Below are 135,787 nucleotides of genomic sequence, written 5' to 3' on the forward strand. Positions count from 1 at the left end.
ATGCAAGCCCCTTTAAAAACCCATTTTTTTTGTTTTTGCACTATTCTAGCGTACCTAATATTTATATCTATATAAAAAAATTTAATGAAAGAGGTACAATGTAGCCCATGTTTACGAAAGGTGAATTTACAGTTGTTAGACGCAGAAGTGGAAGCGGGAAGAATGGTACTTTCACAGATGAGTGGTGAGCCATGGTGAATGGGTGGTGTGCCACGGTGAAAGAGTGGTGAACCAAGTACCACGATGAAAGAGTAGTCAGATCACTCGCCGCCAGTCAAGGCGATGACCTGGCTTCGATCCCCAGCGGAGTCACACGTGGATATCACACAAGCGGGGAAACGCGGTGGACGTTGCCATCAAAAAGTGGGTTTTCTCGGGGCGCTCCCGTAACCCTTCTCACAAAATCATATCCATTCAACTACTGTTTCCTTCGTAATGTGATTGTAACACTTCACTGGTTCTTTTTAATTAGTTACACAAAAAAAATTCTGTACTTTTATAAAAATTCCTTTGGAAATCAGTTGCCAAGAAATAGTTTGTAAAACTACAAAACGATATTGTTACTTTGTACAACACGTTGTTACAGCTAGTTTTGCACATATGAAATACCTTTTATCGAGATGATAACTGAGTAATTGGACTTTATTTTTTATAATGCTTATTAATGTGCCAGGTTAATCCAGGAAAGCTATTAAGGGAAAGGTTTACTAATAACTTTAACTATTGGAGCTACTGGGACAACACAAAGCATAAATGGCCATGAAAGAATCTAAACTCAGTACTAATGCGATCACTATTTTCTAGTGATGCAGTTGTTTTCATGTAAATGTACAAATTTACAATTATGAGTAATATTACATGAATATAATATATCTGTTCCATTTCCAAAAAAAAAAAAAAATTGCAGTGTAATTCTCAATGGCGTAGTTAGGGAGCGGGGTATGTCCTCCCCCAACCCCCCCAAACTAAAAGATATACTTTTCAAGTGTGACTCAATTTTTGACCTATGAATACGCACAATGAGGCAGAAGCCATGTCACTAAACACGTATTAGGACATTAGATCATAATCAATGGTTAGGGACCGGAAAAATTCGCGGGTTCAATGACCTCCAGGATGAACTCCATAGTTCTGCGTACACTCGGTAAAATGCCACCCACTCATTGGCTGCTGTCTTGTGAGACGTCCCAACGTAGCAGCCTGTGATTCAATAAAGCTTCGGTTGGGTGTTTCTCATTGGCCCAGTTTCATCCAGGTGAGTTGTGAGCCAATAGCAGAGGCAGCACTGAGGTACAACTATTTGTATTTTAGCCTATCGCGAAATGAATTCGCGAATTATTCCGGTCTCTATCAATGGTAGGCCTACATAGTGCAAGGTAAGTACCTTTCATGAGTGTATCTAGGTTATTTCATGTTACGAAGAAGCGCTGAAGGATTATGAGACAGTTTGCAAATGAGTTCTGAAGCACCGTAACCCCTAAAAACAACCAGGAAAAGAAGGTCCGTCCCCGGCTAAACCAATGCGCGGACTATGTATACGGCTGTGCTTGCCTCGACCGTATCGCGAGCGCCGCGCGTGAATGCTTCGTGATTCGCGGGGGCATTTCCAAAACAACCCCCGCAGCCCCAGCAGGCGACAATCAGCCTTCATTGACCGGGGAGCGCGTGGGATGGGGGGGGGGGGGGGGGAGATTATGTAGCCGCGAATGGCGAGGACGTTTTGCGCAGTTTTCCGAGATGTCAAGGGCGGATAAAAGTTTCCGGGACGGGAAAGAACAATGCTCGTCGGAGTTTTGTGTGTGTGCGGGTGGGGGGGGATGGGAAAGAGGGAAGGGGGGGTAGGTCTTGCAGAGCGCAGTCGATTTACCTGCAGGCAGGCCGCATCGCGATCGTATCGCCAGCGATTGTGAGTCATGCCAGATGCAGCTTTACGCACGGAGATTTCCCACCCGGCGTGTTTACACGGTCCGTGGTCCGACTGGTGCACTTTCTTTTTGACGTGACAACGTCTAATAAATCGATGAACGCACGAAAAAGGATGACTCATTGTCCCTTTACGCACATTGTCCCGTTACGCTTTGTCCCTTTACGATTTGTCCCGTTACGCTCTTTGTACGCTTGCGCCGTATCTATCTCTCTTCCACTCGATTGGAACAACCATCGATTTGACTTTTTCGAGGCTTATTAAACTTGAAACACTCCCATTCGTTTCCTACTTTTCCTATCATCGTCCTATCCTTAACAGAATAACACAGATTGTAAGAAGTTAAATAGCAAACATGTATAAAAGTTATAGTTAAAATAATCTCTTCGTTAAAATAATAAACATATTTGAATTAATGAGTGCAAATAAAAGTAAATTTATCAATTAAATTGTAGATTTCATTTCACTCCTTCTTTGTTTCCATACAAAATAGTGATATTTCAGTAAATAATGATTCAATTTTATTCATAAAAGTATGCAATCATTTCATAAATGTTTTGTTATGACGTTTTCACGTTAAACTATCGTCCGTAAACCGACTTTACAGACAACCAATCCCCCCCCCCCCCCCCATAAAGCTGTGGTAAAGTATGTGACGTCATCAAACCGTAACGAAAATTGCAAAGACAGACAGAGGGGATGGGACATTGGAAAACTTGCATCCTTGCACTGACCTACACGTCTTCCCGTGGAGTTTCACTCCTAACGCGCACGGCGACCTCTTGACCAGATAGGGATAGCTGGATGACTCGTGAAGCGAAGGGGATCGAGCGGGGGCGGAATGCATCGTTGGCGGAGCGGCAGTAACCCTGAGAACAGTCTCCTCACGGGAACGTCCGCCACGTTTTGTCAAATGGAGAACCAAAGTGGCGGTTGCGTGTCCGCCAAGCGCGTTTTAAGTGTAGCTTCACTGAAATAATCTACTTTAACAATGAAAAAAAATATTCAATAACTATATCATGCCCGGCATGCGTCTATATGACTCTCTCAATATTTCAGTATTTTGTAATTGGTTGAAGTAGGTACACTTATACAAAGCATCTCTCTCTCTCCCTATAAATCTCACTATAGTTAGCTATATATTTAAAACCTCTACATCTTTATCTCTATATATATCATTATCTCTTTATGTATCTATGTTTCTATATTTACCTATATATATCCCTACATCTATATATCATTCACTATATCCCTACATATATTCCGCTCCCTATCTCTCTATACCTCTCTTTATATCTCTATCTCTCTATGTCTATACCTTATTATTTATATATTTACCTTTACAAAACAGAAGACGATCACACAAACATTCCTTTTATATTTACCTTTCTATATATTTATCTTTCTATTTACCAGTCACAGGTGTGACGTGTGTATATAAACGCTCACGTATTCGAATGCAACGTTGTTTCAAAATTTCAAAGCAATCGGTGAAGAACTTACGTAGATTTAAGATTTTGAACGAAATAACGAACATTTACAATTTTATTTATATAGAGTCACTTGAGCGATAGGCGTATCACGGCATGGAGGCAGAAAAACCTACAAGGAGACCAAAGTTATCTGGCTCTATAATTTATTTTCTCTGACCATTAACCTATTCTTGTTTTCGTTCCGCTTTTTCGTTTGCGCTCTGAAGACAAGAGTTCACTCGGATTCCCCCCATCGCATCGGCTGTAAAGACTTTTCATTTCAAAATTACGAGAATTTTCCTGGAATCGTGGGTTAACAGGAAGCGCAGCTATGTCTAGGACCGTGTGAACGCTCCTTTCTGAACTCACTGTTTGAGCCGCTTAGTCTGTTGGCATGTGAATGGGGCATTATCACCGAACATAAATAGTTCCGCATTTATATCATTTTCAACTAGCTGAAGTAGCCGGCTTTGCTCCTGGCTTTACATTGAGTAAAAAGGCTTTATTAAGGGGGATTCGGATAGTTATACTTGAATCAGATGCAGGCAGAAATTTTCCTCTTATTTTGAAAATAAAGTGTATTTTTAATTTCACCGGTAAGTACCAAAATTTTGTGTGAAGGGAAGAAAAAGGGTAAAAGGGTGTATTTCATCGAAATCTTATTCAAATAGGAAGATAGGGGTAATTTTTTCTAACTCATATGTAGACATTTTATTTTCTTCGAGAAGCAATTCTCTTGAATGGTAGTAATTTATGGACTTAAAATAAAGTAGAAAGGAATATTCCCTTCAAACAACATTTCCCATCGCGAACGCGAAAAACCTGCCCATTAGAAAGATTTTAAACTTCCAATTCCAACTTCAATTTTTAGGGTTTGTGCCGTTACCGTAATCAGCGTCATAATTATCGTTTTCAAAACTAGTCATACTGGTGCATTTTTTATGTGTAGACGTTTAAATGTGTTCACGTATAGTGACTTTATTATTGGATGTTCAATTTAATTGAAAGTTATCTATCCCTATAACATGTGGATTAAAAAAGAAATTGGTGGGGTGCTACACTCGTGTTGGAATATTAAAACTCACAAATGAAAATTCAAAGGAATGTTTGCTGGTATCCGAATGAACTGGTATGCGAGAACATTAAGTATCCAAGTGTTCAAGGACGCACACTCACTTATTCGCTTACTCGCACACCTACACTTGCGTGCTTTCATAATAATTACTGCGCTTGCATACTTGCGCACTTGTGTACTGGCGGACTAGTATACTTTGTCACTCGCCTACTTGCTCACTCATATACTTGCTCGCTGGCATGCTTGCACACATTATTATAAATTCTGATACGTCTATCTGCGATGTTTCACTTCCAACACGCATAGTGGACAAACACTTTTTGACGTGACAACGTCTAATAAATCGATGAACGCCGGCTGCACGCACGAAAAAGTGTCCCGTTACGCACATTGTCCCGTTTCGCTGTGTCCCGTTACGCTAATTTTATATTGCTCTTTGCTAACTTGAACCTCCTAGTATTGCGACCGAGTCCGTGGCGTAAATCTGTTTTCATGCATTTCAATGTAACATTTTCATTGCTCTTTGCTAACCCGTTCCTCCTAGCATTGCTGCAGAGTCCGTAGCGCAGATATATTATTTTTGACTGCATCTTGGTGTTGGGTAAGCCATTTTCCTTCACATCATCCTTGAAACACTCCCATTCGTTTCCTACTTTTCCTATCATCGTCCTATCCTTATAAGAATAACACAGATTGTAAGAAGTTAAATAGCAAACATGTATAAAAGTTATAGTTAAAATAATCTCTTCGTTAAAGTAATAAACATATTTAAATTAATGAGTGCAAATAAAAGTAAATTTATCAATTAAATTGTAGATTTCATTTCACTCCTTCTTTGTATCCATACAAAATAGTGATAATTCAATAAAAATTATTCAATTGTATTCATAAAAGTATGCAATCATTTCATAAATGTTTTGTTATGACGTCACGTTAAACTATCGTCCGTAAACCAACTTTACAGACAACCAATTTTTTTTTGTTGAAATAATGGCATTCTGTCTTCAATTTACTAAAAGCATTATTTCAATAAATACACAATTAATTGTAAACACCAGTTCTACTAGTACTTAATAGTTGGGAGTTTTTTGCGCAACATAGTAAGAATGTAAACGAACCACCTGAATAATCACCAAAACTGTCAGGTATAGAATGATTTATTTTGTTTTCCTTAGATCTACTCTTACAAATTTCTAGGAATATCTCTTTATTTTGGTGGATTCATGTAACAAATTGCATTTCCACACGAGTCATTAAGAAAAAGTAATTGAAAGCTAATCGATTCTTTTATTTCAGTCAATTAATTTATGCTTAAAAATCAACATGAGCCAGTGATTAATTTGTTTTAATATTAAGCTACGGTGGATTAGTTAACGTGAGGGTATATTTTCCATCTTATAACGTCTTTGATACATGAAATGAGAACATTTAAAATTAATTTTAGTACATACATGTTATATTTATTAACTTATTAAAATTTCAGATGATTGCTAAACAATTTGAGTTTTTAACCTTGGAATGGTGTGTAAATAGCTAACAAAATAATCACTCACAATTTTAAAATATAAAAAATCATTTTATTAAGCAATGAACAATAAAATATATAAAACATGTTTTTCACAATCATTAATTTAAAGAAAATATTTTGCACACACTATATTCATGCACATTTTAAACAACCACTTGCATTTCATTTCAATTAACATTCTTACGTTTTTTATTAATATCTCACACACAAGTCTACACAAGAAAGCAATAAAAAAAACCGCGCCTGACAGATATTTCACGTGAGTAAACACTGAATATACTCCACTCTTTAAAGCTAAAATATTGAAAATAGCTTTATTACAGTAATATTTTAAACTTCACACACGATAGGGCTTTTAAACCATTGAAAAATTAATTTTTTCTCCGAATATGAAGTTGTCAAATGCATCTATCAAATAACTGAAAAGAAAAATAAATAAGATAATCGTGTACGTTGTTCAAACTTTTTCTCAAGAAAAATATTATTATTTAAATTTTGACTTCATACCTTTATAGCCTACAGATCACAAAGGCGTTAGTCGGTTCCACTTGTCCCATCGGAACATATTTATCAGGACACATCCTACGATATTATTAGCCACTGGTAAGTATTTAAGCTCACTTTTCATTCGGGTTCACTGGGATAAGTCGAACAGAAGACTAGGTGTATTTACACGAAAAGTAAATGTTTTTGAGTTATAGTGCAAAATCACAAGGGCCACACTCATTGAAATTCCAATCTCTGCTGCAATTAGTCACATGAATACGACAGACGCGACACGAACGATGTGATACGACAGCAAAATATCGCATTATTGTGAACGTGCGGTTTGTTAACCGCGCAACAAATAGAAACGCACAGCTAGTTATTAAATCGCACCCGCGATACCATGGAAACTGAAAGAAAATTAATATTTGGAAAGTTTGTAGCGGCTGCGAATTTAGTCTCTTTTTTTTTTCGTAACATGGTTACTATCGTCAAAAGAACCCGGTCACACAAAAGCGTAATGACTTTGGCACGAGTTTCTTCGTTAAACACTGCAGGGTCGACGTATTTTGGACTGGTATAGCTATCGGAGGTGAATTGCCGCTTCCGAGAAGATCCCTTCGCGGATAGAACGCAAGACGTTCGACCCGCACTATACATAGGTCATATAGAAGCCTTGTCTGACCTATGCTGCTACCGAAAACTAGCCCTGATGGATCACCCTAGCCAAGCACTCGCGTCCACTGTTGTGTCCACACGTCCATTATCTCCGGAATAGTGTTGTATGCTGTTTGTTCATAATATTGCGTTATATTTATGCCGTGAGATAAGTTGAAACCATAAACAGTTTAATTTATAACTTAAATACGGACAAATAAAAACATTAAGTAAAGAATGGCCAATCGGTGAACTTAAAACTTATAGGGATATGTATTGCTAATTAAATTTATTTTTAATAGTTCGGTGTTAATTAGAATAAATTTACCGTTCATAAAATCCACGCTACATTAAAATTATGTAACTTTTTGCTGAATCTCCGTAGATATCACGACTCAAAATGGCTGCGTGCACATTAGTACGACCAACTGTCAACAGGTGGTGCAAACAGTAAAAAAAAAAAACATTCGGATATCATCCATCCCTCACAAATACGTCCTTCACACTGAGGCATCATTTGCCAAGGGGTGTAGGGACGTGTGTGCTACGGAAGCATCCCTGGAAGAAATAAAGTGTGGGGCGGGGAGGCGGCCCGACGACGGCGCCGCCCCCCGCTCACAGCCGTTACGCCGCCTCCTCCGGGCCGCCGCCTCGCTTCAGCAGCGGCAGAGCGAGTTCTCCGCGATGGGCGCCTCCTCCCAGAAGCGCATGCGCTCCTGCTCCAAGTCGCGCTTCATCTGGAGCCGCAGCGCGCGCGAGTCGTCGCCGTCGCCGGCCGCGTCGATGGCGAGGTAGCGCACGTGGCGCGGCTCTGCGGCGGAGGCTGGAACCTCCACCGGCTTCCAGCGCGCCTCGGTGACTCCCTCCAGCCCGGGGCTGCCCTCGCTCGGGTTCCTGCCGACCGTCACAGGGAAGCCATCTTGGTTTCAGTATGGTTTTAGACCAGAAAAAGGAAAACATATTCCTGTAGGCCTACTTTCATAAAAGATCTCTTTGCATATAGTTTGTGACGGCTATGGCTATATTTATTTGTGCATATATAATATTTAATATTTCTAAAATTTTAAATGATGATTTATTCAACAATAATTATTTAAATCATGGAAAATATAATCGAATATTAAATAATTGAAATTTATTTTGTTGTATTTACTTATTAATGCACACAATTAATACGAAAAGGGCAATTCAGGCAACAGTTTACAAATAACTTTAGGAAAAGATTGAGTTAAAAAAATTTTATATGCACCATTGCTGATTACACTGTATGTAATAGGGATGCCTCTATAATTGACCATAACGACAAATTACACAAACATTTTTGAGGTTTCTCTATTACATCCAGCAATGACAAATGTCCAAAAAAAATTTAAACAAAATATTTAGTGATGTCTGTAATAAGTTCTTTAATTATTAATTTTAGTGTGGCCCTTGCTACGACACTGTAGTAGCTCTCTAAGTGTTGTACCAGACTGTTGGATGACGATGGACTTGTGGTGGAAATAGTTGATAACTATGGATGAGTATTAAGACTAATAAAGAACCATTTCAGCAGCATATTAATGATAGTGAACCTAATCACTACAATAAATGGACCTCAGTAATGTCACAAACTAGTGACTGATTAGAGCCTTTGAAGTGGTATTTTTATTGTTATTATAAGTCAGACAGGTCAGAGACAAAACAGGTTACCGTAGGATTTTATAGAGAATAATCTAACAGATTTCATAATTTTTTTAAATTCTGTGTAACATCTTGGAAATACGAACATAATGGGGTCCCAGCACATGTTCGCACTCGGTGAACAGTGTTTCATCTTTCGGGTTCGCCCTCATGCAATCATCACCAATATTATCAAAAACTTAATCCATCCACCTTAAAGATTCATGCCTGCGTGTGGCTAACTTACCCGTACTTGGCGAAATTGGTCCACATCGTGACCAAAGTATCCATGACGCGGTAGTCGGGCTCGTCAGGAGTGTAGCTTCCTAATATGTTGAACAGGTACAGTAGGTCGTCGCAGTGATAAGGCCCTGTGTGCAAAAAGAGATTGAGTTACATTACTTCGTTATTTAAAAAAAAAATGAAACTGATATTTGGCAGGTGTCACGTTAAAATTCACAATTCTGTGTGAACTCTGGTGGCGTTTTTTTTTTTTTTTTTTCCATGGAGAAGATATTTTACAGTCGGTACCCATCCTTATAACCCCAGAAAGTGAGCAGATTCATTCCTTGCTAAGCTACGATTCAGTACTATTTTTAAGAACTGGATAAACTCACGGGTTCACTTCATTTTCAAGATGGCGTCCGTAACGATAGATGATAACAGTGGTGACAATTCAAAATGTCGGGTGTGACGTAAAACATTTTTATTACTTTTTATTAAGAATTTTTTAAATACATTAATAAATTACTGGTTTACTCTCGCCGGAAATCGAACTGAGGACCGAAATCGTTTAAATAAATCAATATTTGAAGTAGGCAATTTTTTTAAAATTTTTTGGAATTTTTTCAGGAATTTCTAGCATTGAAATTACGGATTTTCAAGAGGGCAGCCGCAAAGAAACATGCAACTGTATTTTTATAAATATTTTTAACCAAATTTTGATTATTTTTTTATAAAATTTAAAACCTTTTTCATTAAAATCGGATAATAAATATAGATTTACAAGATGGTGGTCGTAATGTCATACTAGTTGACGATATATATATACCTTGACATAAGTGGTGGGAGGTCAGTCTGCCAGCGGTTTCCGTGAAGGAAGGATCGGTCGTCATTTTTATTTTTTTGCCCTCACCAGGTTCGAACCGAGGACACCAAGCTCCATGATGTAGTGTACATTTTTTTAAATATTTTTTTTATGAAATTTTTATTTTTCAATACGATTATTTAATTTTTTTTATAAATTTTAAATTTTTTCCCGTTTTTCTAACATAAAAATTACGGATTTTCAAGATGGCGGCCGTAACGGAAATTGCAACGGTCACGTCATAATCCAAAATGGCGGTCATAATCCTAGATTATGTCAGAGGCTTATCAGCGGCTTTAGGCATGGATGCTTAAGCCTCTTTTAGGACATTGTGTTCTTTCTAAGGGCAAAATGAGTTTAGAGGTTTTTCGAAATCCTAATTTTTGAATTGTACAATTTTTTGGGATTTTTTGACGGACAATTTTTCCAAAAAAATTTTGAAATTTCGTGAATATTGAGGGAGTTTTGGACAAATTTTGGACAATTTTGAAGGTCAAAGATCAAGGTCAAGGTCATCCAATATGGCCGCCGTGACTCCAGAAATCCAAGATGGCGGACTAGCTCGGTCAGCTCCTCGCTCCTCACTCCTCACCCTGAACCCTGTCCCCGGAACCCCATTATATACTACTCTGCCCCCCTTTTTCTTAAATGTAAATGTGTATATTATTATTTAAATGTAAATATGCATAGAATAATGTAGAGTGTAGGTGTGGTTCACTGACCGTAGTCGACCGCGAGTCCGGGGGCGAACACCGCTCCGAAGGTCCTGTTCCCCCGGTAGCTGAAGTGGTAGCTGAAGACGCTGTCGTGGCCGGCGGCGGCGTGGAGCAGGCTGGCCTGGCGCGAGGCGTACTTGAACGAGCGGTCCGTGAACGCCTGCAACGAGGACAAAAAGGAAACCAGTCGCGATTACGTGTCCGTGAAGGTTCCGTCGCCGGGTGTGGCGAGTACAGGCGAAGCCACGTACTGTATAGAGAGGCAGGATGGTTCCAGCGGTGGTGGTCTGCCGTTCTTTTTTTTTATGCCTTACGCGGGATGGAGGTGAAATGGACACCAACTAGGGACATGCATTTTTCGCGAGAGAGAGAGAAAAAAAAATTCGTCGCTCTTTAGACCGCAATTGTCTTATGCCCGAGCTAGCGAGTGTTCCCTTTTAATTGGCGACCGTCCGTCCGCAAGAGAAGCAGGGGCCATTCATTCAGGACGCTTATGCTTCCGGCAGTGGATGGCTGTGAACGGCGCGCTGACAGTTAGTTAGTCATCCACCTGAAGTAAACCCGGCCAAAGAAAGACTAACTACCCTTTGGATACCGTTACCATGGAGTGAGTGAGTGACCTACGGAAAAATGGAAAATGTTTTCATGGATTTTTCGTTTCATGCCCCCATACACACCAAAACCATCGTCAACTCAACTGTTTGTGTATGTGTATTATACACCAGCAATGCCCGTCATGCGTTGCTATGCCTCTTTCAATTTGTTGATAATTTTTTGCAGTAGGTACCTACATATTTGCAAACCATATCTATCTCTCTCTATATATATATACCTCTCTATAAATCTCCACTATATTTCTCTCTTTATATAAATCTCTCTATACATCTCTAAAACGCTATAACTATAAAATATATATCTCTAGTCATATCTCTCCGTATCACTTTATCTCTACATGTCTCTCTACGTATCTATGTTTCTATATATATCAGTCTATCTCCCTATTCATATCTCTCGACATTTCTATATCTATATCGTTCACAGACAAACGCTATACTAAGTTTTTTAACGCACAGCTGGTCTGTAAATCTGTTCGCGAAATATGCATGGCGCTAGATAAACATCACAAACAACACACAGTCCTGTACCCAGGGAGAAAGAAGGTTTGTTAAATCCCTTCCCCGGTCGGGAATCGAACGGGTCACATGACCCACCAGCCAGACACGCTTGCCGCGTAAAGGTTTGGAGACTATCTCTGTGTTTAAAAAAAAATCTGTAGTGTCTTAATGTGGGTATATTATTCATAGGTCTGTAAATTTAAGACTGAAATAAAATAAATCTCTGCGTAACCTCCGGGACTCTATCAATTAGGTGATTTTGGACGTGACAACGTCTAATAAAACGATGAACGCCGGCTGCACGCCCGAAAAAGGATGACTCATTGTCCCGTTACGCTCATAATACGCTTGCGCCGCATCTATCTCTCTTCCACTCGATTGGAACAACCATCGATTTGACTTTTTCGAGGCACATTAAACTTGAAGCACTCTCATTCGTTTCCTACTTTTCCTATCATCGTCCTATCCTTAACAGAATAACACAGATTGGAAGAAGTTAAATAGCAAACATGTACAAAAGTTATAATTAAAATAATCTCTTCGTTAAAGTAATAAACTTATTTGAATTAATGAGTGCAAATAAAAGTAAATGTATCAATTAAATTGTAGATTTCATTTCACTCCTTCTTTGTATCCATACAAAATAGTGAAAATTCATTAAAAATTATTCATTTTTATTCATAAAAGTATGCAATCATTAAATCAATGTTTTTGTTATGACGTTGTCACGTTAAACTATCGTCCGTAAACCTACTTTACAGACGACCAATTTTTTCTTTATTGGAAATGTTGTTATAACTGATGGACCGTTGTAACTCACGTTGACGAAGCCCTGCGCGTTGTCCGGCGCGAGGGGGAGGCCGCCGTCCAGGTAGAAGGCGCTAACGTTCCTCCACAGCTGCGCGGCGACCTCGTGGCTCGAGCAGCTCTGCCGCAGCTGCAGCAGCTCCGGCGCCAGCGAATCCCAGCGCGCGTTCAGGTCCGCCAGGAGGGTGGCGTTGGCCAGCACCTCTGAGGATCACGCGCGGTCTTTCTGTCAGCGCGGTCTCTCCCCCTCTTTTACACTCGTCCGACTCGCGGTCTCTCAGGACTCAGCCGGAGATGGAACATCGAACCTCTCCGACGAGCAAATTCTTGTACTTACACTTGTGATACGAAACTCGGACACGAAATTTGACGCATATTTAAGATGTACGCACGCAAGTTGCCGTTTCAACTGCATTTCTCGACGCGAGCAGCCACGTCGACTGTTCGATCATTAGAGACCGGAAAAAATTCGCGAATTCATTTCGCGATAGGCTAAAATACAAACAGTTATACCTCTGTGCTGCCTCGGCCATTGGCTCACAACTCACCTGGATGAATCTGGGCCAATGAGAAACACCCAACCAAAGCTTTATCGAATCACAGGCTGCTACGTTGGGACGTCTCACAAGACAGCAGCCAATGAGTGGGTGGCATTTGACCGAGTGTACGTAGAACTATGGAGTTCATCCTGGAGATCATTGAACCCGCGAATTTTTCCGGTCCCTATCAATCATTCGATTTTGCAGAGAGAAATTTCAAACAATATATAATAATAAAACGGCTCCGACAAAAGTGGAAAAGACTTAAATCAAAATACAGAACTCCCGGGTTTTGGCCCGGTTTTTACACAATGAATTTTATTAAAATACTTGGCCATCTTATTAAGATTCGTTAAACGATGAATACTATACAGTTTCCCTTTGGCTTTGTTAACTTTGGTCCGCGCCATCCGACACATGTGGCAGCACACGTGGTTACACATTTCCGTTCGATGCGACTTCCGTTCCATTTCAACGAAATTACTCCTACCAAATACCGTATACCGAGAGCTAAGATTTTACACATCATAAAAAAGGGCAGATAACAATATTTTATCTATTCCAGTCCGCTCCTATTGCTCCTCTAAAGCAAGGTTAAGTTTTTTAAATCTCATTATAGCTTATTTTTAAAGCCACTGTACTGTGTGCCTATTGTTACGAGGCGACTAGCGACAATGCCGGCCAGCCAGATGAAGCGCCCTCCACGGTAATCCGACTAGCGGTCTGGAAGATTAAGCGTGCCTCCAGAGCCCGTTACCGTAAGTGGCGTAAGGACGGCGTGTTGTCGTAGCTTCGAGTGTTAAGGCCCTCGCCTACCCTAGGCACACACACGGTACTTTTGATTTCGGATTAAGTTTTTAAACTGTGTTTTTGGGAGAGTGGAAATGGCTAAAAGGCGTGTTTTCGGAGTAATTTTTTTAAGCGTAAAACAACCAGGACAGATTCTTGAAAGCACTTAAGGGGCTTGCATAACACCTTTATCTTCATTTCTCCGCCATATAATGTTACGGTCACCGCTCAAATTTCACAGTTATCCTGTGACGACGAGACGAATGCGCGCCAGTTCAGAGCCTTGCGCTTAGAGGCTATACCGCGCTGGAAGCACCAGCGAGCGTCGCGCTTATCACCCCGCCTCACTAACACACATACACCCCTGACGAGGCGGGCCCCTTAAGTCGGGGATTTTGATGGCGCGAGCCTTCGGAGGGCTACGAGACCTTTCCAGGACGGGGCAAGGCCGGTATGTAAGAGACGTACACCGAACTGTAGCTGGTGCGAGAGTGACACAGGCTGGTGGCGACACAGGCCAATCCTCGGGCAGCGGAGTGACCCCTGCTGTTGTGTGCGCGGCGGACGAGCGAGTGGTTGGGACCGAGGTGAGTGGTGAGAGACGAACAATAGAGAGAACCACTGTCGAGCCGAGCTCCTGTGGGGAGAGTGAGTAGTGGACTTACTACAAATGTGCTCACTTAGTGAACAGACGTGTCAATTGTCGTAATTTAACTGATTGTGCGAATCTTTGTTAAATAGTTTAGAGCCACATTTATTTCGCTAGTCCATTTCGCTCCAGGATAGACTCAGTTCGCTTATACGTGACATAAAATATAAATCAAACATACTAAATAATATATTAACAAAAATAAGTCAAAATACTTGTAAAACAATACATTCCAATCTCAACAAGGTAATCAAAAATGATTATAACTAAAAGAAAATACTAACAATCCACAAAAAACATAAATAAAGGAATAATAAAATATATTAACGCTATTTTTTATAATTTATAAAAAAATTATTGGTCTTATATATCAAAAAAGAATTAAATGTTCTTAAAACTTCAAATGAAGAATATAACCTATAAATAATTTACAATACTATTATTTTTAATAAACTACCTTAATAAATAAAACATTATTGGTCGATAACAAGGTCACATCGATTATTGGTGGGTCACACGTAATTGGGTGACCACACTTTCTCCTTGTTTACAACCGGCTCTGGGTCATCATTGACGTGTCAAGGCCACTGCAGGGCAATCATCAACGAGAAGCAAATGTGTTCTCGAATTTACTTTGCTACCAAATGAATCCGCGAAAATACCGTGTCTCTAAACATGTTTTTTTATAGTGACGTTTTCCTAATATATCAGAATTGCATTTAAACGGCGTTCTAAGGGGTTCGGACCCCCCCCCCCTTCTCATTTTACTTAGTGGCATCCCTAATGAGCTGCGGGCTGATTACGGACATACATTTTGCGGTATGTGATCACATATTAATTAAACTCGCGGAGATTACCGCGAAAAAAAAATCTGTGTGATTACGAACACAACATTTTTCGTTGAAACCCAACAGTTAATTGAAAACGTGACGATACTTACCGTAAATATGACCACGAGCACACATTTCAGATGGTATTTATCGCACCGGTGCTGCGTTATCAGTTGGCAGTTTGAAGCGAGTCAAGTTTTAAGGACGTTATTTATCTCTAACTGGTTTGAAACAGTGTAATAATGTAGTGGCGCTATTTTCTTTTAACATTTTTGAGTATGTTAGGGAGCCGAATCTATTAAAACTGGGTTTAAATTAATCAATAATTTTTGAGGTTAGAAAATGTTACTGTAGATGTTTTATTTTAATAATCTAAGGTTTCATGCTTGACGACTCAAAACCTTGACTGATTAAAATTTTATTTTAAATAATTGTGAAACTAATCCGTAGGATATTTAAATTTCTTAAAAAGAAAATAAGGGACTAAGAATTAATATATAAATTATCGGTGAAACAAAATAAGTCATGTTTTACTGACGAAATAGTTTATGGAACGCACACATTAACTATTCAGTGGTTGCTGGCCGTTTTACTTCATTGATACACATAATTTGGCTCACAAGTCTCGCGGATTATAAGGAAACACGCACCTCATGTTGGTGCGTGCCTGGGGAAGAAACTCTAATTGCCGAGTCTGGGACATAGTTTTCTAAGTAGCTTTGGCCACGCCTGCTAGATAGTAGCTTTCGTGATATATATATTACTAACACAGATACATCGATTGTGAGAAGTAATGCATCAAATATTATCAGGCAAACAAACCAGCGAAAAATTAATTCACTTAAATTTGGTAGCCATATATTTTGTGGTGTGGCATACAAGAAATACTAAGTAATTAGACGTCAAATATTCATATTATCATTATAAAGCTAACACTTTGTAATTTAACCTCACGCCCGAGGTTTTTTTTTTTTTTTTTGCTAGTAGCACCTGCCGCTACGTTGGATATTGAATCTTCTGATTGGCAGACCAAAATTTTAAACTATATAATGAAACGGCTCCGAAGAAAGTGGAAAATATTTGGGAAAAAAAATACTAAACCCCGGCTTTTGACCTGATTTTTGACAAGGAACTTTATTGAACTTTATACTGGCCATCTATCACTGAACACTATAATAATTGCTGCCCGGGACGTGAGAAGAGCAAGATGGCGCGCACTCACGGCCAGCGAGGATGAGTCCTTCGCCCAGCACGGTGCCCTGAAGCCAGGGCACGTAGCTGAAGGCCCGCCGCTGGATGGCGCAGTAGGGGGACTCTGGCAGGAACCGCTCCTCGCCCGGCGAGACGTCTGCCTCGACGACCGGGCCGAACACGTTCAGCGGGTGCACGGACCACGTCTGCGGCATCAGTCACAACTTAGACACGCCCCACTTAGAACTGTCATATCTAGAGACCGGAAAAATTCGCGATTTCAGTGACCTATAGGAAGGACTCCATGATCCTCTATGCACTCGGGCGAATCGCATCTGCTCATTGGTTACTGACTCCTAGCACCTGTTAACTGGGATGCTAGTGATTCGCTACTGCTTTTGTTTAAATTTTTTTTTTCATTGGCCCAAAGTCCTTCAGATATACTGTGGCCCAATCACTGAAGCAGCGAAATTTCAAACTGTTTGGATTCTAGCCTATCGTGAAATAAATGCGCGAATTTTTCAGGTGTCTAGTCATATCTTAGAAACACGCGACTTAGAACTGTCATATATTAGACACACACCACTTATAACTGGCATATATTAGAAACGTACAGCTTAGAACTGTCATATCTTAGACATACACGACTTAGAACTGTCATATCTTAGACATACACGACTTAGAACTGTCATCACTTAGAAACACACAATTTAGAACTGTCATATCTTAGACACACATATCTAAGAACTTTCATATCTTAGATACATACAACTTAAAACTGTCATATCTTAGACACACGCAACTTAGAACTGTCATCACTTAGAAAAATGCAATGCTAAACCACGTAACTTACAAACATTAGAACTTAGAAACACGTAAATTAGAACAAGCATAGCTTAGATATTTCTACACTGTGTGGTTCTAAGTAATGAGTTACTAAATTGTTTGTTTCTATATTATGACAGCACCCGTTTGAGGAAAAAACAAATGATGTACACAGAATAAAAAAAAAACATTTCAAAGCAGTCATGAGGACTGCCTACAGAAGTGAATACTTAAAACTATAAACAACCAGTTTTAATTTTTGGATATCCCAATTAATTGTTTGATCTTAAATAAAAAATTGTAAATCATTATACTTAAAAATATTATCACACAACAAATTTGTTTTTTCACGTTAGTAAAATAACTCCTGAACTACTATAAAATACGCATTGCATAGTAATTGTCGGTATTAAAAAAATAAATAATTTTGTTCTTAATTTTTAGTTTATATTGCTACAAAGAACACTGTATACACACATTTGATTCACATATGCACAGCACTGATGTACAGGGACTGAAGACGAGTACTGGCTGCGCGCGCACCACTGAGTATATATATACATATACATTCACGTCACGTGACCATGTCGATGACGACTTACATGAATTTACTCCCTATCCAAACCTTCCTATAGAAGGTGTCACTTCAAAAAAGTAAAGTACTCGCCATATGTAAATTCTAACCTATCGTAGCACAAACTATGTATTAACTAAACATGTTTTTTTTTTAATACAATGCTTATTTAATTATTGAATTTATATTTTACGCTATGCATTATTATTTCACAGCGTTTTGATAACGTATTATAAAAACCACATGGTAATGCGAGGTGCTGTTCAAGACTACTGTCAACGGAACGAACGGTAAACAGCTGTGTATTCTTTCTTGTTCTCTCTCTCTCTCTCTCTCTCTTTCTCTTCAAACGCCAAGGAAATGTTCGCGCTCGCTGACACGGTGCAGCACGACCGAAAAATTTAATGGCACGCGATTCTCCCTGCTTCGTGTTACACATTTCCGTCTCATTCACGAAGTACCTCCCACCGCCGCGCCGTTTACCGAGAGTTAAGATGTTACACATTAAAACATTTTTTTTTTTTTAATTTTACGAATGATTCCTTTGGAAACTAGTCGCCAATAAAAGGCTGGTAGTTAGGGCAATGTGTTCCTCGCGAAACGACGAGCTGTGCTGTAAAAACTTTCTTAGTACTGTCTTGATTTCGTAAATACCTTATTTTTTTCTAAACAATCTCTACAAATTTTATAAAAAATAAAGTGTGTTTTTTTTTTATCTGTTTGTCCTTCTTACCTGCCACAGACGTGACATAGGTGTATAAAAACACGCTCGTGTTCGAATGCAAACGTTTTGTCGAAATTCCAAAGCAATCGCGGTGAAGAACTCTCGGAGGTTCAAGATTTCGAACGTACGAACATTTACAATTTAATTTTAATTATGTACACGGGCCAACTAGGGGAACCCCTCGATGTGTGTGCGTGCGCTAGGGTGAGGTGGGGGAAGTAGGGGAAGGAGGGGAAGGAGTGGAAGGAGGTGAGGGAGGGGAAGAAGGGGAAGTAGGGAAATTCGGAAGAGGGGAAAGAAGGGCGGAGGGGAAGGAGGGGAAGGAGGGTAAGAAGGGAAAGTAGGGGAATGCGGAAGAGGGGAAAGAAGGGCGGAGGGGAAGGAGGGGAAGGAGGGTAAGAAGGGAAAGTAGGGGAATGCGGAAGAGGGGAAAGAAGGGCGGAGGGGAAGGAGGGGAAGGAGGGGAAGGAGGGGAGGGAGGGGAAGAAGGGGAAGTAGGGAAATTCGGAAGAGGGGAAAGAAGGGCGGAGGGGAAGGAGGGGAAGGAGGGGAAGTAGGGGAAGGAGGGGAAGTAGGGGAAGTAGGGGGAGGAGGGAAAGGAGGGGAAGGAGGGGGAGGAGGGGGAGGAGGGGGAGGAGGGGTAGACTCACGTGGAAGGCGTCGCCCGACTCGACGATGCGCGAGGCGTCGACGCGCCGGAGGCAGGCCACCAAGGCCCTGGCGTCGCGGTGCGGGCAGCCCAGTAGCAGCGCCTGCCTCTCGGCCAGCGGCCTGCCGTCTGCGGGCAGCGCGAACTTGCACAGCGCCGTGCCGCTCTGCGAGATGGCGCGGTGGAACAGGCCTGCCAACCGAACAGCACCTCCAGTCGGCGAGCTTACAGCTACATTACATTTTAAACAAAAACGGTGCGTGAACTTTGGGTACGCGCGTTTAAATGTTATACTTACTTGGCGTGATAAAATTAACTTACTTTTATTTTCCATGCAAATAATTAATATAAATAAAATAATAAAAGTATGTTTTGAAGTGATATTATAATTACGGTTGGTGAAGTATAAATTAAATCAATTTAATACTAAGATTTCAATATTAAAGACGCTTGTATAAAATTAATTATTTAGTTTATTCAAATAATATATTTAAATTTGAATACATAATGAAAATCAATTAAAATAATTTATAATGAAAATAAATTATACAAAGGGAAAACATCAGTTACATAAATACACTTTTAAAAAGTTTATAAACACAATTTATATCACTAAAATTAACAGTAAATAATTTTTTAATGATATAAACCAGTACTTATTACCTAAGACTATATTTTAATATTTTAAAGCACATATATAATATTTTATTTGTATGTAGCCTTTTGTTTTGTCCTGTGAAGATTTCGTTGCATGGTGCGCGTTGGCGCATGGTAGCACATTGTTTCTTTTTTCATAACGCGCTCAATGTAGTATAACTTTAAATAAATTTGCGTGTACGTGTGTATAGAGACCGGAAAAAAATTCGCGGGTTGTTTTCGTGATGTCATAAAAATCAAATACCTACGCATTCCTCTGTGCTGCTTCCACTAACTGCACAAATTGTTTAATGCAAAAACTTTTGGCCGATGAAGAACCCTTAATCAAGTAAGTATCCGAATCTCAGGCTATCAAGATGTGACATATCACCAGTCGACAGCTAATAAACAGATTACATTTTCCCGAGTATACATAGGATTGTGCTGGAGGTCACTGAAAACGAGAATTTTTCCAGTCCCTAATTATTTACACGCGTTAGAAGTATCTATTGGACTGCAACTTTAAGTTTGGAAAAAAAAAAAGATAGCGCCAAGTTCGTATTATCATAGAGAACTAATAAAAGGTTAGCTATATTGGACGCCATGTTTTTTCGAACACAATATTCTTGGCTAGTAAATTATAGGTATAACTAAAGTTGATATTTTGTCTTGTCGCGACTATTCAAGTTTACAAAGTGTATTACAATATAGTTTATCTGTCGTAACGTTTCAAATTCGCTAAGTATTCACGAAAGTGAATATATACGTGTGCATGTTGCCACAAGTGGGGCCACCATCTTGGCGAATTTGGCTCGTGGCTTTTAGGAGAAACGCGCACGCGCATTTTAATTTCAACCTGTTAAATTTATCGTTCTGAGAAGCCCATAAATTTCATTGCAACAAGTTGAAAAAAAAATTTTAATTCAGTTATAATTTAAACTTTGCATTTCAATAATTCACATAAATATAGGTACGGAAATTTTGCGAAATCATTAGTTCGCAAGGTGGAATGCAAACCTTGACACTCTCGCACTGTGTTCATGATTGGACGGCAGTTGTTGTTGTTTTTACACGCCCCTCTATGACCGTGAACCAACGTTGCCCAGCTGGGAGAGAAGTGAGCGAATCAGGTAGTTAGTGCCTGTTAATGAGAACAAAAAAGTTCTCGCTACGAAATCAGCTGATGTAAAAGAAAACATTGGCAGAGTAAACGTAAGGCTTTGAATTTTAACCGGATGCCAAACGAATTCTAGAAATTTCTGGGTCTTTACATATAAACGATAAAATACAAGACCTTCACACTGGACTTTTTTCTTTATTCTACCTCTCCCTCTCACCTCTCCTTCAATTGAGTGCCCCACTCCTCAGCGTTGCACTTTTCTTTACGATCTGATGAGTCATCATTTTGACTTACCCTACCTGCTGTAAGGAAAGTTACACTTTAAAAAATGTGTGCGTGGAGTCCACACGCGAATGAAATTAAACTTCTTGCTTAATATATTATTATGTGTAAGAAACATAATTCTCTTCGGCTGAGGTCGCAGATAAAAAAAATGTATGCAAGTATGCGAGCGCTAAATTATGCTATTGCGCAAGTATGCGGGTGTAAAAGTATGTAAGTTTGTAATTATGTAAGTGCAAATGATGTAAATATACAAGTATGCTGTTGTTCAATAAAGCAAGAGGGCAAGTATTCAAATGTGCAAGTATGCTGGTATTCAAGTATACAAGTGTGTACGTATGTATGTGTGCAAGTATACAAGTATACTAGTATGTAATTGTTTGAGTAGGCATGTGTGCAAGTATGCGAGTAAGCAAGTATGCAAGGGTGCAAGAGCGCTCTTGTGCAAGGGTGCAAGAGCACTCTTGTGCAAGTGTGCATTTATGTAAGTGTTCAAGCATGCAAGTGTGCAAGCACGCAAGTATGCAAGCATGCAAGTGTGCAAGTATGCTGTGTCATTCACCTACCGTCTCCTATTCTACCGGTTCCCCCACCACGTACCTAACTGTTCCCCTCATGCGATCGGAATTTTCGTAACGCTCTAAAATTTTAGACCCCTCAGCAAAGAAGTACCAATTCAAAAATACAAAGTCGGTGTTTATCACATTATAGACTTAGTGTGTAGGTTACTAAGTGTGCACGTTTTTCTGCGCGCAGCTCATCTGCGCAGTATAAAGTGTTTGGACCAATGGATGTAAGACTAATAACTCCGTGCACTGAACGACCAATAGAACGCCCAAAAAAATCATGTCGTGGCGGACGTAAATGACGAGATGCTGAGGTTATAAAGTCCTGTAGCATTTTATATCCTGAACTTTTAATGATGCAATAAAGTGCACGATAATCTATTACTATTGAATTTAATTATGTTGTTTGTAAACATGTTGCATTTTACAGTTTTAACAATAACGTGTTCCTGTTGTACCATTTGTTAACAAACGTACGCACTGTAGTTTACATCAGCTGAATTTTAATTTTATGTTGGCAAATGGTTAGCCGGCGTTGGCCTCGTACGCATAAAGCAAGAATTATATCCTTACATCCATCATGAAAATCGAAAGGACCCAATTTGTATTCAATAAATGTATAAGTCATCACGATGTTTATGGTTGGTTGTGTAATATTAAAAGTTTTTCTTCCTTGTGGCAAAGATCATTTATTTATAGAGTTCCCAAGACTATAAAAGAGCGGGCATAGATAATACGGGAAGCCTACTTTCATTGACCCCCGTAGTCCCGAACACATCCGAAGATCACAGCTCGTTCTTGCAACTTCGCGGTCGGAATTTAAAAAATAAAAATAAAAACACACACAAACAAACAATTTATTTTGAGTTAATTTTTCACGATTTAAAATTATTTTGAAATGTCGCTTACTTAACGCAACCAACATTTAATTTTATTTGCGGTCACCTTGACTTTCCCAAGAGAAAAAAAATGAATGATAGTTTGCGAGATTTTTTAAGTGTAACACCTTACCTCTTATTATCACTGCCGCAAAAGAAAGGTCACACTGACGTGGATTATTCGGTCGTCTGACTCAGGATAAATGAGTTGTACAAGTTTCTTTTGGAATCATTTATGACTATCTAAAATTAAAAGTTATTCAAAGCAGAACCGTGATGATTTCACTTGGTTAAATATTTGTCGACCCAATCATTAACAACTCGTTTGACTATCTGGTATGTATAGTTTAAAAAAAGTCAATTTTAATTATGCGCTATAAAAATTGAGATTATCTGCACTTTTGTCCTGATCCGAGATAATTCATCATGTTTACGTCCCTCCCCCCTCAAGGTGACGAGCCCACCAAAATTGGCTCACGCTTAGATACCCGGAATTTTTTCGAATTCGCTTGGCGTCCAGTTGAAATTCAAAGTCTTATATCTTCTCTAAAAATATTTTTCTTTTATTTTAGCCGATTTCAGCGAGAACCGTTTTGGTCCCGCTAATAGGCACTACCTAATTAGCTTACTTCTCTGCTAGCTGGGCATCGTTGGCTCACGGTCGTAGAGGGGCGTGTCCAAATAACTGCCGTCCAATCATGAGCACTATCAAGAGTATGAAGGTTTGCATTCTAGCTTGCGACCTAATGAGTCCGCAGAATCAGTAGGCTCCGAACCACACATGGATGAAACATTTGCAATATGTATGTAGTGTTGATGCTTCACGTTAATACATTTATAAGAGAACATTACATTTTACTTCAATTTGCACACTGAATTGATACTAAATATAAGTTAATTTTTGTTATAACCTTTTACATAACGACACAGACAAACATTTTTGAACGAGATCTAACATATTAGCCATAACTAGAAACCTGAAGAAAAAAAAACGAATTACTTTCTGGTGACGTAACAAAATAAACAAAACCTCGCCCCTTTTAGGCATACGCCTTCCCGTGGTTATAATATATTATAAATGTTCCACTTATATATAATTAAATTGTAAAATTGTTATATGTTTTTTAAGTTTAAACTTATCAATGGAACTTTTTTTAATTACCTTCAACTAAAACCAAGATAAATGATCAGTTAATAAGATAATACATAACATACATATACAATAAAAATATTACTGTATATATACAACTATAATGATACAACAAAAATAAACTATGTATACAAACAATTCAAAAATTTCCCACGCATATACGTTTCACATAATTTTGATAGATCATTAATATTCACATTGTAGTAATTAACTGTTAAAGAATAATTAAAATAACAAATTAAACCAACAAAATAACTTCACTCGATTGTATAAAAATAAGTCAGTTTTTTTATCCATTTGACTCATTTTATTTTCCAGCCGGATTGAATTTTGTAACTTTGTAATGGATATATGTTTTTTAAGATGTGACATAACTACTAATAGCCCAATCTGAAAGCTTGTCAAATAAATAATTATAGGCGTTCTAGCCTTAATTAAAAAATAATAAAGAGAATTTAGCAGGTCTGAAAAGTCATGTTTTTTTTTTTACTTCAAGTGATAAAAAAATTACAGTTTGTAAGATAATATTTCACTCCCTCGTGAGACTTAGTTATTTCGTCCCCGCTTCTTAGTACGATTCGTGCGTACACAATAAAGAAAGGTTACAGTTTGTTATGCATATGGATTTTCCATCGAAGGAAACATTGCATTAAGACGCGCCTTGGTTTTCCGTTACTCCACCAGCTGTGGTGATGAACACGTGGCCTATCCATCAGGCGCTCCCGCGAACCTATCCCAATTATGTGTAGTGAATTGTAGTAAACTAATGTTTTCACCCGGCGCCGGGTATCTAAATGTTGGCGAACAATTACATCATTCTTGAATAAGAGCAGTATGTTAACATTTTAGTTAGCGGACGACGTAAGAACTTCGTCTATATTTGATGTCTTTGTTCGAAAATAAATTCCTCTATCGCCAGGCTTTCGGATCAAATGCGTGCCCTGAAAAGGGACTTAATTCATCTATCTCATTGCAAACATTTCCACCTCATATCAAATTAAAAATTGGTTTTGTTTACTCGTTTGACTGGGTTTTGCGTAGCTCAAAGATTGGAGTAGAAAAAAAATTACAACTTTTTTAATAGCTATACTATCAAAAATGTTAAATTTTTTTGCAAAAAATTCTAAACATTATCTAAAATCTTTGGCTGAAACAAGTTTTGACGAGACTAACTATTAATTAAAACCAGAGGTTGAAATTAAAAAAAAATCAAACCTTTATTGCTATGAAATTCGTTCTAGGTTTTTATAAACTATTTTAATATTATCTTAAACCTTAAGCCAAAGTAAATTTTATACAACCACGTTATACATCAAAGGATGAACAATATGGTGAAAAATGCATAACTACCTAAGTTGACATAACATTATATACATTGTAAGTTATTAAATGCTGGGGGCTTTGAGTTAAAAACATTCGAAACATATTTTTTTCGCATGGAATTTCAGATTATGTTTAATCGATCATTTTATTATATTGGAGAATTTATACGATGTTATGTTCATTAATTTATTAAAATGTTCCAGAAGTTTATGGAATTATCCAGAACATTTACAGAAGAAATAGGTACTTCGAAATCTACCTACGCGTGTAGTCTGCGCAGAAAAACAAATTTTTAGTTAGTATCTTAAGCACGGCACCGAAAAGAGTGATAATCGAAAATGAACTACGCTCTGATAAGTAATATTCGTTTTTTGAAGATTTTTTTTAAAAAAAATATATAATTAATATTTTTGTCGATAAGGGAAATGCGAGGAATAATTTGTTAGCTACGATAACGAATATTGTGATTGGGCGTTTGCGAATATACATACCTACAATAGAAATACATTTACTGTACATATATTATAATAAAAGAGCTCTGATTGGTCACTGTAACCGAGGGAGTATCCCGAATGGACAAGGGTAAGCAGCTGGCAAGGGACCCACCTCCCCCCTTCCGATTATCGAAGTGTAAAATTACTGTTTTTTCTGCTTTCTTATAGTAAAATTGTGTATTAAAACACGGGTAAGATTTAATATAGGTGGAGGAAAAACAGACTTTTTAGATCATTAATTTATTTCCTTTAAATTTTGTTTATTATCGCATGTCACCGCAGACCTTCCACCATGGAAGTTTCTGAAGTCCGTCCCCCTTACACTCGTGTGGAGGAACCGGTGCATCGCCGCCTCACCTTTGGACATGGGCGACAGCATGTGGTAGTGCACGCAGCTGCCCCCGGCGCTCTGACCGAACAAGGTGACGCTGGACGGGTCGCCGCCGAACTGCCGTATGTTGGCCTGCACCCAGCGCAGCGCCGCCACCTGGTCCTTGAGGCCGTAGTTGCCCGGCGCCCAGCGGTCGCCCGTGCTCAGGAAGCCTGCGGGCAGCCGTCGCCACTCTGTTGGGCTGGGTCAGGTCAGCTCCGTTGAGGTTAGGTTATGTTAGGTTATGTCAGGTGAAGTTAGGTTATGTTAGGTTAGGTTATGCCAGGTAAGGTTAGGTTAGGTTAGCTCAGTTGAGGTTAGGTTAGGTTATGCCAGGTGAGGTTAGGTTCTGTTAGGTTAGGTTATGCCAGGTAGGGTTACGTTCTGTTAGGTTAGGTTATGCCAGGTAAGGTTAGGTTATATTAGGCTAGGTTATGCCAGGTAAAGTTAGGTTATGCCTGGTAAAGTTAGGTTATGCCAGGTGAGGTTAGGTTATGTTACATTAGGTTATGCCAGGTGAGGTTAGGTTCTGTTAGGTTAGGTTATGCCAGGTAAGGTTAGGTTATGTTAGGTTAGGTTATGTTAAGTAAGGTTATGCCAGGTGAGGTTAGGTTCTGTTAGGTTAGGTTCTGTTAGGTTAGGTTATGCCAGGTAAGGTTAGGTTATGTTAGGTTATGTTATGTTAGGTAACGTTATGCCAGGTGAGGCTAGGTTCTGTTAGGTTAGGTTATGCCAGGTGAGGTTAGGTTCTGTTAGGTTAGGTTATGCCAGGTAGGGTTACGTTCTGTTAGGTTAGGTTATGCCAGGTAGGGTTAGGTTATGTTAGGTTAGGTTATGCCAGGTGAGATTAGGTTATGCCAGGTGAGGTTAGGTTATGTTAGGTTATGCCAGGTAAGGCTAGGTTATGATAGGTTATGCCAGGTAAGGTTAGGTTATGTTATGTCAGGTTATGCCAGGTAAGGTTAGGTTATGTTAGGTTAGGTTATGTAAGGTTCAGTTCTGATAGATTAAGTTTGATACGTTAGGTTAGATCAGGTGAGGTGAGTTTAGGTTAGGTTAGGTTAGGTTACGATAGATTATGTTTCGATACGTTAGGTTAGATCAGATGAAGTTAAGTGAGGTTTGTTTATGTTAGGTTTGGTTACGTCATGAGGGGTTACATGAAGTCAGTTTAGGTTAGGTTAGTACAGGTGATATTGGGTTAGGTAGGGTTGGGTAATGTTAGTTTACATTATGTTATGTTGGGTGAGGTTATGTAATGTCAGATTAGGTTAGGTTAGGTGTATTACGAAAAAAATTCTCGAATAGAACCTTTTTTTTTGTTTTGTTTTTAAATGTTTATTCTTTACAGCCAGTAGTTTAAGTCAAGGTGACGACGTCACATGAGCGTACAAAAAATATTGTCGCGGTTCGAAATTTTGCAGGGTTTTTGAAATCAAATTTAGGGACTGTACTGACGGGACTCTGGGCTGTCTGCTCTGTTCACTCGTCAGCGCAAGTGGCGTGACCATGCAATTGGGGCACGGGGCCGGCGCGGCGCGCTGCGGGCTTGCAGATTTTTGTTTGTTGTTTGTTCGGCCGCGCCTGGCGCAGCCACGGGCCGCAGTTACTGGGGCGCGCTGTCGTAACAAGCCGCGCGGTGTGGCCTGCACGTCGGGGTAGAGGGGGGTAGCCTTCCCAGATGTCCTAGTGGGTTGTTTAGTAAATTTGGCTTCAATAACGAGCGGTTGTTATGCTAGGCGCGGCAGGGCGCGCGAATTCAAGCGCAAGTGAGTGGTAGCTCGGGGCTCACTCAGGCGGAGGCTATGGCCGTCGTCTGAGGTAACGAGTCGCTTAGATCGTAATGTAATTTAAGTTAGTTCATAATGTAGTCGTCTTCAGGCTGACTCTGGCGGGAGCTAGGTCTCTCGTCAGAGGTCACGATTAGTTAGAGTCCTAGTTTTTAAAATGTAATGGTCGTTCGGGTTTTCAAGGGCAGGAGAGGCCCCTACGTGAGTTTTTAAGTAATCGATCAAGAAAGGCTTATTGGAAAATGTGAGTATAGAATTATCGTTGTTTCAATTTTAATTATAAATTAAGATTTAATCGGAAGGATTAGGGAAGAGCTTAGTTAAGCTCTCTCTTTCTCTCTTGTAAGGTCGTTCATTAGTTAAGGAAGTAATGAAGAGATTGTTGTTGTAAATTTTAATCCCGCTTTGTTAATGTTCATAAGGACTGATTTGGATTATTTGACTTTAAGAATAAAATTTTTAATTTAGTATCCTATGTTATTTTGCACAATCTCCTTAGTTCAGCTCTCTCCCCAGACATCCTGTACGGGATGACGAACCTATTAACTTCGATCCAAGGTACATTAAAGGATTTTATGAATTTAAGAGAAATTGTGAGTAATGCCTTTCGCAAAGTATGAAGCCAGCAAGCGAGTGTTTTGAGGTCACGATCTACCATTCTATCCCCCCGTAACTTTTGATGCTTACGACTTACTTACGATCAATTTTATTTGTTTTCTCCCCCGCGACAATATTGTATCTAAAAGTGAAACTATAATTTATCTACGACGTAAGAATTAATTGCCAAATAATCAGATAGCATCAGCTGCAGCGCTGCATGGCATGTTTTAATTTAACACAAGAGTCCTTTGTTTCAAATCAGTAGGTTTTTGCACGTCTAGATTATCTTGATTGAATATGCTTCGTGTTAGGATTGTTATATAAAGGTATAAATGAAATCTTTGTCGAAATATTGAAATTGTCATTAAATTTTTCTTTGTCTTCTGTTATTTAATGTTTTTGATAATTATTTTTAATGAATTCGCAGTGTATTATTGCTACCCACACCCGAGACTCCGAAAGCGTGAGAAGAATAGTGATCACAGGTTACGTAGACAGAAAATGATGCACAGTTATTTGTTTTACTAAGATGTTTGTTTCCAGTGAACTACGTTTTCGGTTTATCTTCGAAACTGTTTGAGATTTCACAAAAACTTATTTGAATTTCAAGTCAATATTATCAGCAATATTTTAGTGAAGTCGTTTGTAAAGAGAGTGTTTATGAATTGCGGGACATAAATTTAATGGGTGGTAGGGAATACCAAAACAGAATATCCTTTGAATGATTCTTGGAACGGTTAAGACTGATTCAAATAATAATTTTGTCTGGTTTACACTGTGTGTAACAGAGAAAACCCGAAGAACGTAAAACGAAAGATGAATGCACAAACACAGAAAACAAACCAAAATCAGCCAATGTCATACTGTAAATGCATAAGACAGCACAGATATTTCCGTGGAAGGAATTTGTCAGAGCAATATCACAGTATTTTGTGCCTGATGACGGGAACAGGTCGCAACTCCTTTGTCTGTTCTCGTCTGTGCTGTCATCGTCGTGTTGTCAGTATACCAGCTTAATTTCATCGCTGGGTTCGCATGTGAATCGCTTTGTTGTCGGCGAGATTATCTGTTTATTATCACAACTGGATTCCTCTTTTCTGTCCCCGGTTGTTGATTTGACCGTATTTACCGGTTTTTGGCGCTACTGTCTCGTCGTTGTGTGCGTTGTGATAACTGTTCGGACTAATTCCCTTTCTCGGGATTATCTGTGCTGCCTATACATCGGGTGATTTCGGCTTGTTTTCTGCGTCGTGTGTGTGTGTTTGCGTGTTCATCTTTTGCTTGCCCGTTCTTCAGGTTTTCTGTGACCCACATAGTCTTCAGAACTTAAGTTTCGCGGTACTTACTATCTACACGCCAGATAATGTTCTTTGCGAGACTGTATAGTCTTTTGGCGTGGCTCCATTTGGCGAGGGAGGTGGATACGCCGACTTGAGCGCGGTTCAGAGGCGTTGGGGAAGAGCTTTTTCGAGAGGCACCACCACGAACCCCCTAGCCCATTCAGCATCCAACATACACTCACTGGCTTAACCCATCCTAGAGACCTGCAAAATTCGCGGATTCATTGACCTCTAGGATAGACTCCACAGCCCTTTAAATACTCGCGGAAATGACACATGTTCATTGGCTACTGACGCGTGAGACGTCTCAACTAGGCTGTCCGTAATTCGGCACTTTCTTGGTTTAGTGTTTCCCATTGGCTCACAGTTCCCTGGATAAAATGTGGGCCAACCGCAGAAGCGGTACGAAGGTATAGTTGTTTTGATTATAGCCCATCGCGAAATGAATCCGCGAATTTTGCATGTCTCTACGGCCATCCAGCAAGCTCCGAGGGCGCCTACTCGAGCCTGTGGCACCTCTGGGACCAATAAGAACCCCCGGGAGCACCCTGGCACCGCGGCGTGACCCAGAGCAGTGCTCGACGTCCACTGACCCAGGGCGCCCAGGCGGTAGTTGAAGGTGACCAGCACCACGTCCTTGTCCATGAGGAACTGCGGGCCGTACAGGTAGCTGGCGCCGGAGCCGCTGAAGAACCCGCCGCCGTGGATGAACACCATCACGTCCAGGAGATCGCCGTCGGTGGCGTTCGCCTGCAACGCCAACAGCCGCCAGTCAAGAAGATGCCTGAACTGTAGGATGAACTCCATAGTTCTACGTGCACTCGGTCAAATGTAACCCACTCGTTGGCTGCTGTCTTGTGAGACGTCCCTACGTAGCAGCCTGTGATTCCGATAAAGCTTTGGTTGGTTGTTTCTCATTGGCCCAGAGTCATCCAGGTGAATTGTGAGCCAATAGCAGGGGCAACACTGAGGTGTAACTATTTGTATTTTAGCCTATCCATCGCGAAATGAATTCGCGAATTTTTCCGGTCTCTAAGTATCACATGCCTTAGCGTTAGAGACCGGAAAAAATTCGCGACCTATAGTGACCTATAGGATGAACTCCATGATCCTCTATGCACTCGGGCGAATTGCATCTGCTCATTGGTTACTGACTCGCAGCACCTGTTAACTGGGATGCTCGTGATTCGCTACTTCTTTTGTTTAAATTTTTTTTTCATTGGCCCAAAGTCCTTCAGAAATACTGTGGCCCAATCACTGAAGCAGCGAAATTGAAAACTTTTTGGATTCTAGCCTATCGTGAAATGAATGCGCGAATTTTTCAGGTCTCTACTTATCGTTTAGGGGCAGGCAATTTTCCGCGAAAAAAAATCTGAACTCTTGATAGACTGAAAAAAGGTGTACCCGCACCAGCGGTTTCTTACTTGTGATTGGCGGCCGTCTACGAGAGAAGTCGTTGCCGTATTTGACCGAAACCACTCAGGACGCGTTTGCCTCCGCACTGAAATACTGTGATTGGTAGAGACCGGAAAAATTCGCGAATACATTTCACGATAGGCTAAAATACAAATAGCTATACCTCAGTGCTGCTTCTGCTATCGGCTCACAACTCACCTGGATGACTCTGGGCCAATGAGAAACACGCGACCAAAGCTTTACCGAATCACAGGCTGCTAAGTTGGGACACATCACAAGACAGCAGCCAATGAGTGGGTGGCATTTGACCGAGTGTACGTATAACTATGGAGTTCATCCTGCAGGTCATTGAACCCGCGAATTTTTCCGGTCCCTAGTGATTGGTTATGAAACGATCGACATAACTAAAAAATAAAAAAATAACTCACCCAATCACGAAACACAGATGATGCTACAGTGTTTTAACTTTCAACTGGTCTCGGAATCTTTTCGCTAAATATGCATGCCCCTTAATCATGTTACAACTAGAGACACCTGTATTTCACGAATACATTACGTGTCAAGGTATTTCACAAAACACTGTAGCTTTTTCCGTGTAGTTATTTTTGGCTGTGGTTGGGTGAGAGGTGTTTCCCCCGCACTTAACATGCCCAATTAGAATGTGGGTACCGTATTGCTAACGACCACAATTCGCCATACCTTTAAGGAAAATCTACAGTGTTTTTGTGAAATACCTCGACACGAAATGTATTCACTAAATAAAGGCGTCTCAAGTTGTCACACACTTTACTCCACCAACCTCACTATCCACACCTCGATACAATATTTTCCGTGACGAAGCGGAATAAATAAAGGTGTTGAAGACTGCTGTTCTTTGAGGTATTATGCTATTGGTAGGGGGATGCGAAATAATCTGATCACTCGTTAGACTGCAATGAGTAGAGACCTGCAAAATTCGCGGATTCATTTCGTGATATGCTACAATTCAAATAATTATACCTTAGCGCTGCTTCTGCAATTGGTTCACTGTTAATCTGGAGTAATGAGGGCCAATCAGAGACCCTCGCTCAAAGAAGTGTCGAATCACAGACACTCGGTCGAGACGACTTACAAGTCAGCAGCCAATGAACAGGTGGCATTTGCCCGAGTGTGTAGAGTGTAGTAGAGTCTATCCTGGAGGTCATTGAATCCGCGAATTTTTCAGGTCTTTAGCAATGAGGTTTGCCCGTGCTAGCAATTGTTCCCTTGTAATTGGCTGCCGTTTTCAAGAGAATCCATTGCCCTATTTGTCCGGGTAATTCAGTAGACATGCGCCCGAAATAAATCCAGCCAACCACAAAACTCAGAAAATGCTACAAAGATTTAATACACAACTGCTCTGAAAATCTTTTCGCGATATGTACATGGCCATAGCTATAAATTCTTTAAAACCATTATAAATAAACAAAATATTTATAATTTATGTAAATTTTAAATACATTTGTAATAAATTGTAAATAAATACATTTTATTACATATAAAATATTTTTCAAACTATCAATGTAATACATCTTAACCAAATCTCACGTTCAAAAAAATGTAAGGTACTCTCATTAGTCATTACGCAAGTGGTTATGGTGATGTGTAAAAAGCACCAATGTGAAGCGCGTGCGATCGCGTCATTGACCGGTGTAGCGGTGGCAAAGCACACAATCGCCGTTCACATGAGTGCGGCTGAATGCATTGCCGCCGAAGGTGTTGTCTTTGAAAACCTACTTGTGAAGGCTGGAAACCACTTGAATATCGTCGGCTATATTTATGTTCCTTCATTTAATAATTATAATTCGTCACTGATAAACTTTGATTCAATTATTTGCACATATTCCACGATATTCATTGCTTTTAAATAATATTGTTTTACTCTCTCTACACTTTGAGAAATATTTGGCTAAAATCCTAGTTACGCAAAATAGGTTATTAATAGAGACCGGAAAAATTCGCGGATTCATTTCGTGATAGGCTGAAATTCAAACTTGTGTACATTTCTGCTGGTTCTGCTATTGGCTCGCAGCTTAACTGGAACTCTCTGGGCCAATGAGAGACTATCGACCAAAGAAACGTCGAATAACAAGCTACCCACTGGAGACGCCTCACAATTTAGTACCCAATGAACACGCGCGTTTACTTGAGAAATGCAGAGGATAATGGAGGCTATCCTAGAGGTCATTGAATCCGCGAATTTTTCCGGTCCCTAGTTATTAATATAAAGCATTCAATGGTTAACATAATATCTGCCATATACAAATTTTGTACATTTACTGTGTATTTGGAATTTAAAAAAAAATAGGAGATATGCCATTTTTTTACGTTGAAGTATCCATACCTTTGTAAAGGTTGTTAATTTACGTTTAGTGTATAGAAACGTTACCAATGTAGGCTTAGTTATTTATGCTGTCATTTTATTGAGTCCCTTACATAAAAAATAAAAAGAGATATAAACTACAAAAAAAAATTCATCGTATGAATTTAGAACTTACAATTGCATTCGAGAGACATTTTTAGGTACATTTTCGGGGTGTTTTCCAAATTTATTTAAGTACTAATTTTTTTTTTCAATTGAATCGTTTGTATTGATAATATTACAATCAAGCGAAGAAATAAAATATAAATAATTGATTTGTTATTAATTTTAAATTGTTTGCTGTTCCCACATTTAAATTCATTTGTACTATCCCAAGAGTTTCTGGATTGAGAACTTTGTCACAGTTGCTTTACCATTTTGGCTAGTCGACAAACGTAATTGAATTTATCATTTTTGACCACTATTTTATCAAACTAAAATCAACATGTATCTTACGAGTTAACACATTGGAATCCAAGAACTGTCTCTATAGTTCATTCGTCAGGGATTGCATTACATTGGTAAATAATTCAAGTATATAATAATTTGGGTAATCACATGTTTTAGATATTGATGTCCCGTAAAGTTTGATTAATCCTAGGCATTTAATTTTTATTGTTTTTGAATTATATCATTCTCCGTCTATCTTTCAATAGTGTTTGGCGCCCTTTTAATGATTAATTTGCCTCTCAAATAGATAATAGATATTTCAAATCACACTTAGACCAAAGGAGAAACTTATAGGTACGCCAACATTTTTAATCGGGTAACTTTGACTATTTGCACTGTGAAAAATTTATTTGACTGATTAATTAATTTATTAAATTGTATAAGCCACCTTTTAAGCACGACTAGTCAATTTTTTTTTCTCGATTATAACTTTTTGCTGCGGAAGTCTTCTGAATAGTATTTTCCCCTAAAATTATGGCATGTTGTCAATAATGTGGTTATTTATGATAGTGTAGCAAAAAGTTTTAGTCATATAGTATCTAATAATTTTTTCCAGGGTGGGGAATTAAAAATTCTGTAAAATGCCTATAATTAATTCAGAACCGTAATATACTGTTCTTTAAATTATTCATGCAAAAAGGAATTTTGATTTAATACAATTTTTTGGACATATGCCATTGCATTTTTGTGATTTTTACCATGGCATAGCTCAAAAATACAAAATCATTAAAAAATTTAAACACAAACCCATCAGGTGTCAACAGATGGACCCAACAATGACCCTAAACAGGATTTATGTATAACACAACAACGACAGCACAGACTAACTTATTAAAACTTAAAATATCAGACAGCACAAGATTTCCGTAGGTTTCCTATGACAAAACAGTGGAGACGTTTCGAGAACTGGCCTCTGTTCCAATCATCAGGCTCAAACAGACTACATATTTTCTTTTTACTTAATTGTGATAAAACTTCAATGGCTTATGTCCAATGAATTGTATTTGACGCCGACCGCCAATGCTCCTCTATGTCGCATAGACCGCTATGCCTCATCAACGTCTCGCAAAAGCGTGTGCACCGAACGCGCCCGTGCGCGTAGCAAAGTGTAGTGCGTGCGACGAGGCGAACGCCATGAAACGAGTGCTGCGCCGGCGGAAGGATCCGGCCGGGTGTGGCATATCCCTCCGCCGCACTACAACAAATCATTTTAATTATATTTTTCCACAGGTTTTTATTAAACATTATGTTTCATTAATTAATAATTCAGTCCTGTCAAAATTATGTCTCACTGTGCGTTTTGTCCCGAACCTGGCCGGTTCAGTTTCCCGCGAAATTCACACGTTTCCGCGGGAGGGCTGGCGGGGGAGGGGGGTCGCGCGCGGCGAGACAGGCAGTGTCCTTCCGGGAGCTCGAGAGGCCGGCAGCCTGCGCGCAACGCGGAACCATCAACCCTTGCTTTCACCGACATGTAGTTTTCAATAGTGTAATATTTTCTTAAACTTTTGCATACAGTACCGTGGTCGGCCTCAATCTACCATGAGGTATTTAACTTAATTAAATCAGTGCTCCAAGATGAGTGTTCTACGTCATACGTAAGTACTGTGGGAAGTTTACGAGAATTTACGTCGGCGCTTCACGCCCCAACTTAGCCTACAGGCTACTTAGTTTTGGCCCGCACGGGGCAGCCAGCAGGCGACACGTGCCGTCGAACTTAATAACGATTCAGTCCCTGGGACACATCTAGATATCACGTAGAGTCGCCGGAGACACGGGCCTACGTGCCACTAGCCCAGTTTATTAAGTGTTATGTAATAGTGAAGTGTATTGTTCGTCGAGATATCGTGCGCCATGTCAGAGTGTATTTTTGTAACTATCGCATCACGTGTACAAGTCCGCCCCTCACGCGCATTAAAATCGTGAGCCGCCACTGAGGAAGTGAGCTGCGCGTGTGACTAGTCGCGTCAGGCAAACCGTTACGGCCAGAACGGGCAGCACCATGTATTGGGCTGTGCTGTATTAAATTCACCAAATATCTTTCAGGAACTATGTGTTATTATTCAGGCGTCCCGAGTGGCCATAACAGCTCGGGGGGCCCTACTGCGTTAACCCCTACCTCTAGCCACAAGGCCGAATCCTCCCTGAGATCACGAACCCAAGCCAAAATCACGTCTAAATAATCAGAGGTAGCGGGGACGGCGTCATATTAAAACGCAATATACTGGCAGAACAGCTGTTCTCGGATTGACGTTTAGTTATGGGTAGAGACCGGAAAAATTCGCGGGTTCAATGACCTTTAGGATAGACTCCAATATCCTCTACACACACGGGCAAATGCCACCTGTGCATTGGCTGCTGACTTGTGAGTCGTCTCGACCGAGTGTCTGTGATTCGGCACTTCTATGAGTGAGGGTCTCTAACTGGCCCTCAGTCCTCCAGATTCAACCGTGAACCCAATGGCAGAAGCAGCACTAAGGTATAATTATTTGAATTTTAGCATGGCACGTAATGAACCCACGAATTTTCCGGGTCTCTACTCATGTTCAATGAATTGTATTAAAACGCAATACACTGGCAAAATGGGCTGTTCTCGGATTGACGTTGAGTTATGGGACAGCCTGTAAGATTTATCAACGTTGATTCACCTTTACCTTCGGCGTGTACACGTTGACGAAGAGGCAGTCCTCCTGGCCCTGCAGCTCGTACGGCGCCACCAGGTAGTTCTTCTGCACGCACATGGCGCCATCTTGCGTGGCGTCCAGCACCCCGGACCACGGCAGGGCGTCCTCGGGCGGCTGCGGCAAGGCGGGGGTAGTAGTAGTTTCAGGCCCGTCCGCTAGATAGTAGCTTTCATAATATATTACTTACTAACTTAGATGAAAAGTAATGCACCAGCCATTATCAGGAAAACAAACCAGTTATCTTAATTTTTGTAGTGACATATTTTCTGCTGTTACATACAATAAATATGCCCTCTTTTACTATTTATGTAGAATATATATATTAGTCGTCAAGTGGTTAAATTATCTTTATATAGCTAATACTCTAGTTTTGAAACTCTCGCCTCCTGTAACCAACCTGTTCGTAATCAATGCATGAAATTTTGCATCCCGCATGAAAGTGCCCAGGGTTTTCCCTCTGTCTATGGAGGTTTTACCTGGGCCCAACTTATCTAGTTATAGTCTAGTATTAAGAAGGGGAGTTAGTCGTGGCGCCAATCGCAGCCATGGCTGGCCAATCCCCGAACAAGCACACGATGCATGCTCCCTTGTCTGCATGGCTTAAACCCAGCATGAATAGGCGTAAAGGCTTCGGCCTGGGACGCACCTAGAGTCTTCCCTAACCTAGACCCTCCCAAACAAAATACACTTAGTTTTTAGTTAGGTTAGGAAAAAAAACTCTCGCCAAAGTTTTCTTATTTGCTAGTAGTTATGGCCCCATCCAACAGATAGCGTCACATGTCGCGTAAAACATGGTTTCAGTTTATCCACTGTAAGAGTCGCACTCGTGTATCTCCCGCCCTGCTCTATGGCTGCGGCAAGTGGACAAGGCGTACCAACATACACGCCGCGAAAAACCACGCGCATCCCCAGCACGTGTTCCCACACGCAAACACTAGTCATCAGGGAAACTACCTTGTTGGGAGAAGAAGGGGGGGAAGTAAAGCGCGTGTTGCGCCATTGAAACAATTTTGGGAGGAGGGGAATTTTCAAACACTTGGGGAGAAGGAGTAATAGAAATAATTAATAAACATAAAATAAAAAATAAAAATATATTTTGACAATAATTTCCCATAAAGTGCAATATTTTGTTTAGTATTGTTATGTATGTTTTATTCAGTATGTTGGTGATTTTGATAAACTTATCTTAAAAATTACCTGGGTTAGGAACCTCCAACCACCTGGCTATACACTATCAAATTCAATGTCCTAGGAACGTATCATTTGGGAAGGGGGGGGGGGGGGGTTGGCAACGACTGTTGGCTTAAGGGAGGATGCAACATCAATGATTTGGGAACGGGGGAAATGGGAACCTCTGCTAATAATTATTATGTGTATAAAGGATAACGCTGTATTTTTTTAATAGCTTGAAAAGAAAATTTAGGAAGAATCGTAAATATGCCTTCATGAAATTAACATTGTTAAATAAAATGTTAGTAGCACATCACCAAAAAAAATAGCTTTAAACTTCATTATAACAAAAAAAAATCATGTTTCCACTATCCAATGTGGAAAGGGTAAGTGGATTAATCAGTCCGACTTCAATTATTATTAGCAATGCAAAGACTGCACACATACACTTCCTAAATTATAACCTCCATGCAAATACTCAGTCGTGTACCACTAGACTTAATTATAAACCAAAAAAAAGAACCCATTTACATTTTTTTTCATTCGTGATATGCACCGGGTTTGCAAACCCTGAAGATCGCAAGATGACTCATCGACAGCCTCCCTTGTTCTTCGCCTCTTCCCCTTCCCACGCTGTGTGTACGCCCTTCGTTTCTTCTCCTCCTCCACTTCTCCACAGGCGTGGCGCGCGCGGCGCAGACAAAATGAGAGAACTGTTTGTAAGTCGCGGAAGTCTCCCGGGTAAAGAACACGCCCTTCTCTCGCCCCTGGTTAGGGAAGTGACTTCTTTCTGCCCCGCCCACATCTTTTCCTACCTGGACCTTTTTCCCTCTCTTCCAGTAGCTTTCTTGCTTGCTTTAATGCATGTTCATTTGATCCCCGCATGACCCGGCCGAAGGGTTTTCCGTGTGTCCGTGCAGGTTTTACCTGGGTTTAGGCTAGGACGACCAACGGGGCGTCAGCCATGGCTACGATCGAAGCCACGACTGGCCAGTGAATCCCAGCTAGCGCGCGATGGTTAGAGTGTGCAGGCTTGGGCCTCCCCGCACACTCAGGTTAGCTCAGGAGGAGGCGACTCACCGCGAAGCGCAGGTCGCCGAGCGGCGGCCGCGCGTACGGCACGCCGCGGAAGGCGAGGAAGCGGCGGCCGCGCAGGGACGTCATCGCGGACCCCCTGACGAGGCCCTGGCGCACGCGCACCACGGGCGAGGCGAGGCCGGGCAAGACCAGCAGCAGCTGCGCGGCCAGGGCGCAGGCCAGCCGCAGGGCGGGGGGCAGCGCCGTCATCGCCGCCGGGGCTGCGACACGGGTACGAGAGATTGCAACATGCAGCGAGGCAAACAATAATACAAGGAGATCGTGACAAGAGTAAGAGGAGACTATAACAAGGGTAAAAACAAGAAATTTCAACATAGAGCGAGGCAACATGGAGAAGGCAAAGAATAATACCAGAAGATCGTGACACCAATAAAATAAGAAGACGGTGATATTGGTGAAAGTAAGATATGGCAGCATGGAGCAAGACAAGGAGACTGCAGCATGCAGTAATGCAAGGATATCGTGACACGAATAAAATAATAAGACGGCGATGTTGGTAAAAGCAAGAGATGGCAGCATGGAGCAAGACAAGGAGACTGCTGCATGTAGTACTGCAAGGAGATTGTGACACGAAGAAAATAAGGAGACTATAACATGGGTAAAAACAAGAGATCACAACATGGAGCGAGGCAAGGGTACTGCAACATGGAGAATGCAAAGAATAATACAAGGAGATCGTGACATGAATAAAATAAGAAGACGTTGATATTGGTAAAAGCAAGAGTTGGCAGCATGGAGCAAGACAGACAAGGAGACTGCAGCATGTAGTAATGCAAGGAGATTGTGACACGAAGAAAATAAGGATACTATAACATGGGTAAAAACAAGAGATCGCAACATGGAGCGAAGCAAAGGTACTGCAACATGGAGAATGCAAAGAATAATACAAGGAGATCGTGATACGAATAAAATAAAAAGACGGTGATATTGGTAAAAACAAGATATGGCAGCATGGAGCAAGATAAGGAGACTGCAGCATGTAGTAATGCAAGGAGATTGTGATACGAAGAAAATAAGGATACTATAGGATGGGTAGAAACAAGAGATTGCAACAGGGAGCGAGGCAAAGAATTGTATAAAGTGGAGTAATTACTGTAGGAGATCATGGCATGAAAAAAATTAAGATGTGGGTAAAAAAAATCCAGAAATGCAACATGGTGAAAGACAAAGAGACTGCAGCATAAAGCTGTAAAAGGAGATTGTGACACGGAGTAAACAAGGATACATTTACATCTGTAATATTGAAACATGGAGAAAGGGTGTGTAGAATGGAGCAAGGAGGGAGAGGGTAAATAAAATTCACTGAAAGTATATTAACCACAATTTTCTGAAACTTTTAAAGGAAAAAGTAGTAATTACGAAATAGAGAAACTGCGCCATCTGTGAAAAGTCACATGAACTACAACCTAAGGCAGCGTGGACGCTCCCTCTCATTTAAGAGCTTTAAATGCGATAAATGCTCCCCTTCCCGTGCTTTTTGAGCTTAACGTGCCTTTGACACTAGTCAAGGTGATAAGACTTTATCGTGAAGCAAAATAAGTAGTCCGCAACACGGAATAAGACAAGACATGGTAACAGGGTCCAAATCAAACGTTTCTTACAGCAACAAGAAGCAATGTAAGGGCAAAATTAACATTATAAAAGTACACTAATTATACGTACGCGAAGCGAACAAAACCAAGAAGTTATAAAATGTAACAACACATGGAGACTGCCTCTAATAATAAGCTAAGGTAACAATTCACAATATCTCTAATGTTTAAGAAGGTAAATTTTCTCTCTATTCGTTTATGTACGCTTCAAACTGTTAATAATAAATTTAATAACGTGTTTATTTACCTTAAAAAATATTTATAATTTTTCATTCATACATCATATGAACAATTAGTATAAGTTTCATATAGATTTTGATTAATGGTACATAATAGTAAAAATACAATAAATAGGTGCGTGTACTTATGTAGGTACGCGCGTTAATTGTTATACTTACTTGGAGTAATTAAAAACTAACTTCAATTTTGCATGCAAACAATTAATAGAATTAATATAATAAAAGGCCCATAGTGATATTATAAATACCGTTGGTAAAATATAATTAAATACAATTTTAAAAAATGTTAAAATGTACACATTATTCACGTGTGTAAAATTAATTATTAAATATAGTAAAATAATAAAAATGATTATTATTTAATAATGAAAAATTTAAAATATGCTAAATTTTTGTTCTAAATGAGTAACTTTCAAAATTTATTCAATAATAATGTTTTAATTTGTAATTTATAATGAAAATAAATCATCAAAATTTTTAATTTTTTTAATTTTTTTTGTTGGACTTCTATGATTATAAAAAGTGTCTTTTCGCAGTATTATTACAGTTGTATATATTCTGGAGAAACTATTTTTAGCTATCAGTTATTATTAATAACAGTCAAACAGAACCAAAAATTTTAATACCTAAGAATGATACATTATGACAAAAATGGTTGAAACCAAAATGGCGTCTTTCAGTTACGTAAATGTTAATTACATCAGATGATATGCTTGATGAAATAAAACAAGAAAAATATTTCCCAAATTCTCATTCCTATTAATTTAAAATATATTTTTTCTGGGTTAAATTTAAAAATTATCGTTACATTATAAAGTTCCGTCTAAAAACCAAGTGTTATTTGACGTGTATCTTGCAAGAGAGCACACCGAAACAAAAGACAGCTCTAATGGCAGAACTTGTGCTTTGGAAAGAGAGAACAACGCCCATTAAAATCCACACCGCAAAAAAAAAAAAGGGATGAGAGACACTATAATCGTTAATCGTTCCACCGTTGGGGGTCTCGCTATTGCCGGTCCACCGTTGGGGGTCGTGCTATATCCTGTCCACCGTTGGGGGTCGTGCTATAATCAGTCCCCCGTTGTGGGTCGCGCCCTGTCCACACTTATGACCCTCGACCTTCAGAACGAGCGCCAGGCACGCCAACTGCAGGACAAAACACGCCTTTCGCACGGTTGATCTACGACAATGCCGCGCCCCCAAGACAACAAGTGTACAAGGTCATGTCAACCGACAGGTGGTTCAGCATCCACTGAGTCGGGTAAGGCTGGGTTCACAATTTTATATATATATATATATATATATATATATACCTTGTTCATAGTTTTCCAACAGTATATATATATATATATATATATATATTTTTTAATTCACATATTACCATTGACTTTTTCTAAGTAGCCTACTTGCATTATTTTTTTTAAAAAGTAGGATATTGCTCTGAGCACTGTAATATCTCGATCATTTCTTGCCACACTATGCTTGATAAAGAAAATATAAACAGTTCTCAAGTGCCGTAAAGATGGCGCCTTACTCTTCTGTCCTTGGCTGTTGCGCCATGCTTCAACAACAGAAATAAAAACATATTCATTTCCCGGCTATGCACAACACCTCTCTCCCCGCATGCAAGTCCTATGAGCTGTTGTGAACCAGTAGGTTCTAAATCATCTCGCGCGCACGACCTACTGTTAATTTTAGTTGTTTTTTTCAGTTATAAACCCACCTCAACAGTCTTTTGTAAAGGTAATTAGAAATGGTATTATTTTTTGTCGTAAAGCTATGGGCATAAGTTGCCCTTTTTTATCATTTTTTTCTCTTCTCCATGAGTAGTAAGTTAAAAAATTTAGTTTTAGACCTACAAATATATAAAATTTTGTCATTTTAATAAAATGTCCATGTTGTTATGTTAATAAGTCTTAATTGCTAAGTAGCTTGAGAAACCTTTTAACGGGTACCAACTATATATATGTGTATATATATGTATATGTTGCGTGGCCTCAAAGCTCGTTTTAAATGAATCTTAACATTTCAATAATCCACTTGATATTCAATGCAATCAATTATCTTCAAAGATAAAACCAAACAGTATATATCAAATAAAGTACTAAATACCATCATATCCTAGCAATATGCACGTGGGTGAAAGCCTTAGTGTGTTTAATGAGCTAATTTGGCTTTCGAAGTTGAGCCGCATCGAAATGGTCGAATGTACCAACGTTTCGATCTACATTGCAGCAGGCATCTCTTCAGAGTTGATAAATTGACTGAGAGCTAGAAGGTAGAAAGGCTATATATAAATATATATATATATATATATTATATATTTATACTGCCAGAGGTCTTCAGGTATCTTCCTATTGGCTCAGGTGTCCGCCAATCAGGGAAGAGCTCTGCTGTCATTGGTTTTTCTATCAGCCAATCACGTTGGGCCTTTGTCGCCGTGTTTCCTGTGTGTGATGTGTATACGGGGAGAAACGGGCGTCAGGACGAGTGTGCCGCATTGGAATTTTACAAAAAAATTACTTTATTTTAAGTTTGGTATGTGATAACTAAGCTGTCCCGGAATATTAATTAAAAATTTCCCAACCTTATTTGATGAAACAACTTTTGAAGAATAAACATCTTAGCTCTCTATATACGGCATTTAGTTGGAGTAATTTCATGAAAATGTAACTAAAGTCGATGAACGGAAATGTGTCACAAAGATGACGGATCCACGTGTAGCATCATACCGTAAATATTCCATTTCGTTAACATTAGGGTACACACCGAACGTATTGGTGTGGCAAATTTAAATTTATGATAGTGAAACTACCCCGGAATATATATGGTAAACTACAATAGTCGAAGTAAAAAGTAATCTCAAATTTTACAACACCTAAGTAATCAGGCTTTACAATGATTATAATACATAATCTTTTTCGAAATTACCAATAGGCTTAGAAACAGCGGTAAAGAGCTCGCTTCAAGGGAACTGAGTCACACCTTGTCACTGGATTAGATTTTTACTTTTTTGATAATATTATGCAATAATAAGTTCAATAAGGTAAACATTTGTTTGCCTAAAGTATTTTCAGACTCTTTTCAGTTGTTTGGGCGAAAACTAATATTAACATATACTTAGCGTTATGATATTTGTTTTAAAATGTTTCAAGGTTAATATTTTAGTAATTCCATAAAAGTATAACTTTCAAACGTGTGCGGAAACTTTATAGTGTTAGCTGTTTCAGGAATTTTAACACGATCACAGTATTTTAATTACATTCCTTGTCTAAAATAAGTTTTATAAAATCTTTTTTTGCTCTTATCGGAGCTGTTTCTAATAGTTTAAAATTTCCGTCTGTTTCGTGTTGCTATCTGCTCGTGATGACGGGGAGGATCGTTTACGATTCAGTCGGGAATTCTAGTAGCGGGTGTAGGAGTTAAGTATGTGATTCGCGTCAATAAATTATAGTATGTAGTTGAAAAAATATATATTTTACTAGCTGTCCGACCCGGCTTCGCACGGTTGTATTAATGGAGGGGGGGGGGAGAAATGAGACCAAATCTCTTATTTACAGTTATAATAAATAAAATAAAATGAAAATTTATTAATTTTGACAAAAACTTAATACAATGCTTTGTAATGTACCGAAGAAAAAAACTAATAGCACCGATGGTTTCCCGACTCTCGAGCACGCAACGTTGTCATGGAGACGAAGTACCCACTGTTTCCCGGGCTTAAACACCAATCAACATTGATAATCAGTTTATTGTTCATTATAAATTATTAAGACCATTAATCGAAATAAAAACTATCCTATCTCTCAAGTTGGAAAAAATTACACATAAATGCAAAATTGTTATCGAAATCGGTTTGTCTTGGTGAAGAGTTCACTGGAAACAAACATCAGGACACTGGATTTATATATATATTAAGATTGATAAGTATATTTATAACGCTCGGATGGATTATAAAGAATTCTACTTTAAATATCGTATCCGAGATTCGTATTATAATTTTATCTGCAACATGAACAACATGAGAACACTTGAATATGCTCGTTACCGAGGTTTAATGTTTACACGGCACTAGCGAGTACTAGAAAAATCACACAACTTTTTTTAAAAGTACGCAGTAACGTACGCCTGCTCAAAAAATTATACGAACTGTATATAAATATTGATACAATTTAAATTGAATTTATTTGCTTTTTTTTAAAATAGAAAATATGTTTTGTTCTTTTCAACGTAACGAAAAATGCAGAACTGTAGCGTCTCTTAACTAATGCTTTCTCGAGGGTGAGGAGTGGGGCGTTCAATATTCTCCCTCCCGCTTTCCTTTCGGGTGCCCCATTCTTGAGCATTGTTATTTTCGTTACGCTCTGATGAACCATCGCCTTGAAACTAACCCTAACAAATGTGCAGAAGTTTCAATTCACGTCAACCAACTGGAAGTGGATATGTTTACCTATACCATCTTTACGGATCGTGTGCATGAATTTAGGCAGTGATTTAAGTTTTAAGAAGTAATATTAATATCGGCTGAGTGAAACTAATGAGTGATTCATCCCCTTAAGCATTTGCTAACCATATAATCTTGTATTGTAAAACATGTAAACAGATACGTTCTATATATATATATACACACACACTAGCCAATAACTCGCTGCTATACTCACGAAATTTCAGAGTATTGATGACAAGTATCTTACCATTGAAATAAAAGTTTGTGATCAATTCAAAAAAATTTTAAAAAATAAAAATACACACTAAACTGTCTGGTGCCTAACTTAATTCATAACAAAACTGTTTATGTATGATATTTTTTTAAGTGGGCATTCGTAGGCCTTTTCATTTTTTTATTTTTTTTTTGTATAGATGAAGTACCTCTCTGATTTCATGAACTGTTTTTTTTTTTTTTTTTTCGCGACTTCGTCTGCGTGAACTTTAGGATTGGAACTAGAGGGTAATTAATAAAGTCTGAAAATTAATTATATAAATAAATGGATGAGAGTGGTTTGTAATGAATTTTTGCGCTTCGCTGACATGGTAGAGTCGCGTAATATATATATTTTTCACTTGTATTTTATTTATAAGTTTTGGGCACTCGATACTCTTGAAAAAACAACATAGAGCTGATCACGCGAGAAGCATGGAGTGCCCAATGTTTGGAACCAGTACTTAACTTTAGCAGGTATTGCAGTCTCTTAAATGATAACTTACTTAGAATTATTGGGATAAGGGTAATTAATCAACACGCTCTCTCCTTTAGCTGCTCCAGGTGAGAATATGTTTCTTACCAGCTCTGAGGTGCACAGCCTGGTACGATTGCACAATCTCGGTGCATCAAGGTTACGCATCAGCAAAACCGGGACGAAAGCCTTCAGCTCCAGTTTGTGGGAAGGCAGGTAACCCCCAGGCAAGACGTGACGGTCGCACAAAACGCCAAACGATAGCGCGTTTAAAATTCAAGGCAACGCCATCTATTGAGGAAAATAAATACTAAACTCTTATTGGCACCTGTATCTCGCTAGCCGACGCGAGCTCCACTAAGTGGACGGGTCTCGCCAAGAAGAAGTATAAGTAGTTTCCAGTACTTACTATATGACCGTGTGCCGGACATAGAGAAACACTCGCGGTTTGTGTTGCTCTTGGTTCAGCCATTTTGGCAAGGAATGGTAACTACAGGATAACGCTCTAATTCTATCCCACAGGAACCGTGAATTTTTTCGGGATAAAAAAAGTAGCCTATGTCACTCTGTGGCGTATAATTATTAAATTACCTCTCTACAAAACAAAATTGCACAAACATTGGACTTATGGCTGTGCTTTATACGCCATGTTTTATTTTTAATATTTTTTTTGTAAAAAGAAACATAACAAAAAGAGAGACTATAGATAGAGACCGAAAAAATTCGCGATTTCAATGACATAGGATGGACTCCATGATCCTCTATGCACTCGGGCGAATTGCATCTGCTCATTGGTTACTGACTCGTAGAACCTGTTAACTGGGATGCTCGTGATTCGCTACTTCCTTTGTTTACATTTTTTCATTGGCCCAGAGTCCTTCAGATATACTGTAGCCCAATCACGGAAGCAGCAAAAATGCAAACTTTTTGGATTCTAGCCTATCGTGAAATGAATGCGCGAATTTTTCCGGTCTTTAACCATAGAAGATGTGTATGAGAGATTTAGCTGTATAAATAACAGCCTTTGTACTAAGTGCACTGTAAAAAAATTGGTGCTTTTAACTAAGAATATTTCCTTTTATACTTACATGAGTACAACAAAATATTTTATTTTATCCCCGAAAGTAAACTCTTGTACGCTCTACAGCGTGTTTTTGTGAGATAAAAACATTTACGCTGCAACTCCATTTATATCTTTTTTTTGTTAGAGATTTAAAAAAAAAATCTTTATATAGGATTCCACAGTAATTTATTGGGTTTGCTGTCATAACTTGGGAACACACAAGATACGTGGGAGTTCGCGCGTCTCGCCGTACCATTCGCCGTCTGTCGCAATTTCGCCAGCCCAAGGTCACGCCGACTGTTTCGCCGTCGTCCGAGCAGCGTGGAGGAAGAGAGAGAGGAGATAATGAAAGACATCTGGAGGAGCCGCTAAGGTGCCAGCTCCCCGCGGGGGGTGTCTGGGACCGATGGTGGAAGGGAGGAGGAAGAGGAGGCTAGCCTCCAGCGGGTGACCTTGAGGGAAAATTTTTCGCCAGGTCCCCGCCCGCACGTGGACTGCTATTTATAGACACTCCCCTCCCCCCCCCCCCTCCTCCCCGGCACCACCCTGGCCGGACGGAGCAGCACGTGGAAGGTCTCGCCCGCGGGCACCCGGGTGGTGTCGTCACGCGCCGAGGAAGGCCGGGCCTCGTCGACTGCGCCGACGGCGAGGTCTCTCCTCCGGCCGGCGGCACGTGTCGCTGTGCTACCGCGAGGACACGGGGGGGGGGGGGGGGGGAGGAGGAGGTCCGGACACACCCTCCCTCCCTTCAAGGATTCCAATGAAACAAACAATACTATCGAGGACAGTATAAGAAAATTACGCAAGGCTCCAGGTAGCTTTATTTTGAAGGTTTATCGCTAGAGACCGGGAAAATTTCGCGGTTTAATTTCTGGATAGTCTAGAATCCAAGTGCGTTTAACTTTCTGCTGCTTCGATATTGGACCACATTTTGCCTGCAGGACTCTGAGCCAATGAATAACCCTTGACGAAAGAAGTTTCAAATCACATAAGCCTTCCAGTTGACAGTTCTCACGTGTCAGTAGCCAATGAGCAGATGTGATTTTTCCGGGTACATATAGGGTCGTGGAGTCTAACATAGAGGTCATTGAAACCGCGAATTTTTCCAGTCCCTAATTATTGTAAACCTTATAGTGGGCTACAATAACTGTAATTCTTCTCGCATCTAGTCCAACACATAGTCCTCGTACTCATAAGCATCAGGGATAGTACTTCCACGTAGTCTATACCTAATGTCGGTTTACACACGTTTTAGTTGTAAACATGTCTTTCATACAAAATTTAGATGTGTGTTTCGTGTGTTAAATACAGCATATATATGTGTGTGTATGTGTGTGTGTATTTATTACTTCTTTCAACGAAAACTCTAACAATTGACTTAAGAAAAGGATATTTAAAAAATTTAATTTTAAAAAAATATTTTTTTTCTCAAGCCAATTTATTAATTAAATTTTTATACGTTAACTTTGGACTTCTAAAAGTCTACTGCTCCCTGAGATTTTAGCATGACTTTTGTTTTTTTTAAACTCGAAGTATAAAGAAAAAATACTTTAAAAAAACGTTTTATTGGTTATACTGGACCTCTCCTTCACAAAATCCTGGTTACGGCACTGGCTCCCACCGATTACGTCCATGTCTTGTAACCGCTTCTTTTTTTTTACAACTTTGACAACAAATCACTCAATTAAACAGCCAAATTTAGCACTCACAAAGGCAAGCTTGTGTGTGAGTACAGCTAGTCACTTTAATCTACGTTCAGTGTTTAGACATATATAAACATTTTAAAAATTGAAACAATGGACAAATATATAAAAAAATAACTTTAAAAATCTCACATTATTTTTTACAAAGGAGCAAGTAGTGGTTTTAACCTGTCGATCAATATGTTAGCATCTTCCCATGTTGTGTAATAAATATCTTCTTACTGCTGTAATCTTCCTTCACGTGTTTATTATTAACCTTTTTTTAAATGTATACAGTCTTCTGTTTTATCGCCAGTTTCGAAATCACTATCGTCATCATCTTAGCTATCAGTCATCGGTCATTTCCAATCATTTTATCACATAGTTTCCACATTTTTAGTCTCAGGGCATCATCGCAGTCTTCTTGTCTTGCCAGATTCCAGTTTTTTTATATTGTGCTCAACTTCGCGTATATCTCGGTGGTAGTGACTTCGACAAAGATCACGGATATTCCAGTGGAAGATGTACGATCGTCACGGAAAACGCTAGATAGAGGAGTCTTTAACGGGTGCAGTTAAGCCACTCGAGTGGACTTTGATGAATGACATTTCGTCTGTGAAGGTGGCTTCGATGGTTGTTGTACCACTATCATCCATAATGACCACATGAAGCTTGCCGATTCTTTCCGACCATCGATGGCGTTAATGTGGAAAGAAATTCTCGAGCAACCGAATGCTCGACGACATGAGATGAGAGAATGTACGAAGAATTGATTTTGCAGGAAATTTAGATGTGAGAAATGCCACAAGATGTTTTCTAGGAATAAGTAGAGACCTGTAAAATTCGCGGATTCATTTCGCGATAGGATAGAGTCCAAATACTTTTGACATTATTTTGCTTCAGTGATTGGGCCACAGTTGATCTGAAGGACTCTGGGCCAATGAAAAATCTTTAACAGAAGAATTAGCGAATCACGATCATTCCAGTCAACAGGTGTTACGAGTTGGTAACCAATCAGCAGATGTAATTGTCACGAGTGCATAGAGGATCATGGAGTCTATCCTTTAGGGATTTGAAATACAGGTCTCTAATGATAAGTACAAAAAAGACACTTGAAGGCATGCAAAGGCAGTGCTGGGTGCCAGAGAGTGAAGATATCACCTCAAAAGCGGATGTATATATGTACTTAAGAATACACCAAGCATTAGTGAACTGGCAGCAAGATCAACATCTGGGTCGGCCCTCAAAGGTTCGCTGTCATCATATAGACATCCTTGCAGCTACTGTGATATGTCGTTCGCATTTTACTTTGCTAGACTACTATTATTTATTTTATCATGATGCGCAAGATAATTACACTATAGAAGACATAAACAAGATGGCGGATCCAACATGGCGGAATCCAAGAATTCTGCTGTACGTTCCATTGGTTGAGAGTAATATATTCCCAGGTATAAGTGAATTTGTTTAGTGTATTTTTTTTTTTTTTAGCTGATATGTTTATTTTTACAAGTACAGTCTCAGGGAATCGAGTTCAAGTAAGTGTACGAAGAATCCTTCTCGTATGACGTTTCACTGTGACAAGTGCCACCTATGGTTCACGCGTAGTGACAGTTTGAGAAGACATGCAAAAAAATTGGTTGTCTGTAAAGTCGGTTTACGGACGATAGTTTAACGTGACAACGTCATAACAAAACATTGATGAAATGATTGCATACTTTTATGAATAAAATTGAATCATTTTTATTTTAATAATAAAAGAATAAATACTTGAAATTATACTAGTAATCAGTTTTTAAAATGCAAGAATAATTAACCTTTATTGCCGAAATTGTTGTTGTAATAAGCAATGAAAACCGCATTAACTTTTCACTTCACTTTATAAACAGTCGACGAAACAGTTCACATGTAGATTAATTGTAATTAATTTTAAAAACTGGCGTATAGCTAAAAAGTTTAAATATAATTATGAACAAGTTTTCATACAAATAAACTGTCATCAAATATCTATCATCAATTATATGAATCACCATAATTTTTTAGTCAATTGTAACATAACCTATTATTACTACACTGACCGACAGATGCTACTTTTTTTTAATAATAAAAGAATAAATGCTTGAAATTATACTAGTAATCAGAATTTTAAAATGCAAGAATAATTAACCTTTATTGACGAAATTGTTGTTGTAATAAGCAATGAAAACCACATTAACTTTTCGTTTAAATATAATTATGAACATGTTTTCATGTAAATAAACTATAATCAAATATCTAATATGTAATCAAATATCTAATATAACCTATTATTAGTGCACTCGCCGACAGATGCTACTTTTTTAATAATAAAAGAATAAATACTTGAAATTATACTAGTCATCAGATTTTTAAAATGCAAGAATAATTAACCTTTATTGCCGAAATTCTTGTAATAAGAATGAAAACCACATTAACTTTTCACTTCACGTTATAAACAGAGGATAGATAGCGCGATTCGTTCGGTTCGCGTCCGTCACCGTAGATGGCAGCACCGTACGGGAATAATATTATTTCATTTTTATAATACGATTTTAAAACAAATACGCATTCCAAATACACAAAACTTATTTATAATGTGTTAGAATTTTTTTTAAAACATTGTGCAAAAGATCCCGGGTGTAATTTGAATTATTATGTGTAACTGTAAAACACCATTGTTCGTACAAAAACGTATTTGAAAATTCAACATTACTTTTAAATAACCGTACCGATTGTGCTGAAAATTGGTGGACGATCGTTAAATTACATAATATTAATAATTCAAACGACGAAAACATGATTGAAAAGTCAAATCGATGGTTGTTCCAATCGAGTGGAAGAGTGATGCGGCGCAAGCATAAAATGAGCGTAACGGGACACATCGTAGTGGGACAATGTGCGTAACGGGACACTTTTTCGTGCATGCATCCAGCGTTCATCGATTTATTAGACGTTGTCACGTCAAAAACTGCAAAGGTGAAGTACGTTTGCCCACTTCTTGTTTTGTTCTACTTTCTGTCGTATAACGAAGCATGAGATTCACTTTCTGAAGAAGACGTGTTGCTACTGCTTGTTAGCCATACAATCACAGACATGTTTTGTATTTCTTCCATATTTGTTCTGCGAAAAGAAGAAAGATAAAAAAGTCATTTCAGATAAAATTTTATATGAGACACACACACACGTCTGCGAAAACTATATAGTATTAACTTTTTAATGAATTTTAAAAATTTGGATGGTATTTTAGTAAAATTCCTTGTTAAAATCAGGTCCAAGCTGAGGTTTAGTATTTTTTCAAGTATTTAGTTTTTATCAAAGACGTTTCATTATATAGTTTAACATTTGGCTCTGCAAATCGAATGATTCGATACTCGACGTAGCTGCTCTGGTAGCGACATCTAGCAACGGGTGCGGAACTACGTATGAGTCCCGTTTAAATATTTAGTGATTGATAATGAATACTGGCCCATATAATTTGAAAACGTTTATTTATTGTGAATATTAGATATAGAAATTGTGTTCATATATTTATTCCAAGTGTATTTATATCACTTAGGTTATATTACCGTAAGTATAATTTTTGCATTAAAAATGTTAATTATTACATTATTAAATAGTTTATGAAAATTAATAAATCAAAATAAACGCTCGGCATACTAATTGATTTTTATTATTGATTAAAATGTATCTCGATTATTTTACTAAATTAAAGAATTAATTTTTTATAGATTTCTACATTAATATTTAATACTGATTATTTATTTAATCAAATTTTGTCACAAAATTTTTTTCATTAGTTCGATGTCTTAAATCAAAAAGACGTATAACGTCTAACGCGCTTACGTATGTACACACACGCCATTTTTTTTTTTTTTTTTTCAAATTCTTTTCCTTCCACCCTTCCCCCTTTTCCAAAACGAAATTCCTCTGTCCGCCCCTGATAGCAAAGAAGTAGGGTTAAACTAACTTCATTACAACAAAAACAAAAAAAAAAAAAAGCCTTGTTATCCAAATGGGCATGAAGAGTGCGGATCGTTCTCATTTTGACTTCAATTATTAACATAAATTCTGCACGCGCCCACTCCCTTTCTTTTTTACTTCCTTGGTTGGCCGCGTTTTCGCGGCGGGGAACATTGTTGCACGCGAAGCGACAGAGAGGGCTTGCGTTGCAAGGTCGAAGTCTATAGCGAGTCTCATCCTTAGATTGCAGTGTGCATTTCAATGGCCATTTAATCTCTCTTTCCAATGCACTGTCCTAGTTTCAGCGTGATCCATTGCCAGGTATATACAAAGAGCACAAAAGTTGTAGAAATAAATTTATAATTTAAAAAAATGCAATAAAGAAATTATTTTTAATAGTATAATTTGGCGTGAGATTTTGTCGAATACAGTTTTTTTTTATTGTATTTCATCAAGAGCATAATCTGATAGTATTCAATTAACTTTGGTAAGAAAGTTTATTAAAAAGACGCCATCTTGGTTTCAACCATTTGTGTCATCAATATTACAAATATCTTTCAATACTAAAAATTTGAGCTCTGATCGACCATAGAAATTAATTAATGGAATGCCTTGTTTTTAATAGTGATCAACTGTTACAAATAGTTTCTCCTGTAAAATAATAATTGGTATTTGGTATTAATTTTTTTTTCTTTCATAGTATACCTATACAATTGTAATAACTATAAAAAAATTGCACTACTTTATGGTCATAAAAATCTAAAAAACTATAAAATTTATAATTTATTAAAACTTATAATTATCGATAGTATACGATGAATAATAATTTTATTGTTAACAAGCTGTGGGTGCCATTCGCTCTGTACTACAATCTAAGCGTGAGACCGATTATAGCTGTCAGCGGTCTTTCGAGTGGAGTATCTCGTTACTTTGAAGACGGTAAGGGTAGAGGAAAGGTAAGTTGTTTACAATCTTTCTCCCTCTAACATCCCCCTCTTCCCCCCTCACCAAAAACTGGATCGAAGTGTATTCGGTTCAGTGCCCCAAGGATGCCGCTGTTGTAGCAACCTATATTTAGCCGTCGAGGACTTACTTCGGCTCGTTCGTGTCCTTGGCCCATTAAGAAAGGACCCGGGGGGGGGGGGTGGGGCGAAATCTCGTGTAGTAGGTCAGTTCGCCTCTGCAGCTATAGTCTCGCTCGACGATAATCGTTATGCCCTTAACCTCAAACCATCAACCAATTACACTCTCTTCCTTAACGGATAGTATCCTAAATAATTTCGCTTGTAAAATTACGTGTTTTTGCTCATTATTAAAAATATTTTTATAATGTAACCGCATTTAATAGTTTTTAAAAAAATGTTTTTTTTTTCTTTCCAAACATTTCTTTATTAATTTTATTTTATATTGATGTATATCCTAGCAAGCACTGAAAGCACGAAACCATGTTGTGTAAAGTTATTGATTAACAGTTCTTACAACTATCCATTTATTTTGACGTGACAACGTCTAATAAATCGATGAACGCCGGCTACACGCACGAAAAATTGTCCCGCTACGCTCATTGTCCCGTTACGCTCATTGTACGCTTGCGCCGCATCTATCTCTCTTCCACTCGATTGAAACAACCATCGATTTGACTTTTTCGAGGCACATTAAACTTGAAACACTCCCATTCGTTTCCTACTTTTCCTATCATCGTCCTATCCTTAACAGAATAACACAGATTGGAAGAAGTTAAATAGCTAACATGTATAAAATTTATAGTTAAAATTATCTCTTCGTTAAAGTAATAAACATATTTGAATTAATGAGTGCAAATAAAAGTAAATTTATCAATTAAATTGTATATTTCATTTCACTCCTTCTTTGTATCCATACAAATTAGTGATAATTCAATAAAAATGATTCAATTTTATTCATAAAAGTATGCAATCATTTCATCAATGTTTTGTTATGACGTTGTCACGTTAAACTATAGTCCGTAAACCGACTTTACAGACAACCAATTTTTTTTAAGTATATTATTCATTCAGAAAATAAAAATTAGGTTTTCACAAAACCCCGAAAAAATCAAGTTTCCAGAAAACCTAGTTTTTATTGATTTAATGCATACAATAAATAAAAATATTTTTAAGACGAAGACTACATATGAACGGTTAGTCAAGAACTATATAACAAATGACTTAATTTTGTCAGTACATATTAGGATTGACATAAGAATTTGCTTTTAAGTTAATAAAAACATAAAAAGATACTTTTTTATCAGGGGAAAATAGCTTCTGTAAACAATTAAATATTTTTAATAAAATATTTATTTAAAATCATGTGCAAAATTTCGAAATAAGAACCAATAATTTAAGATACTGACATTTTAATTTACCTCATGGCCGTTGTACTTCTAAAGAGACAGAATGACCAGAAAAACCTACAAGTATGATTTCTTGACATTTTCCTGACTTCTCTGGGTCGTTTGTAATTTTTCACTCACCAAAACATGTATTATTTCCACAGAAAAAAAACAGTATTAATTTTTTTTGCGCAACTTATTAACACTGCCATAGTCACCGCGTGGTTACAAAATCTTCAACGTCGTAACAAAACAGTTTGCACGGTAACAAAGTCCTGGAAACTATGAACTGTGATGTTTCTTACATTGAACTCAGAGACATTGCAAGAGACGTAATTTAGTTTCACAGCCATGGAATAATAAAAGTTAACTTTGCTCAAAAATACTTGGAACACTAGCATTGAAACGTAAATAGAACCCGAATTCCAATATGCCATGGCCCATGACACAGTTACTGGACTATCCTTTGTCTTTTTTTATTATTATTTCAAGTCTCTGAAACAACATACCTATAGTTCTTTTAATATAAACTGAATTTGTTTTTATAAATCCGACATTTCAGGTGTTTCTTGATTCCCCTGATGCTGAAAACCCTGACAAGTCACGTGACTATTCTAATTCAGTTGAAGTTGTCGAGATGTTAACATTCTGACTTCGTGACAGACAAGACTTTGTGAGAGGTGGATCACGAAATAACAAATACAAAATATTATTCTTGATAACAGGCTTAACACGGCCATTGTCTGAGTTGGCTCAACTTTCGGGGGGGGGGGGGGGGAAGGTCTCCTACGTTTCGGTCGAAAATGCAGTCACCATCTTCAGGGCAGCTTTAGGGGTTCGTATGTCCCGTTACAGGTCATTATTTTATATTTACGTTTAACATGGTTAAACTTGTAGACTTTTTGAGTAGCCGAACTGAAACAAAATTAAATATATATTATAGAGCATACTTTTTTGAATACTTTTTGGCTTTTTAACTTTTTGTGCAATTTGGATAATGAGAACCAAATGGAATAAATAAATTAATTTTTTTTTCTTTTCAAAGGCAATTTTCGTGGCTACTGTCATATCGTTTTAATTCTTTTTTAAAAAAATAATTTTAATTAGCCTTTTAAAAACATTACAATTCTCACGTAGTAGCTAGTAACATTGACGTTAAACCTAGAAAGTTCCAGTTTTAAATCAATTTCATCCTTCTTATCAATACTTCATGAAAACATAAAAAATACAACTTTAACAAGTAATTACGCAGAACGTATGCGATAATTTTTTTTTATTTTGTGAAAGTTCAGCTATTAAAAAAATTCAGCCAGTTTAACTATGAAGAATGTAAATTAATGTAATGGATCGGGACATACAACCTTAAGTAGGTGTCTGTTACATTGAAAGTTACCGTAACGTCGATGGAAATATGGAAATAATTTCTTGCTACTGGACGTGGCGAAAAAAAAAATCCTCCAAGAAGCCAAGCCAACTTCGTACAAAATATGCCCATGTCCGATGGAGGATTGGAAGCTACTACCCCAGACCTAGGCAGTTGCTTTATTTTTCCGTCTCTAATGATCTTACTTTCGACGTGGCTTTAGTCTTCTTAAAATAAAATAATAAAAACAATTTAATACAGGTCAAAGAATTCCACGAAATCTTTTTGTGTTGGTAAGGTGGGATGATAAGTGCGAAGCTCTTTGGTGCTTCTAGGGCGTTATCGCCTCTAAGAGCAAAACTTTGTACTGACGCGCAGTCTTCTGGTCGTGCATAGGGTAACCATGGCATTATATGGCGGAGAAATGAAGATAAAGGTGTAATTAAAATGCCTACCGGATGTTTCATGGCTAGAAATTATTTAAAAAAAAAAAAACACGCGATTTTTAGTAATCTTCAAAAATACAGTTTAAAAACGAAATCCGGAAATAAAACTCTTCATCGGCCTTTACGTAACCTTAGATTTTTTTTTGTAAACAGACCCCATTCGGATATCTTGAGCAGTTTTTAAATAGCGTGATTTTTTTTTATCTGAAGCTCTGTGCACCTTTTGTTTTCCCGGTTAGGCGGGGTACTTAACGAAGTGGGCAGAATGGAATTAGAATATTTATATTAGGACTTTGTTTATAGGTTCGAAACGTTTAAAAAAATGTAAAAAAAAAAACGTTCAAAACTAACACCTACCGTAACTACATTTGTACTTTGAAATTGGAGCTAAACCAATTTTTTTTGTAAATAATATAGAATTTTTTTTTTTGGATTGAACAATGAGCGTCTGAATTATGTATAACTGACTGATTTTCTACAAACACCGCAAAAAAATGTCACTGTAACATAATTATTTTGTTGAATTAATTGGCAGTCACTCTTTTAATTTTCACATAGTTTTGAAACGTGTGTAATCCTCAATTTTTTAAATGGAATAATTATGCTACAGGGAAGAAATTCGAGGTTGTTGTATAACTTTATTGAATTTAACATAATTCAGATATATTCTCAAATATTTTCTCTATTATTTACAATAAAAATATTGTTAAGTCCCAACTTCAAAGACGTATACCAACCTTAGGAAGAAGCACTTTAGACCATGAGTCGTATTAGGTTATCGACTGCAGCTGAATTTTGTCCGGCCAAATTCAACCTTATCCAATGTAGATATCGGGGTCTCCACATAGTCAGGGTCGTTTATCGGGCATTATAATTAGGCTAGGCAGTTTGAGTTCATCCTGGAGAGAAATGAATGTGTGACATAATTGTGGCTTTAGAGATAACCAGAGGCCGTAAAAAACATTTTGTGGATTCATTTCATGAGTAAACAAACAGTCCACTGTGGATTCTTCCCTAGAGGTCATTGAAAACGCGAAATCTTCCCGTCCCTTGCGATAACTCACCATCTGCATGTAAAGCAGGGCTATGATGAAACAGCTAAGCTTATTACGTTTAGTTTCTTAGCAAGGATGGGTAGGGTATCTTCCCACCAGCTAGAACTCTAGCTGACGAGTATTACTGTAAGTTGTGGGATTTATTTCAGAAAGGGAAACGAATTGATAAAATATTAAGTATTAGTCCTACTTCAGCAATAAATGTTTTATTTCTAAGCGGGCAAAAAAACTCAAAATCATAATATAAAGGCCGATGTAAATTTTGTGCTATTATGTGTTTCCATGGACGTCATGAAATACTTCAGTAAATACCTTTTGTATTTTCACTAGTTTGTCTAAGACAAAATGAATACAATTAATACTTTCAAAGTGAAAAATGTCGTTTTTTCTTTATTTTAACTTTATACACCTACCAATTCGAGGATAACATATCGGGAAGCATAACTTAACAACAAGTTCGTGTCTAAAAACACAGAAAATACCATGGATGTTGTAAAAGATACGAAGAAGAATGACAAATATTTTTCGCTGGTGCCCCACAAAGCGTTGTGTTGGTGATCTTAATTCCCGTTCCACAATGACACGGAAATGTAAAAACCGAAACGGATCACGGACCGGCAAGAGATAATAGGTTTCACTATCCGTCTGATTTGCTTCCGCGGCCCACTGGAGCGTAACTAATGACGTAATGAGATATTGAATTTCACAGTTATAAATCATTTATTTCTTTATTTATTTGAAAAAAAAATATTTTGAGTTTGGTACTAAAATAAAACACTGTCATGGTTTACACGTGTAATAAAACTAAACCGCAAAGTAAAGTTAGAACACCTAATATTCTTGTACTTGAAACAATTTTTAACGTAGGTATTTGAAACGTAAATTAACATATGGCTGCCACTGCGGCCAAAAAAAAAAAAAAAAAAAAAAAACACTCGCTTCCGGAAGCGTACGCAGAATTTCATTTCGTTTGACCCAGTGGGGGAGATATAACCACTTTTCAGGCCGTTTGCTTCCAAATAATTTTCTTTTTATATCTTATTTTTATATCAAAACTCGCTTCTATTGGTCGCACGGAGTAACGTAAACGGAGAAGCTGAGCATTGCAGTACGGCTCCCTGTACCCATGCGTGCCATTTTAGGTACTCCGTTTCCATGATCCGTCTCCACTTCTGTGTCCTGGACTCCATAAAAGACCGGGTCTTGTGGTTTCTGTAACTGTCAGATGTAGGCCTGTCGTTTAATTTTTAGAATTTGGAATAAATTTTGAATGTTACAGTTGAACTTTTGGTTGGGGAAAAAAAATGAAGGGAAAATAACAGAGCAAAGCAACCGAGGAGTATGAACAGAGATGTCCGCCACGAAATTCAGCTGGTGGACTGGTTGTTTGTGCTGAACAGTCCGGACTGGTGGGACGCTGTTCCCGCAGCCCACAGTGACTTGTGATGGGAAGCCATCAGTTCGTCAGTCCATACGTTCCGACTGATCAGCCCACCGATCTTGAAGTTCCGACTGTTCAGTTCGAACTGACAGTTCGGACCGTTCATGTGCGGGGAGCCTTTACTGTCAGTAGCGGCCGAAGGTTTCGGCGAGACTACAAACATTTTGGTGAGGGGCCTTATGGGGGGGGGGGGGGGAAGGTTTGGGATAGCCTTCCCCCGGAAAAAAAATTCGAAAGATAAATTATTTAAAACCATTTTTTTTTTTTTTTCAAACAAAGCTCGAATTTTAATTTTTGGTGGAAGTTTTGCTAATTTGTGTTAATAAATTATAACATTCATTCCCAATATGATACTCGAGTTGGTTTTATAAATGCTAATGATCAAATTTCTTTGAAGTCTCGTCATTACGAGAGACAATAATTTTTTTTTGTAAGTTTTCATAGAAAGAAGTCGTAAAAGCTCAATTTAAACCAGCACAATAATTACATGCTAAAAACATTTTTTTCTCAATAACGTCTTAGATTGCAGTACACGGCTTATGGCGCGCGCTGTTGCCAAATCTCTAACACATTACGAATTTCAGGAGATGTGTGTCTTTGTAATTCGGATCGAACAAGAAGCATTTTAAGAAATCATATTGTAATTTATAATATTTTATACTATTACACATATAAATTTGTAATAATGCCACTTTTATGTAAATTTCAAATAAAAACTACCTATTGTAGATGAAAATTTCTTATAGTTTTCTTTTATGTTCTAAAAATCCCATATATATATATATATAATCACATTTTCATGGGCCCGATAAATGCCATATTTTTGGACAAGTCATGTCCAAAATGATAAATAAAATACGGTAATGGAAATTCTCGGTCGAGTAGTTATGGGAAAAATCCGAACAATTGGGTAGAAATGGGGAAGCTTTTTTGAAAAACAGAAAAATTGCAACAACTCCCATAATATGAATAATATCGCATCTGTTTTAACGTATGATAACTCGGAGTACCTAATGCCAAAAAATGTTTTCTAAATCAATTTTTGATACGACCAGCCATAACTGCATGGGTTCGAAAAATATTTTCACCGGACAAAAAACGTAACTGCCTTAGTAGACACCTTATCAAATCTGTTTAAATTGATTGTAAATATCATAATTATTTCCCATAACTTTGTCAAAAACAATGTTTGATAAGATGCTTTCTGTTGAGAAGGATAGAAAAATAATTCAAACTTTTGTACCATCATCGCTATTAAATTCCTTCGTGTTTATTTGATACATTTTACACATTATGTTCAAGATTCGATTAAAATATATTTTTTAACAACCATTACTGCAAGGGGAAGAAATAAATATGGGTTTAAGGATATAAAAATCCCTTTTTGTTCTAATTTAAAGAAATATAATCATCAAAATCTTCCTGCGCCTTTAGGCTGTGCCGATAAGGAATTTTTTTTAACTTTAACTTACAAAAAGAATCTGTTCACACACATTTCATTCATAGAAATTTATACGATAAATGTAACGTTAACTTGATTAAGAAATTAATAACATCGCATACCTTTTAATCACTATCGCTACCGCTGACCAATGTTGATACCCCTTCCATAAGAGTAGCACAGAGCTGACCAGAAGAATGGTAAGCTTCCTTAATTGCATTGCACACACTCATATTTTTTGAAAAATACTCAAATACATTCAACACAATCTTGCGCTCCCTCCCGCGTAGCCTACCGATATAATTTCTTTTCGGTGTTCTAACTTCCATATTTTATATGTGCGTAATAAAAATAAATGTAGAAAATAAAATCACGTATGTTAATATATAATTTGTTTGTCAAAATTATAACTGTAACGAGTCACCGGACACAACGCGTTGCTTCGTCGCGAGACGCGATACTAACTGGCAGGCTGGTTTTCAGAAATGCGTGTCTAAGGAAATACATGGTTGACTAAGGAAGCCATGTATTTGAAATTGCTTGCAGGACAGAACCCCACTTTTCTAAACACACGACCCAGTTTCCTCTTACGACGGCAGCTTGTGAGAGAAACCTCTATTGCAGCGCGCTCTTGTACTGATAAGACATATATTTAACAGCTATTTCCACGGAAACTGTAGAAGCAATTGAGATGGAGTTGCTTTTATAAACTAATTCAATTCATTGTGAACATTTTTCACGCTTTCGTCCCCCATTTATCTTTAATAGAAAAAAAGTTTTCCGCTGGTCAACATTTTGATGTGTCAGTTTGTGAGAAAATGCATTTCAATATATTAAAAAAATTATTTAAGTGAAACCAGTATAGTTTTTGTCTTAACATTTGTTCGGTGGCGTCCTAAGGCATTAATTTATTAATAAAAAAATCTGAATTAAATACACATGTAGGTTGTTTTTTTTTTGATGTGAAACATCTCGGAATACTTCAAAACAGTTCGCAGTGAATAAGTTATGTTTTTTAATTTTTTCGGACACTTAAAATATTGTTAAGTATTCAAAATAAGCATTGACTGATGCGTATTTCGATGCTATACAATATGAAAAAATTCTTGGTCCGAAAATTAAAATTTTAATTTCGTTTGATATTTGGCAATAACGCACGAAGAAACAATGACAGCGCTAACGGCAATCGGCGTGTGTTAGAGAGAGAGAGAGAATGCGCTCATTTACTTCCACACTGCAATCTAAGAGAGGGATGCTCTATAGGGCCATGCATATTTCGCGAAAAGATTCTGAGACTAGTTATAACTTTATAAGTTAAAACACTGTAGCACTGTACCAATCACAGTAATTCAGTGGGGAAGCAAACGCGTCCTGAGTGGCTCGGTCAAAAAAAGGCAACAACTCCTCTCGCAGATGGCCGCCAATCACAAGGAAGAAACCTCTGGTGCGGGTACACCTTTTTACAGTCTGATAGGCGTTTAGATTTATTCGCGAAAAAAAAATGCCTGCCCCTATCCATATCCCACGCAGAAAACCAGGTAAACGAGGGAAACTGAAATGCAAAAGGGCCAGCGCGGGGCTTGTTTGTTGTTGAAAGGGCCTCAGAGACTTGCGGCTTGTTAAGGGCTCCGCCTACCCTAGGCACACACACGGTGTGCAGAGCTTCAGGAAAAACCACGCGATTTCAAATTTACTCAAGATATCCGAGTGGGGTCTGTTTACGAAAAGCATTTAAGAGTTCACTGAGGGTCGAAAAGTACTTTTGATTTAGGATTAAGTTTTCAAACTGTGTTTTTAGAAGAGTTAAAATGGCTAAAACGCGTGTTTTCAGAGTAACGTTTAGGCGTAAAACAACCAGTAAAGATTATTGAAAGCACTTTGAAAGCACACCTTTATCTTCATTTCTCGGCCATATAATGTTACGGTCACCGCTCAGATCTCACAGTTATCCTGTGACGAGGAGAAGACTGCGCGCCAGTCCAGATATATTTCTTTCTTTTTGACGTGACGTCTAATAAATCGATGAACGCCGGCTGCACGCACGAAAAAGTGTCCCGTTACACACATTGTCCAGTTACGCTGTGTCCCGTTACGCTCATTGTACGCTTGCGCCGCATCTATCTCTCTTCCACTCGATTGGAACAACCATCGATTTGACTTTTTCGAGGCACATTAAACTTGAAACACTCCCATTCGTTTCCTACTTTCCCTATCATCGTCCTATCCTTAACAGAATAACACAGATTGGAAGAAGTTAAACAGCAAACATGTATATAGGTTATAGTTAAAATAATCTCTTCGTTAAAGTAATAAACATATTTGAATTAATGAGTGCAAATAAAAGTAAATTTATCAATTAAATTGTAGATTTCATTTCACTCCTTCTCTGTATCCATACAAAATAGTGATAATTCAATAAAAATGATTCAATTTTATTCATAAAAGTATGCAATCTTTCCATCAATGTTTTGTTATGACGTTGTCACGTTAAACTATCGTCCGTAAACTGACTTTACAGACAACCCCCTTTTTTTCTTTCTTTTTTCCTAACCTAACTAAAACTAAGTGTATTTGGGAGGGGTCCGGGTTAGGGAGGGACCTAGGTGCGTCTGAGGCCGAAGCCTATACGCCTAGTCATGCTGGGATTAGGCTGGGTTCACAATTGAAAAAATAACAGTAACAGTAACAGTATGTCGTGTGCATAGGATATGAACGCCATGTTTCCTAACCTAACGATTCACAATAGCAGAAAGTCGGTCGTGTGCATGGGAGCGAGGTCGTGCGCATAGGAGTGAAATGAATATATTTTATTTCGGTCGCGTACGCATGGCACAACAGCCAATGGGAGAAGAGCGGGGTGTTTTTTTGGCGGGACTAGAAATATGTTTATATTTATTAACCATATTGTGGTAAGAAAATTTCGAGATAATAATAGTATTATCGTTATTTTGAAAGTTAATATGTTTATTTACTAACACTGCTAACAGATGTCGCATAGTTCGCGAAATTTCGTTGGCTGAAATCAACAGTAAGAATTCAATTGTGAACCGATTTCGCAGTTCGCACAGGTCGTGTGCACAGGTCGTGTGCATGGCTTGCTATGCACTCGCTTAATTTTTTAAATTGTGAACCCAGCCTTAGCCATGCAGGGAGAGGGTCGCATGCATCGTGTGCTAGGAGGGGATTGGCGAGCCCGACGCGCGGGGAAGGCAGGATGAACGGCGCCAGCGAACCACGCGCAGCGCGGCGCGACCTTGAAGGCCTTGGAGGCGGGCGAGGGACTGCGTGTGTGTGGTGGGTGGCGGAGTCTCACGAACGAACACGATAAGGATCTCCGCCGACTGGCCGCGGCCGCAGGGCAAAGACGAGCGCGCTGCCGTCCCCAACTTGAAGCGACTTCACGCGCGCTACACATCGCTAGAGACCTGCGAAATTCGCGGATTCAATGACCTCCAAGATAGACTCTACTACACTCTACACACTCGGGCAAATGCCACCTGTTCATTGGCTGCTGACTTGTGTGAGTCGTCTCGACTGAGTGTCTGTGATTCGACACTTCTTTGAGCAAGGGTCTCTAATTGGCCCTCATTAGGGCCATGAATATTTCGCGAAAAGATCCCGAGAGTAGCTGGAAGTTAAAACACTGTAGCATCGTCTGTGTTTCGTGATTGGGTGAGTTACTTTGAGGTGCATGTCGACTGTTACAACAACCAATCACACTAATTCAGTGTGGAAGCAAACTCGTCCTTAGTGGCTCGTGCAAACAAGGCAACGACTTCTCTCGCAGACGGCCGCCAATCAAAAGGAAGAAACCGCTGGTGTGGGTATACCTTGTTGCAGTCTAGTAGGCGTTCAGATTTTCTGGCGAAAATTTTCTGCCCCTAGCCCTCATTAATCCAGATTAACAGTGAACCAGTGGTAGAAGCAGCGCTAAGGTATAATTATTTGAATTGTAGCATATCACGAAATGAATCCGCGAATTTTGCAGGTATCTACACATCGCGAATTCATTTCGTGATATGCTGATACTCAAATAATTATACTTTTTTTTTTTTTTTTTTTGCTGCATCTGCCGTTGGTTCGCTGTTAGTCATACGGAACTCCGAGCCGAATCAGAGACCCTCAGGCCAAAGTTACCCAGGTGACATGATTCGCAAATCAGCAGCCAATGAACGGGTGAATTTTCCCTCGAGTACGCAGAGGATCGTGGAGTCTATCCTGGGGGTCATTGGACACGGGAAATTTTTCTAACCCCTAACGATTACTAGGGAAAATTCGTGGGTTCAATGTCCTCCAGGATAGACTCTGCGATCCTCTGCATGCTTGGGCAAACTCCACCTGATCACTGGTTGCCAATTTGTGAGTCATGTCACCTGGGTAACTTGTGATTCGTTACTTCTTTGGCTGAGGGGTCTCTCATTGGCACAGAGTCCTCCAGATTAACAGAGAAAGAAAAGCAGATGCACCAAAAAAATCATAATGATTTCAATTTTAGCAATCTACAAATTAATCCGCGAATTTTTCCGGTCTCAAACAACTACAAGTTACAAGATTATTTCGTGATTCCGTTGGGCAGAAAATTACATCTGGTCTTTCACGCGACCTTTAAGACATCGAATCAGGTATAAAGAAGGAGAAAAAGTGGTTACCCAATCACCCATAGCCGCCAAAGGATGTGTGACCTTGTTATCGACCAAAGAGAACTCTATTAAAAAAAGGCTTGATAATGTAACGGCCTTTCGAGTCCAGCCTGGAGTGAAATGAATCTGCGAAATTATCATGGATTTATCAAATATATTTACCTACCTAAATATACATACCTTATTAGAATTTTTATCAAAAATGTTAATAACCGGCTTTTTTTGTTAACATTTGAAAACAAAAAATAATAATTGTAATCTTACGAAGAAAGTCTTCAAAAACTAGTTGCCTAAAATATTTTCACGTAAACTTACAAATGTAACAGTCTAAATTGTGTTATACTAAAACTGAGTCTGATTAAGCAAGTATTTTACTCTACCACATTACAATAAACATTGAGTAGCAGCTTACGCAGTGACGGACACACAATTTTTTTTATAAGTGGATTTGAAAAAAAAAAGTAGAATAATAATTAAAACTAGAATCTTTGTATTCAAAAAACTTACGTCAACAGCAATCGGTTTGGAATGTCACATTATTAATCTCAAAACAAGTCGCTCCCTGTGTAGCTTGTTGTTTGAGGCGCTGTTAACAGCTCACTCTGCTTCACCAAAACTAACATACCACCTTACACACCAACCATCGTGTGACATCTTAGCTCTTGGTATACGGCATTTGGTGGGAGTAATTTCGTGAATGCGACGGAAGTCAAGGAACGGAAATGTGTAACAATTACGTTGGTGCCATCTGTGATAGATGTCGCGAACCAGAGTTCACAAAGCCAAAGGTAAACTTTATAGTATTGGCTGTTTAATTAATTTTAACAATATGGGTAGTATTTTAATCGAATTTCATGTCGAAAATCAGATCCAAAGCCGGGGTTTAGAATTTTATTTTTTTATATTTTTTTTTCACGTTTATTGGATTAATTTTATTATATATTTTAAATTTTCGCTCTGCAAATCAGAATAGTTCAATAGTCGACAGCGGCTGGTGTGGTAACTACGTTTGATTCGCATGCAGCAATGTAATTTAAAACACAATTTGCGTATATTTATAACACTCGGCATAATTTTAAAGTATTCTATGTTAAATGTAGTGTCCGAGTTCGTGTTATAAGCATATTTGCAACATGAGAACACATTAATTTGCTCGCTACAGAGGTCAGATGTTACACATCACTGGCGAGTACTGATAGACTCACTCACACGTTTTTTTTTTTTTTTTTTTAAAACATTTTTATTAAATATTTTGTAGCTATTTTCCAAAATAATTTTATTGTGATGTTAAAATTACTGTCAAAGCATGGCTAATCATCCCCCGTGACGCAAAAAATAATAAGACTGGTTTCATTTATATTTAGGACCATGAAAATTTCACGATAATTTCCTGCCCCTATTTATATTTCTTTAGAGTCTTACGAAGGGCCCAATGTATTTTCGCGAGCAGGTTTCTAGGCTATTTGAGTGTTACTGCACTGTATCTCCGTGTGTGTTGTGATTGGTTGGATTTTTTTTTTCAAGCAGCCTACATGTTTACTGTAGGTGCACGAACCTCAGTCATTCAGTGTGGAAGTAAGCGTGTCCTGGGTGGTCATTACAAATAAGGTAATTGCTTGTCTTGAAGTCGGTCGCCAATCACAAGGAAGAAACCACTGGTGCGGACATACATTATCGCAGACTAATAAGCGTTTAGATATTTTCTCTAAAAAAAAATACAAACATGGTCTTAGCCGTAAGCAAAGTAACGCTAAAGAGTATTTTAAAATCAATGCTGTAAATCTTGGAGAACATTGGAAATTTATGATTTATCACTAGGGACATGCATATTTTTTCGTGAAATAATCTGAACGTTCGTCAGACTGCCAGCTGTTTATTCCTTCTAAATGGCGGCCGTCTGCAAGAGAAGTCATTGCCTTATCTGACCGGTTATTCAGAATGCGTTTGCTACCAAGCTCAATTACTTTAGTTGGTGTGCTGACAACATGCGTGTAGGCCTGAAAAAATCGTAACCAGATACGAAACACAGACGACGCTACCCTGTTTTAAATCTCAGCTTTTCACGAAATCTTTTCGCGAATAAAAAAAAATGCCCACATTTATCGCGAAAATATTCATTGCCAAGATGGATTGCAACCAGTTGTAAGTTCTTATTACTCTCATGGTTGGAAGAAATATATTTTTTCCCAGCGACATTGTTGTTTTATGGAGAATCACGAATGTCCTGTATTTCATTTTTAAATGCGAAACGAGATTCTTTTGGAGAACACAGCCAATAAAAAAGACATGTGAATATACACACAGGGTACTGAGCCTATCGAAAGGTCACATCGACCTGCTATAAATAAACATCACCAGTGATGATGTAATCGAAACTACTACACTCGTGAGCACAGTCCTTGCGAAGATGCATGCAGGTCGTAACAGGTTTGGAACTCATTGCAGTCAAGATATCCAGTTGCCATCAGCGTTATAAGGCTCACCAGTTTCACGTCATTAATTAACTTTCTTGAGGGCAACACTCTGTGATTTTTTCTTACTAAATTAGCATTAAAGAATTTGTTTTATTTTTTAAATCATTCGGATGTTACGATGATTTTCACAGAGATCTTTCCTTACACATTTTGAGCGAACTATGTCACATAAATGTGGGTTATATTTTCAAAACAAAAAGTAATTCGAAACATTAAACAAATGACGAACACAAAAATTACCTATTCAGAGGTAAATATGGTGATGTATTATCCCATCGTATTTTTGTCGTCTTACAGATGAGCATCACAACTTTGTGTAACAAGCTTACAAGAGATGCTCAAAAATATTTTCTCCAAATTACGAGCACTTGGAAGCACGCTTATGTTTATTATATTAGTGAGATAATTCTTAGAGTTGCTTTATACCATTATTATGTTATGAATCACGGTGTCAAATGAGAATAATTTGATGAATCTAGGAAATGATGTAATCACTGCATCTCGAACAGTTTCGTAGCAAAACTTAACTTTTACTCAATAATCCTAGCTTCGTATATACTGCATGACTTTTGATACAAAATACGCTAACAAACGCCTCAAATTAGAGAGTTCTCAAGAGTAGTCCTAAAGTGCTGGCAATGTTGTTCTGTCATCTGTGTTTGTAAACAATTTTGTATGGTTGTCAGTGTTGGGCGTAAAACAAAATCATGTGATTCATTACAAATATCAGCTGGTAAATGGGCACCACTAGTACTACTTTTGATAACTGTAAACAATTTATATAATTTTATGTTACACAGACTATGTCGTGCATCTCCAGACGACAATAATTTTTTTTTGGACGTGCTACAATGCTGGTTACACCATGTCCAAAGAAATTTTAATAAATGGGGAAGGGTATAAAGAATATGCAAACACTCAGAAAATTAGCCAAAATCATCCTATGTCAAAAGTTGAATGCACAGACAGCACAGAAATTTCCATGGAAGGAACTAGTCAGAAAAATATCACATCACAGACGAACGCAGTGAGATGATATCGATGAGAGGGTTGCGTTCATGACAGTCAATAAAAACAGGAAACGACCTCGGGCAACCCGGCATCAAACAGGCGGAACCAACTATGATACTGAACAGATAATGCGGAACACAACGACAACACAGAGACGCACAGGCACAGGGACGTCGGAACAGGGGGGGGGGGGGCAGCAGGGGCGAGTCGCCCCCGTGCTGTTATGCATGTGGGGGGGGGGGGGCCCGAGAGTAGCATTTCGCCCCCTTCCTTTTCCCAGAATAAATGTTTGGTCCTAGTAGTATTTTTCTCAACCAGTAGTTACAAACGTGGGTTAGGTTATTTGTCACCCACTACCCACGATATTTTAATCCATATTTAATACATACTACGTCATCAAATTCTTGGAATGGTATATTTAATATTTCGGTTCGGAAACTCATTAAATAGCACAATTCTGCATCTAAAATTCCAAATTTTTCCGGACCCCCCGCTCTAGGACTGAGGTAAGTGTGATACATAGTTTCGCCCCCCCCCCCCCCCCCCCCCCCCGTAAACTCATGAAAAAGTTCCGATTTCCCTGCACAGGCAAACCCAGCGATGTGAATGAACGGATGTTATAGACACCACAACGACTACAGCACTGACTAATGCAGTAGAGACTTCCCAAGACAAAACAGTTGTGATATTTTTTCCGACTATTTCCTTACATGGAATTCTCTGTTCTGTCTATGCATTTAACTGATCACACTGGCTGATCTTGGCTTGAACTCTGTGTGTTTGCATGTTAATCTTTTTTGTCCGTTATTGAGGTTCCTCGTGACATGCAGTGTAACCAGCAGTATGTAAAATAAACATTTTAAAATTATTGAAGTAGCTTGGCTTCTGGGTTGTAGACGCGTCCTTGGCGAATAATACACCGACGTTTCGGTCGACATTGCAGTCACCATCATCAGGGAGCAGTTGTAGGTAACTTGCTCCCTGATGATGGCGACTACAATGTCGACCGAAACGTTGGTGAATTATTCGCCAAGGACGTGGCGACAACAACCCAGAAGCCAAGCTACTTCGGACAATGACCGTGAAAGCCTGCGAACATTTAAAATTAATCTTCCTCGATGCCTCAAAAAGAAAACAGTTCTGGGGCATGAAGGTCTCTAGGCCAAGTCGAATGCGATTGGTCAAGTCGTCAAAAATAGACAAATAACGCACCGTGAGTAGCAACTTTCATCACAGTATGCAGAGCGGAATGTTATCGCTGTCGCTCTCCGATACCATCGAGCTTACTATCTTTTATCTCTTATCATGCTGATAACATTGGAACAAATAATTTTGTTGAAGCTATGTTTTGTTGGAAAACTTATCTGTTAAACCTTTTATGCTTTGCTAAAACCGTAAAAAATTATTGAAACAGTGAGCTGCTATTTAAGTTCATGGTAGAGATAACCCTAATTATACAAAGATAAAAAAAAATCAACAAATTTAACAGGTGAGTTGACGAACCCATTTCGATTGCTCAGAATTTTTTACTGTCAAATACTTTACTTTAATCGGTTATTTATTTCGAACTATGCAAACTATTTTTTTATATATTTTATCAAACCTTTCTCTCGTTGTAACCACTGTCCTTGACGAAAATTTTTTTTTTCATTACAATATCATGATATTAAATTGCGTTTTTGCAAAACTAATGCAAAACAGCACGTGTTTTCCCTACTCCCATGAAATACAAGAATAGAATACTTTGTTTGACTAAGCCTATGAAGCCCTAGTAAAATAATACAGAGGAATTTAAATTTCAGGCGTGGAATCCATTATTCTTTTTCGAAATGCAAATAACCTCAGCCAGAACGTTAATTTTTCATTAATTTGGATCAAAACATACGTTGAAAATTTAAGTTAGAGTTTTAATTTTGCAAAAAAAAAATGCAATGACACAGAATTTTTAAATTTTAACTCAGGAACGATTTGCTAATAGTTCTTCAATCATGGCCAGGATTGTAGAAAGAAAACTAATGCACAATAACAGTTCGTGATTACTTGACACCCAAGTTTTATCAAGTAATCATTGATATAACTACTAGCTCTACATCTGTAATATTTATACAAATAATGGCAACAGTCGTGACCTAAATTTGTTCAGTTATTTATAAGCGTGGAGCTTAATTCCAAGCAACAGTGAATTTAATCCACAAGAGATTCGGACCTGCTCATCCAATCTTATATCATATGTCTTACGTAATATTCAATGCTGCAGTCAAGATCTAATTGATTTTGCTGTCATAATAATTTCATAAGTTTTTTTTTTTGAAGAAGATTTGTGTTTAGTGTAGCTGAAGATGTTAATGAAGAATATTTGTGTTTGGCGTAGCTGAAGATGTTAACAGTAAAATTACGTAACATAGCTGTTACGTCATCGCCAATATAACTTAACAAGTCCGTGGCATTGCGTAATGATAATGATGTAATAAAAATTCCGTCCAGTAAATATAATAGGCATTAACACCAGATGATCCAGCAAACTTGTGTGCAGACTTTTTTTCCATATCTTAGTGGGCAGAAGATGTGTGTGAAACCAGAGGTGCTCCCCCCCCCCCCCAAACACTGACTCACCCCCCCTAATCTAATGATGCGTCCGTCCCCCCCCCCCCGAAATTTTTTAAGCCATTTTCTCAATGATTTACTCAATTATTTTATAATATTATACTTTTTTAGTATTATATTTTATCACATTTTGCATTATTTTAAAATGATTTTCTAATAATAATTTTGGTCATATCAGGTAATATTTCCATCCTGAAACGGCAGATAACTGCTTTTGTTGAGGAAAGTGCGGGGTTGCCAATTTTATTTACAAGATCCCTTTCAATTATCAAAGCACCAGAAACGTATTTGCACATTAGAAGCTATAATTATGTAAATAATATATACATTTCTTCCCCCCCCCCTGAAATTTTAATGACGCAGTCTGCGTCGTTACCCCCCTTTGTGGGCACCCCTGGTGAAACGAGTGAAGACGTGTCGACGGCATGCCCGTGACGGGTTGTTGTCACGTCGACGGTGAACTCACTTGAACGGCGGCTTCCTTCGGTGACCGTCGGCGGTGCTGCGATCTTCCGACGTCAGTGTTCGTCGCGCGGTGTCTTTGAGCTGTGTCAGCGGGGTGCACTTGCGTCCGTGCTGGCCCGCGCAGGTTTTATATATACCTCCTTCGCGAATTCCCCCCCCCCCTTCTTCCTTCCCCCTCCCCACCCCCCTCGGATCCCCTTCGGCACGCCGACCCTGCGTCGACCTCCCTCTTCCCCTCGACGAACCATCCTTCGCCGACCAAGGAAACTTCGCCCTTATTTCACCCGCGGTCGCGCCCCGCCACGGCAGCTCGGGGTTCACTGACGTGGAGTCAGACGCCCGAGCGGCTACGGACACGTCCGAAGTTCACCCACTCGCTCGTGCGATTTCGCAATCGGAACGTAAAAAAAAAAAATCGCGCGTGTGTACGATTTCGTGGTGTTTTTTTTTTATGTCGCTAACCTGAAATAACCAACATTATACTTAAGTTACGATCACCTACACCGGTGAAAACATACCGTAGCAGAAAGAAAAAAAAAACTTTTTTTTTTTTTTTTAGAATTTCAATAACGCCGATTTTAAGAATAAATTACGTAACTGATTTGCCCTAACCAACTTTTAAGTTTAGATACTGTTGCCTAGACCTGATTCCTCAGGTATATACGCGCTGTAAGTGAAACGTCACAGATATAGGTAGAGAAAATTGTGTAGGATATAAATATAAATATTTGAAAAAACTTGAACAAGTGTGAAAATATACAAGCGTACAGGAGAGTGAACATATATGGGAGTGTATTATAATGTGTGCAAATGTGAAAGTACACAAGTGCGCAAATTTGCAAGATACTATGATACAAACAGGCCATTGTGATGCTGCCATCTGTGTTTTCAGCTTGAAATTTGATAGATAATAAAATTAAAAAAATTAAAATTAACAATGGAGACTTACAATTATTGTAACAAACATCGCTCTGAACGTTTAACTTAGTTTCCGTTAAGGTTTTTTTTTTTCAACCTAAAGACGTTATTGCTTCGACTCACTCTACCAGCTGTAAATAAGTTTCGCTTCAAAAATAAAAAAAAGAACGAATGTTTATGAGAGTTTTATTTTTAATATCACACCTAATCTAACTTAAAATTCCTTTAACAACAATTTAAAAAAAAACACGCAGGCGAGTCTTTCAGTTCTCGCCAGAGATTCGTGACATCAAATCTCGGTAACAAGCAAATTCATGTGTTGTCATGTTGCAGATACACTTATAATACGAAACTCAAGACACGAAATTTAAAATGTGGCCGATCGTGATGAATATACACAAATTGTGTTTTTAAGAACAATTCTGGACGCGAATTAAACTTAGTTTCCGCACCCGCCGCTAGAATTCGTAGCCGGAACAACTACGTCGACTATCGAATAATTTTATAAAAACGTAAAAGACTTGAAAAAAACTGTTGTCTGCTAAGTAGGTTTACGGACGATAATTTTACGTGATTACGTCATAAGAAAAATTTGATGAAAAATTGCATACTTTTTTTTTCATTTTCAAATATTATTTACAGTTTTTGCAAAATTTAATTTAAATAATTTGTTTAAATATAATCACGAACAATTAGTTAAATAACTCGCCTTAACCTGTTTGATATTACATAAGATTTTCTCGCACGGTGGTTGGCCGGTTCTTGCATGCTCGGCTCAGGTCATGCTTTTTCGTGCGTGCAGCCGGCGTTCATCGATTTATAAGACGTTATCACGGCAAAAAAAAAACTTAACCCCCGTTTTGGACCTGATTTTCGACAATGAATTTTATAAAAAGCATTGCCCATTTTGGCCGTTCCCCGAAGTTACTCCCACCGCACACCGAGGGCTTAGATGTTTGCACGTCAAGAATGTTGTGAAGATGCACGAACGCGGATTCATTGTTAACGACTGACTCGGGACTTGTGAACGTCGTGTTTCGCGCGCGGGCGCCTGTGGCGTTGGGGCATGGGGCATCCCGAGGCCTCCCCTCCCCCCTCCACCGTATCTTTCTGACGTCCCGGCTCCATGCGACCTCACCACGTGCGACGAAGGCCGGTGGCTCGTACGTAGAGTGGGGGGAGGTAGAGAGAGAGAGAAAGAGAGAGAGACGGGGAATTGACACGCGCGGGTCCGAGCCTGGCGGTTGCATAAAAGGCACGGAATAAATAACCTCGCAGGAGCGGAATAGTCAAGCGCTGCTCCAGAGGGCAAGGAAAGGATGTGGGGAGGAGACAGCCCCTTCCAAACACAATTTTTTTTTTGCAGATTTTATTCATGTTTACGCAAAGAAAAAAAATTGGTTGTCTGTAAAGTAGGTTTGCGGACGATAGTTTAACGTGACAACGTCATAAGAAAACATTGATGAAATGATTGCATACTTTTATGAAAAAATTGAATCATTTTTATTGAATTATCACTATTTTGTATGGATACAAAGAAGTAGTGAAATTAAATCTACAATTTAATTGATAAATTTACTTTAATTTGCACTCATTAATTCAAATATGTCTATTACTTTAACGAAGATGTTATTTTAACTATAACTTTTATACATGTTTGCTATTTTAACTTCTTCCAATCTGTGTTATTCTGTAGGGATAGGACGATGATAGGAAAAGTAGGAAACGAATGGGATTGTATCATGTTTAATGTGCCTCGAAAAAGTCAAATCGATGGTTGTTCCAATCGAGTGGAAGAGAGATAGATGCGGCGCAAGCGTACAATGAGCGTAACGGGACACAACGTAGCGGGACAATGTGCGTTACGGGACACTTTTTCGTGCGTGCAGCCGTCGTTCATCGATTTATTAGACGTTTTCACGTCCAAAACTTCCCGCACTTACTCAAAAGATCACTTTGGAAATCAATTGCTAAGAAATCATTTTGTAATACTGCAGGATATGTATTGTTAATGTGTACAGCACATGGCATGTACAGTTACTGGGAAAACACAAATCATAAATACCCGGGTAAGAATAAGTATTACTGCGAACGCTATTTTGTGGTGATAACTGTTTTTTTTTTTTTTTTTTTTTCGTGTGATATCTGTAATTGTACGTGAATATTTCTGTTTCACTTTCAAAAAAAATTACATTGTTTACATACTGAAATTCGTGTGTTTAAGCATATATTTTTATCAAAAATATTTAGTGACTACGAATTTGTTAATATTCCCAGGCCAATATATTACTTTTGATGTCATTAACCCCCCCCCCCCTCCCCCCCGACTACTTTCTTTGTACGATAGCTCTGATCTTACATAAAGATACTGGATGTTTCGATATGGTGTTGAGTTGCGGCTAACTTTGGAACACTGGTGAATGGACCTCTGAATAACTTTCTCATGTCAAAAACGCACGTCGTAAATAAAAGTGGTTCATTTTACAATGACTTAATTTTTTTGGACTCTTGATTGCTAAAATATTTTACTGTAGTGTTATGGCCACATCTGCATGATTGCATGCTTGTCGACTGAGCCATGTTGGTTAGACGTCCAAAACATTGGCTGATACGTAGTGTTTGCGTTGTGGAAACAGTTCTGAATGACTGTGTTTAACGACGGATATGCTAATTCATACTTACAAACCATCATCAGACTTGATCAAGCAAAATTACCACAATTTTTTGAGCGTGACAATATGGCGACGTCAATGTTAAACTTCGTCACAGAATATCGTCACCTGAAAATTCCTTACTATATGATTAAGGCTCTGTTACAGTGTAAAATGTTTTGTCTCTAACTGTATTTGTCGACAAAGTTTGAGATGGTGTACTGGATGAAACACTATTTTAGCTTTCTTAATCAAAAATTGTTGGACGTATAACTCAACATGTTTTAAATCCTGTGACAGTGCCAAAGTAAATTACTAGAAAGAGCAATCTCACTGCTTCTTCTTTTTTTTTTTTTGCAATATTTACTTTTTTACCATTAAAATAATGCATTACAGTGCTGAATGAAAAACTTTAAAGTCTTTTAATTTGAATGCATTATTTGACTTTTTAAACCCCTATGGTTTTAAGTCATATTAATACTCCTCGCATATTAAAATAAATGTTTTAAAACCTTTAAAAATACAGACACATCATTATCTTTATTTAACAAACAATATTACTTTGCACATAATATTAATTAATTTACCTTCATAACAGCTTTATTGGCAGCAACACACTTAAATAAAGATTTTTTTGTAAAGCTTCTAACCAAGTATGAAATTTATTAACAAATACAATAGAAATTATACCATGAGTCCGTGGTATATTTCCTAAATTTGTTTATAAAAAGTGAAAATCAGAGTAAATGTTACGTAGAATATGAATTACTATGCATTATTCCAATTACTGTGCCATATTTTTTAATGGCAAATATACCAAACAATTTATACGCTCACACCTTCCATTAAATGTTTATTAACGTCGCCAAATTTATGCTGTGTCTACATAGAACTCTTGACTGTCACACGTAATTAAATGCAATGATATGCAGTTAACAGTAAATTTAAATATGAAGCATTACCATGATCGATCAGCCAGTAGATTTTTCTTAGTTGTACCCCAATACATCACACTCCATTTTTTTTTTTTTAAGAAGTTTCTGATAGAGCTTTTCTCGGAACTATTGTAAACTTCATTTACGTTCCATAATATGAATCTATATAAATAAAAATGTAAATGTTCGTTCTTTCAAAATCTTTTATCTCCGAAACATACTTTCAGCCACCTTTTTATATTCAACGTTCTCCAAAATATCACCTGTTACGTTGTAACAGTGGTTAGTATTATTTAAAAAGTTATAAAATCCATTAATTAGTACTGGTAAGATAAATTTAAAATTAATATCAATATAATATTTGGTAAATATGTAGTGTACGGATTATCGTCAAAAAAAAATTTTTAATCTGAAATAACTTTTATTATATGCTCTTTTACGTCCTCTTTTCATTACAGCCTGCGGATATAAGAAATTACAATTACTTTTGGAGATATCGCCGTTCTTATTTTGCAATACAAGACCTATGTAATCATTCGACCGATGATATTTTATATTTTGCCGTGTGTGCGTGAATGCAAAATAACAGAAATTTTTCATTAGGTAAGGTTAGTTACATTATAAATACTTCAAAATAAACGGACATTAAAAATAATAAAAATTAATGTTAATGGTTGTTTAGTTTTAAAGTATTTATAATGTAGCTGACCTGACCTAACAAACCGGGACAAAGGATGAACAGTAGGAACTCACGTAATTTTCTTTTTACTTATTACTTGCGCAACAAATAAAACATTAAAATTTGAAACGTTAAAAACTCACCTAAGTTAGAGGTGGGTACAATTCCTTTGCCATTCGTAGAAAATTACGTATTCGTTCACCAACGTCGTGAAAAATATTATTTTTTTTAAAATCATACTCGTAAATAAGCAACAAATGTTAACGCCGCATGAGTGCACATGATGAAAATTAAAAAATTCGATATATCCTAAAGTATTTGGAATTTCTTATCTCCGCCGGGTTTAATGAAAAGAGGAAGTTAAAGAGCACAGAATAAAAGTATTTTCGCAATTTTAATTTTTTTTAACAAATATCGCCCAAATATGAAAATTAAAAAATTCGATATATCGGAAAGTATTTGGAATTTCTTATCTCCGCAGGCTGTAATGAAAATAAGATGTAAAAGAGCATATAATGAAAGTTATTTCACATTTTTAAAAATTTTATTGACGATAATCCGTACACTACATATTTACCTAATATTTTTATTTGGGTTTTTACATTTGCGGTAAAAAGGAAAATGCGGGATGAGTTGGTTTTTGTTTGGTTAACCAATATTACCATATTTAATTAGTAATGGCATTTTAAATGGGCATACTTGTGGGAAAAGAGGACAGGAGTAAAAAGTTTGGGGATTTTGTTTAAGTAATACTAAGTCAACAAGAATCAGCTAATACGTTGGATAATAAATTTGATATCTGTACTCTTTATTTCAAATAAAGATGCGAATGTATCAAATATCATTATTTATAATGGGAGGTATTGTAATAAGGTGAAATTATTTATTTTAAGCATAGATTTAACCATAGTACATTTCTATACTCGAAATTAAAAAAGGCATAAGCATATCCACTTTAAAAAATATATTTCTTAAACAGTTTTGTTATGAAATAAATTTTATATGCACCTGACAAATTTATTGTGTATATTTATTTAGTAAAAATGTTTGGAATTATTAACATACTTTTCTTTCAATTGTAAGATTTTAGTAATACTCTGAAATTACGCGAACGAAGTCGTGGGTTTTAAGATATTCCAACACAAAGTCTAATTTTTCCCACACTTAGGTTCACACGTCCGGAGTAATGGAAGCAAACAGCCTCTTCAATTCTGTGTCTCAACTCTGGCAAATAATTAGGTAGTGACGAAACGTAGACACGATCTTTTATAAAGCCCCGAAGGAAAAAAACATCGCATGTCGTTATGTCAGGTGAACGTGGAGACCATCGAAAAAGAGCTCTGTCGTCTCGACCATTACGACCAATCCAACGGTCAGGGACTTCGACGTCCAACCACTCTCGTACAAAAAGATTCCAATGGGGAGGGGCTCCATCCTGTTGCCAAATAAAGTTTACTGGTTCACCCTCTCCTTATTAGGGGAAAATACGCCCAGGAGTCGCCATTTTGCGCAGATGGCGCTGCAAGCGAGAAAACAACAAAGCAGATCTCGCGCATGCACTTATCTAAATCTGCTTTAGTCCCTCCTTAAGGGGACCGCCTCGTCAGGGATGTATGTGTGTTAGTGAGGCGGGATGATAAGTGGGACGATCGATGGTATTTCTAGCGCGGTATCGCCTCTAAGCGCAAGGCTCTGAATCGACGCGTAGTCTTATCGTCGTCACAGGATAACAGTGAAATTTTAGCGGTGACCGCAACATTATATGGCCGAGAAATGAAGATAAAGGTGTAATGCAAGTCCCTTAAGTGCTTTTAATAATCTGTACTGGTTGTTTCACGCCTAAAAATTATTCTGAAAACATGCGTTTTAGTCATTTTAACTCTTCTATAAAAACAGTTTAAAAACATGATCCAAAATTAAAAGTACTTTTCGGGCCTCAGCGAACTCTTAAATGCTTTTCGTAAACATATACCCCACTAGGACATCTTGAGTAGTTTTGGAATCGCGTTGGTTTTCCTGAAGCTCTGTGCACCGTCTGTGTGACCAGGTAGGTGGAGCCCTTAATTGTGATCTTGAACCAACATCACACTGCAGCCAATGTTCGGGGCGCCCCGCTGACATGGAGCAGATCATCAGCGGGACAAAAAGGAGCTTCACGCAGTATCCGTGTAGCCAAACATGCGTGGCTATCCGGTGTTTTTTTAATGTACTTGGCCACTTAACTACAAGTATTTTAGATCCACGCCAACACACTCAGAAGTTCGACCTTGCGCTTTATGTGCCGTGATAGATAATTTAGGTCTAACTAACCACATGCCCAATGTTAACATTAACATCGAAACCATATCATTAAATATTCAAAGTAGGGTCCTACTACATGGTGATTATTATGAGCAAGTATTTTTCGCAAAAACAAAAAGAGCGCTAGTACTTCAGTAAGTTATGCCTGCGCCACCGATTGTTTCCTTGTAATTGGCGGCCGCCTACAAGAGAAGAAATTACCCTGTTTGGTCGGGCGATTCAGGACGGGTTCGCTTCAGCACTGGGTGGCTGTGATTGGTGTGACGTGAGTAGACAAGTTCCTGAGAGAAATTAAGCCAACCACGAAACACAGGCAGTACTACAACACAACTAATCTGGAAATCTTTCAGCGAAACAAATGAATGGCTCTAGTGACTATCTATAATTTTTTGCCGGTAATTTACGGCGGGAAACCATATTATCGACTTCAACCGTTCGTTATTTGAACTGCTTGGCTCCACCACATTTCAAGTCGTCCATTTTGTTTCCAAGTACAGTCTTTATTTCATGCCAGTTTTTTACACGTGTGTTTCATGTATTTATTACCTTTAATATATGTGTGCGTGTGTTTGTGACTTGCTTTAACGAAATCAAACAATTGATATAAGAACAAAGTTTTAAAACAACAAAATAAAGATAAAGAAAATATAAAATGTCCAGTTTTCTTTTCTCAAGCAAAATCATTACTTAAAATCATTCAGTGACTGAAAGTCTTCTAACCCTGAGATTTAGCAATTCTCTTTTAAAATTTCTAAAATTCCATTAAAGAGAATAGGTACTTAACTCGTAAAAAATGGCATAATGGTCATACTGGACCTACTCCGTCCCAAAATCCTGGCTAAGGACCTGTTAAAAATAAAGTATTTTCACACATTCCTTTACCATTTAGCCTACAATAATCTGTGTAGATATTTTCATACCCAAGAACGTCCATGCAAACACCCGTTTTAGCTTTTTATCATTGTTAAAAAAACTCTTAAATGCTATTCGTAGGGACACCTGTATTTCGCGATTTCATTTCATGTCAAGGTATTTCACAAAACACTGTAGCTTTTTCTAAGTCATGGCTAGAGACCTGTGAAATTCGCGGATTCATTTCGCGATAGGATAGAGTCCAAATACTTTTGACATTAGTTTGCTTCAGTGATTGGGCCACAGTTTATCTGAAGGACTCTGGGCCAATGAAAAATCTTTAACAGAAGAATTAGCGAATCACGATCATTCCAGTGAACAGGTGTTACGAGTCCGTAACCAATCAGCAGATGTAATTTGCACGAGTGCATAGAGGATCCTGGAGTCTATCCTTTAGGGATTTGAAATCGAGAATTTTACAGGTCTCTAGTCATGGCAAATTGTGAGGATGCAGCAGTACGGTGACCACATTCTCATTGGCCCCGTCAAGAGCGGGACGACACCTTTCACCGACCTCAGCCAATAACCACAGGAGAAAAGCTACAGTATTTTGTGAAATACCTTGACACGAAATGTATTCGCGAAATACAGGTGTCCCTAGCTATTCGTAATCAGACACATTTGAAAAAAGGTTGAGCTGTTTGTGAACCGTTCAAGGTTCATTCGTATCTTTAAGATGGCCTGCGACCTGTAGAAAGGAACGCCAACTTTTCTTCCTGGCGCGTACTTGAAGCATCTCCAAAGAGTAATTTCACGCCAGGTAGACGGCATCGGGGGCATTCGGAGACGATGAGAGGTGACTAAATGAGAAATGATTTTCTGGGTGGTGGGGGGGGGGGACGTAGGTGATGGATCGGTGAAGGGAAACGGAAGTACCACCCGAGGGACAAATTAAAAAATCGGCTCTCAACAATGTCCGCTGATGTTACCCGATCGTGGGCCGGGGAGGGGGTGGGGGAGGAATCCCTGGTCCTGCCCCGCAACTGGAGTCGAACCCGTTCCAGTGGGAGACGAGTGACTCGACCACGCGGATGGAACATAGACTCGAGTTCCAGGAAGAGCTGACGGCTTTTTTCAGGAGTTGAAAACGGCGCATCGACGATGCGAACCGTCGCGCCGGTGCGGGAGACGTTCTCCGGCAGATTCCCCCACGAGGTGCTGTTGCATTCTGGTTGGAGCGTGGAGGAGGGAAGGGGGCGAGGAGGGGGAAAGGGGCGACGACCCCGCACGCGCAACAAACATGGCGTTGCCCCTCCCGCGGGTCCCCCGGGCAGTTGTTTACCCGCGGCCGGCGACCCGGAAAATGGCTGAGGCGGTGGTTCATTGATGTAGGCCGGCGGCGGGCGTGGGAGGGCCTATCGCAACAGCGGAGGACACGTGGCACTAGTGGCCCGGGACCATCGCTACACGTAGAGCCACATTTTCGTGCTAATTACATTGCAATTATTTTTTCAAGTTATACTTCTTTAAGCGAGTTATGAAAATACATAATGACGAAAGTGGAATTTCACGATGCAATGAAATTTTCACATGATAAATAAGGCAGTACTGAAGTAAAAAAATTATATATGTGCTGTAAAATTGTCGCTGGCATGGAGTGTCTGTGGAAGGTTTAGTAATCTTGCAATTTTCGTGGAAGTGTTTTTGAGGTTATGTTCCCATCTTAGGTATGTATAATTTTTTATAACTATATTTTATTATATCATTATTTAATAAATAATTTGATTTGATCATTCAGCACATTAATTTTTTTCACTATTAATTACAATTTGTATCAATTATTTTTATAAAATAAATAATTAATTGTAAATGTTTATATAATTATTAAATACTGAATATTTATTTAAATTTTTTTTATTTTGATTGAATTTACACTCTACTGGTACCAACCATGTTTATAATATCCCTCTAGTCATGATTCTATTATTTTTTTATTTATTTTTTGCATTCAAAATGAAATTAGTTTTTTTTATCTTATAACGCGCGCACTCTTTTTTTTTTAATGGAACAGAAACATTCATGTAAATTACAGGTATTTGTAAATTTGTACATTTGCATGAAAACAATTGTGTCACCACATAACAGTGTTCGAAGTAGGCCACTACTGGGTTCGGATCCTTACCTCCGAATTTATGCTTTGAGTTGTCCCAGTACCTCCAACAGGTCAAGTTATTTGTAAACCGTTCCCTGAATAGCTTTCCACTTATAACTGCACACATTAATAAGCATAATATAACAGAATTAAGTAAAATTATTGAAAACTCAATTGCTTTTAAATGGTTTTAAATATATATAATTATATATATATATATTCTTGAATGAAACATTGGTAAAACATAAAATTAAGTCCCAATTGGGTGTAAAAAATGCTCAGTATTATCTCGAAAAACGAATTTCGAACATGGAAACATAACCATAGCCATGTGATGTACAAATTTACAGTATCTTTATTGTAGTATTACACACTATACCTTGGCATCTGGTTTCCAAAGGAGTCATGAACAGAAAATTATGTTCTGTGTAGAGCCACGATAGGGGACCGGAAAATTTCTAGTAGTTATTTTGTGATAGGATAAAAATTCAAATAGGCACACCTTTAAGCTTCTTTCCCTATTGACACTATACCATTAGCAGTTACAGTAAATGTACGGGCTTTCAAAAAAAAATAACTTGAAATAAATTAAGAGTTCTTTGTAAACTCAGACAACGGGATCTTCGTAAAAATTACGCCTGATTCCGGCTTCAAATTTGTTTTCTTATGAAAAGGGTAAACACTAGTGTGGAAGGGGAAAAATTAGGTTATATATATAAATATCAGTTTTTAATTTTCACGGCTTCTTTCGGTTGTAATGTAGACGGCAAATATGCATAACTTTGACTCACTTTACTGATTGAATCACAATTATCTCGACACTCTTCTTTATGAATATGGGTCAGACAACTATCAGCCAGCAGTGGAGTGGTCGAATCACATAGACCCAATAAAAATAAGTGGAGTATCTGTGGTAAGAAATCAGCCTGACCCGAAATGAATCCACGGAATTTCCGGGTCTATATCTATACATAGAGAACCAAACAAATTCGCGGATTTATTTTGCGATAGGCTAGAATACAATTACTTTTTTTTTTTTGCTGCTTCAGTAACTGAGCCACAGTTTATCTGGAGGACTCTGGGCCGATGAAAAAAAATCCCCAACACACTGTCTCTCTATCACCCTATCTCTCTTTTATATTTAATACAATCCAACTCTGCAATGCGTGCGCCTTCATACACCAAAAAAACACGAATGCCGCTAGATTATATGAAATACACACATTTAGACGTGACAACGTCTAATAAATCGATGAACGCCGGCTGCACGCACGAAAAAGTGTCCGTTACGCACATTGTCCCGTTACGCTGTGTCTCGTTACGCTCATTGTACGCTTGCGCCGCATCTATCTTTCTTCCACTCGATTGGAAAAACCAACGATTTGACTTTTTTGAGGCACATTAAACTTTTAAAACACTCCCATTCGTTTCCTAGTTTTCCTATCATCGTCCTATCATTAACAGAATAACACATATTGGAAGAAGTTAAATAACAAACATGTGTAAAAGTTAAAGTTAAAATAATATCTTCCTTAAAGTAATAAACATATTTAAATTAATGAGTGCAAATAAAAGTAAATTTATCAATTAAATTGTAGATTTCATTTCACTCCTTCTTTGTATCCATAAAAATAGTGATAATTCAATAAAAATGATTCAATTTTATTCATAAAAGTATGCAATCATTTCATCAATGTTTTGTTATGACGTTGGCACGTTAAACTATCGTCCGTAAACCGTCTTTACAGACAACCAATTTTTTGAAACTTTTCGTGCGCCATCTATTGTAAATAGTTGCACTAATTCAGAGACCTTCGCAGGCATGAGCATAACAACTCACCAAAGTTTCATCGCAATCTGACGAATGGTACAGGAAAGTATACGGCACAGACAAACAAACATTCATTTCCATATGTATAGATTAAACGTTTTACAACTACGATTTTTTTTGCTATCCAATTTCCGACCAGTTGACTACAACTTGAGGATAGACACGCAATCCATAGACTAACACATAGGGGCAGGCAATTTCGCGAAAAAAAAGTCTGAACGCCTATTAGACTGCAACAAGGTATACCCACACCAGCGGTTTCCTCATTCTGATTGGCGGCCGTGTGCGGGAGAAGTCGTTGCCTTATTTGACCGAGCCACACAGGACGCGTCTGCTTCCGTATTGAATTACTGTGATTGGTTGTACTGACATTGGACATGTACCTGAAAGAAACTTACCCAATCACGAAACACAGACAATGCTACAGTGTTTTAACTTTCAGCTAGTCTTGTAATCTTTTAGCGAAAAGTGCATGCCCCTACTAATACCTCCATGGAAACGACTCATGAGCCAGAATTATTATTCGGACTATAGAGAAGAGGAACTGTCATAAAATATTTACCAGTGAATTTCCTACACGACACACGCGCCACCTATTGCACGTTGTCTCACTGAGACGGTGACCTTCCTCGTGTTTCAAAGGTCAAGTGTGAAAAAATTTCATGGAGATCGGATGAACAATGCGTAGAGTCCCGGAAATTTCGCGGATTCTTCTGGCCTCAGGATAGAATTCAAAGTTATAGGTGTGCTCGACCCATGTTTATTTCCCCATTGGTAGAGACCGGAAAAATTCGCGAATTCATTTCGCGATAGGCTAAAATACAAATAGTTATACCTCAGTGTTGCCTCTGCTATTGGCTCACAATTCACCTGGAAGACTCTGGGCCAATAAGAAACAACCAACGAAAGCTTTATCGAATCACAGGCTGCTACGTTGGAACTTCTCACAAGACAGCAGCCAATGAGTGGGTTACATTTGACAGAGTGCGCGTAGAACTATGGAGTTCATCCTACAGTTCATTGAACCCGCGAATTTTTCCGGTCCATACCCATTGGTTGATTTCATAGCGGGAACATTTTTATCCTTGTTATTTGGCACTACCTGATTCGCTTACTTCTCTCCTAGCTGGACGTCGTTGGCTCGTGGTCACAGAGGGGCGTGTCAAAATAACTGCGGTCCAATCATGAACACAGAGCGAGAGTGTGAAGGTTTGCATTCTAGCTTGCGACTAAATGAATTAGCGAAAATTCCGTCACTCTAACAATGCGTAGAGACCTGCAAAATTCGCGGATTCAATGACCTCCAGGATAGACTCTACTACACTCTACACACTCGGACAAATGCCACCTGTTCATTGGCTGCTGACTTGTGCGTCGTCTCGACTGAGTGTCTGTGATTCGACACTTCTTTGAGCCAGGGTCTCTAATTGGCCCTCATTAATCTAGCTTAACAGTGAACCAGTGGTAGAAGCAGCGCTAAGGTATAATTATTTGAATTGTAGCATATCACGAAATGAATCCGCGAATTTTGCAGGTCTCTAACAATGCTTTAACAATGAAATGGCGAAATATCATCAAGAATAATTAAGTTCTGCTTCAAGGGTTGGCACTGCCGCAATCTCACCTGGACGCCCGGCGATCGTGAGAGTCGGCTCGAAGCATGGACTCGTGCGCCGGAGGATCAGGCCTCGAGACACGGGCATTTCGCGCATTTATTGAGTCGCCGGTTAGAATGCAAACCTTCACACTCTCGCGCCGTGTTCGGACACGCCCCGTCTACAACCGCGAGCCAACAATGCCTAGCCAGGAGAGAAGTAATAGTAATAGCTAGAGACCTGAAAAATTCGCGAATTCATTTCGCGATAGGCTAAAATACAAATAGTTATACATCAGTGCTGCCTCTGCTATTGGCTCACAACTCACCTTTATGACTCTGGGCCAATGAGAAACACACGACCAAAGCTTTATCTAATCACAGGCTGCTACGCTGGGACGTCTCACAAGACAGCAGCCAATGAATGGGTGACATTTTATCGAGTATACGTAGAACTATGGAGTTCATCCTGGAGGTCATTGAACCCGAGTATTTTTCCGGTCCCTAGCAATAGAATCACTTAGTGCCAGTCAACAAGGTTAAAAAAAAATGTTCTCGCTAAGAAGTCGACCAATGGGAAAGCAAATTCGGGTTGATCTCACATATGACTTAGAATTCTACCCTGAGGTCAGATAATGGTAGTTATCACGACCTCACTCTTTCAGCTCTGGAATACGACTGACAAGTCACAACTTGTTCAATCTTGACGCTGGCTACCTCAAACTGATCAGGCTATCGGGCTTGTTACTTCAAATACATGTAGCGTGTCAGCAGATGCTGCTGTAAAAATTCATTCGCCGTATTTATTTTTTGATCGCACCTTGTGTGTAGACAACTGCCGCTGAGAAAGGGACGCGGCAGTAGGCTGAAAGTCACTAGACCCAAAGTAGTTTAGTCGAAAGGCATCACTATATCGAAAGACACTAGACCGAAAACTTTAATATTTATCTCGCTGGGAATACGTCTTAACTCAGGCAACAAACAGTTGACCAAAAAAAAACATTAGACTGAAATGCACTATATTTATCTCTCTGGGAAAATACCTTTTTTGAATCTGTCAGTGGGCAGCTAACCGAAAGGCACTAGACCGAAAGTCGACCGCAGAAACCCAGGATCACTGCGGTCCGACCGGCAGCTGCCGAGGCAGGGGAGCTGCCGACGCACGCTTCGCCCCCGGACCCGGAGTGCAGAAGCGACATCCTTTCATCTCGCAGGGGGGAACCCCCCGCCCGGGCGACCGACGCGAGAAGAACGGGATCCCGGGTCTTCTCGAGGGGAATCCCGTGTATGACCTGCCTCCCACCCGGATACACCTCTACCAGGTGCTGCATCTCAGCCGTCGTGAGAACAGCGGTCAGCTAGCTCATTATTTCAGAGCTGATACTCTTCGGTAGGTCGAAAAAAATCTGAGTAGGCTCTATCTTGGACTACAGCCGCCAGGGGTTTGTATCATGAATTTCCATCGCGCTGAACGGGAATTTCTGGGGTATGAAAAAGATAAAATAATTCAACAAAATTGATGTTTTTTTTTTTATTTTTTGACGTGAATTCGATGAACGTCTTACTTGATGGTCGGGCGGCCATTCCAGAAGAATTGCGACACCAAACCGCGACAAAATCGGCCCATAGTTCACAACCACTGACACAACTGACTCCATATCAACATCTGAATATTCAGAGGGCATACACGTTCATTACCAAACTATTTTTCTGCATTCCACGCATTTCGCGAGCTCGTTCGGGGGCTCGGTTTGCCCCACTGGCTCATTTCTCTCGGCTACTTTTTTGCCTCATTCGATACCTACGACAACTTCTCTGCAATTTTAATTGCTTCTGTTCGGGCGATTTCGCTTGTTTTCTTTCTTTTATCCAACACGATCCGTTTACGTTTAGGCATTTTGCTAATAATGGCTCCCAATCCAAAGTTATTAACTTTTTTTTAAGTTATTCCACCCAACTATAGCACCACTCAGTGCTCAAACACGAACAACTTAATGTTTAAATCACGCAAGTCGGTCTATTAATTCCGGAGTCACAGCTCTCGCTGATTTCAGTTCGACGCTCCCCACCAACGCTCATTATGTCATCACTGCGAAGGTTAACCGGCTGACTCACACGTGACGGCCACGACCAAAGTCTGCTCTGCTGAGATAAATTTACTTCGACTCTGTGGCTTCCATAGCTTACGAGTTTTAAGCGGCGTCGAATCTTCAGCCGATGTGACACACTACCCGAGATTAAAGACCTTCATATTACTTTTGGGAATTGGGTCGTTACCACAACGCCGAAATACCACAACGCCGAACGTACAATAACGCCGAATACCATAACGCCGAATGCCAAATTGACCGCAACGCCGACAGCTAGAAAACTGCTGGGTACCACACGCCGAAATACAGTAACGCCGAAAAATGTTGCTGCGGGGAAGGGGGGGGGGGGCACAGGAGCAAAATGAAAAACAGCTGAATGAATTTGTGTGCTAAACTTACCTAACCTAACCTTTGTGGCCGTCCTGCAATGACATTTTACGGCGTTAATGTATTTCGGCGTTGTGGTAATTCGGCGTTTTGGTACACAGCAGTTTTCTAGCTGTCGGCGTTGTAGTCAATTTGGCCTTTGGCGTTATGGTTTTCGGCGTTATTGTACGTTCGGCGTTGTGGTATTTCGGCGTTGTGGCGCGTCCCCTTGGGAATTCATGTAAAAAAATTCAAGTTTTTTTAGAACCACTATAGTAAAGGTGGGATTACTATTGAAAATCTTAAGAAATATAAACTATTAAAATGCACTGTAGTTTTTTTTGTTACTGAAACAGAAATATTCATTTAAAATACAGATATTTGTAATATTTAATACATTTACATAAAAGCACTGTATCACTACAAAATATTGCTCACAGTAATACTGAGTTTGGATTCTTTCCCGGGAATTTTTACTTTGAGTTGACCCAGTAAATACAATAGTTCCCTGAATAGCTTTCCAGTATTAACTGCGCACATAATAAGCATGATACAACAAAATTAAGTCAAATTATTGAATATTCGAATGTCTTCCATTTTTGAACAAGATTATGCTGGAATGAAACATCTATTTAAATAAAGTAATATGCACCAATATGTATAAGAAATGCTCAGTATTATCTCGAAAAATGTATTTCATATATGCAAAAATAACCATAGCCATGTGCTGACAAGGTTACAATATCTTTCTTGTAGTATTAAAAACTATTTCTTGGCAACTGGTTTCCAAAGAACATAACTTAAAAGAACATTTTTTTCTGTATGTAGGTCTATGATCACGCGGTGAAGGATTGCGGTAAATTTCCAGTTTATTATTAAAGTGTTGGACGTTAATTCCAGGTAATGAAAACGGACTAGAATACAGCCATATTATATATGCTGAACTGTTGTATTTGTAGGTGTCTCCATTTTGACGTGAGTTTCAGTTAGGAATCTTTGCTGATTGATAATTTGGTCAATGCAGCATTTCGATCCATGGTGAAAGTGGTTATGTACCTACTTGAAATACTAGACGTGTGGCTACGATTGAACCAAAAAATTGCAACTTTTCAGCTCATAACCTAGAATCCGTTCACAAATCAGTATCACAAATATTTAATTTTAATGTATTAATACTGTTTGATTTGATACCTATATAATCTATTCCAAGCCGTTATAAAATAGCTGTAAATTTAAAAAATATATTCATGATTTTTAATACATTTTTATAGACTACAAAATAACAAAAATTAACCAGTAACATATAATAATCAATTCTCGGAATCATAAAACAAAATAAAAATTCCGATTAGAATTCCTTTTTAATATTTCGAGCAATTTTCTTTTAAGTATCTTATAGTTTTTTGACATTATTAAATAATGCCTTATTTTCTACTCCTTTCGTAATGTACCAATACTTGCTTTCCCCAAAACAACATTATTTCAGACCAACACAGTGCTATGATCTTATTTGTGCTTCCCATAATTCTTAAGAAAAAGTATAAAATATAATTATTTATATTAGTTATAAAGTTAACATCTGATTCGCACACAACCCGTCACCACTTCACTTGTATAAAAATAGTCGTTTAAGCACACGACTAACTCTTAGTTCTTAATTCTTAATTTTCAATCCTAAACCTACCTTGAGGAACTGGAAAAATTTCGTGAGTTCAGTGAACTCCAGGATGGACTCCGCAGCTCTCTGTAATCTCTGTCAAATGTCACCTGTTTTATTGGTTGCTGACTTTCAGGACATCTCGGGACAGTAGCCTGTGATTCGACGTGTCTTTAGTTGAGGGTTTCTCCGTGGTCCAGAGTCTTCAACATAAACTGTGACCCAATAGCAAGTAAAATGTATCCGAATTTAAGCCTATTGCGAAATGAATCTGAGAATACTTCCAGTCTCTTGTTATAGTGCGTACAAGTTTCTCCTACAAAAAAAAAAGTAATACCCTGAAAATCTGTTGACATATTCCATTCGCGCATCGTACAAAAATTTTATAAAAAAAAATGACAAAATTAAAAATGTTCGTCATTTGTTTGTATTTTTTTAAATAATATTAATTATCTTGGATGACTGAAGTTAAAATTACTTTTATATGCAATGTTTTTACGATAGTAAAACGTATCAAGGTTACGTATTATCTGTAAGATAATTATCTCAATTATTCGTGCAGACATTTTGTAAATATCTTTTTTTCGAAGGCATTACGCTAATGGAAAATTTTGAAATATAAATGTTTTAATTTATTTAACTTTATTGAACCATAAGATAAGCGAGAAATTTATAATTTTGAGCAATTTATATAAACGTTTATTACATTGACAAAAGTTGTGAGCTGATTTTTAAGTTGTTAAGTGGTTTGTCGTGTTATTGGAGGCAAAGTTATCACGATATAGCGTTACAAAACCAAAGTCTTAATTTTTTTCCCCTTACTATAAGCCTTACTCAAACTCTAAACCTTATGCAACATCTCTGATTTGCTTCGTATGTTATCGTCTCTAAAGCGTGTACGAATTCGCCTGAAGTAGCCTATTAACTTATATGAAGTGACTGTAAGTGTGGAAGTATGCAAGAAACGAAGCAGTGTACTTCTCGCGTACTTCCGAGTAAATTAATGTCGCCATTTTTAAAAAAGCATTTTGTATGTGCATTTCAAATAAATTTCACTTTATATTTTACTACAATTAACATATTCAATGAAAAAATAAATAGACGATTTTTAACAGATTTATAACAAAAAGTACGACAAATATATGCGCATAACTTACGAAAAAAGATTTTAAAAAAACTTATAAAACTTGTGTAGATTACAGTTAATTCATGTGTATAGTTGAGTGTAAAAATTTATTATTTTCATCTTAAATTTTTTTGCTGGCATTAATTTATTTCAAAATGAAATTTTCAGCCTGTTTAGCTAGATAATTCAATTTAAAGGCGCCAAAGGTTATATTAGTCCGAACTGCCCTAGTACACTACAAGGGCAAGTGAAGTACACGAGATTGCAAGTACGTAATTGTGTACTTGATCTCGAACACGGTCTAAATACCTCTTTGTCAACGAAACGTAATTCACAACTAACAGAAAAGTTTTGTATTTACGAGCCCACTATAATCTTGAAGGTCCGTTTTAAAGCCTCTGTGTATTAAGGTGTGACGTTATAACTTTTTTCACACATCATTAAGTAAGTCTTTGAAACAGCAGTTACTTAAATATCATTCGCTGGGTTTGTAACACAAAACTTACACTCAGAGGGAAAGGGAAACTACCAATGAATACATTGAAACATCGGTGTTTTCGTTGTTGTTAGATTTTTGTCTAAAGTCTGCGACTAAACGCGACTTTCTTTCTTTTCATTTTATATCTTTCGGCAGGTACCTGACCTTTCACTGGCTCATAAAATTAAAATGTAGGAATTAAAACAGCAAAAATCCAAATCCAAACATCCTGCAAATGTTGCACATATGTTTGAATGCTATTCGTATCGCGGTGCCATCTAACACACATTTATTTAGTTATTTATTTATTCGACTTTTGTTTAGCGCAGTTACACTGAACAATGAAACATAAACAGAATATAAGTTAAATCTTGGAATCATATATTACTATACATATATTACATACATACAAATTACAGAAATTACTGACAAATAATCAACTAATTTAAATTACAAGGATAGTACAAACATAAACCATATAAAATATTGTATTAAGTATTAAAATATAATTAAATAGTAATCTAAATTGTATTAAATATTGTCTTAAATAGAAAAAAAACATTAAAATATAGTTTAAATTCTTAGAATGAAATGGCCATTCTCTCACACACACACATTAATTCAGTATATTGCGTAAATGTATGGTGTTTATTAATAAAAGTTTTAAAATTAACTCCGGCACATAGTTTTGTACAAGGTTATTCAAAGAAATAAATATCTACCTTATTCTGCAGCTGCTCGTTTTCATTTCAATCACCATTTAATAACACGTCGATCATATGAAGCGCACTGGACGAGGTGGCGCAGTGAATAAAACACCGGACACGCATCCTAGAGGGGACCCTGCCCGGATGTTTCAGGGAGTAGCAGGTACTAGGCCAGAAGCCATTTGACCGGAATTTCGGAGTAACTACTTTCGGTCTAGTACCTTTCAGTATGGTGCCTTTCGATCTAGTACCTGTTCGGTCTGGTGTTTGTTCGGCATAGTGCATTTCGGTCTAGTGTCTGTTCGGTTGTATGTTTATTCGGTATAGTGCCTTTCGGTCTAGTGCCTGTTCGATCTAGGGCATTTCAATACTAGTGCTTTATAGCTAAATGACATTCGGAATAGTGTCTTTCGTTCTAGTGCCTGTTCGGTCTGGTGTTTGTTCGGCATAGTGCATTTCGGTCTAGTGTCTGTTCGGTTCTATGTTTATTCGGTATAGTGCCTTTCGGTCTAGTGCCTGTTCGATCTAGGGCATTTCAATACTAGTGCTTTATAGCTAAATGACTTTCGGAATAGTGTATTTCGTTCTAGTGCCTGTTCGGTCTGGTGTTTGTTCGGCATAGTGCATTTCGGTCTAGTGTCTGTTCGGTCGTATGTTTATTCGGTATAGTGCCTTTCGGTCTAGTGCCTGTTTGACCTAGGGAATTTCAATACTAGTGCTTTATAGCTAAATGACTTTCGGTATAGTTCATTTCGTTCTAGTGCCTGTTCGATCTGGTGTTTGTTCGGTATAATGCCTTTCGGTCTAGTGCCTCTTCGATCTAGGGCATTTCAATACTAGTGCTTTATAGCTAAATGACTTTCGGTATGGTGTCTTTCGTTCTAGTGCCTGTTCGGGCTGGTGTTTGTTCGGCATAGTGCATTTCGGTCTAGTGCCTGTTCGTTCTAGGGCCTTTCCGCACCAGTGCTTTTCAGCTAAATGGCTTTCGGTATAGTGATTATCGGGCCACATACCGCGTCTCCAAACATCCTAGATTCCAGTTTACCCCCAAAAAACAACTGGTCGCAGGCCGCGGGGCCGACATCCCTGGCCTGCGCAGTTCAGGGCTGCAGTCTCTTAATGATCCCGCAGATGTTCTCGCTGTGGAGAAGAGTGGGGGGAAAAAAAAGGCGTGTGCGTCGCGTGACGTCAAAGGCGTGGTCGGGATTGCGTAACCGTCGTCGCGTTGCGGAGGGTCAGGATCGCACGGTGTAAAATAAGAAGTAGTAGTAGTAGTAGTAGTCTTGGGGTTGTTACCCCCGTCGTCGTCGGCTGCAGCGGCGAAGGTCGCTCCCACGGCGAGCGGCAAAGACGTGGGAGGCGACTCTGAGACAGCCACCAGACGATGACGGCGAAGTGGAGGGGCCGTCTCCTCCCACCAACACGACCTTGGTGGCAGTTTTTTTTGTCTCCGGGAGGGGAGCATTTCCCCTTCCCCCCCCCTCCCCGAGGGGCTCGTCCAGTCGACGAGTCGTAACCGACGACAAGTGCTCCGTAAATACGCTTTCGTTGACCTGTCGGGTCTTTCAACACTCGCTAGTGATGTGTAAACATATATCCTATTTTTTACCCTTTTTAAAACCTAACTATAATTCTGTTTCACAAGATGTTAATAACCTAATCGAACCGAAATCAACCCAACACAGGTAAGTTAGGCTAATTTTTACTTATTTCCTACAATTGTTTCTCAAAGTCGTTGCAATTGATGCGCTACAGATAGTTTCGGAACAATTACGATGCTTTGGTGTGAAACAAACCCTACCCAACCCAACCCAGGTTATGTTGGATTAATTTTTATTTATTTATTACAATTTTTCTTAGAGTTAGTGAATTTGATGCGCTTCGGATAGTTTCGGAACACTTATGATGGAGTTCGTGCACTAGTGTAGGCAGGATGGCATAAAAGAACAAAAAGTAAAGTTAGTGCACTTGATGCGCTACAGGTAGTTACGGAACAGCTACAATGCTTTGGAGCTCATGATGTGGTAAGTTGTGTCGGAAAAGTTGGCTTCATTCTGTTATTCCATGCCATGCGATACTCAAACATGTCCCAATGGTCGGCGGGAAAAAAAAATGATATTTGTATAACGAAAATTATGAAAGCACGGTTCTATTCATGCAAAAAATAGACAAATAAGTATTAAATAATAAAACAAACATACATATTAATGCCAGAGTCGAAAAGAATAAATAAAATTGACTCGTAAAACAAAAATTGAATAAAGGAAGGATATGTTTAAATTTCAGGTTAGGCCTACCTTGTAAAGCTTGGTATACACACAATCAGTTTCGTTGGTAACAACACATGAGCTAAAACTTCAATATGCAATAATGATACATATATTCCAGGGTAGTTTCACTAACATTAAGTTTCATTTGGCACACCAGTACGTTTTGTATACGTAAGCTATTTTTCTCGAAAATTATCAGATTACATCCGGCATTGAGATATCATGACAAACGTTCATTTTGTGCATTAAAAAAAATTATAGACTGCGGTTTTCCTTTCACCTTGAATGTAGATGCATTATTTTCCTGCCTTAGTTGTCTGCCTTCTGTACCGTCCTTTTTTTTATCTTCTCCAGTAGTAAACAAGTGAAGGTCGAGCGTGCTTTTGTCGTAAACTTCCAGGCGAGATCTCCCAGACGCATTTATGAATAATGCAGACGTCAGACACACACACATGCCATGCACTTGGGGCAGAGGCGCAACCAGATGCACTTGGATGTCTCAAGGCCGATGTACTAGCGCGCAGTCTGCGAGCGAAAACAAAAACAAAACGTACAGTCAACTGGGAAAACCCATCCGATGTGACGTTGTCACTGATTTCCCACATTCCACTGACATTTATTCAGCTAAACTTCAGTTCTTAAATTATATTCACTACTCCAATTAAAATCACATGTACTTTCTATTCGTATTCTCATACAATCAATAACAATCAGGCAGAGAGTTTAGAGAGTTTATCTATCTGTATGTATGTATGTGATTAGCGTAGCTCAGAAATTGAAAGGCCCGGAGGAGTGAAATGTGGTACGTAGGTCCTTCAATTTGGTTGGGGCAGGGGTGTGCCCATGTACATCTTGAAGCGACCTTTCAATCACAGTTTGTCCATTCCTAAGATATAATTTTATATATGTTTTTTATTTAACTACACTATTTTTTGAATATTTTATGTATAAATAACCTTAAGCTGTCATTATAAGTTAAATATATAAATATAGAACTTCAATGTATAAACTTATAAAATATTTTTATGTTTTTTTTTTATTGCCATAAAGCATGATCTCGACAGGAATGTACACAGTGAATCACACGTTCAAAACTTGATAAACTCCGTGCATCTTCGAGACATAATTTGTCCACTTCGGTGGACGAATGCACTGAAAGAGTTGGATCGGAATGCCGAATTCTGGACGCCATGACACCTGATAACGCCGTGGTTCTCGTGGCAGGGTGATCCAGCAATGGCTCTCCGTTTCCTTCCGCAACATGGGCGTGAATGATGACGCGGCAACCTGTCCTGAGCCCGGAAATCATATCTACGCAAATTATATATATATATATATATATATATTCAGCGATTTTGCTGGAGGATCGAACCGGGGAATTTTGGTCCCACCAGCCACAGTTCTAAGAGAGAGATTAACATACGTTATGATTGCGGGACGGGTATAATTATGAATGCATACTATATAAAACACCACTGAGAATCATTGAAAATTGAAATGTGCCTCTATAGGCAGTATGCTGTCTCTTCCCGACTTCATCAACACTAGAGACCGGCAAAATTCGCGAATTCAAATCCCTAAACGATAGACTCCATGATCCTCTATGCACTCGTGCAAATTACATCTGCTGATTGGTTACCGACTCGTAACACCTGTTGACTCGAATGATCGTGATTCGCTAATTCTCCTGTTAAATATTTTTCATTGGCCCAGAGTCCTTCAGATAAACTGTGGCCCAATCACTGAAGCAAAATAATGTCAAAAGTATTTGGACTCTATACCCTATCGCGAAATGAATCCGCGAATTTTACAGGTCTCTAATCATCACTGAGTAAATCAACATCAGTATGACCAGCCTCCTCCGTGGTACCAGATACATCCTCCACGAAAGCGCGCGCTTTTTAACTAAACAGTCCTACAGGAGACTAGACACCTCGACATCGCGCTTTGGAACCTGGCGTGTAGCATATGTACGCTTTCATCCACAGCTAGGTATTCAAATAGCGCGCGCTACAACGCTCCGTGCGTACTGGGCCTGAGGTGGCTGGTAACAAGACGACAGCCCTCAGCGGCTAACCAATGAGAGCGAGGCCTCAGCGAGTGCGGTGCTGCCATTGATGGAAAGCCTTCTTTTCACAGTCGAGAGAGCCAAACGCCCGATCGTGCATCTTCAGTTTTTTTTGTTAAAAGGTTAGGTTAGCTACATTATAAATACTTTAAAACATTGTGGACGGTTGATTTGGTTAGGATAGCTACATTAAAGATACTGTGAAATCATGTAAACGGTTTCCTAGCCCTGGATAGCTACATATTAAAAAGTTATTTGCTAAGCAACCATAAAATGATTTAACAGTTTTTTAAATGTAGCTATACTCACCTAATATAAGCAACCATCCACAATGTTTTAAAGTATTTATAATGTAGCTAACCTATCCTAATCGACCGCAAAATTTAATGCCACACCGGTTTATACAATGAGATAGAACGAAAAAAAAAAAGTTAGCATGAAATTCGGGGAACTTCGGGTGGGGCTTTCGCGTCTTGTGAAATGAAGGCTTCCCGCAATTGATGACCGATTCGGCAAACAGCAGTGGCACGGCAGACTTTTACAATCGCAAAGTTGGCCGATTTGTTATTGGTAGGGATAGGAAAAATTCGCGGGTTCAATTCGCGACAGGCTAAAATACAAATAGTTACACCTCAGTGCTGCCTCTGCTATTGGCTCACAACTCACCTGGATGACTCTGGGCCAATTAGAAACGCCCGACCAAAGATTTATCGAATCACCGGCTGCTACCTTGGGACGTCTCACAAGACGGCAGCCAATGAGTGGGTGGCATTTGACCGAATGTACGTAGAACTATGGAGTTCATTCTGCAGGTCATTGAACCCGCGAATTTTTCCTATCCCTAGTTATTGGTGTGCGGCCAGGCAAAAAAAAAATTGCAGCAAGAGCAGTGTGCATTTAACAAGGGCGCTTACACAGCAGACGTAAACTGAATAAGACCTTCCCACGGCATAACTGGGAGGTTTCGTACCACGAAGGGTGATGTACACCAAACTTTTGCTCCCGGCTCGTCGCCTGCTTCCCGCGGAGCGTTTGAACTATAGCACGTCCTCTCAGCCAATGGAATAGCTCCCTGAAGCCGAGCCAAATTCAAATTTGCGCGCCACCGTTCCCGCCTGCAACATTTCAGGGTTTCATCCCCGTACATGTTTTCCTCGGCTTGTTTTAGCATTTCCTGCCACACATTACACTTTTTTTTGCCCCCGCAATTTGCTTAACAGCCTGTAAATAATATAATGTTTCTGTCAGTTACATTCACACCACTCATGCGACAGCTGTAGATTGTTCGCAAGTTATTTTCAAGACATTCGAGAGGGATACGTTAAATTAAAGTTTAACATTCGTTCGTAAAAATAGCCGTGCCGGGACAAATTTTAAAAGTTTTTACACATAAATGTAGTAAGCAGTGACTTAAAATGTATTACGAATTCGAAATGTATCACCATTTGAAAACAAAATTCTGACATTCACTTTAGTAATGATGGAATCAGAAAAAAAAATTTCTAATCGGGAAAGTCTGTCACACCCGCACCTCCACTGCACAGACAGAGCACCGACAGGATATCGACACGGCACTGACAGAACACCGACAGGATTTCGACCCGACACTGACAGAGCACTTACAGGGCATTGACACGGCACTGGCAGAGCGCTCCACTGCAATGACAGAACACCGACAGGACATCGACACGGCACTAACAGAACACCGACAGGATACCGACATGGCTCTAACAAAACACCGTCAGAGCATCGAAACGGCACTGACAGAACACCGACAGAGCATCGAAACGGCACTGACAGAACACCGACAGGATATCGACACAGCACTGACAGAACACCGTAAGAGCGTCGACACGATACTGACAGAGCACTGACAGGGCTTCAACATGACACTGACAGAGCACCCCCACTGCAATGACAGCACGACAGGATATCGACACGGCACTAACAGAACACCGATAGCATCGACATGGCACTGACAGAACACCGACAGAGCATCGAAACGGCACTGACAGTACACCGACAGGATATCGACACGACAGTGACAGAACACGGACAGGACATCGACACGACACTGACAGAACACCGACAGAGCACCGAAAGAGCATCGACATGGCACTGACAGAGCACTGACAGGACATCGACACGGCACTAACAGAGCACCGATAGAGCATCGACACGGCACTGACAGAGCACTGTCAGGAAATCGATACGGCTCTGACAGAGCACCCTCACTGCACTGACAGAGCACCGACAGGACATCGACACGGTACTAACAAAACACCGACAATACATCGACACGTCACTGACAGAAAACCGACAGAGCATCGACATGGCACTGAAAGAATACCGACAGGACATTGTTACACATAGTAATTACTGACTAAACAGTAAACCTAAGCTCTGTTATCATTTTGTCATACTTCACTCTCTATTGATGATTTGTGTAACTGGTAGATCTTTTAGTTTGAAAAGGCTAAATAAAAGGAAAACAAGTCAAGATCTCGTCTAGGTATAATTACCTCTGTGTTTTTTTAACTCTTAGTTACGTCCACATCTATCTATATATATAAAACTGAAACCCGTTTTCCTTGGTCACGGCATCACGCGTGAACGGCTGGACCGATTTCACTAATTTTTTTTTGTTGTGTTTGCTATGGTCAGGAGAATGTTCTTATGAAAGAAAAAATTAAGAAAATTGTGCGGAAAATTAGAAAATTTAAGAATAATGAATTCCTATTTCCCTTGGTCACGCCATCACGCGTAAATGACTGAACCGATTTTACTAATTCTTTTTTTGTTGTGTTTGTTATTGTCACGAGAAGGTTCTTATGAAAGAAAAAATTTTACGGAAAATTAGAAAATTTAAGAATACTGAACCACCATTTATAAAATTATTTCCAAACTAACCCAACACTTTGTACAAGATAAATATTTTTAAAGTAACCTTATGACATTCAGCTTTAAGCGTTTACAGTTTCCAGTGCGGCTTGCATTTGCAATGTCAATAAATAAATCGCAAGGGCAGTCGCTAAGTGTATGTGGCATCAACCTAGAAAATCCATGTTTTTCACATGGCCAATTATATGTCGTCTGTTCCCGTGTCGGAAAACCATCAACATTATTTATTTACGCGCCAGAACATAAAACTAAAAATATAGTTTATCAAAAAGCATTAAAGTAGAGAGAAGCAGTGAGGGGTACAGAGACTATTAGTTGATTTATAGAGCGCGCGTGGTATTGAGCTCATTGTTTACTTAAAAATGCCAAGTTGTTCAATAGCAATTTGTAAAAACATTAGTGGAATTATTGAATCCTATGGAATAAACACTATTTTGACAATATATATTTTGTTTTTTATTTAATTAAATTAGTAAGGTCCTTTTCAGTTATAGTGATACCAGGGAATTATGGATTCATTTTTATATGGAGGATATTATAGATTCCAGTTCAAATTGAATAGGTACTCATACCTAAGATAGGTCAGCTATACAAAATAAAGTAGTGCATCATTGCTACGCTAAGGCGGTACGAAGTTCGCCGGGTCAGCTAGTAGAATTATAATACTGGATAATTTTATTGACAAATATGTTAAAATTATAATATTAAAATTATTTAATTTAAAAAATGGGCAGTTCCTATTTATAAAATTACCATTAAACATTGGACATAATTAAAATAGAACCAGAAACAATAAACAGGTTAAGTTTTACAATCCAATTAAAGTCCCGAACGAAAAATTTATGGTGTCCCGATCTTTTCAACGTCGTGATTTAATGTTTATACAGAAGACATAAAAAAAACTGTAGGACTAGAGGTTTGACGTTCACTGGCCGAAGTTGAGCTGCTAATGAGGCATCAGGGCGCCTTAGTCGTCCTGATTGCTGGAGGGAGGACTCGAGGGTGGTATTGTTAAGTCCGCATCCGGCCCTTGGACCCTGTCTGTGAACAGGTCCGAAACAAACATGTCCAGAACTGGTTCACAGACAGTTAGCAAAATAGGCAGAAAATGCCTTCTAACCACATTGATGGTCGGGGAATAAAGTTTGTCAAAAACTCACCATACAGGTAGATGGCTTCTAGCGTCAGCCAGGGTGCGGAGCTCGTGAACACGTGGTTGTCGCGGACGTTTCCATTATTTAAAAGATAGACAATATTATGAAGTATTATTAACGAAGCTTGACTACTGCGAGGTATGCAGACTGAATGAATACTAAATACTAAATGTTGTAGGGAGCACATCCCTTGCCTAGCTGATTACATTATTAACAACGACCGAAGTGAAATCTTGATATGCGGCTCGCCGACGATGCGGTGTGGTCTGTCTTTCTGTCGCGGCGCGAAGTCACTTTGGGGCGGCAGCGACTCGTAATTAAAAGACGAAGTCAATCAAAAGAAATGGGGGGAGACTTCGGCTTCCGGACCGAAAGGTTCCGAAGATTCCCGAGGGGCTTGCTGAGAAATACTGACTTCGATATCTCGAAGTTGGTGGTACTGGCCGATGTCAGCGCGAACTACTGAGGGGTTTCCGAAACAAGCAGAGATCGACTCACACGAGGCGACTGCCAAAGCATTGGGCTTATGGAGGGGACTAGTGCAGCGCTCTGGTGGCTTGGAAATGAACTACAGGGCATTGGTTGTTGTGTGAGGTGCCAGGGGGCAAGCGTTTAGCGGGCGTTCAAACACCCAGGAGAAATAACTCGCAACTCTGCCACGAGAGTGCAGAGGCGATACTTTCGAAGACTGGAGTCGTGGCCTCGAGACAGGCTGGGGTTGTTGGCCGGCCGATGAACTGGCTGTGGTTGCCTGGAAAGGCTGTAAGGGGGGATGGTAAATGTGCTGCTGCCAGTAGGAAATTATCTCGGCAGCGGCCCGGGTCGTGCCGGAGAGAAGTTTAAGACGAGCCGCGGGTGTGCCTGAAATCGCTCGCGTAAGGCTGGCTCTCAGAATAAAGCTTCTCTAATAGCTTGCCGGACATAGCACTTCTGGTCAAGGCTCGGAGGATATTAACAGGCGATGGCCGTGCATCAAAGCAAGAATAAGACGAGCGCACTTGCTCGGTCGCAAGGGCTCGGCAAATATTAGATACAGCGCTGGGAAGGGATTGGGGAGACTTGCCTCACAAAGATTAAATGGGAGTGTACAGGAGGCGGAAAAAGTTTAAGTTCTCGCAGCAAAAATTACTGGCAACATTATTTTTCAAAAATTCATATTTAGAACTGTGCCAAAAATACTAATTGGTGGCACATAACCTCCCTCCCCCCCCAAACCGAAAGGCGGAGCCAGGGTAAGTAACCAACACTGAGCATGAGAAGTTTGAGACCTGGCCTACTTATCCTGTACCAGAATCGACTAACATAAACTACTTACAAATTTGATGAGCTCGGTGGCTGACTTAAATGCCTTGCTTTGGCTGTAATACGTTATGAAGAATCTTAATCATATTTGAAACTCGGTTTAGTTATTTAAAAAACTTAAATTTAAAGAAAATGTATAATTATAAATATTTATTCAATGCTATATTAATGAAATAAGATTCATCACGTTGATCTCAGATATTGGACATCGTGTAGGATCACAAAGTGGGCGCTATGGAGGCCGAAAAGCACTGAGGGATTGGAACCCCTGTAAATGGGTATGGTAACCCTGTAACTTACAAACTAACTGGGAATATAACCCCTGTACATGTTTCTCTGTCTGTCTACAAGAAGTCGAAGGCATGAGTCAAAGCTCTGCACATTCTGACGATGGATCAGGCGAAAGATATGAATTCAATACTTGCTTAAAAAGCGAAGTACACCTCGGTCCCGGATACCTACATGTGTTAACTCACCTAGGATCCGTGCTCAGACCAACAGGCTGACGCAAAGAAGCCCAAGAGGGAATTTAACCCTTGAGTTAGATCGGGTTCAAAACCCCATAAGATCAACGAATTTGGATGGAAAAAAATGGATGATGTTAAAAAAATAAAATTGAGTTATCGTATTATTATTTATAATTAAATATTAATTAATTTATCCTTGCCCTCGAATTTATTTGATTCAAAATAATATATATGTAAATCATAAAACATTACATTATGGTCCTAGAGAATAACATCACTAACTTTAAATTAGTTTTAATTTCGCCATCGGATCTTCCATGGCGGGCAAGAAAGTTCAGAGGTCGTCCAAAGGGTGAGTGCTGGGGATCTAACCCAGTGACACTCGGTGGTCATAGGATGTTTCACCTAGAGGACCGGGTCGTGGCTCGTTGGCTCAGAGGACCCTTACTTCCGTGCTGCTCGGTGGCTAGCTTGACCTAGCTAGACTTTTAGGAAAACACACAAAAAAATTAAACCTTGACGCCACCTTGGAAGTCACAATTGCAAAACAATGTAAAATAATATTAGCATAATACTGATGCAAAATAAACTACTAACTTTGGGGAGAGTGCAATAGAAAAATATTAAACATTTAAAAATTGTGTACACATAGATGTACGAGCTGCAGTGCTCAGTTTTCTATACGTAGCTGTACATCACCTGATAAAAACTTAATGTTCAAAAATTTAAAAGAAATAAATTCTTTATTTAAAAAATTCCGTAATTACAAAAATTATTATTCAGTTAATTTGGGAAATATAAACTTTATAGCTTATTTACTTACATGTAAGTCGACGTAAAAAAGAAAGTACTCTATCTTAACAAAAAAATCATCATCGCAGTGCTAGCATAGAAAAAGTGTGGGAAAATTCAACCGGCATACAACAAATTTAATTTAGGAAACCTTTCGTGACTGCGCCTCTCGTTGGGTGTTCACGAAAACAATCTAAACAAAAAGCTAGGCACATAGATGGGTGATTATATTAGTAGTGTATGGTAACACAAATAAATGATATGACTAAGTATATTCACGTTGCTTGTGAACGATGCAAATGAAATAGAGTACTTGTGTATTTTATTTAAGAGTATAGATTTAATTTATAATACGTAATGAATGAACCCGTTTTTATATTTTTATGTATTATAAAAATTCATAGCTAAGTTTATGATGCTTAGAAAATGTAAACAACGACAGTATCTAAACAAAGCTAAAAAAAAGTTATTTTATATTACACTATATTATTTATATTGTTATAAGTTATATATTGTCATATTTTAAGTTCCTTTAAATTAATAAAATACTTTGCTGCTGAATTAAATGCAGAATAGATTGCCTAAAACAAAAATGACTGGCGACAATATTTTTCAAAAAATCAAATTTGGAATTGTGCCAAAAATACTAATTGTTGGCACAACATCGTCACGGCAATGACAGAGCACCGACAGGACATCGACACAGCACTGGCAGAGCACTGACAGGACATGGACACGACACTGACAGAGCACCCCTACTGCAATGACAGAACACCGACAGGACATCGACACGGCACTGACAGAGCACTGACAGGATATCGACACGGCACTGGCAGAGCACTGACAGGACATGGACACGGCACTGACAGAGCACCCCTACTGCAATGACAGAACACCGACAGGACATCGACACAGCACTGACAGAGCACTGACAGGATATCGACACGGCACTGGCAGAGCACTGACAGGACATGGACACGACACTGACAGAGCACTTACAGAGCATTGACACGGCACTAACAGAGCACCCCTACTGCAATGACAGAATACCGACAGGACATGGACACGGCACTGACAGAACACCGTCAGGACATCGACACGGCACTGACAGAGCACTGACAGGATATCGACACGGCACTGGCAGAGTACTGACAGGACATGGACACGGCACTGACAGAGCACCCCTACTGCAATGACAGAACACCGACAGGACATCGACACAGCACTGACAGAGCACTGACAGGATATCGACACGGCACTGGCAGAGCACTGACAGGACATGGACACGACACTGACAGAGCACTTACAGAGCATTGACACGGCACTGACAGAGCACCCCTACTGCAATGACAGAATACCGACAGGACATCGACACGGCACTGACAGAACACCGACAGGATATCGACACGGCACTGGCAGAGCACTGACAGGACATGGACACGACACTGACAGAGCACTTACAGAGCATTGACACAGCACTGACAGAGCACCCCTACTGCAATGACAGAATACCGACAGGACATCGACACGGCACTGACAGAGCACTGACAGGATATCGACATGGCACTGGCAGAGCACTGACAGGACATGGACACGACACTGACAGAGCACTTACAGAGCATTGACACGGCACTGACAGAGCACCCCTACTGCAATGACAGAACACCGACAGGACATCGACACGGCACTGACAGAGCACTGACAGGATATCGACACGGCACTGGCAGAGCACTGACAGGACATGGACACGACACTGACAGAGCACTTACAGAGCATTGACACGGCACTGACAGAGCACCCCTACTGCAATGACAGAATACCGACAGGACATCGACACGGCACTGACAGAACACCGACAGGATATCGACACGGCACTGGCAGAGCACCGACAGGACATGGACACGACACTGACAGAGCACTTACAGAGCATTGACACGGCACTGACAGAGCACCCCTACTGCAATGACAGAACACCGACAGGACATCGACACGGCACTGACAGAGCACTGACAGGATATCGACACGGCACTGGCAGAGCACTGACAGGACATGGACACGACACTGACAGAGCACTTACAGAGCATTGACACGGCACTGACAGAGCACCCCTACTGCAATGACCGAATACCGACAGGACATCGACACGGCACTGACAGAACACCGACAGGACATCGACACAGCACTGACAGAGCACTGACAGGATATCGACACGGCACTGGCAGAGCACTGACAGGACATGGACACGACACTGACAGAGCACTTACAGGGCATTGACACGACACTGACAGAGCACCCCTACTGCAATGACAGAGCACCGACAGGACATCGACACAGCACTGACAGAGCACTGACAGGATATCGACACGGCACTGGCAGAGCACTGACAGGACATGGACACGACACTGACAGAGCACTTACAGAGCATTGACACGGCACTGACAGAGCACCCCTACTGCAATGACAGAATACCGACAGGACATCGACACGGCACTGACAGAACACCGACAGGATATCGACACGGCACTGGCAGAGCACTGACAGGACATGGACACGACACTGACAGAGCACTTACAGAGCATTGACACGGCACTGACAGAGCACCCCTACTGCAATGACAGAATACCGACAGGACATCGACACGGCACTGACAGAACACCGATAGGACATGGACACGACACTGACAGAGCACTTACAGAGCATTGACACGGCACTGACAGAGCACCCCTACTGCAATGACAGAACACCGACAGGACATCGACACGGCACTGACAGAACACCGACAGGATATCGACACGGCACTGGCAGAGCACTGACAGGACATGGACACGACACTGACAGAGCACTTACAGAGCATTGACACGGCACTGACAGAGCACCCCTACTGCAATGACAGAATACCGACAGGACATCGACACGGCACTGACAGAACACCGACAGGATATCGACACGGCACTGGCAGAGCACTGACAGGACATGGACACGACACTGACAGAGCACTTACAGAGCATTGACACGGCACTGACAGATCACCCCTACTGCAATGACAGAATACCGACAGGACATCGACACGGCACTGACAGAACACCGACAGGACATGGACACGACACTGACAGAGCACTTACAGAGCATTGACACGGCACTGACAGAGCACCCCTACTGCAATGACAGAATACCGACAGGACATCGACACGGCACTGACAGAACACCGACAGGACATCGACACGGCACTGACAGAGCACTGACAGGATATCGACACGGCACTGGCAGAGCACTGACAGGACATGGACACGACACTGACAGAGCACTTACAGAGCATTTACACGGCACTGACAGAGCACCCCTACTGCAATGACAGAATACCGACAGGACATCGACACGGCACTGACAGAACACCGACAGGACATCGACACAGCACTGACAGAGCACTGACAGGATATCGACACGGCACTGGCAGAGCACTGACAGGACATGGACACGACACTGACAGAGCACTTACAGGGCATTGACACGACACTGACAGAGCACCCCTACTGCAATGACAGAGCACCGACAGGACATCGACACAGCACTGACAGAGCACTGACAGGATATCGACACGGCACTGGCAGAGCACTGACAGGACATGGACACGACACTGACAGAGCACTTACAGGGCATTGACACGACACTGACAGAGCACCCCTACTGCAATGACAGAATACCGACAGGACATCGACACGGCACTGACAGAATACCGACAGGACATCGACACGGCACTGGCAGAGCACTGACAGGACATGGACACGACACTGACAGAGCACTTACAGAGCATTGACACGACACTGACAGAGCACCCCTACTGCAATGACAGAACACCGACAGGACATCGACACGGCAATGACACAGCACCCCCACTGCTTTGACTTTTGTCACGAATTTTGTCGCGCAGACGTCACAGATGTGTCGAACTTGATTGGCTAGTTGATATTTTTTCTCGGTTCGCGTTCATCGCTCTGTTGTGCTTACAGCACATGACACTTTGTATTATCAGGAAATCGTTCGCAGGACACCAAGAGGACACTCGCTGCTTCATGGTATAATTGTACATCACGATGGTGCAAGCGGAATATTGAAATAAATTAAGTGCAGATGAAAGATGAAGCTACTAAGTTATTTCGTCTTAACTCGTTTCGGATTTCGCGTACGCAACCTAGCAACGTATTCCGACGGCAGGATCATTAAGTATTCAGGTGTCAAGGCTTGGAAAAAAATTTGCGATGAGGAAAAAGTAACCTAGCTAAAGTTTTTATTTTATGAATACGCGTTTTGAAAGTAGCTTCATATCTTGCAAGGCTGCCAAGGTTTTGTGTAGCCAAAATAAATTTAAAAAAATACCTTGCTTAGCAGTATAAACTTAAATAATAAATTACATTTACAGTTGGTTAAAATTGATAACTCACTGCAGCCAGAAAATTGGCCGTATATGAATTTTAATTATATCATTATAATATATTTTTTTAATGTAAAGCCAAATGACCTGATGTAGGCTTTTGGACATACGCCATTGCTTAGCACATGTATGTCTGTAGAAGAAAACTAAAAAAAAAAAGCACAAACAAAGCAAAAAATTGCTGTTGTCAGGATTTAACGCCACACAATACTCCACAACAGGAATATGGTCAACAAACTGTTGTGTTTGTTTCGTCTTGTTTCGTTTAACTTCGCCAATTAAAATAAAAAATATTCCTCACCGTTGCGTTACGCGTGCGAGGAAAACTTATTCCCAGAAGAAATAATTAAACTGGTTTTTAAAAACTCTAGTGATTAGCGTTGGAATGAAAACTGTTTTAAAATGAGGGAAAATGAGATAGTTTTGTTTTACGTCCAAGGCAATTCCCAGAGGCTCGGTACCATGTTTTCAATTTCCCGTCATCACAACTACTTAAGGGCTATTTCTAAAATCTTAATGCAATACCTCCCTTGCAATTCTTATACTGTCACTAATGTTTTCAACAGATATTTGCTGAGTGTAATTATAATGGGTGCAGAATGTCGCGCAAGTGATGCTAATTACGATAATTTGTGCTACCTTTCACATCCATTATATTACACTTAGTGAACTACTGTCGAAATCAGTATGAATTTCATAAATAGCCCTGAAATAGTAGCAACGGCGAGAGAAAAAAAATCAACTTGGCGTGTGAGACGCAGCCTTAAGACATCGAGACCACCAGGCCTGTATTTGGCTACGAATCACCACCACTCTCAATTAAGTAAATTTAAAACGCAATAAAACGTATCCTTAAAATAGGTGTATATCCTGGGTAGAGAAGGTGGGGAATTCCAGGCCCTCATTTAATTAAAAAGCCCTTCATTGTGGAGGCAAGCAAAAATGTGAAACTGCAATTATAAACGTAATAATAACGCCACAGTTTTAAGAAAAACTTTTTAAACATTATTAAATTTTCCGCTACTTGCATACATATATGTAGACTGAAGTCACAGTCAACCTAAACCCCCTCCCCCCCCCCCCCGGGTCAATCTTCTGTGAATTCTACAGATTTTCGCCCTTAGTCCTAAGTGCTGCTTCACGACAAGTGTTACAATCTCGTGCTAATTTTCGCTGAAATTCCATTTGATTTTTTATTTTTATTTTTTGTGGCAATCTTTACTGATTACATTTTAGTTTTTGATGTGTATCATCTTAGCTCTCGGTGTACGTCATTTGGTAGGACAAATTTCGCTAATGGAACGGAAGTCGCATGGGATGGAGATTTGCAACAACGGTGCTGCCATCTGTGGCGGAAGATGCGAACTAAAGTTCACAAAGCCAAAGGGAAACTATATATTATTAACTGATTAGTGAATTTTAACAAGATGGGCAGTATTTTAATAAAATTTCATGTAGAAGTTCACGCACAAAACTGGGGTTTAGTAAATTTTTTCAAGCCTTTTCGCTTTTATCGGAGCCGTTTCGTTGTATAGTTTAAATTTTTGGTCTTCTAATTAAATTATTTGATAGTTGACGTAGCTGCTCCAGCAGCGAATTCTAGCGGCGGGTGCGGAAACTACTTGTGATTTACGTCAAGAAATGTAGTAAAAAAAAGCGAACAATTTTCTTATATATTTATCACACTCGGCATTGTTTAAAATAATTCTATGTTAAATTTCGTGTCCGAGTTTCATATTGTTACGATTTACAGGGTTTGTAAAGGATAGCCCAATTAAAGATTTTATCACTACACAGTTTTATTTATTGCCACTATTTACATTACTAGCAAATAATCTAAAAATGACAATTAATCAATATTGTACTTAAAAATGTTGTTGCTTCCCCAGTCACTCGTTTCTTACAATCCACACACCTCGCTGGGCCGCACCTCTGGCGCAACTCTCGCCGCAGCACCCCTCGTGGGTCTCCGCCGCGGGACTCCGCCGCCGCACTCCGCCACCGCCGACGCACTTGCCTTCGCCGAGGATCCGCTCGAGGCCCCGCTCGGAACTTCGCTCGGGAATTCGCCGTGCCCGCGACACTATCGCCCGGAACTGAACTCTTCGCCCTGGAACCTTCGTCCAGGGACTTCGCCGCTCTATCGCACAGAAAATCCACCGCGGGAAAACTCCAGACTCCACTCACTCACTCACTTCCTGCCCTGGAACCTTCGTCCAATGACTTCGCCACTCTGCCGTACCCGCGGCACTATCGCCCCGAAAAAACTCCGCCGCGGGAGAACTCCCGACTGAAGTCTGACTCTCCTCTCTGGCATATATATAGGCCCAGGCGCAATTACAGAACTCACGAGCGCGGCCGGGGCCAGTCGCGTCATTCCGTGCCGACGCGACGGCATAAATCTCTCGAAACACGTGTCGGCGGCTCGAGTAACTCCGCAGCTGTCATTTTTCGGATGTCAGCTAACAGCGCCGCGCGGGGAGCTGAGGGCTGGAGGGAGGGGAAGTGGCGACCCAGGTGCGCGCGGGACGTCTCATGTTGCGCGGCCACATGATGTCAGCCAGCTGTGCACCTGCACGTGTCGCGGCCTTGCTCACGTTCGTAACAATATTAAAAGTGCATTTGCAACATGAGAACACATGAATTTGTTCGTTACCGAGGTTCGATGTTTACACATCACTGGCGAGATCTGCAAGATTCGCTCACGTGTTTATTGTTTGTTTTGCGTCAAGTAGTTTTAATTCAAAACGTCCAATTGGTTAACTGCTTTTCATCAGGTTTATAGGGGTGGGGAGTTGTACGAACCGAAATTATTGCAGGCTGGGAACACTAGTTTCCTTGTCGTTTGCGGACACGTGTCTAGCAAATGCGGTCACTCACGAGAAGCGATTGGCGTTTTATACAGCAAGGTTATCTGAGTGAATTACAGTCCCGACGACCCTGGAAATTTATAACCAACCTGTTTTACGACACATGGTTTTATAACATACGCTTTGGACTTTCGACCTGTTAAATTTTCTCTGTGTAATGCGCGCTTATTTCATTGCTTTTCTGGTGAATAATAAAATTTCGCCCACAACGCGCCTAAAGAAGTATAGCCTTAAAAACGCAGGCGATGATAATTCCAGTCCATGGGGGAAACGTCACATGGTTCAGCGTTGAGGCATTTAAATGCGACGCATTTGGGTACTCCTATTGTTCGTCTAGCCCTGAGAAATCAATAGTACAATCTTGTTCAACGGAGTTATAGTTAGGTTCTAAAAGGAAGGGATGTTTTACTGTTTCTCCCTAAAATGAGTACCTTATTGTATACTTATCATGCTCGGCATTATTTTAAAGCATTATATGTTATGTTTTGTGTCCAAGTTTCGTATTATAATTTTATTTGCAACATGAACAACATGAGAACACATTAATTTGCTCGTTACTGAGGTTAGATGTTTACACGTCACGGGCGAATATTGAATGAATCGCTCAATTGTTTTAATTATATATATATATATATTAGTTATAAATTAATATAAATTGGATTTTCCCAAAATTCTGTAATACTCGGGGTCTCTGTGGTGTTGGAAAATTAGAGTGACGTAATGCCATAAAAAAGTGATCACCACCAGAATACCATGTCAGAGCGAGTATATATGTACTTTATTCAAAAGCCAACTTTATAAGTTGTGCGTTAGGCTACGCATCAAATAATATTATATACTATCTAATGCCCGGCATGCGTTGCTATGCCTCATTCAATTATTTTGTTTTAATTTGAAGTAGGTACACATACACAAAAGATATACCTCTGTTTCGTTAAATACGTCCCTCTATAAATCTCACTATATTTCTCTATTATATAAATAAATATATATCCATATATCTCCGCATCACTCTGTTCCTCGCTATCTCTCTATGTATATATATTTTTATCTATATTGCAATCTATATATCTCTATATATCCATTGCTATATCTCTCTCTATATCTGTATATCTCACTTTCTATGTATCTCTAAACCTCTCTATACCTATATATCTCTGAGTCTATATCTCCCTATCTAAATTTATAATTTTACCAAACAGAAGACGAATTCACATACATTCATTTTTTTACCTAACATTATTTTTTATTTATCTATTTACCTGTCACAGGTGTGACATTGTTATATAAAAACACTCGCATATTCCACATGTCCGAATTTCAAATCTATCGGTGAAGAACTTTCAGAAATTTTAAATTTTGAACGAACGAACATTTACGTTTTTATTTATGTACATATATTTTTACGACGCGGCTAGGGACGAGGCTGGCCAGCCAATCGACTGCGGTTGGGGCGTGACACAGGTAGCGCCCGTCCCTCCATCACCGCTACACGCCTAATCAGATAAGCAGCGGTACCTCTCTACCTCTCTCGAGTGTTCGACACGTTTCCAGAGCCGCATCTGCGTGAATTGTCGTAACTAGGGTGCCACTGTTCTCGCAGCTTCGAGTGTTAAGACGGGGATTCTGGCGACGAGCCACTTTGGTGGGCTACGAGACCTTTATTTTTCGGGAGGGAATTATATATATATGTGGGGTGGATGAACTCGAGAGTGGTGAAGTGAAGAGAGTGAGTGATACCTTGGCGAGCGATAGCGGGCGACGAGCAGGCTTTGTGCGTGAAGATGGTGCATCGGGTTCTGTGTCGTGTTGAGACCGTGGTGCGTGGAAATACACGAACTGTAGAGAGAGATACTGTCGAACCGAACTTATAACACGGGTGGAAGCCACGCTCACTTTTTTTTATTGGTTGTGTTTATTAATACCCTTACAATTCTTGAAAAAAATAAAATAATATGTATAACATTTAATTACTCGCACACATATCTTAAAAGGAGACTATCACTTATTTATGGAACGGATTCAAATATGTATTAACCATAGCTATTATCCAAGCTTAAATAAAGGTGCATAATACATGCTGATTGATGGTATTTGATTCGTCTTGTATGATTTATTTTATATGCTCAAAGGAGTTACAGATTTATTACTGGAATATTGAGTAGTTTTCAGGTGTGAATTGGCTGTTGGCCTTGAAAATTCCGCTTCCTTCGTATTGGCACGTGGAGAGTTGTATTATGGGGTCATATAAATATCTAGGGAAAGGGGGGAGGAAGCTGGACCGGTGAGTTCTGCCAAAAACGTGGGTAAGCCCCTGTTCTCGTTCCAGCCCGAGTGACGTCACAATTCCGCTCGCCAGGTAGCCTTGCCTACAATGGGGTGCCTGCTCGGGAAATATGTATATAGCATAAGTTGGTTGCAGTTTCAGCACGACAAAAAAAAAACAAAGATTAAATAATATTTACAAACAAGGTTCCAAAGTGCTTTCTCCAAACCTGGGATGCGATTTTGAAGCTAGAGCTGAACAATATATTTTTTTTATTGGAAATAATAGAGAACACACTGAACGTGTGTATTGTGTTTAATTGAACCAAGTTTTTCGACCACAGCGAATTTCGTCATTGCTGTAAAATAATTTAATTGATATAATTGTGGGTAGAACCAAGTCATAAAGATATGTGGAAAATACAGTCGTTACATTTAATTATTTCAATTAAATCATTTTATTACAGCGGCATGTTTTGCTGTAGCTGTAGAACTTTGTTCAGTTAAACATAATCCACAAGTTTAGTGTTATATTAGAAATACTTTCCCCATTATTTACAATAAAAATTTTGTTCACACGTATACTAGTATTTGGAAGCATTTTAGACAATAATCCGTATAGATGTTTTCAACTTTTTTTTCTGATGAACCTGCAGCCTACGTTTGTCAGTCAAATTCATGCTCACCCTTTATACAGAGTGTTCCAAAATGATCTGACCAACTTTTATCGCATATAAGTCAGAAATGGGGATGGATAGAAAGGTGCCGTTTATGGCATAATGTTCACATACACCTAAAGTTTTATTATGTAACAACAGTTACAACAAATCTCTCTTTACTATTTTTTTCTCTGTGCAGTTGAGGCATAGACGAAGATGGCCACTCCCAGCGTTTGGATTGGTGTATAGAAACCACATCTGCCACAAGGACGCATTACAGACGTACCTCCAATCACGTACAAAACCACTTTAACCTATGAACGTTTCAGATGTGTCGGATCGCTTAAACTTACTGTGCTGTGTTATTATGCTAAAGTATTACGGACATTTTACATGTAATAAAGATATGTATATAAAGAACAGAGTATTGTCTGTAGCACAGTGATAAATAAGAATTAATTAACAAATGCAAATATACAGACGTTGAGATAGACGTTACAAAACTACCCAGTGATTCTGAGTACTCAAAATGATTAAGGATTTGCAGTTAAATAAATAAAAATAAAAACACCCTTAAATGTCATATTATGTATTTTTCTGGTCTTTTATCTTGGAGTGTTTTTACAAGCGTTTTAATACTTCATTGAACTATCAACATTATCAAGCAATGAATAGAAAGAAAGGGCCCTTTGTATATAATGTACTTAATGTAAGAAAATTGTATTATAATAAATTATTTATTTTAAATGGTTATAAGTCCCGGATTTTCAGTGCTTCTCTGATATATTAATAAAAAATAAAGTAGGTGGTTCCCTTAACACAGCAGCTCAGGAGATGTCCCGTAAGCTGCGCATTTAGAGGACTTCCTCTGGAATGCAGTAGAAAAGAGTTGAAAAACTTGAAAATCGTGAACATCTTGAAACTCGTAAAAATCGCGAAACCCACTGCAGAATAAAAATAATGCCGCGTATTAATATCAAAAATAAAAGACATAAAACCAGCCGCAAGGTCGTTACGTCACAAAATAAAAGTGACGATATAGACGTTAAGAAACTTGAAGTTCCACTTACCAATATTGTGGGTTTTAAAAAAAAATTCGTCAAGACATGACGAGAAGTTGGAACATGTTAGTGTTTATGTTTAGAAGCGTGGTTTTACTCACTTGAAGATTTAAAAAAAAAATAAGGACGATGCCGGCAAAATAATTGCATAATTATATTAAATAAATTTGGGAAACTATCCTATCTTGGAATGACTACATTTTAATCCACATCCGGCACTCACACTTGCACAACAAGAGAGCTCAGACGATCACGGCGGTTGTGTCTTGCGCGAAGGATTCGCTCTGTGACGTCACGGCGGTAGCCGAGGGACTCGGGAAACTCTTGTGTATCAGTGCGCAGGGAGCCGAAAGTAGCGCGAGAGGTCGAGGCAGGTCAAACGTGGGAGTATTTGAGGCCAGAGGATAAGACACGCTACTTCACAAGAAGTAGTTCGCGGAAGGCTGAAAGTGTGGCAGGCCAGGACGACGCCGAGTTGCGAAAAGGATTTAGGGTTCGGGGCACGGGGAAAGATTTTTGCACGAGCACAGCACCGCGCTCGAAGGAAGGAGGGGAGAATGTGTTAGGGCGGAATTCATAGTGGTGATATAAGCAATACTTGAAAAAAGTACTGCTTATATGCATGCTTAAGTATGGCATTAAATTCATAGCGAACAAAAAGAGCACTGCTTATTAGGACTACTTCAAGTAATACTTCACGAAGCACTGCGTCAAATAAGTACTGCTCAATACGAATTCACAGTCATGAAATAAGTTTGCCTTGTTTCGCAAGTATTCATAATCAAATAAGCCATGCTAATTCATTGATATAAGTAATACTCCATGAAGTCGGCTATCTAGGTGACTCAAGTACCGGTACGAATTTGTTTGTTGTGAGGAATAGGTTATGTAAGGTATTAATTCCTGTTAATTTTTCCATAGGTATATTAAATTAAAATTGAGAGGGTAAACAAATTCAATTTGGCGAAAAGAAACTAAACAAATCGTTGCCGCTTAGTTTTGTAAACAATACAGGCTACGTACATAACCTCTTCTGCAGCTAGCGTGATGGATTTTGGTGAGTGGGACGATTTTGAACAACTTTCGGATGAAGTTTACGAGGACCATGTCAATGTACGGACACCAAAGCGCTACATACGAGATGCATTAAACCCTTTCGAATGGTATAGTGATTCTGAGTTCAAGCGACGTTTCAGATTCAGCAAGAACACAGTCATCCAAATTATCATGCCGTTAATTGAACCTGCACTGAGGAAAGAAACTACTGCTTTGTATTTTAAGACCATCTGCTTAAAAAAAATTCTTTTCGAATCAGTATAATGTTTTCCTCTCTTTTCTTTTTCACTAGCCATCACGAATCACGAAAGTTGTTTCGCTACCACGTGGTTAACGTCACCCGCTTATAGATCACAGACACAAGATGGCCAACATAATTTAACAACACAAACATTCAAAACATATTTATGTAGTTGTAAATTCGTTTTTAATACATGTTCATATTTATGTTATTCAAGTTCACTATCAAATAAAGTATAAATATCATCTTACCTATTAATTTAATTATTTTAATCGCATATATGGTTTGAAACGTGGGCATTTTTATTTTCAAACAGGTAAACTATGTATTTACAGCGGTATATTTGCTTGCGTTACGTTGACACAAAATTCGTCCTTTACTTTTTGAGATACTTCATCAAGTACAGCATGGCCAATATAAGTAGTGCTTGTTCAAAAATTACTTCGTCAAGTATAGTTTTATGAATTCATTGCTGGAATAAGTACTACTTGAAGAATAAGCACTACTTTATAAAGTATTACTTATTCGCCAAACAAGCCTTCGACTATGAATCCCGCCCTTAGAGTGTCGTCATGCGCTTTTGCACGGGATGCAGGAAATGCTGAGAATAGCACTAAAAGAAAGAAGAAGAACACTGCCGCTTGGCGACAGGATTCTGAAGATGCCGGGCCGAAAGGCTAGGGAGAACTATATAATCATGTTAAAATTAAAAATCCCTTTAATAATCCTAAAATAATAACTTAAACATCCAAAAAAAAACTAAAAAAATTAAAACGTGCCATAAATTACCTAAAAGTGGCGCAGAGCACGAGTGAAGCACGTGTGGAACGGGTGCTACAGGCATTTTTATCCGGTCCCCAACAAAATCGATCTGTCAAGAGTCTCGACAGTTGCAGCTACCAGCGACCAAGGTGCGCACAGGGTGCTGCTACACGAGCGACTGAAGCTTAAACCTGATGACAGGCCGAAGCGCAAAGATTTTTGCAACTGAGATTCTACGAATTGCATCGAGGAGGACCCAGGCTTGCTGACAAAAAAAAAGTGATTGGGTGTACGTCTGTGCCGTGTCCAGAAGTGTCGTCAGACCTGGGTGGCAGATTTGTTCTCCATACACCATTCCGTACACTGCACCACCTCCTGTGGGGTGTCCATCTTTGTCTATGCCCCAACTGCACAGACCAAAAAAAAATAGTAAAGAGAGATTTGTTTTAACTGTTGGTATAGAACAAAACTTTAGGTGTGTGTGAACATTAAGCCGCAAACTGCACTTTTCTATCCATCCCCATGTCCGACTTACACGCGATCTGATTATGAAATATAATTTTGGAAAATATGTATATACTTGTTTCCTTTATTCTTTTAGTGGTTCTTTATTCAATAATCTAGATTTTTTTTAAGATTTTATTTTTCCGCTGAAACTCGTCACTCATACACACCGGAATCCGGAATCACAGAAGCTCAACGGATGCTATGCAAAGGACGTGATAATATCGAAATAAAGTTAAAATAAATTTTTTTCACCCCTGCAACAAACAATAACAAACAATTATACATAAAAATTTTCTCGCCATTACATGCGCACCACGCATACGACATTCATCAACGTCTACAAGTCTTTTTTTTTTATCAAACATGTAAGTATAGTGCTAATTTAGCGTTTGAATGATTTCACAGATAAATCTATTATTTTTACTCAAAAATATACGAAGGATAATAAAACAATTGCCAATACAACAGTCAAAACCTCATTATAAAAAATTGATTGTCTGTAAAGTCGGTTTACGGACGATAGTTTAACGTGACGTCATAACAAAACATTGATGAATTGATTGCATACTTTTATGAATAAAATGGAATCATTTTTATTGAATTATCACTATTTTGTATGGATACAAAGAAGGAGTGAAATGAAATCTACAATTTAATTGATAAATTTCCTTTTATTTGCACTCATTAATTCAAATATGTTTATTACTTTAACAAAGAGATTATTTTAACTATAACTTTGATACATGTTTGCTATTTAACTTCTTCCAATCTGTGTTATTCTGTTAAGGATAGGACGATGATAGGAAAAGTAGGAAACGAATGGAAGTGTTTCAAGTTTAATGTGCGTCGAAAAAGTTAAATCGATGGTTGTTCCAATCGATTGGAAGAGAGATAGATGTGGCGCAAGCGTACAATGAGCGTAACGGGACAAAGCGTAACGGGAAAATGTGCGTAACGGAACACTTTTTAGTGCGTGCAGCCGGCGTTCATCGATTTAATAGACGTTGTCAAGTCAAAAAAATATTTTACCTTCAAATGTTACTTCAGGTCTGCTAACCAATATTTTTTTTTTCCAAGTTCATAAAATACTTTTCTGAAACCAAGAAGATGTGGTATATAATTGTGTTAGCATTATATTTAAATTTTAACATCAAAATTCTGATTAGGATGCATAAGTTATGAAATGCGTCCGATATACAACAACCAGTCACATAAATGCAACCAGATTTATTTCTTAGACTAAGTCCACCTCTAACGTGTGAAAGTAGACGGCAAAACTGATGACCCGGACTTATTAAATGAAAATGACAGGCTGTGGTTTGAAGGCCGGTCTTTTAGATTGTCAATCGGAGTACCTTCTGTGCACAAAAAAATTCAAGAACGCAAATTAAAAAAGAAAAAAAATTGGTTTTCTGTAAAGTCGGCTTACGGACGATAGTTTAACGTGACAACGTCATAACAAAGTATTGATGAAATGATTGCATTCTTTTATGAATAAAATTGAACCATTTTTATTTTAATAATGAAAGAATAAATAATACTTAAAAATATACTTGTAATCAGATTTTTAAAATGCAAGAATAATTAAACCTTTATTGCCGAAATTGTTGTTGTAATAAACGATGAAAACCACTTTTTTCACTTCACTTTATAAACAGTCGATGGAACAGTTCACGTGCAGATGACTTGTAATTAATGTTAAAAACTGGCGTTTAGCTATAAAGTATAAATATAATTATTAAAAAGTTTTCATATAAATAATCTGTAATCAAATATCTATCATCAATTATATGAATCACCATAATTTTTTAGTCAATTGTAACATAACCTATTATTACTGCACTCGCCAACAGCGTAACATAACACAGCGTAACGGAACAATTAGCGTAAAGGGACACAGCGTAACGTAACAATGTGCGTAACGGGACACTTTTTCGTGCGTGCAGCCGGCGTTCATCGATTTATTAGAAGTTGTCACTTCAAAAAAATTATGAACTTTTACAAAAGATTACCTACTTTGTAAACCAGTTTGTCAATAACTATATTGAATCTTTTTACAACACATGAATATGGTTATTTTTGTATATATGAAATACGCTTTTCTTACGAAATTGGCACATAATTTTATATTCCAGTTGATGTTACATTCAAGCATAGTTTTTTTAAATCTTGGTAAAAATAAATTTTGACATCATTTTGTTTTATTATGCTTATGATGCGCCCAGTTAATACTGGAAAGCTATTCAGGGAACAGTTTACACATAACTTTAACTATTGGAGGTACTGGAACAACACAAAGCATGAATGTCCGATAAGAACCCGAACCCAGTATTACTGCGAACACTATTTAGTAGTGATACTGTTGTTTTCATGTAAATGTACAGATACCTGTAGTTTAACATGAATACTTATGTTCAATTTATAAAAACAAATACAGTGTGGCTGGCCGTTTGGATCGTCAGCAACCTATCCTGTTGATGGCAGAAACTCCTGTACAACTTTCAGGGTTCTTCTGAATGGTTTCTGGGCTGACCTCCCAGCTTTCCGGTGCTATGAATTTTAGAATTTGCATTTTGCACCTTTGTAGGTAGTGGTAAATTCAAACGAATGACAGGGAAGGAGGAACGACAATCGTTGAGTAAGTATAGCATGCAAGAAAATGCAGTGATAAACGCAGCTTCGATTTTTGTAGGGCGGGTATGGGGTTAAATGGGGGATGGATGATTACAAAAAGATTTCAGTAGGAATGAAATGAATACCTCCCAGTTAACTTAGAGTGCGGGAAGTTTGATAAAATTAGCTTTCAAAATATGTATTTTTGTTAATTACTGGAAATAATAATTTTTCGAAATTTTCAAAAATTGCAAAAGCTCATATTATTTTTTAAGATGTTGCCACATTAGTCTTTATTAAGATAATTAATTTAGAATTATGTTTTTTTTATCAATATTAATTGAAAATAATTTGTTGCCATGTCATGTAATGGAATTTGTATTCCCATCAGGTTCTTTATATTTCAATACACTTTAAAGCCCGAATAAAATCGTGTTTCGCATATGTCGTACAATACACTGTGTTTGTCCGATTTATTCAATCCAATGAGGCTTTTCAAACGCAAGCATGAATATGACCTTCACTTTTCATTACTATTGAAAAATGGATGATAGCTTGATGTATAAACATCAGCTTTGGCATTTTCCTGGGCCTAGCTCTAAACACGTGATCACTAAACACATAGGAACCTGGTGCGACTGATCAAAACCGAGCCGTTTCGTTCTCCAATTCCAGTTAGTTCAATTTAGTGAGCTAAACTTTAAAAAATTGTATACAGTATAGAGGTAGAGTAGAGTGGGGTAAAAGTGCGCGGCGGGTAAAAGTACGCAGTGCTGGTATATTTGTTCCCACTAATATTATATTGGAAAACCTAAGTGGGTGTTAAAGGTGTCATGGTGGAGCATCGTTACACGTAAGAACAGCTGGATTGTACGAACGGCATCAAAACCATGAGGTAAATATTGTATTTCATGATACTGATGTAATATTTAGATTTCTTGGAACTAGTTTATCAAGAAAGGAGTTAGTGTACGAAAATAATACGCTAGGCTGTTTGATAAAGTGGTTTTTCCCGAGTGTCGTAAAGTATCAGATAGTTCGCATTGCATACCACAGAGAGCAGCAATTCCTGGAAATGGAAGAGAAGTATTGCGGGGGCAAAAGTACGCAAGTATAAGAGGGGTAAAAGTTCGCAATGCGAACCCCGCATACACATCTGCAGTTTACAGTCCTCTAAAATATTGTGGGTAATGATTGTAATGTGATCTTTTTTGACGTGACAACGTCTAATAAATCGATGAACGCTAGCTGCACGCACGAAAACGTGTACCGTTATGCACATTGGCCCGTTATGCTGTGTTCCGTTACGCTCATTGTACGCTTGCACCGCATCTATCTCTCTTCCACTCGATTGGCCTATGCGTCCGATTTCATTTCTAAACATTGACTAAAGTTTTAATTGTTAACATTGAAACTTTATTATTTGAAAAAATTGGCTGTCTGTCTGTAAAGTCGGTTTACGGACGATAGTTTAACGTGAAAAATTATGGTCATTCATATAATTGATGATAAATATTTGATTACACTTTATTTATATGAAAACTTTTTATAATTATATTTAAACTTTATAGCTAAACGCCAGTTTTTAAAATTAATTACAAGTCATCTACACGTGAACTGTTTCGTCGACTGTTTATAAAGTGAAGTGAAAAGTTAATGTGGTTTTCATTGCTTATTACAACAACAATTTCGACAAAAAAAGGTTAATTATTTTTGCATTTTAAAAATCTGATTACTAGTATAATTTCAAGTATTTATTCTTTTATTATTAAAATAAAAATGGTTCAATTTTATTCATAAAAGTATGCAATCATTTCATCAATGTTTTGTTATGACGTTGTCACGTTAAACTATCGTCCGTAAACCGACTTTACAGACAACCATTTTTTTTTGCAGGAATTATCAGAGGAAAATGAAGCGAAAGCTGTGTACTCCAGAGATTTTGACGATAGCTCAACAGAGACTTGCATAACGAGATTCTAAACGTAGAATAGCTGCAGATTATGGCATTTCAGAGGCCACTCTACGTAAAAGACTCAAACAAGTAAGAATCCCTTAGTAAGGAAATTATTACGTCTAGTAAGTTTACTAAAACAATTTGTGCACCAATAAAATAGAGTTCAACGAAATAAAAAGTTAAAAAAAACTCACAATTTTTAATGGTTCTGGCAAAGAAAGATGTTATTTATGATAACTGTTAAAATACATTATAAGCCCTACTGTTTTTTGAAGCTGATAACATGCTAACGTTTGCCACTTAAATCCATTTTTTTGTGTTATTAGTGTTAAATTGTAATGAATTAGTGTCTTAAGTAAAACTCATATGAATCTAAATAAATTATACAATTCAATTTTTCTTTTACAATTTTATGGTAACATGCGAACTTTTGCCCCACTGGTGGGGCAAAAGTACGTTTTTACTTCATGTCGACAAACACATCCTAGCATTCATAATATTTATAATTATGTTATAATACCTAGTTAATTAGACTCACGAATGATAATAGGTTCTATGTTACAAATAACAAATTGTTTGCTCTATTAACATGACAGATATTTGAGTCCAAATGTTAAGTGCGTTTGATTTAAACTGTTTAAAATGATAAATAACATAATAAATTAAACCAGTAGTACTAAAGTTAAAAATGAAATATTACTTTTTTACGAAAAATAAATTGAACCAACAAAGGTGAGGAGTGATCATATATATATATATATATATATATATATATATATATATATAGAGAGAGAGAGAGAGAGAGAGAGAGAGAGAGCGCTCCATTAGAATATTTTTTTATATCTGGGGAAGGTGTTTATGGGGAGGGGAAGTTCGCCCTTATCACCCGGCCGTGCGACTATTGTGACGAAGTCCAATCATAAGACCATGGCAGATGGGGGGGGGGGGGGTTCCTTCGATTTGCGTCTGAGTGGACTACGGTGATGTTTGAGTATCCACAGGACAATGTAAAAATTAAAGTAACCGAATTAAACTTTTTTTAATATCCATATTAACAATAATAAAATAAAACTATTACATAATGAATTTTTATTTAATGTACGAAATAAAATGGTTATAATAACAAATTTAATTCTAAAAAAAAAAGTGAGCGATTCTATCAGTAACTTGCTAGAGGCGTGTAACATAAAACCTCGGTAACGAGCAAATTAATGTGTTCTTATCTTACTAATGCACTTATATTACGAAACTCTGAAAGAAAATTAAACCTAGAATTCTTTAAAATAACGCTTAACGTGATAAATATACGCAAATTGTGTTTTCAACTAATTTTCTGGACGCGAATCACACGTAGTTTCTGCACCAGCCGATAGAATTCGCTGCCGGAGCAGCTTCGTCGACTATCAATTAATTCGATTCGCAGAACGAAATTTTGAACTATATAACTAAACGTGTCCGATAAAAGCGAAAAAAAGACTTGTAAGTATACTAAACCCCTGTTCTGGATCTTATTTTCGACAAGGAATTTTATTAAAATTCTGCCCACCTTGTTGAAATTCCACAAACCGTTAGTAATATAAAGTTTTCCTTTGGCTTTGTGAACTTTGGTTAGCGCCATCCGCCACAAGTGGTAGCACCGTGGTTACACATTTCCGACCCATGTGACTTCCGTTCCACGAAGTTACTCCTAGCTGCTGTTACACATGAAAGAAACAGAAATTAAACAAAAAAATATTTCCTGCATTAAAAATAATTCCGTAATTCTATACTTACTTGGCTGTGCCCTGCGCATTTGTAAAACCATGTAACACATAAACAGTAGCATTAAATACTTTCCACAGTTTCACAAACATTCGAGTCTCTCATATCATCCATTACAAAGCTGTCGTTGCAAGGTCTGATATTATGTCAAAACAATAATTAATTACCAACTGTACGCCTATCGCGGATTTTTTTTGTTTGACTTTGCCGCTTCACTGAATGTCAGCTGTAATTAACGCGCTTACGTTGTTAAAAATGTTTACAGTCTGGCTTGCTGCCAAGAAAAGATATTTTACAAAGAATTTGCATTCTTGCCAAATAAAAATTACAATTATGGGCCACCGCTAAATCATCACCATCCTATAATTGGGAGATTGGCAGGCATTACATAAATTATAAGGCATAATGTGTTTTCCTGATCTGAACACTAAGACAAACCAAGTATAATAAATTTAAAATTATGTAGTTTATAATGGTATTAATTGAGGTCTTAATTAAGTTTCGGGTTTCAAGGAAACTTACTTTTTTGTTTATAAACAAGTTCTAAGCATCTCTAAAAACATCACGTACACGTACAACGTAACTTACAACGAAATATATTTCTTTTTTAAGCTAATTTTAAATTATTCAAACATTTTTTTATGCAAATTTAAAGATTATCATTGAAATATAGTGTTTTTAATATTATCTTATTATAGAAGTTTCTCTTATGTAATTTAATTAATTTTACAGCCAAATTTTTATATTAGTTTTTTTTTTTGTTTCAAGCCCGTATTTTATGAAACTCCCTTTGCACTTGTTTTAAACTATTCACTGTATTAACTAATTCTGTGAATTCAAGTCTCCGTAGTGAAAATATCTAGCCGAAAAAACAAACCCCATCGCATTCTGCCAAGTCGTTCAGATACTATTATTGTTTCTTATAAAATTCTAGTCATTCACGCATGATGCGACCTTTCCTATCATCTTAAAATGGTTAGGGCTTGCATGTCCAGTTGTTTGTTTCGTGTCCTCATCATTACTACTACATAAGAGCAATTTCTACAAACTTATTACGGCATTTTAGTTTCATTGTATATTAAGTTTCAAATTGTGTCACCACGCATTTGCTAAGTGTTAGCTAATAGCGTTTGTCTGAAAAGTCGGTTTACGGACGATAATTTTACGTGATAACGTCATAAGAAAACATTGATTAAAAATTGCATACTTTTTAATTTTCAAATATTATTTACAGTTTTTGAAAATTTAATTCAAATAATTTGTTTAAACATAATCACGAACAATTAGTTAAAAAGCCCGCCTTAACCTGTTTGGTATTATAGAAGATTTTCTCGCACGGTGGTTGGCCGGTTCTTGCACGCTCGGCTCAGGTGGAACGTGACAATTTTTCGTGCGTGCAGCCGGCGTTCATCGATTTATAAGACGTTATCACGTCCAAAAAAAAGTCCCAAAAGTGTTCTTAGCTGTGTGCCCTTGCATAACATTTCACAACTCTAAAATAACAATTCAAAAATACCGTTTGACAAGTTCTTTCACCAAATAATAATGTTACGAGTGTGGGAATACAGTTACGTAAATGATAGCCCAATTAATTATGTAATTGTAATTTTATCTATTACCTAATAATTGCACAATTAATTAGATTACAACAATTGACTTGTCTGTTCACTAAGTGAGCACATTTGTAGTGAGTGAACTATTCAGTCTCCCCACCGGAGCTGGACTCGACAGTGGCTCTCTGCTGTTCGTCTCTTATCGCTCACCTCCGACCCAACCACTCGCTCGTCCGCCGCGCACACAACACCATCCCAGATGCACTGGTCCCCTATGCTGCAATTATCCTAGACGTGGGATCCTCTTTGGCGCGGGGCCCTGCTAGGCGCGGTGTCCTGATGAACACGGGGTCCTGCTAGGAGTGGGATCATCCTAGGCGCGGGGCTCTCCTAGGCGCGGAGTCCTGCTAGGTGCGGGGTCATTTTGGAGCGGGGTCATGCTAGGCCCGGGATCCTGCTAGGCGCAGGGTCATTTTAGGAGCGGGGTCCTGTTAGGCGCGGAGTCCTGCTAGGCGCGGGGCACTTCTAGGCGCAGGGGTCTGCCCTGTGTTGCCTGGCCTTGGAGTCGCCCTAAGCTAGCCTCGTCGGTAGCCGTATCGTAACAATAAATTCAAAGCACTATATTGTGATATATTTTCAGGAATCGCCCAACATATCGCGAGTGATACAGTACTTTTACTCACCCATTACACAGGCGTCGATTCTATTAAGAGCCCACCTACCCACACCTCAAAAATTATGAACAGAATCGTTCTTCTTTTCGAAAGAATTTTATCTCACCCGAAAGGTTTTCCAAAAAAAAAAAAAAGTCCTAGTTTAAAGGGTATATTAAAATAGTTTAATTTAGATTATCTACAACAAATCATAACATCAAATTGGAGGTAATCAAACCTACTTTTCCTTAAAATGTTTAAAATGTGGACCTTTAGTTGCACGGCTCACATCCAACCTAAAGTCCAGTTCTTCCCGCACTTTGGTGAACAAGTCTAGAGTAGTGGAAGCAATAGAGTCTTCAATTCTGTGTCTCAAATCTGGAAACTCATTAGGTAGCGTCGAAAGAAAACAAATTCTTTTATAAAGCCCCAAAGGAAAAAAATCGCATGGCCTTATGTCACGTGAACGTGAAGACCAGCGAAAAAGAGCTCTGTCGTCTCCACCATTACCACCAATCCAACGGCCAGGGATTTGGACATTCAACCACTCTCGTAATGGGGAGGGGCTCCATCCTGTTGCCCAATAAATTTTACAGGTTCAAACTTTACTAATTGGGGAAAGAGATATTATTTTAACACAGGTGAAGCTACGAGCGAGGAAATGCATTCTTGAGACTCTATGATTCTTGCGATATTCGCTGTAAGTAAACCGCCACGAAGAACTATGAACAGAGAATTATTCTGGTTACTATCTGTCCCAAAATTAATCACAAAGTACAATACTAGAATATTCGTATTATTGAAGCTCCTCAAAAAAACTAATTATTACATTGCCAACAAATAACTATACTACAGGCTCAATAGAAAACCATTCTACTATAGATCAACTTGAAACCGCAACCAAAACTCATTATACATTAATCATTCAATATTTACATAAACTATCATTTGTGTATACGTCCTAAGAAATAAAACCATGAAAGAATCTTAGACTGGTTATTGTCACCAGAACAAAACGAATAACGCCATAAAATACTAACATAAAGAGCTACAGATCTTAAGTCCTGTGTCTACACTGAAGTTTTTCCAAGACCCTCGTTGGTGCCCTTCATGTGTTTGCGAGCAGATACCATAAAAGACCCATCGTGTGTTGAGGTAATGCAAAGCCCAGCACTCTCCCTTCCGAGTCCGAAGTCTGAGTGTCCACTCCAGGGCGTTGCCGTGGCAAGTTGTTTTCGTTGTCTCCAGCCGTGTCACGCGCTACTCGCAATCGGCGATCCGCGCAGTCTCCGACGGCGACGCACCGTTGGGAACACGAGGTGTCCCCCAGGAGGCTTGCGCAGATCGGCGAAGAAGGGCCGCGAACCCAATCGTATGGGACAGCTCACAGCACGAGCCGACCTGTCACCCTTGTACGTTTGCATTGGCGGAGGGTCTACACAAGACACTGCATTACTCCTCGTATCATAGGCGACATCGAGGGTAGCACAGTCCGTCTCACTCCAAGACTAGGTCGCTCCTGTCGTAATTTGCGTTGAGTCCAGTTCAGAAACTCTGCCATCCCTGTCACTTGCTGCTCAGTCTCAAAACACAATGACCTCTCATCATTAGTGTGACATAAACCCTTGTTGTTCGGTTTTTTTTTTTTTTTTTTGATATCGCTAACTAGCTTACTCGTCCGACGATTAAAAAAAAAGCGACGGTCGTTGGCAAGCGTTTTCCACCCTCAGGCGATGTTTGCCCACACTCAAAAGGGTCCAATTCCGCAGAGCGATTTTTTTTTTCCACGCAGGAGTCTCGCCCAGCGAGTGGAAACTCGCTCCACGAGTTGCACTAGCGAGTGAGTTGGCTGAAACCTGTTATTTTCTTCGTGGGGCTAAGTCCTTTGAGCTCCTTGCCTGCGATTGCACTAAGGTCCGAACTAAGTCCAGCTTATTAGAGTTGCAGGCTAAGTCCAAATCGGCGCGCAGTCGGGCAGCGTGACGCCAGATATCGATGTCCGACGGGTAAGTGCTTCCCTGACTCCCAATTTTTTTTCCTAACCTAAATTAAAACTAAGTGTATTTGGGAGGGGTCTGGGTTAGGGAAAGACTCTAAGTGCGTCTCAGGCCGAAGCCTATACGCTCTAATCATGCAGGGTTTAAGCCATGCGGGAGAGGGTACATGCATCATGTGCTAGGAAGGAGATTGGTCAGCCATGACTAACTCCCCTCACTGACTATTCTAGACTAAAAACTAGATAAGTTGGGCCCAGGTAAAACCTGTATAGACACAGGGAAAACCCTGGGCACTTACATGCGGGATGCAAAATTTCATGCATTATTGACAAGCAGGTTGATTACAGGAAACAGAAGGATGGTTCCGGAAGATGAGTTGGACAGAGTAGAAAATATCTACTAAGCAAGGGCGGGCACTTGGACATTTTTGTCCGCATTGAGGGTTTTGGGCATAACTGGTTGTTAGAGGGCGACTATCGTTGTTTCCCGCCAGGCTGCCAGCCAAGTTAATTAAAAGAACATAATTTATATGACCGCAGCTCCCAGGTTGCCCCAGCCGCCGCGGCCATGTATGTCCGACACATTGTGCTGCCAGCCTGGGCATGTCAATCATTGGCTAGTCCAATGTTGCTTACTTTCACCGCCCCCGACTCCCGCCGAAGACTGGCCTATTTATACCAGTTAACCGCCCCTCCATTACCTTCTCCTGGGGGGGGGAAGACGGTGAGGAGGTAGGTCACCTGACCTGTCATGTGATGCCCCCCACCACTGCCCAGCCTTGCTCGTACTTCGAACTACTCTTGTGGAAACTTGCCGGGAGGTTAGACAGCCCGCGCTACCTTGCTGTACGGCGGATGTCGTGCACAACAGGGGTAGACATTCCAATAACTTCAGCGCACACAGCCTTCCGTTGCAACAATGCTTACAGTTGACACTATTAAAATGTATAAATGCCGCATTCATTTATGGAAATACTGTATTTCGCGATGTGATATCACCTGTGGGAACAGAGATAGAGTCGACGTAAGGTACTTACTTTCCATCTTAAATGACATCACCATTGCACTTTTTGTTAGGGTCGCCATCATGGATTGTGACATCACTACAGCTATCTTGGATGACCTTGTTGACCTTGATTTTTTATCTCAGTCAACATCTTGAATTTCACCATATTTGAATTGAGTTTCCTAATCCCAGAATGTTTCAATTTTAGTTATGGCAGCCATTTTGAATATTCGTAATTTTTAGGCTATAAAATAAAGGAAATTTTAAAATTTATAATAATAAAATTGTAATGAAAACATGTTTTCCGCATTTCTATATTTGTCTGCCCTATTGAAAGACTGTGTTTTGTAAGCTAGAAAAAATAGGGAAAATATTAAAATTAAAAACAAAAATTGGTTGTCTGTAAAGTCGGTTTACGGACGATAGTTTAACGTGACAACGTCATAACAAAACATTGATGAAATGATTGCATACTTTTATGAATAAAATTGAATCATTTTTATTGAATTATCGCTATTTTGTATGGATACAAAGAAGGAGTGAAATGAAATCTACAATTTAAATGTTAAATTCACTTTTATTTGCACTCATTAATTCAAATATGTTTTTTACTTTAACGAAGAGATTATTTTAACTATAACTTTTATACATGTTTGCTATTTAACTTCTTCCAATCTGTGTTATTCTGTTAAGGATAGGACGATGATAGGAAAAGTAGGAAACGAATGGGAGTGTTTCAAGTTTAATGTGCCTCGAAAAAGTCGAATCGATGGTTGTTCCAATCGAGTGGAAGAGAGATAAATACGGCGCAAGCGTACACTGAGCGTAACGGGACACAGCGTAACGGGACAATGTGCGTAAAGGGACAAAATGCGTAAAGGGACACTTTTTCGTGCGTGCAGCTGGCGTTCATCGATTTATTGGACGTCATGTCAAAATTACTTCATTAAATTTTGATAATTAAATTCATTAAAAGGTACTGGGTTTCAAACCTGATGAGATCAACCGATTAAAAATGGCGATGGATTTTTCCTCCGCGGAACGCACTAGCAGACTGACCTCCCACAACTAAAGCAAAGCCAAATATTACATCAGCCATAATGATTTCATAACGGCTTTCTTGTTTTCTTCTGCTGGAGGCCGCCATCTTGGATCCACCATTTTATTTTTGTCTGCTAGTGTGCACTGCCACCATAACATTATTTTAATTTTTAGCCACTAGAGTACAGTAGAATTGTTACCATGGCGTCCGCCATCTTGTTGGCTGCCTAGACCACCATCTGATAATCTGTAATTATTAACCTAGATATTCGGAAAAAAATCCAAAAATCATTTTTAAAATCTATTATTAAAATAATGATTGATTCGATCGATTCCTGTACTTGATATGGTACAAAGACTTATAAAATAAATTATAGTAAAATGTCCCCAAAGCAGCTTAAATTTCCCATCTACAAGGCTTCACTAAGATGCCGATGCTATATTCTCCACCATCTTGAAAATCTGTAATTTACAACCTACAAATTCGAAAAATATTCTAAAAATCATCCATAGAAGTACTAATTAATATATTTATTAATTAGATTAATTTCAGTCCTTGGTTGGATCATTGTTTGACACACACAAAAAAAGTAGTTTAGACTCTAAAAACCACTTTTTTTTAATTAATCAATATCACTAAAAACAAGGATTTTATACAAGACAACTACTCAACCGCATACATATGTATGATACTTAATATCATTATACCTGCAGTGTAGCCCATATTCATTGTGCCTTACGGTTTCTAGAGTGATAACTACAAACATAAAGACCAAGTGTCTCTAAATCATGGGGCCTTCTTTATTGATGTTAGGAACTCCTTTCAACCAGGCCATGTCAAATGTCAGACATACAGGCCAAATGTTATCATTAAAAGATTTGTGCAATGGGAGTGCATGACTTGATGTAAGTTTTTGGACATATGCCATTGCTAAGAACTTTTTCTGTTGAAGAAAAACTAATAAATAAAATAAATAAATAAATAAATAAAAATACCGAAAAAAGACAGAAAACACACAAAATTAAGCAAACAATTGCTGTTGTCAACAAGGATATGAACACCACAAAATATTCCGAAACAGGAATATGGTCAACAAACAACTTTTTTCTGTTTTGGTAAAACTATTGTATTTGTTTGTCTTTTCGTTTTGTCGTGTTTTTTTGTCTCGTTTCAACTGTTGTGCTGAATTATTTTGGGTTTCAATATTTTTGTGTTGTCATCATTTGTGGGGTTCTTTTCGTTCTCTTAGTACATTTTTCTTTGTTTTTCTTTGTTTGTTGACCATATTCCTGTTTCGGAATATTTTGTGGTGTTCATATCCTTGTTGACAACAGCAATTGTTTGCTTAATTTTGTGTGTTTTTTTGTCTTTTTTGGGTATTTTTATTTATTTATTTTATTTATTAGTTTTTCTTCAACATAAAAAGTTCTTAGCAATGGCGTATGTCCAAAAACTTACATCAAGTCATACAGGCCAAATATCTCCAAAACACAAGACCTACTGTGCGGATGTATTCAACATGCTTCATGCTTACAAGAAGACCTCTTTCGAATATCTACGATAAATGTTCCAACCATCAGACTTACATTATGAGCTAAACCTAATTTACTTGATGATTACTATAAGATGCATTGCAAACATTTACACCAAATATCTTTGAATCACAGAAAATATTATGATTATATTCCAATCATATTCTACTAAAATGTCTAATAGTGATGGGGTCGTGAAAGACTACCATACTGGAAAACTGCCATAATGGCCGTATTCCGCCTGGCCTCTTCGAAAAAGGCAGAAAAGTAACATAACGGAAAACTGCCATAATTTCAAAGTATGAGATGGAATTCTGCCAAATTTTCTTATACACTCCATGGAATGAGTACAGCTGCTTTTCTCTCGAAGTAGTGTGAAGAATACGTCGCTAGGTAGCGCTGTTAACCCCCTAGTTGTTTTTTAGGTTAACTTAAAAGGTTACAGATAGCACTTCTGATGCTGACTTTCTGTAGTTCCAGTCATAAATCAACTCAACAGATCGCTCACTAATATAAACAAATGTTTCCAAAAATGGGTTATAGGAAACAGCACTGTATACTTATAACCACGATATGTAAAAATAAAAATATGGTAGTTTTCCATCATGGCACATTTCCTCCTGTTTTGACGGGGGTCGTCAGAAGACTGCCATACTGGAAGACTGCCATACTGGAAGATTACCATACTGGAAGACTGCCATACTGGAATAATACCATACTGGAAGACTGCCATACTGAAAGACTACCATACTGTAAGACTACCATAATGGAAGAATTCCACCGGGGGCGATGGAAAAGTGCCACAGTGTAAAACTACCATAAGTTAAAACGCGATCATACAGTCCTAATACTCGAACGACATTATTAAATTATGTCTATTATCTTATAAATAATTTGTAGAAATAAGTAGCATACAAAGTCTTGTGATTCTAATTAATGTTTAACTCCAGGGCACTATTTGAAGAGAAATGCAATCTAGTGACCGAAAATTACAATTACCTGACAACCAATGGTTAAGTAAGTAAAATATTGCATAATTTATATTATATGTTTGAAATGAAACGACTTATCACCATCAGGTGTATAGTCATCTATAGTAGGTACTGAGGTAGTAATTCAATTAAATTTATTTTATGCCATGTCTATCAAAAGAACTATAAAATAAACTTAAGCATGAATTATTTCACAAAAAAATGTTTACATTGACGTCGTCTGGCCGACGACCACCCCAGAGCCCGACCTGCACCCGCCAGTATACGCTCCCGCTAACGGAACACACCCCTGGCCATGGCCCACCCGAGTCAGGCGACCCGAACAGCAATCAAAGACAAAGCCGCGGAAACCTGAGTAGACAAGAGAAGAACCGTACCCATTCCTCCTAAAACATTAAATTAGGATTTTAGCGACAATAAAATCTCTTCCAGACACACCCGTTTGGAGTCTAGCGTAATGAGGTCACGCCTGGCGCGAGAGAGGCCGAGCCTCCCTCGGACGCCATGCCAGTTCGGCAGTTCAGCGCAGCTCACGGACCGGGGCGGACCTACGTCCCACGGAGAGGCAACATCCTTTGTCTACATCGAAAGTAACGTCCGGTAAATATAGTCACTAATTAACAGAACCCCTTTTATTACTTAACCTCTCCGTGAGTACCCGGTCCCTTTTTTCGGTCCAGGACCTAATCCGGCCGCATCAATTTAAAGACACCCCGCACCACACTTGGTCAGCGGGGCTGCTCTTCAGTATACGGCACGGGCCGCCTCCCGCAACTTACAGAACTTTATTTAAGGTCACGCGCACGGCGCTGACCACAAACCCGCAAGGGAACTTGGACAAACTTAATTGCGGTGCGTGTTTTACCACAGTGGGCACAACACCCGCGCCGAGACATTTGCATACGGGATTGGCCGTCTCCAATCGTCCACCCCCTTAATTCAGTGTATTTTTGTATCCCGTATTTTGTATTGCTAACTTACGTTACCCGAGTAACGAGTGCCACGTAACTTGTGCGCGCCCCCTTAATTCAGTGTATTTTTGTGTCCCGTACTTTGTATTGCTAACTTACGTTACCCGAGTAACGAGTGCAACGTAACTTGTGCGCACCCCCTTAATTCAGTGTATTTTGTGTCCCGCCTTTGTGTTACGAAATTACGTTACCTGTGTAACCAGTGAGACGTATGAGACGTAACAGCGTCCGAGGCCACGTAACGCGGAACACAAACCATACGGCGCCACGGAATAACGAGTAAACCCCCCCCGGGGACCTCTGTAGAGTGTTGTATTGTGTACGACTCGTTCCTATGAATAAAAGGTACGACACCACCACCTCAACTCCACGCCTCTTATTTAAAATCATCTCACGCAACACCGCCGCCGGCCCTAGTGGGCCACGCAGGGGCACATACATCCACGACCCCCAAACTCACGACTAGAACCGAGCTAGTCTGGCGCCCACCCGGACAATACGTAGCAAGAACCGCCTTTTCCCACTAGGAGCCACACCGGGACTCGAGCCCGAGACCCCGGACGACGGCATTTGGCGCCCGCTGCGTGGGGCAGAAAATAACGTGAAAAATTTGTTTTTTCTCACTTCTGGACATTTTCGAAATAAATTCACCAACAGGCGACAGCGGAGACACGAAACGGCCATTTTGGACACAGGAAGGGTCGAAGGCCAGACAGACCGGCGCGACGAGGCGAGCGGACAAAGGACACTCCAACCACCCCCACCTCCACACGTCATCACGGCGAGGCGAGCAACGGAGCGACGTCACCACCCCCACCCCGCGCGGACCGTTTTCGCCTCCTCTTTGTGCGGCTGTCCGGGCGCTCTCGGCCATCGCCTCACACGCCCACCCGCACCCCCGCCCATGCCGCGGCCATTCTCGGCCTCTGTTTTGTGCGGCTGTCCGGGCACCTGCCTAGCCGGCGAGCGCGACCCCGCGCGCAGACTTGCACAGCGCGCACAGAGCCACGAGTGAAAAACACGACTCGACACAGCTGAACACGCACGATAACAAGAGATGGATGCAGACGAATGCAGCGGGTGTTACCACCTCTACCCGAGATGGTACTTAAACGGCAGGATCGCCGCGGGGTACGAGTGTGGCTATTGTCAAGAGTATCGCACATACGGGATGACGATGTGTGGAAGCCGGTCGTGTCCTGGAGGAAGTAGCATGGGCTACCACTGCGACGAGTGTACCGACCTATGGCATCGTGACTGCACCAACGAGCGTGAAGGTACTTTGAGGCGCGAGTCCTTCACGTTCACGTGCGCGCGATGTACCGCAGGACGAGCCACCCAAGTGCAGTATTCGGGAGCAGCGCTACTAATTCCTCCCCTATGATACGCCGCGACAATTCACGACATCGAGACGCCACTCACGCAGACGCAAGACGTATCACGAACTCACGCCCCGACGACATCCGCACCGTCACGTACAACCGTCCCGACGCCGACGACCTTCATCATGCCGCCAACAATCCCGCTCCCGTCGCCTCCTGTCCCGGAGCCACCAACCTCGGCATCCCTCGTAGACCTGACGCCTCCCGACCCAAGTCCGGAAACACCGTCACCAGCGAGACCACGCTACATCAACCTGACGCCACTCACGCCGACGCACTACGCCTCACCAAGGACGCCTTCCGTCCCGACGCCGACGCTCGTCAACCTCTCGCCGCCAATCCTGCTCCATCCACCCCCGGGCCCAAAGCCACCAGCCTCAACACCCCTCGCAGACCAGACGCCACTCAACATGACTGTGACGACGCTGGACCCGCCGAAGCCGACCGAACGACGCATGACGCCGACCGTCCCACCGCAGTCTGTCACGACGTCACGAACCCGCCTCGTGTCGGAGGCAACTCACGACGCCGGGATGGCCTCGCCACCGCACCTGACCACCGTCACCGTGCCGCGAAGGACCATTCCGACGCAACCCGCATCGTCTCCAACACACGCCTCATCCGGGACGCCACCAGACTCGACAACGACACGTCGCGCCACACCGTCGCCACCGCCTAGCTTCAACATCATGCAGCCGGCCTCACTGCCACATGAGTACGCGGTCTCAAAACAGCAGCTGGACAAGGCAACGCCCAGGGCCACGACGCCGAGACGCCTGTGCGAGGCCCCGCCGCCTGGATTCGCCCCGCGGTGCCCGCCTGGCTTCGAGGCTCAGGCGCCACGACGCCACCCCTCGGCCGGCCTGCCACAGCAGCCGCCGAGGCGACGCGCACTCTGTGCTCCAGAGGTGCCACGACGCCGCCCCTCGGACAGTCTGCCACAGCAGCCGCCGAGGCGACGCGCCCTCAAGCCGCCAGAGGCGCCACGACGCCGCCCCTCGGTCAACCTGCCACAGCAGCCGCCGAGGCGACGCGCGCTCAAGCCACCAGAGGTGCCACGACGCCGCCCCTCGGTCAGCCTGCCACAGCAGCCGCCGAGGCGACGCGCGCTCAAGTCGCCACAGGCG

The 135,787-nt window shown here is 39.3% G+C and overlaps 1 protein-coding gene across 3 annotated transcripts; it reads right to left on the reverse strand.

Moving 5' to 3' along the window:
- Nucleotides 1-6,032: 6,032 nt before the first annotated feature.
- LOC134531903 (juvenile hormone esterase-like) lies at nt 6,033-72,154 on the reverse strand. Of its 3 annotated transcripts, none has more exons than XM_063367934.1 (11): nt 72,063-72,154; nt 39,026-39,243; nt 36,740-36,889; nt 30,442-30,598; nt 26,106-26,291; nt 19,301-19,491; nt 16,559-16,733; nt 12,543-12,733; nt 10,614-10,767; nt 9,052-9,175; nt 6,033-8,036 (listed from the first exon to the last, which is right to left on the reverse strand). In XM_063367934.1, exons 2-11 carry the CDS (start codon nt 39,230-39,232, stop codon nt 7,799-7,801), a joined length of 1,773 nt encoding a protein of 590 aa, XP_063224004.1. In that variant the 5' UTR covers nt 39,233-39,243; nt 72,063-72,154; the 3' UTR covers nt 6,033-7,798. The 3 variants fall into 3 exon arrangements, with proteins under 3 accessions (XP_063224004.1, XP_063224003.1, XP_063224005.1); XM_063367933.1 differs by lacking the exon at nt 72,063-72,154 and adding an exon at nt 60,990-61,403; XM_063367935.1 differs by lacking the exon at nt 72,063-72,154 and adding an exon at nt 60,990-61,402 and having other exon boundaries at nt 36,746-36,889.
- Between the last annotated feature and the right edge of the window lie 63,633 nt (nt 72,155-135,787).

The sequence above is a fragment of the Bacillus rossius genome, chromosome 5 (assembly GCF_032445375.1).
Source record: "Bacillus rossius redtenbacheri isolate Brsri chromosome 5, Brsri_v3, whole genome shotgun sequence".
Lineage (NCBI taxonomy): Eukaryota > Metazoa > Arthropoda > Insecta > Phasmatodea > Bacillidae > Bacillus > Bacillus rossius.

Bases quoted from the DNA above. Each gene is read 5' to 3' on its own strand.
- LOC134531903 (XM_063367934.1), bottom strand. From the start codon at position 39,232: ATGACGGCGCTGCCCCCCGCCCTGCGGCTGGCCTGCGCCCTGGCCGCG. The intron at 19,492-26,105 runs GTGAGGCGGCGA...TTCGGTTGGCAG, and splicing joins GCTGTCGCCCATGTCCAAAG to GCCTGTTCCACCGCGCCATC. The intron at 9,176-10,613 runs GTCAGTGAACCA...TTTTGCACACAG, and splicing joins CGGACTCGCGGTCGACTACG to GGCCTTATCACTGCGACGAC.